The following is a 144,179-nucleotide window of genomic DNA, read 5'->3' on the forward strand; positions in this document are numbered from 1 at the left end:
GGTCTGGCCTCAGCAACTACCCCCTCGCTTGCCCCCGTCCCCCTCTTCTTCGCAGAATCCCTCCAGTGCTGTGGTCAAGATTAAAGCCTCGCATGCGCTCAAAAAGAAGATCATGCGATTTCGTTCAGGCTCTCTCAAACTCATGACCACGGTCTGAGTCTGGCCATGAACATCTCTGCCTATTTATATTTTAAATTCATTTTAGAGCTTTACGTAATACGCTTACATTATACGTGACACATACTGAATACTGTTTCCAGGTCCAAGCCTTTACTCAAATTTACTCAAGCCTTTGTTTCAAATGAGAATACTGTCCCAACAGCTATTTATGAGTACTCATTTATAGTACACCTTTAAGCTAAGCTTTTAAAAACTCACAGTGTACAATCTCCGGCCTCAAATTATGGCTATCAATATTTTAATTATTTAGAAAAAAGGTTTGAGGTTAGGATCATGGGTTTTCTGTAGTTCTACAGCACACTGTGGGTGTATATTAGCACCGTTTGTTGCAAGCTTTTGGGATCTGATAGAGAGTTTGGACTTGGAAACTGTGACGTAATGTCAGACTCCAGATTTACACCTGTTTATTAAAGGGGTCATTGGATGCAAAATTCACTTTACAAGTTTTTTGAACATAAATTTGTGTTGGAAGTGTGTGTACACATGCATCCTATAATGATAAAAATCCACCCAGTGTTTTTTTAAAAATCTCTATTTTAAAATTCCCTTTCTCAAATCAGGCTGTTCTGAGACTCCTGCCAGAATGATGTAGTTCTGTACAGTCCACTCCCACGATAGATGATTGACGGCCGTCTTACCTTAGACCCACCCTGAGTGAGCTGAGAGCTGTCCGCCTCCGGTGCAGGGGAAGACAAGATGTCTCTGATTAAGCGATTGAGGCGTTTTGTTGTTGAATGTAATAATGAATAAAGCAGTCGTCATTTACTCCCGACATCTGAGCCTCTGAAGGCGCAGAGAGTTAACGTTACTTTCGCTTTGAAGTGAATGCACCGATCCCGATCTACATAAATGCTTCTATATCCGTGCGGATCATTCTTGATCCAGCTTCATCTACAGAGGAAGTGAGTATAAGGGTTTTTATGAATCTTTGCAAATCGCCTTTCCTAATAATGTGCTAGTTAGCCAGTTTCATGGCTAAAGTCTCTTTTTACTGCTGGTCACCCCAGGGAAGAGATGGGGCGTGGTCAGCAGAGCTCATTAGCATTTAAAGTAACATGGACTAAAAAAGAGCGTGCTGAAAACAGAGCTTATTTTGACAGAAGGTGTTTTTTTACACTACCATTGAGAAATTTTAACCAAAGTTTGTTATAAACTTTTCATTAAGACCCTAAAGAATCATATCAATTTGTGGAAAATGGGCATCCGATGACCACTTTAATCCATCCTCAGTTTTATTTATTTTTTTCAGAAGCATCTTGCTTTCCTGATTTTCACCTCTGGGATTTTTGCATCTTTCTTCTTGTTAATAAAAGATTTGATGTGACGCAACGACAAGATACAAAGCAAACCCACTAAGGTGAAACCCACCAACCTAATATGACTACTGTATTTGTTCATGGATTAGTTTGTCCAAAAATGAAGATTCTGGCATAATTTACTCACCCTCATGTCATGCCAAACCTGTATGACTTTCTTATATGGAGCACAAAAGGATCACATTGTATTTTGTCCATACAACTTTGTCCAAAGTCAATGGTCACCAAAACTGTTTGATCACCAACATTCTTTAAAATATTTCTTCTGCATTAATTATCATGAAAGTCATACAGGTTTGGAACGACATGAAGGTGAGTAAATGACAGAATTTACATTTTTGGGTGAACTATTGACATTTTTGCGTGAACTATACCTTTAAGAAGGACTGTGGGCCTGTAATGTTTTTAAATCACTTCCTTCAGCTTCAAGTTCTCAGGCATGCTCATAAATCTCTATCTTTTCAACAATACTGCTATATATTTTAGCTTTTCCCTACTAAATAAAGCCATTTTAAGATCACTGTTTTCTTAATTAGAGAAAAGACAATGAAATGGAGGGAGGAGGCAATGTGAGAAGAGAGAGTTAAACAGGATCAGGAAATGACCTTGAGCCAGGACTTGAACTCAGGTCACCTGAAGAGTGTGGTCCACAAGGCCGTTTTAACACTACGCTGCTAATGATGACGTCTTGTTGTCCACTATGTAATGCAGAATGAGAATATTTTGTCTGGGAATATTTTCTCTTTCAACAAGCAAACAGGAATTACTAGGAACTCAGAGCAATCTGCAGCATGAAGAGAGATGTTTGTTCACCTGGAATTGATTCTCATTAGCTTAGCATTTTAAAGGGGCAATTTTCACGACTGATCTCACACACACACACACACACACACACACACACACACACGGCAGGATGTGCCTGGGCTAATGGAGGCATCCTTATCAGTACTACGTACCACTTTGCCTGCCATGTCCCAGGTGTTGTCTCTAGTTTGCACATGCGTTATCCATTTATAAGAATGAAGTAAGCTTGATGAATATTTTGTAGCATGTTTGTTAAAACGCATTTGTAGTGTACTGAAAAATTTTCAACATTTATAGTAATTGGTTAGTATTTATATTTTATGAATTTTGATATCACATAGCTTCTTTACTGGCGCCACCTAGTGCATTGGAGGACTTGGGATATTTCATTTTCTTGCTGCTACACAGCCAAAGCCCCTTACCTGTGTTGTACAGTGGAAAAACATTCCAGTGTGGAGTGTATTAAAATATGCCTTGCCTGAACCTTTTCTGATTTCATGCTCACAGTGTATTTTAGAGATTTTCATGTGGTCTTGAAAATGTGCCTGCTCATTGCATGTTGTAAATAAACTCTTATTCATAGTCGTCTTATTCATAGTGTGATTTGAAATGATGTAGCAAAAGTATTTATTTTTTAAATACATCTACTATACAGGCCTTGTCAGAAATGATGTAAAGATGGCATATTTGTTCCCCCTGTTTTTGAATGGAAAATACAATTATACTAGACAGGTCCTTCAAGCAGAAAATAAAGTAAACACCAGAAAAAAAGTTCATCGTCTCCACATACATAGAAATACAGAAATGGTTAAAATATGGACAAAAAGCAGATTATATCTACAAATAACTTCTGATATGCAGTGAGATACAAATGCTACAGTAACACAAACTTACAATCCAGAATGATTAAGCAGGAGAAGTTAAAGCATGTGAATTCTGTTCATTGCTCAGCTTTCTGTATTGTTCTCAGTTGCCATGGAGTGCTGTTATATTTAGCTGCCTTGTACTGCAGTTAGAAAGTTTGCAAAACCATATTCAAACAACATTTTGGCTTTAAAATAATTTAACAATGGCTTTCAGAATCACTTTCAAAATGACATGCAGTGCCCTCCATAAGTATAGGAACAGTAAAGACAAAATTGCTCTGTTGGCTGTGGAGTCAAGACATTTGGAAATATGATTAAAAGATGAATATGAGACAAAACTACAGAATGTCACATTTTATTATTAGCCGTTTCAACACATACATGTTTTACCAAATAAAAAGAACAGCACTTTTAGAGTTCATCCCACTCATTGATGTGAGCATAAGTATTGGTACAGTTGATCATAAGGCAGATATAAAAGATTAAAAGCTATTATTTAGTTGCAGATCCCTTGCACACAATCACAGCAGTGAGTCTGTGACCCATAGACATCACCAGACTCTTGGTCTCATCCTTTGAAATACTTTTCCCAGCCTTTAATGCAGACAATTCCAATTGTTGCTTGTTTTGGGGAGTTTCTGCCTTTACTCTCCTCTCCAGCTGGTGAAATTCATGTTCAATCAGATTTAAATCTGGAGATTGACTTGGGCAATCTAAGACTTTCCATTTCTTTGTCCTTGACTGAACTGGCAGGGTGTTTTGGGTCATATTCTGATGCAATATGAAGCACTTCCCAATGCATCTGGTGGCATTTTCTTGAATATTGGTAAGCAAGATGGTTTTGTACCCTTCCAAATTCATTCTGCTACTGTCATCACTACACAGAAATGCCATATATGGCCTAACCGTAATAAAGTAAATTGAAAACCTACATAATTTCTAGATGTAATTTCACAAATAGTGTGAGTGAATCACTCTCTCTTTCTCTCTCAAATCAAATCGCGTCTGCACTATAAGCAAGCTGCACGCTGAACAGTTGACAGGAACTGTCTCTTGCTCAATCGAGGCAGGGTCGCGTCGTCATCACTATAGTTTATATTGCATTTTTTTTTTTATTCTCTCCAGTGTACAACTTTCCATTCTTACCATTCAGCGCTCGCCCGCTCTCCTGGACACCGTGCTTTCATGCACACTCGCAGCGCGCGCACACACACAAGTTCACATCCGTATGCAGTGCGTATTTCTTCCGCGCTCTTCATAACGGATCAGAGCGTTCACACTGCACACGGTTTCGGTCCGGCGGTGCGTTCCTGGAGCAGTGCAGAGATCGTTTCCATTGCACGCGCTGAATTAAAGTAGCAGCGCATTGTTTGCAGGAAATATGAACATGGATTGACACGAAAATGTAGTAATAACACCATAAATGCATATAATTAATGTCAACACATATGGCTTTTTGGCTAGGTTTAGAGGGAAGGAGCACTTTTAGATAAACAAGGCAATAATAAATACTGGTGGAGGAAGAAAAACAAAGTTCTTTACTGCTTGTAATAAAGATTTAAATGCAAAAGGAAAGGTATAGAGCTGACTTTTTTCCGTCAATGGTAAGTTTGTGATAACGTAAGAAAAGTAAATGTTTTGCCACTTGAGCAACTTAATATATAAATCTAGAAGTAAATGCAAGAGTAAAAAGCATTGAATAATGTGTTGCTTTGGTTATACTTATTGTCAGTGCGTGAAGATAAAGAAGTGCCGGTACTCAAAGAAAAATGCACTGCATGATCAAATATTTAGGTAAGATATGTCTAAAAAATGCCCCCTCCACCCTTCCAATTAAAAAATCCCCTCTCACAAGAGTCACCTAAGAGGGGAATTCATTCTCAAAAATGAAATTCAGGCCCTGAATAAATGTCTAAAAATCCAGATCGGAGTATCACTATAAATAATTCTACATAACAAAAATAAAAGATCGGTATCGGTGATCGGTATTGGCAGATACTGCTTTCTGTGATCGGCCTCAAAAATCCTGATCGGAGCCCCCCTAATTTGCATGCTCCCAAATAATCCGTGTATAATTAGATTGATGGTTCAATCGGACTGAAAGGCCTTCATGTAAACATCTCAGTCGATCCGATTGAACTCGAACTAAATCAAATTTCGATCGGATTTTTATCTGTTTTGTAGACCTGAAATAATAAATCAAAGAATGTAAACGTTTGAATGTGACTATTTTTGCAAGTAGTTACATTTAGCTGCTATGCCTTTTTTTGTGTGCAAAATAGTCATTGGAATACGCCAGATCGTGGGCCAGCTGCATAAATAGCCTCTATGTTAAGACAGTGTCGTTAGAGCTTTGACCAACTAACAGTTAACCAAGGGGTAATCAGTCTTATATTTTGGATTAAGCTTAGACTAAACTTAATGAAAAATGTTTCTTTAAACCCACAAATGATTCCCGAGGGTGGTATTTGAAGACTAGGTTTTCGGTCCACATCTCCACGCAAAGATTTCATAAGGGCTTCTCTCTGAACCCGTCTGTGGTTGACTTACTGTTTGCAGTCAAGTTGATTCGATGAGGTGGAGCCTCAGATGCGAAGTGAAGCACACTTCGCAGTGAGCTAATCAGATTTTCCTTAAAACCGCGGCCAAGACATACGTAGAGCAGTGGGTTCAGGCAGCTGTTAATGTAAGCTAAGCAGAGCGTCAGCACATGGGCTAGACGCAAGTTGGCTTGAATGTTATGGGATTTTCTTTGCATCATTAACAGCAGAACATCCACGATGTTCAAAGGAATCCAGCACAGGAAGAAGCTGAGCACCAATGCCAGGATGACACGTAGCGTCCGGGCTGACTTGTTGCTGCCTCTTTGCCCTCGGCCAGAGCTCGTCATGAGGTAAACCTTCCAATGGCTGATGAAGATGATCAGCAAAGGAAGCAGAAAAGACAGAAAACAGCGGGTAAGAGTTACGGACCATGCATGACCTAAGTCATTGTAACTGCTTTCGCACAATGTTTTAGTCTCGCTCACATGTATCTCCATGTGAGCAAACTGAGGAGAACCAGCCAGGAGAGCAAGAATCCAGATGACCAAACAGACGCAGCGGGCCTGCCTCGTGTTCCTGTGGTTCTGGCACCACACCGGTTTGGTCACCAGTAGGAAACGGTCCAAGCTGATCACGACCAGGAGAAGAACGCTGCAGTACATCATCATGTAGAGCAAACCGCTGAGTAACTTGCAACCTAAAGCACCATAAGGCCAGTGCTGGTCCTGGGCGAGCGGCACCATGAGGAGAGGCAACGACAAGCAGCACAGCAGATCAGCGATGGCCAGATTCAGAAACCACTGTGCGTTCACAGAATTCGACATTCGAAACGCGGTCACCCACACCACCAGAGCGTTCCCCGGGACGCCCAGCAGGAACACAATGAGGTAGCAGACCAGAGAGATCCAGTGCCGGGAACCAATCTTGGACAGTGGCGATTCAGTGGGGAGCACAAAAGGAGTACAGTTTTCAGACCCCTCACACCAGTCGGTCCAATTATAATCAGAAAAATTATAGTCATCTTTCTCCATTTCAGCTGTGAAATGAGAAAAAGACAAATAACAGAAAACGTGTAATCTCAAAGCTAAAACCCTCAAAGCAGTGTCTAGTGGTTATTTGAGTCGAATCATGTTATTTGCTAAATCTCATTTTAAAGAGTCAAACATTGCAACTTTATGATGCAATTGTGAGGACACATTTAAAACTGATCTTAAAATTAATCTTTTTCAACTTAAGAGGACATTTATTAAGACATTTCAAAAGTTTTTCTTCTTAACAGTACATTTTAAAAGTTCTTAAAAGTAAAGTTAATAAAAAATGAAAATACTGTTATCATTTCTTCATTGTAAACTCAGTCTTTCTTCTGTGGAACATGAAAGAAGTGTCCATATAATGAACATTTTTTTTTTTTTTTTTTATAGTTTCTTAGAAGAAAGAAATTATATATTTTTTAACTCAGTTGAACAATAAATAAATGAAACTCTAATCGTGTTAAAAATCAAGGATACTAAAAATACCTCTCAGAATTTCAGGTTGTGAAGTTGTGCCGATCTTCTCCACCAGATGTGATTCAGCTCATCTATTTTTGTGACCCTTATAGCCAGGAAATGATTGCAGTGCTGTATGCCAAGCCTTTTTCTTAGCAATGTTGTGTAAGCACTTTTACACAATGTTTGGTGCAGTCGTTGGTCTTTAAGACTTTTTAAACTTAAAAAGTGTCATGGAAGACTCATTTGGAACTGGAACTGGAACAGAGAAGAGAAGGATGATGTCTATCTATTTGAATCAGCAGATGTTGTTCTTCTTTTTTAGGGTCAAATTATTGTGATGCGATTGGACAGAACTGTTAGACAAGAATCTGAACTAAACAAACAAACAAAAAAACAGGAGTGGTACTGATGCATTTTATTGCTTTAAATTGCATTTAGTAATAATCATTTGAGGAAAAACATTGTATGTACATATTGCAAAGGCGAATGTTTCACAACAACTGAGTGACAAAGTTGCTTTGGAAAAAGTTGTTTCTGTTTGGTATGAACATACACAATGTGCTGTTTTATTCTACTCAGAGGTGCACTTAATGGTTAAAATGCAGATGGACATGACATACAACAAAAAACTGACATGGGTGAAAGAAAAAAGGGACAAATACAGCACACAATTAAACTTTTCTTTCAAAGCGTTGAAAGAAATGCTCCATTACAACACATTTCAACTCCTCTGTAACATAACACTCTGCCACAGATGATATGCGGTGTCAGTGATATGCAAGTTTCCATTATGCTCCTTCCCCTTTTTTGATGATTTGCATGAAAAGGTGGAATGTGAAAATGCTGACTGGTTTAAATTGCAAAATACAGAAACTTGCAAAATGCGAAAAGAAAAAAATTGCATTCAAAAAAACCTATGAAAGACTGTAATGACTTTAAATGAGCTACTATATTACAATAAATAATTTAATTTCAGTAAATTTCTGATTTTTTTTTTCTAGTCTACGGAAAGTGTTATCTTTCTTGTGCGACCACAGTCAGACCACAATCAGAACCGCACAGTCCCATAGGTCTTCAGTAAGTCATCTCCTGAATGGTTTATTAATAAGTGCAGGGTTCATGGTAATGACCTATAAAGTTCATTAGGCGTCAGTTCAGAGTTGAAGCACTCTCTGGAGGTAGAGTCGGGGTGTCGTCCCTAAAGTCATCTGTTTGAAGATCTACAAACAGATGGATAGACAGAAAGAGAAAAAATGAAACAAAACTAAAGCAATCTCTAATGTAAATGAAACTGAAAATGAGCAATGCATATATATTGTGTTGCCCTCTGTGATTGTGCTGTTCTTGAAAAACTCAAAAGCTTAGTATTGCAACAACCCATCTGTTGCCTGCTGTTTAAAATTAGGTTTAGGAGCTGGATTGAGAAGTAAACTGATTTTCTGCAGAAACTCTGAGTTAGAAGTATATTTTTAAGCCCACTTGGAACTTCACATAAAGAGATTTTCAAACAATCTGAATGCTCATTGTTCCACAAATCTCCTGCCCTGTGCGTGTTTGTTCATTTGATAGTTTGGCTAATTTGAGCATTATTTCATCAACCAGTAGATTTCTGCAGGAATGGCATGTTTTTGTAAGCCAAAAACAGGAAACAACGTTAGCATTTTAACTTCCAGTTCCATCATCCTGACGTCAATGGATTTTTTGAATGGGTTTTTGGTGGATGCTAACAAGTGGCTTAATGGGACTACAGAGGTTGTCGGGCACATTAAATGTCATCATACCTAACAGCTAAATTAATCTACTTGCCAGTCACTTTCACAGCCTCATTGTGTTTACAATCGCAAACTATCCTAACAGCCAGTGGAAAAAACCCTATTGAGTTTTTGTCGCGAAAACTAGGGTGATGCAAATTTCCAGGATGGCCCACAAATATACAACATCATTGAAAAGTGTAGTACTCTCAGATCTGTTTAACATGTTTTACCATGTTCAATTCAACTGATAACCACCGATTTCCCAGTTACTCCTAAAAGAAGGCAACACAATTTGTTTGGGCCTAATTGTTGTTGTGAATGGCCCTGAAAGTACCTAACAGAGAAGTGTTCTGCTGGTGGTTTTCAATAACCGAGCTCTCTTCCTCATCCTCCCCCCAGTCAGCGATGTTAGCAGGTGGGATGCACTGCTCCAAGAACAGATCTTCATCTTCATCGAAGTCCATGTCTTCTGGGGGCCAGCGCAGCTCACCGCTCTCCACCTCGCTGACGTCAGTCGGCTCCACCACGATGGACGGCAGACGCTCCTTCCCCTGCGGCGCGCAGGTCAGACAGCCTTCAGTACTCAAAACTACTTCCACTGGATCTGGGAAGATCTGCAAAATAAAGGAGAAAGAGAGCAGATAATATGAGGAGGAGAAAACTTCTATATTGAATGGTGTTTGCACTACAGTGGTTCCTGTTTGTGGTTGCTTCGAGTTCGTTAGCTAACTGATGAAAGCTCAACACCATTGTGAAATTCTAACATGTGATGCCACAATCTGCATGACCTCTGTTGCTTAAAACTAGCGAGGGAACAGTGGTTATTATTAAATAAAGCAAAATGTAGATAAGCATTGCTTCAGCATGACCACACTGTGGATGTAATACCTAACTCTCAAGTCTGCGAATGAGAATCAGAATCAGAATTAGCTTTATTGCCAGGTATGTTTGCACATACGAGGAATTTGTTTTAGGGAGAGTAGCTCCACAGTGCGACGGAATGACAGCAACAGGACAGGACACATATAATAAAAAAAATATGTACAAATAGACAAAATGGACAATATGCAAAATAGCACAAACACAATATACAAAATAGACCATGAGTAGTTTGAAGCTTGGAGTTGCAGAACAGTTTCCAAACAGTTTGCCCAAACTCATGACATTGGTTGAGCCAATGTTGACACAGCGATATTAAAAATCTACACAGTGTTTGCAGTTTTTGGGATACATCAACATACTGTATGAATATCTTAAGTTCCACTTAAGGGATGAATAATCAATTTTTTTAATCAAAACTACAAATCAGTTATCAAACTGAAAAATGCATATTTAAAAGTTTTTATTTTAAAAATGTAGTTAAACGTAACAGTAAAATAATAAAATGAACTGCTTTTCAAAATGACAGATACAGACGTTTTAACTGTATATTTAATATTTAAAATACTGGTTAAATGTAACAATAATATGCAATGCAGTAAATGTTTTTCTAAAAAGCAGCTACTTTTCTTAATCCATTTGCCACTGAACAGTTCACACGTGGGAGCAACCAATGAACTTGAGACACTCATTTTAAGACATGCCCCCTTAAGGCACAGCATTTAAGAGTTATGTGATAAATGTAATTGTATGCAGGAGTTAGATGTTAAATATTGTAAAAGTGTAGATTTTACTAAGACTATATACATTATGGGTCATAATCAGTAAATCAGTCAATCAATAAATAAAGCAAACACAAAAATAAAATGCTATCTTAGACTGAAATAGACCTATATGATTTAAAGGTGACTTCAATATACAGACTTGTCACCCAAGCAGGCTTTATGACCTAAAATGTTGAATGTGTGTGACATTAAATAAAATATGGCTAAAATGCATAGGTAAATTAATATAGCAGGTTCACTGGGACATATTTCTCAGTCATCTCAAAGGCAAAAACTGATTCAGTTTATATTATTACAAACTTCACAGCAAAGACAAAAGGATGGCCGATGAGTTTTTTTGTTTGTTTTTTTACCTGAAAGGGCAATCTGTCCCCTTTTCTCTGAACTGGATACTCATCCATGGCCTGGGCCTCTGGGTACCCCATCCCTCTGTTATATAGTGAGATCATGGCATATGGAAAAAACAGAATTACAAGTTGGAATAGCAGTGGAACAGTCACAACTAGGCCCTACTATACTCACTGTTTACTACAATTTTAACTGTCTGTATCACTCTGTTTGATCATTATGATGAGGTAACACAGATGAGTACAAAAGAATGTGAATTTAGACACACAGTACTATTTTTGTAGTTTATTGTTATGCCAGTAGGTGGCGGCAAGTGACTGTAACTGAATAATTTAATCAACGATTCAACCAATTCTTTGAAAACACTGATTTGGTGCCTAAATTCAGAACAGTATACTAGCATGCAATTTTTATAATGTCTACTATATCAATATCAATAATATTATGCAGGTATGTGAGCCACTCTTTTTATCCAACAAACAACACAGACATGAAGCAAGTATTGAACGTGCAGTGTGTTTATAACAGTGATAATGCGAAGAAACAAGGTGGTCTGGTCTGTTGGTGTGTGTGGGATTTGCTAATCGCAGCCACTCCCAGGTGACCTGTGACTAATCGCTCCTCTCTCAAGCCTCTTCTGAACGGCCGGATTACAATGCTTATAATGGACAACCAGGGCCCGATTATATCAAAATGGATTATGCCCTCAAATAGTCATTTTTCATTAGCAACATAATGGATATGAGCATGGCATTATGGGTCATCACTGCAAATATGAAATCTGCATAATATTGTGCATTGCACAGTTTTTTTTTTAGTAGGATGCTTTATGCTTTATGCATCTCAAAACTGTGTATGCTACGTCACATGATATCTTGTTGCATATGAGTGGCATCCAGTTAAAAACTAAAAAAAAAAGTTATTTTTCTTTTTAATCCAAATGGTGCAAAATAGAGATCACAGCTGTTATAAATTTTGGTTCGTTCATCACAGTAGAAATGGAATGTCAAGTCGAGAGCTTTGCATTGTGGGATGTATGATCCTTGCAGTATGTGTTTAATCCCATTTAGCAATGTATGACACACCCCGAATGGTGTTTTTCCATTCACTCTGATGTGCTGAATAGGCAAAATTGGCAGATGCTTATATCCACAGAGACTTCCGTGGCTTTCAAAACAAATATGCTATTCTAAACATGAGAAGGGAGAAGTACAAAATGAGATGTGGCCAGACTTTCTGAACTGAATTATCTGTTGTTTATTTTGTGCAGCTGTGAACTTTTCTAACAAGATATGAAGTAAATGTGTGGTTGTATTCCTTCTTCTTCTTTTTTTTTTATTTTCTTTTAACAGATTTTAATGTTTTACCCATATCCCCTAATCATTATAAAATATGAATTACTACATGTTCAACGGTGTGATTATCTAACAGACTGATATGAAAGCTGTCACAGGTGACATTTCCACCACAAATAGTTTTGCCCCTAAGAACGTTTTCTAAAACTTTAGTGTACTACTTTACCAATGAGACACTGCCAGTCACGGTCAGACATCTCAGCTGGTTTTAGCTGCTCAAGCTGGTCTCCCAGCCTGGTCTTACTGGTGTTGAGTTGGTTTTAGCTGGTTTGCTGGCTGGTTTTAGCAATTTTTGCAGCAGGGGTGTAAAACAAGGTAATGTCACCTATAATATATGTTATCAAATCATGCAAAAATGTTAACTAAATGAAATTAGCTGAGCAAAATGAAATAATTGGTTGTTTTATTCTTAAAATAATTAAAATGTCAATTCCACGGCAGAGTGCTCAAAGCACAAATACAGGATTTGTTTAGGATGTGGTGAAATAAACGACACAAATCTGTGTTCACTGTTGGATAGGCTGGGTGTAACGATTTGATTCTGACTCACAACTCTTGATTCGATATCAGTTCATTTGGATATTCATCAGGTACATGTTGAGGAAAACAATCTCTCAACCAATGCTGTACAGGGAATCCTGTTAGTATTATGATATTAAAGAGAAAAATTAACAAGTCTAATATATTTAAACATGTATTTTTAAATAAATCAACACACAAAGAAATATTTAAATTGCACATAACTTTTTAATGACATAATTATATTTCTACTCCAATTAGTTGTTGAAATAATCATTTTAAGTAAAATGGTCAAAAACACATTAAATAATAATGACAGATCAAGTAAACCTATAATGAATGCAGTGCAAATATTTAGCAAAATGATCCTCTAGTTACTGTCATTTTCCAGAGTAGGCTGAATATTGATGCTATATGGCAGATTGTTTACAAGCTGTCTTATTGACATATTTCCGGGGGAAAAACTGATCGGGCAATTCCATGAGTCACATTTCAGCAATTTATGCTGTTTCTTTCAACATGCTCTCTGATGTTCATTCATGTTTATTTCATGCTTTAAACAAGTATTAATGCAAAGCAGAGGCACTACAGCAATCTGTCACACCACATTAAAGAGCGCTAAAACAGTATTTATTGTTTAAATTTTGTTGTAGTATAATTGACAATTTGAAAGCTGAGATTTTGCTTGGTATAAAAAGTAACAAAACTCAACAATTATTGGATTGGAGATGCTTTATAAATACTGTTTAGTGAAGTTTTTATGAATTTGAACATAAAACAGCATAAAGATGAAGCTTGGGGTTTAAGAATCAATATTGTTTTTAATAAAATGAAAATGAAGAACGAACATCAATTAATCGATACTGTCAACCCAGCCCTATCTATATGGCCAAAAAAATAAAAAAACATTTTTGTCAGTATATATTTTTTAAAGAAATATATACACATCTTTATCTTTCCTGTTTCAAATCTGTTTATATTCTCTGGACGGGGATTAAGGAGGCCTGAAGACCTGTCTGATAAACAAAATCCTCTTTTTGACTTCCACAGTGTGTGTGTGTGTGTGTGTGTGTGTGTGTGTCAGCTTAAGCCATCTGAAACAGGGAAGTATAGTGAAATGAAGGTCAGCTCTCTCTGAAAAGCCGCAACCTGCTTTTGGTTTGCACTATACCCATCAGAATAATAAAACAATTTCACACCCGACTTATTAACATCTGATGTTCTTAACATAACTTTTTCATCTTTTCAAAAGGAGACCAGTTAGTTCACCAAAAAAATGAGCTTCATCACTACTCTCCCATTTGCGAAATTTCGCACACACCCGATGGATGTCCCATCTCTGCTCAGGTCTCTCTGATGACAGCTGTCTAGCAGTTAGCGGAGTAATCCTGCCTGCCCTCCTGCTGTCTGTGGTAAGTCATTAACAAGCTAACGGAGCAGATCTGGCTCTGGCACGAGGCTGCAGCTACGCGTGCTGTTGACAGGTTAGCACACAGATTGAGGACACACAGTCTCTTATTCAACAGCTGGTCTTTAACACACCTTACAGTCATTACCGAATGCACACTCATCATTTAGAGCCCATTTGGAGGCACATTTAGCATGACCACATATACATGTAACCAATATTATGGTGGGATAAATGCAATGTAAGAACTTTGAATGCACTATAAGTTGTTTTGGGCAAAGGTTAAAAAGAAAAAGAAGCAAACAAACAAAATATGATTATAAAAATTCAAATGAATAAATAAATATTAATATAATAATAAATAAAATGAATAGTATTAAATGTAAAATTAGATAATGAATGAAACCTGAAATGTTTTCCAAACTCACCAAGAATGGGAAAATAGAAAATCAGTCAAGTTATATTTATTAGTATAGCGCGTTTCACTATACATATTGTTTAAATACAGCTTTAAAGAAAATAATGTTAATGTTTATAAGATCTTAATATCTTCAGGCCTTATATTTCAGGCATTTAGAAGACTATATACAAGCAAGCCAGCATTTGAGATGTGCGATATTTCATATTTTTTACATGTATGCAGATAAAGTTAGACGTACTTAAATATCAAACTATATAAATAGCTGCGTGATAATATAACTATATTTTGCAACTAAATAAAAACCAGGCAGATTTGTACTGCATGTGTCAGTCCTGTGTTGTGTGTGTCATGTGTTCCCGCCTCTTGTGTCCTTATTTGGTTTGTTTCCTGTCCTTGTTAATTCTTGTCCAGCTGTGTTTTGTAATTATCCTGTGTATTTAAGTCCTGTCTGTTCAGTTAGATTTTGTCTGCTCTACTTGTTACTCCCGGTGCCTTGCCTTGCCTTGTTTAAAGTAAAGACTGTTATATTTGAGTTTATCCTCGTCTGCGTGTTCCTCCCTGCTGTGTGCACCGTGACAGTATGTGTGTGGATATATTTAATTATTATTTATTCCAGCTTTACATGTGGAGTTGTGCGATAACACACTTTACATTTAGCAACATTATAAACAACTATGCAGCCAAGAATCATGTAGTTTATATTGCTGTATTTGTATGCAGGAAAAGTAGAATCTACTAATATATATATATATACACATCACTTTGAGTACATTTTTTTTGGAGGGCGATCTGGCAACTGCCAGAAATATATCAGAAAAACTGATGTTATAGGATGGAATTTTGATGCGTATTTTTCATAGTTTACTTAAAAACAAAAATTTTAACTATTTTTTTCTTTAAAATTGCTAAAATTATTTACAGTGAAAAGCAAAAGCATCATCAGTTTGCATGCATGCAATTAAGCTATAAATCCAGCGTACCTGCCACATCTTTGGCCAAAAAGGCATTAGCGTTATATGTAAGTGTTAGTCTGCTGTTACACATTTTAAACTCAAGCCATCTGTTCAGTCTTGCACAAAAACAGGCACACAGAATTTGTATGGGGTCCTACCCATCTGTGGGAAGGCATCCATCCTCTTGTGTGGTGCAGAGCTCCACGCTGCCCATGCCGGGTATGATGATTGGGGGTAGAGAGGGGCAGCTCCCACAGCACTGCCCCTCCACCGGCCCCATCGGGGAACACTGTCCTTCCAGCGCGATGCTTGAGAGTGCAGTGACCAGTGAAGGCCTGTAGCTCTGGGTCAATGGTGGACGCAATAGGAAAAATACTGCAAGTAGATACTCCAGTCAAGCACTGAAATGTCTCAGAACGTCAAGCGGTCATTTCCCTCAGTGACTTTTTCACTTTCCTTATTGTCTTTATCCTAAACTCCTCTCTCTCTCCCTCTCCCTCTCCCTCTCTCTCTCTCCCTCTCTAGCTGAGGAGAAAGGCTTTATAGAAGAGCTGGATTAGTGTCTGTGTCGATTAGTATGGCAGGGCCGGTGACGTCAGAGCAGTGAGTGGACTCAACCGGTCTGGCACACATGCCAGATGTGCACTTACTAGTGTGCATGCATCTAATATCAGCCTAATGCTGCCTTTAAGTTCAGAACTGGCTTTCATAAACCTGCATTGCACTCTCTGTGCTTTTTTTTTTATTATTGAATCAAAATGTCCATCTAACCAAATCTGGACAATTCTGGTAATTAAGTTGCATAGGGAGGGGCTGGATATAAATATAGCCTGAGATCAAGCATTTGTTCCTACACTTACACTGATAAGATGAGTGGCTATGTGCACTAATCCAAAACAAACACTTACTAGCATTTTAAGACCCCACACCTTAACCTGAATCCCTAACCTACTCCTATCTGTCTGTCAGTCTAGTTTTGTGAAGACCATTATTAGCAGTAAACAGACAATCTTGTTTATAATCAGAAATGCTATGCCACTTCCTTTTACAAAATGTTTATATATATATATACATTTAGTATGAAACGCCTCTATGATGAGCAGACTTGATTTTGATATATTTTTGCAGGTGCAGAGGTTTGTAACTGCAGTCATTGTAAATTAGAATAGTTCATTTTTCAGGAGCGTTTCCTTTGGTTGAAATAGAAATGGCATGTAAAGAATCACTTCGTTTTGGTTTAGACTACCAGTGAAGATATTTTAATGTTTTCATATAGACTTTAATGTTTACCATGGCTGCATTTATTTGATCATAATATTATGATATTTTAATATGAAGGTAAAGCTGAATTTTCAGCATCATTACTCCAGTTTTCAGTGTCACATGAGCCTTCATAAATCATCCTAATATGCTGATTTGCTGCTATATATCAGGAATCTTGGAGTAATAAGTGTAAAAATTTCATTTATTAAAAATAGGAATAAACCTTATAGACATCCTTACATCCCCTTCACGGTTTAATTCTAATTTCTTGAGTAAAAGTATAAATTTTTATTAAATTAAACAAACAATCACAAAATCTAGCTTAAATCTTGTGTATAAGGGTTTATTATAATCATATTCATATGGCAGGCATTTGGTAACACGTTTGATGAAATCACAAGAACACATTAACGCAGTTAATCATCACAGTTCAAATACGTTTCCTATTCATAGTGACACGCAGATGTGGAAAACATCTGAGATATTTTCATACGGTTGAAAGTGGTTTTGTTCTTGTGTGTGTTTGGCCGTTGGGTTCGTGCCGTATTCTGCCATTTATGATTTGCCATTTAAGCCGTTATTTGGAAAATGTTTGAGTGGATGGAGAAACTGGATGATTAGTGAAGTCCATCAGAGGTTGCCAAATTACTCCATCATTCTGATGTTAAGAAAATATTCTGCACAAGAAGCCACTGATTTCTGCATGTGAACGCCAGCCATCTTTCCATCTGTCACAGTCGCTCCCAAAATTGCCTTCAACCTGCTGCAGAAGCACATAAATCACATCCTTTCTGAAGCAGCTTCTAACTCGTGCTTGGCTCTTGTGTGTCGTTTTTATTTGGAAGAAGTTGTGAAATAAAGCTAGTTTTTGGACTAGATGCTTTTTAGAATGCTCTCAGTCTAGATTGTAACAAATCATGGTGTCCTGCCGTCTGTGACCAGGAGGAGGCGCCATTGTCTATATATTGCTTCTGCATATAGGTACAAATAAAATGTCTTAAAGGGAAACTTTACCCGAAAAATTACTATTCTGTCCAGAAATATTTTTTTTAACAATCCAATTATATATCTTATTTATATTTATAAAAAAAAAAAAAAATAGTTACATTTTATATTAAAAATGAATGCAAAAGGTAAAAAAATAAAATAAAATCAAAATTTGATTATAATTGAGAGACGTGCAACAGTTGTTTCTGTAAACAGACAAATTTAGTCTAAAATATGTTTCCAATACTTTTTTTTTTTTTGTCACAGTTTATTTTAAGGTCCAATTCTCACTATTAACTATTAACTATGACTTCTGCCTCAGTAAACACTTAGCCTAATTTGCTGCTTCTTAATAGTTAACTAGTTATGTTTAGTTATGGAGTAGGATTAATCAATCTAAAATATGGTCATGCAGAATAAGGCATTAATATGTGCTTTATAAGTACTAATAAACAGCCGGTATGCTAGTAATATGCATGCTAATAAGCAGTTTAAAGTGAGGATTTGTCCCTACAATGAAGAACTGCCACTTTTTAATGAACCGTTACAGCAGTATCACTCTACAGTTGTGCTGTTGATATTCAGTTCAACATTTAATGTTACTTAAAAGGATAGTCCACCCAAAAATGAAAATCTTAATGTCCTTCCAAACCTGGAATAGAAGCATGTTAGTTACCAAACAGATTTGGTGGCCTTTGGCTTCAAATGTATGGACAAAAACAACAACACTCAAAATCCCTCTTGAAACCCTCTGTAAGTACAGGGTGATGGCAGCAGCTACAGCATTGGGACTGCCTGTGTGGTTGTCATGGTAACCAGCAGGAGGAGCACTTGAAGAAGATTCTGATGGAAGCGCAGTGAGGGCGTCTGCCATCATAAAAACACAACTCCACTTCACAATAGGCTTGCAGTTCATTCTTTTAGGGATGCAGAAGCTGCTGTTTAGTGAGAAGGAGGTTTAAAGATGCACATCAATAGGATTTTACTGTATTTAGACTGCATGGTGAAAGGGCAAAGGATGATGAGTTGCTTGGAGAATGTACAGAATGTTCTGTGCATTTCTGCAGGAGACTGCAGAGAATAATACGGTTCTTACTGAATCTCTACGAGATTCTTGCCAAGACGTTGCCTTGCAGTTGCAATGATGTTCTGAGTCATTTCCAGTGCGCTGCTATGCACATATTAGGGTGTCAAATAAGCCCCGACCTCAAAATATGACTGATTGCTCTATTGCTGGAATGTTTTTCACTCATTTTATCATCCGCCAGGTGAAAACCATGCATCCAACTGAGTCTGACCACTTAGAATATTAATAGCATATACACCTCCTCAAGGCTGACTTTTTAAAAATTATTATTCATCAGTTTCAGTTAATATCAGTGTTATTAACTTAAACAGTTTCTATTATTATTATTATTATTTTTGAAACTACAATGAAATAAAACTTAAATATTAGATGGAGAAGCTTATTTTTAAATGAAAATTAGAAATTGTAGTGCCTTTGCAACTAACTGAAAAAAAGTTCAAGTCCTACAATTATTAAAACTGAAATGAAGCAAAATAGAAATATTAAATAATAATGACAAAAGCATGTGACAAAATTACTGAAATTTAAAATGAAACCTGAAAATATAAAAATAAAATAGCACCAAATTGAATGCTGATAAATACTATAATGATACTGAAACATTGGTCAGTATTTGCTCATTTTTACTGCGTATGTTAGATTATCTTTGCAGTAATGTAACATTCACCTTAAATTAATCTTCAAAAACACTGATTATGTATTAACACTGATTAATGTCATTTTTTAACAAATCTAAAAATTAATATCCGTTTGTTATGCTTTACATCGCAGTGTTGTGATTCCTAAATTTACTTGTAGAACTTAAAATTATTTCTTGTTTTATTTTAATTTAATTTAGTCAAATAAGGTCCCATTAGTTAACATTATTTTCTGCATTATAACATTAACTTTAATGGATTTTTAAACAGTATTTATTAATCTTTGTTAACATTATATTTTGTTCATGTTAGCTTAGGTCCATTACATAATATTAACAGATATTAACAATAACATTACCATTAACTGAGATTACTAAATGCTTCAGGAGTATCATCTTTAGTTCATGTTAAAGCAAAGTAATTGAACCTTATTGTGAAGTGGGTAACATTTTAGATAAGTTCACTATTCACAATTAACTAGTTGCTTACTAGCATATTTGTAATGTTTATTAGAAATTATGAAGCACATAGTAATGCCTTATTCTAGGCGACCATATTCTGGATCCCTTAATTTTATATTAGGTGGCCTTAACTACTATGTATTTACATTTAAATGAATAACTTGATACAATGCACTTGTTGTGTACATACAGGTTTTCACATTATACTTGTTTTAAAAATACCTGCATGTAATTACATCTTGCAATTTCTGTAATTACATTTATAATTACACTGTTGACCCATCCCTTACACCTTAACCCACACTTAAACCTACACATACCACCAAATCGGTCCCTAACATTTCTTGATGTAAGTACATAGTAGTTAAGGTAACCTTGACTAATATAAAGTTAGCTTAACTAGTTACTAATATAAAGTTAGCTTAACTAGCCACAGCCATGGCGATAGCTAGTTTATATTAGTTCGCCACAGCCATATCACCCTGCAGCCCAAGACTGGTTGCCCACTGAAGCTAAACAGGGTTGAGCTTGGTCAGTACCTGGATGGGAGACCTCCGGTGAAAACTAGGTTGCTGTTGGAAGAGGTGTTAGTGAGACCAGCAGGGGGTGCTCATTCTGTGGTCTGTGTGGGTCCTAACGCCCCGGTATAGTGACGGGGACACTATACTGTCAAAAAGCACCGTCTTTCGGATGAGACGTTAAACCGAGGTCCTGACTCTCTGTGGTCATTAAAAATCCCATGGCACTTCGCGTAAAGAGTAGGGGTGTAACCCCGGTGTCCTGGCCAAATTCCCTCTACTGGCCCTTGTCTATCATGGCCTCCTAATAATCCCCATACACTTGATTGGCTCTACGACTCTCTCTCCTCTCCACCTGTAGCTGGTGTGTGGTGAGCGCACTGGTTCTGTTGTGCTGTGGCTGCCGTCGCATCATCCAAGTGGATGCTGCACACTGGTGGTGGTTGAGGAGAGACCCCCACACATGATTGTAAAGCGCTTTGGGTGTACAGCAATACACAAAAAAGCGCTATATAAATGCATCATTCATTCATTCATTCATTCAACTAATATAAAGTGGGACCACATACATACTACAACAACTACCTTAATTAATATCAGTAAGCAGAAAAATAGGAGGTTTTTTTTAGGCAAAACTCTTGCACTACCCTGAAGTGATACCAACAAAATAATGTAGAATTTTAATATATGCCATTTATCAACCATGAGATGGATATAATCACATGCATCCAGTGAAAAACTCTCAGTGATGAGACTGTGTAATGTGTAGGTGTCTGACTGTTGTTGCAGAGCTTCAGCTCCACTGACACAGCAGAAACACACCGAAATACACTGAGAGGAGGAGCGTGTGTGTCGTCACCTGCCCTCACTCCCCTCCACTGCTCTCTCTCCCGTCCTCAAACACGCTCAGACCTTCCAGTCCAGCAAACTGCCTCTCTCTGTCTCTCTCACACACGCAGACACACAGCCGCAAGCGAACGACTGTAATCCATTGATCTGCTCTCCACAGCAGCATATGCAGAGCAGGAGCAAAGAGAACCAAATCCGGACCGCTCTCATGCAGCGCTACATACTTCCTCTCCTCCTCATCCTCGGGGTGAAGGATGGACTTGGGACCCCTCTGACATCCAGCCCCGGCTCTACCGAGGCCCCCAGCGTGCTGCTGGACCCCTGCGAGGGCAGACCCTGTCTGAACGGAGGCGTCTGTAGTCGGGTGGGAGAGATGGAGGAGAGTCCGAGCACACAGATGCAGACTGACATCTGGGCTTATACCTGTATCTGCGGACAGGGCTTCACTGGACAGAACTGTGAGGTGAGAGCAGAGTCGTGTTGGTGTGAATAAACGATCAACGATAATCGTGTCTCTGTCAAAGATCTGTAGGAGCTCCTGTGCTGTTGGTGAGATGTGAAGGAGAGTGCTGCGTTGCTGTGGCAACAGATAGGAGAAGAGGAGAGGCGGCTCTGAGTGTGTGTGTGTGTGTGTGTGTGAGTGTGTGTTAGAGGTAAAGATCACAGCATACATTTTTGTCTTGCAGTTAGATATGTGAATCTGCGGTATGTGAGGTGTATTGCTACACAAACACAGCAAAAATCATTCTCAGTCTGTCACCTTTTTGATTCATATTGCAAGTATGCAGCGTTGACCTCTTTGCATGCATTTTGTTTTATAACAAACCACTATGGGACACTGAGGCTTTCTGTGATGGGTGATGCAAGCTTTATTTCAACCTCTAGTAAGGTGCATTGTGGTGTGATGATGGTCCAATCTTGATTAGTAAAAAAAAAAAAAAAAAACTTTAATCAATATATTTCTTGTTTCTTGTTTATACTTAAACAATAAGCATTTACATAAAAAATATAATAATAAAAATTCTAATAAAAATGAGTTGCTTGCAAAATTGTTTTCACAGAACATATCTTTAAAATATTTGTATTTACTGCATATGATTGTGTTTCTTCTTAGTAAGAATAAACCTTTCTAAATGTTAGTTTTATGCGGAAAATAAGAAACTTATTTGTTGTTTATTGGCTGTAGACGCACATCAGAGTTAATACACTAATGGAACAAAGCCTGAATGTGAGTAGCACAGCTAGACACAATTAGGGCTTCTGACCTAAATAACACCAAAAAAAGCTTTGCTGGATCCAGAACAGAGATCCACAGAAGAGCTGCCTCACTGTGAGCGCATGTACTGTATATTCACTGGACAACAGGTGGCACTCGTGAAGTTAAGACATTGTGCGCGGTTGCATCTCATTGGTGTTTTCTCTCAAATGTGAAGAAGATGCATCTTTCTGCATGGCACCACGGTATCCTGTCCTTTCCTCAACCTTAGTTAAAGCTTGCGTCTAAACCTGTGTCCTGTGACGTCATACTGCTCATTTACATCTCAACCAATGCAGCCAGAAAGGATGCTGCTGCACGATTGGTTTATGCACCGAAAAGATTCACCGCGATTGGTCGACAAGGCTTGAAGTCATTGTGATGTCACTCAGTGTTCCATTTCCTCAGGCGAGGGTGGTGTTCTTCATTCACCCTGTAATGAGACAGCCATTTTTCCGAACTTCATTAAAGGCTGCATGGATGCAGGATTTACTGTGCGTGATGCAGCAGAATCACATGTTTTTATGAAATCGAAGAGATGAACTGGAATGATTTGAAATAAGTTAGCAGACTTTTTGCTTGAGGAGCTCACTTAACCTCTTAACTAGCATCTGACGCAGAGTGATTGTGTATGAGTCACCTGTCCTTTCTGAGAACTCATGTTTAGAAGGAGAAAGAGAAGGATTAATGTGTTTTTGGATGTGCACAGTCACTTTTTGACTACAGTAGGTGGATGCATACTTAGAAACCGTAGATCTGTTTGCTGGTCATATCGCCAGGGATGCTTATTTTAAGGGTTTTTTCTCTCCTCTTTGGTCTTTTGGCTTTGATTCCAGCTTGTTAAGCAGCAACGGGGAATTCATTAATATTAAAGAGAGAGCTGGACTGGCCATTGTTTCTACAAAGCTTTCATCTTTGTAAAATGTAAGACTCACACTAACTGTATGTAGACTTGTAAGCCTGTAAGAGTGTGAGTCTCATTAAAGTAGGATTTGTGGGTAGAATAAATGAATAAAATGAGAACTGGGGGGGTGAAAGGATAGATAGATATTTTGGAGGACATCAAAGGCTCAGAGGTACATATAGAGAGGGACATTCAGGAGAACCGAGAGCAGAGAGAGCACTAAATATGGAGGACATTAAAAAAGTTGTTGTTAAAAATGGCTCACTTTCATGTTTTTCATGCTGCATGACTTTATTTCTTCTGTGAAACACAAAGATATTTAGCAGAGATTAATGCACACGCTGCTCTTTTCCATTAAAAGAAATAGCACTAAAACACCATAAATGTAGTCCATGTGACTTGTGTGCTTTTATGTTTCTGAAGTCATATGACTTTGTTTGAGGAGCATGACCTTGAAGCACAAGTTTTAAATGTGCACAAATGAGAATGAGATCTGAAAGTTTTTTAGCAATGATTTGGAATTGAGTGCACAAGTCAAATGAGCTACTTTTATGATGCTTTTGGAGCTTCACTATAGAGCTCCGCACATGATGGGGGGGAAAACATAGCAAACCGTGCTCACAACTTACTAATTTGTTACTTCGTTTTAAATTGCACGGCACAATATAATAATTTGTTTGCTTGCATGACCACACTTTCTTCTCTCAGTTGGGAGGTTGCATCTTGCAATTCAGATGTAATTTTTTTTTCTCAGAATTGCATGATATAAAGTCGCAATTGTGTGGTATAAAGACAGAATTGGAAGATATAATCTCACAATTCTAGCCTTAGAATTTTGAGTTTATATATGGCAATTCTGACTTTTTTATATATACACTGTATATATACGTGTGTGTGTATGTGTGTGTATGTGTGTGTGTGTGTGTGTGTGTGTGTGTGTGTGTGTGTGTGTGTGTGTGTGTGTTTGTGTGTGTATATATATATTTATATTCACTACCGGTCAAAAGTTTTAGAACAGTAAGATTTTTAATATTTTTTAAAGAAGACTCTTCTGCTCACCAAGCCTGCATTTATTTGATCCAAAGTACAGAATAATAATTGTAAAATTTTGAAATAATTTTAATATTTAAAATAATGTTTTCTATTTGAATATATTTTAAAATGTAATTTATTCCTGTGATTTCAAAGCTGAATTTTTTGGCATCATTACTCCAGTCATATGATCCTTCGGAAATCAATCTAATATGCTGATTTGCTGTTCAAGAAACGTTTATTATTATTATTATTATTATTATTATCATAAATATTTATTAACAGTTGAGTAATTTTTTTCAGGATCTTTAGAAAGATCCAAAGATCAGCATTTATCTGAAATAAAAATCTTTTGTAGCATTATACACTATACCTGTCACGCATTTCTCTGGGAGCAAGGAGGGAATTACAAGGAATTCTTCAAATAACAATATCTTTAATGACACAATCCATGGGAATCCAACACAGGAAGACATATAGAGCAGGGTGAAGACAAACAATACCAGACGCTAAAGACAGGGAAACACCGGGCTAAAGAACAGGGAAATCAATCAAGGAGAACAGAAACAGGTGGAGTAATAAATAAAACACAGCTGGGAGGAATCATAATCAAACTAAACAAGAACAGGAAACAGGAAAAAACAAATAACATCGAACGAGGAGGGGGGTTGGCACTCTGGAGGCCTTAATGGACAGGGTGACAGGACAGACGGCCTCCAGGGCAGCACCCGTTCCGGGACCCACAGTGGAGCAGGGAGCTTGGGAGGCCATGGTGGGTCAGGTGACTCTGCCTCCGAGGCCAAGGCCCCAGCCCCCGCACTGGCCTCTACGACTGGAGCCATACTACCCCCCCTCCAAAAAAATACTTGGGGGAGCTTACGGGGCTTTCGAGGAGCTGGCACTGGAGCGTGCTCAGGGGCTGGAGCCTGCACTGGAGCAAACTCTGGGGCTGGAGTCGATTCGGAGGTGAGGATGAGGGCTGCAAACAGTCTTTTCCTCCTCAGCACAGGGGTGAAGACAAACAATACCTGACGCTAAGGACAGGGAAACACCGGGCTAAAGAACAGAGGGAAATCAATCTAGGAGAACAGAAACAGGTGGAGTAATAAATAAAACACAGCTGGGAGGAATCATAATGAAACTAAACAAGAACAGGAAACAGGAAAAACCAAATAAGGACATGGAAACACTGGGACCATGTGGAAACACAAGACACGGGTATTACCAATTTATTTTGGGAAATAAATTATATAAATTAATACTTTTATTTAGTAAAGATGCTTTAAATTGATCAAAAGTGAGGATAAAGACATTTATAATGTCAGAAAAGAATTCTATTTCAGATAAATGCTGTTCTTCTGAACTTTCTATTCATCAAAGAAACCTGAAAAAAATCTACTCAGCTGTTTTCAACATTATAATAATAAAAAAAAAAAATTTTAAGCAGAAAATCCGAATATTAGAATGATATCCGAAGGATCATGTGACTGGAGTAATGCTTTGGAGTAAAGTTTTGAAATCACAGGAATAAATTATATTTTTGAAATATAGAAAACAGTTATATTAAATACTTAAATACACAGTTTTTTTTTTCTGTACTTCGGATCAAACAAATCCTTTAAAAAACATTACAAATCCTACTGTTCTAAAACTTTTGACCAGTAGTGTATATACATATATATTAGTGCTGTCAAACAATTAATTGCATCCAAAATATGTTTTGTTTATATAATATACGTGTGTACTGTGTATATTTATGTATATATAAATACAGACACATGCATGTATATATTTAAGTAAAATATACTGTTTATATATTAAATATTTGTATATATAATATAACTTAAAAGAATATAAATATATAGTGTACATGTAAATACATGTAAATATTTTCAAAATATGTACTGTATGTGTGTGTATTTATACATACATAATAAATATACACAGTACACACACATACGGTATATTACGTAAACAAACTTTTATTTTGGATGTGATTAATCGTGATTAATCGTTTGACAGCACTTATATATATATATATATATATATATATATATATATACTGTATACTTTATTATATACTGTATATATACTTTATTACTCGTAATTGCAGGTTTATATCACATGTAAAGAAGTCAGAATTGCAAAGAAAAAAATCATAATCAAGTTTATACCTCACAATTATGAGAAAAGTCAGAATTGCAACGAAGAAGTTATAAATGTACGTTTAGTTTAACTGTACACAATTGCAAGTGTATATCACGTAATTCTGTTGTGATGTTGTGAACACGGTTTAGTAAAACAAGAGAACAAATCATTATATTTTGCACACGGTCATTTAATTTCTTTTCCTGTACGTCATGTGTGGGCCACCATACTTCACAGTATATATTACCACTCATTTTTGGTAGAGAGCAGCCTAGACATTCTGCTAAACATCTCCATTTGTGTTCCACAGACAACATAAAATAATACATAGATAAAAATAATAAAAAGGTAACTGCGACTTTTTTCTCTCACAATTGCGAGTTGACATTTTTTCTCAGAATTGTGTGATATAAAGTCAGAATTTCAAGAGATAAACTCACAATTCAAACTTTTTTCCTCTGAATTTTGAGTTTATATATCGTAATTTTGATATATATATATATATATAGTTAAAGTCCGAATTGTGAGATATAATCTTTTTTCACTCAGAATTGGACTTCATAAATTGTAATTGCGAAAGAAGTCAGAATTAGAAGTTAGAAGTTAGGATTGCAAGGAAAAAAGTCCTAACCTCATGTTTATAGAGTTTTTTCCTCACAATTGTGTTTATATACCACAATTCTGACTTTGCAACTTGAAATTGCAAGTGTATATCATGTAATTCTAAGAAAAAACTCAGAACTGCGAGATGTAAACTCACTTGCGAGACAAAAAGTTGCAAATACCTTTTTATTTTTTATCATATGGCAGAAACAGCCTTCCATACAGGATGAGTACATTAGGTTTTTCATTGTAAACTAACCCTTTAACTTCCTCCTCATGCTTCATAATTCCTAATGTTAAACATGAGTAGTTTCTAGAAAATCCTTTTAAAAGATAAAATCCAAAAATAGAAAATCCAATTAAACAGATGCCAAGTCTAATTCATCAGAATTTAGATCCAACAAACATGCATCACCAGTATGGTAAGACGAACTTCACATTCTAAGAGCTTCTGGGAAAGTAGCTATTTGTTATAATGATGTTGAATTGGGAACATTGATCTCACCTATTTAGATTTGCCTCGTTTAGAAACACAAATAAGTCAATTTTTCCAAAGAATGTGTAATTCAGCAGCTCTTCTGCACTGATATGGTCTCATCTGGCTGGATAATTGGTGGCACATCTGCTGTTTCTACCTGCCTTTCAGAACGTGCTGCATTAATAAATGTTATTGCCAGTGACGTCTGGCTTTGAGTGCATCTATGTGTGTTATTATGTAGCCATGACAAGGAATAAAATTGTGTTCTGCATTAAAACCCCAGAGAAAGATTTTCCACTTCTGCATCAGATAGTGCTAATGAGTTGAATCTCATTTCGTTCGACCTTTAATGTAAGTAAACATGAATCCTTTGTGGCCCGTGCTGCTGTAAACAATTTTTTTTTTTTTCTGATGCAACTCCAAGTATTTGTATTTCTCTGTTAACTGTGTCCTCCATCTGCAGGCTGGTTAGTATTCATTCAGGCCATCCTCTGATGTTTGGTGGCTATGAGCCAATTATACTTTCATTTCCATTTCATACCTGGCCTTTGATGATATTCATAAAGTATGAGTGGGAACGTTGCTTGAAAGACACTTTCATAAATGAAAACTATTCCTTTTCTCAAAGAAAACTGGAGAATTCATTAATTCATAATCATTATACAGTTGAATGGTGAGGGATGAGCTGTCACACACTCTCTCTCACACTTTCTCTATTAATAGTCAGATTGCAGTGTGTGTGTGTGTGTGTGTGTGTGTGTGCGCGTGTGCATGTGCGTTCGTGCATTTGTGTGTGTGTGTTAGAAACATTTTGTTCTTTCTGTGCTCTTTTCTGAACACATAAACGTGCACACAGACACATTGTTCTTTTTGAGTGGATTTGTGATTATGCTTTTGAGAAAGTGTCATGCTGTCCAGGTCAACAGGAACGGCACAAATACACAATTACCTGCATAACCAACAACTAAAGTGTCACATGTGCAAGATGCTCCAACTTCACATTTTTCTCCAAATAATGTCCCTCCCATAAACTGTCAGACAGCTGGATACCAGATCAGGGACCAAACCTGGTTTAAAGATATTTAGTGATTAGACTGCTTTGAAAACATTGGATCTCTGCCACACGTAAGCAATAAATTGGTTTCACACCATTTTCATCCTATTATGCAAAATGAAATCCGAAAAAAAAAATTATAATAATAATATAATAAAAATAAATACCAAACAAAATGCCTGAAAAAGTCCACATTTTTTTTTCCTAATATGCAATTTGTAATAATTTTTAACAATAATCTAAGAGAAAAGTTAAAAGCATAAAAATCGATAGGAATTTTAAATTGTTGTACAATTTTGCTTTATATCATAGAAATGTGCAGAATTATGTATTTTCATAAAAATTAAATAAATAAAAAGTCTTATGAAAAGACCTTTTTGCTTTTTCTTAATAAAACCATTTTAAACACAATAATCTAAGTATTAAATGTATAAATAAGCTTTTGAGAATTTATTTTAGTACAGTTTTGCTTTATTATATCATAGAAATGTGCGTAATTAAAATATGTCTTAATTTTAACTCAATCATAAAACTTCACTTCTGTTTTAAATTACAATATGAATAAGGAAGACAAGCTCACCCTTTTCAAGTTTGCAACCATGAGTTGTTATTCACATCCGAGGAGACATTTCAGCATGATTTAGTAGCAACTTGACCTTTAAAAGTAGGGAAAGAGAATAAGTGGAGATCTTTGCTGCAAGATGACGTGTAGGTAACCTTTTGGGTTTTTTAAAGGTTTTTTAAATACTGTCTTCAATCGCAGTGAAAGAAAATTAAGCATTGTCTCTATAGGATAAACACCAGCTCCGGTGATGGAGGTTTTGGGTTGAAACCAGTCCACTGCTTTTCACATTAAAGGAAGCGGATTGAAGAAGCCAAAGGTCAGGGATGTGTTAATGTCGGTGAGAGCAGGTCTGGTGAGATACCTTGGAAAGTTGGGAATCGTGAGAGATTGATACTGTAAACGCTTCATGCATTACTTCGCACTTTGAAGGTATTTTCCTCACCATGACCTTTTCTTCTCCCCACACTATTTCTGTTTCCTTTTTCAGCCTCCCTACCTTTTTCTGATTGTAGGCCTCCTGGTCTTTTTAGTTTTCTCTGTCAGTAGACTGTGATGCAGGGGGAGATCCTGTAAATGAGTTCTTTAGGACCCAGATTCATAATAATACATTGGATGGCCTATAACAAGAGACCTAAATAGTTAGTTCCAAGATAAATAAAAATTCCCTTAAAGAATTAGTTCAACCAAAAATGAAAATTCTGTCATCATTTACTCAACCTCATTTGTTCTAAACCTGTATGAGTTTCATTTCATTCTTCTGTTGAACACAAAAGAAGATATTTGGTAACCAAGCAACTGAGCCATTGACTTCCATAGTATTTTTTTTCCATACCATGGAAGTCAATGCATACGGTCAACTGAAAACTTTTTCAAATCAAATGGATAATAATTTATTCACAAATGGTAAATCCTAACAATGCATGATTATATGGTTAGAAGAGAATTGCGTGTATTTAGGTTAGTTATAAGAACAGAACTGTGACCCAATTTTTGGTCACAACCCACCCATTGAGAGCCACAGATTTAGAGCAGATGGAGAAAAACAACCATTATCCATTAGTTTTAAAAAATAGCATACATTTTTAAATGAATCAGTTTTGTTCTGAACAGAAATGTATCATTTCATGTCTTGAACTAAAATCACCTGTACTGACCAAAAAGCAACATAATATCATTTTGCCACAGGCATGTTTCAATGAATGATGGTTTGTAGATTTTAAAGTATTTTGGGCCTGATAATGTTGATTCAGTTGATTCAGTACTACAGAGAAATCCTTATATATAAGGAGAAGCTATTTTAACTCAGCGGCCATATGTTTTTAAATATCCTTGATATCATCTATTATGCAGTAGAAGCATTTTAAGTTAGATTACTTATGTAATGCCAGGACACACAGTAGGGAGTACAAATAGCTTACAGATGAACACATGCAAAAATATGGCACATATAAGTCCTACTTTATCTCTTGGGAAGAAGGCATGTCCCTGCCAAAGGAAATGGAGCATAACTAGAGTAATTGGATCGATAGCACTACATAATTGTAAGATAAAGGAATTAGCACTGTAGATTCTGGTGCAGGTGTTCCTGCGGGCACAGCAGGACGACTCTATTGCTATTGTTCATTTTTATAACGGTGCTCGTCTGTGATTTCAGTGTATTATTTGCTCTCAGTCCTCATTCTTCAGGCCAAGTGATTGTTAGTCGATAGATGTTTGCCTGAAATGAAAGCTGGATTGTTCGCTGCTGTTCTGTGAGACTAGAGCGATTTAAAATGTTTGATAATATGATGCAGTTTTCATCTCTCATTCTTGTTGTTTTTATTGGATGCAGTTTTTTGCAGATCCATGCGCCAGCAGCCCCTGTCTCCATGGTAACTGTAGCCAGGACGGCGAGGGGGATGGGTTTGCGTGCGAGTGCAGCGAGGGTTACAGCGGGATTCGGTGTGACCTGCCTACCTTGACCTTTGACCTGTCCGAGTCCACCTGGGACCTCGCCGAGGGCCTCGTCCCAGAACATGCCACACCTGCCACACCCGCCACACCTGCGACCACCACTCAAGTGTTCCAGCCAGCCACAGTCCCCACCACTACTCAAGCTCCGCCCACCCTGGAGCCGTGGCGACCCAAACCGGGTCAGAAAGCAGTGGAGATACTGTGGGAGGATCAGCAGGTGAGCAGGTGTGCGTTTGTGTGAGCGTGATGTGTCGTGACGGCTGGGTCCGGTCAGGATTGCTCCTGTGAGTGGCTTATTTTGTGTGGGTGTGTGTTGTAGATTACTGATGAAGCCGAATGTGTGAGTACCGCCGGAGGTGAGTCTGCCGGAATGATGACTGTTTCCATGGAGGTCGCCGAGGAAACAGCTGTGAAGTAAGAAACTTTCTCGTACCCTATTTCTCTTGGAAAGATATGATTTGTGTTCTTTTAGTGTGTTTTTAGTTTTCTTTCTGTGACATACATGGAAATTTCTAGCCATGAACCACTGCAAATTTAAATATTGTATAATAAAAAGAATATTAAAAAATTATATATAGAAATGGTCAAAATACGGATGGAAATACAATTCATCACTTATATGTTTTATATGTTTAATTGATTATATAATTGAATTAACCACAGCCACACTTTTGGAGTTCATTGACAATTTTACCATATAATTTCCAAGTACTTTTCAGATCATTTTTGGCCAACAAATCAGACAAACAGATAAATAACATAATAGATATATCTAGATTTTAGATTATATGAATTATTAAAAAAGCTGTAAAATAGTAAAATTTTTAATATTATATATTGAATATAATTTCTATAATATAATAAATATGTAATGTAATCAATTATTAATAAAACTTGTTAATAAAATACTACTATATTAAAACAATGTATAAAATAAAATGTATTAGGCTCTCACATTTATGGACGAATAAACGTCTAAAAGTATCTTGTTTTTAACGTTGTTCCCATTGTACAGTTTGCTACATAATTCTCCTGACTTTACTTCTTTGACATACTGACACGTGACTGATTTTGATGAGATCTGTGTGTGTGTGTGTGTGTGTGTGTGTGTGTAGATTGGTGGGTAATGTGAGTGGCTCCGCTGTGCTGTGGCGAGTAGGTGAGACTGGTTATGAGCAGTGCTCTGTTGCAGATGGTACAATCATGTGGTTTCAGCAGAGCTCAAATGGCCTGGTGCTCCCTGACCAGTCCCTGCCATTCGGACACAACTACTTCATCAGTAAGTGTGTTTTCAAACATGTGTATGTGCCTGCAACATGGAGAAAAAAAATTATATATATATATATATATATATATAAATAATAATAAATAATTTCTTATACTGTGTATGTGTGTGTGTGTGTGTGTGTGTGTGTGTGTGTGTGTGTGTGTGTGTATGCATATATACACACACACACACACACACACACACACACACACACGTGTTTGTTTTTGTGAATTGTGTGGACATTCCATAGGCATAATGAGTTTTATACTGTACAAACTATCACCCTGCACCTAAGCCTATCCCTTACAGGAAACTTTGTGCATTTTTACTTTCTCAAAAAAACTCATTCTGTATGATTTATAAGCCTTTTGAAATATGGGGACATGGGGTAATGTCCTCATAAGTCACCTTCTCCTTGTAATACCTATGTCATACCCATGTCATTATACAAGTTTGTGTCCTCACATGTCACAAAAATACACGCGCACACACACACACACACACACACACACACACACAGTAAGAGAAATTATTTGCTTCAGATTGGGACTTTGCCTTTGAAACATCCTTGTGCATAATGTCTGTTTCCAACTTGTTTGAAATTCAGAATTTTTCCAGACACATTGATGAGTATTGCGAGTCTTTTATTTGACCCTGTCTGGTTCTGTGAGCCAAACAATGTCTGTCCTTGAGGCATTGCTGTGTGTGTGTGTGTGCACATGTCTGTTTGTGTCTGAGAGGGAGAAAGAAGACGCCGTTGTTGTCGTAGCAGATGTTAGAAAATATCAGGACCTAAACCTAAAAGGAAATTGTGTTTTGTAGGTTTATAGTTGCGTAAAAAAAAAATCCACAATATTAAAAAAATTTTGCTTTGTATAATAAATGAGAATCTAGATGTGTCTGGGTTAAGACAGGCAAAACAGATAGTTAATGTAGGTGTATATATTATGTGTGTACTAGTGATGCGCGGCGGATGGGGTTATTAAAAAATGCATTCTGATTATTTGCGGGTGGGTCGCGGGTGGATAAGATAAATCATTAATGATGCAAAAATTAAATACATTTTCTAAAATATGAGTTTTACATAGGCTACAGAAATTGAATTAAAGTTATTTAACAAAACATTATTTAGTCAAGAGCAGTGAGGGGTTTCCTCTGTCTTTTGTTGTTTGATTAACATTAATGACAGACGCACAGCTTTATTATTACTTTGTTGCTGTCACAAGACCTATTTCACGGATCCAATACTAATACACATGCGTTTTCTTTCGCAACTGTTTACACTAACTTAAGACAAAACCGACAGTGGTAATGAGGATACTCGCCAGGACAACCATTTTGACGTCATTCTCTGTGTATTTGGCCACTTAAGCGCAACAAGCTTTGTTTGCAAACTCATTTTTGAACTCGCAGCGCGCGCTTTGGATGTGACATTATGAGTCTGAGTTTGAGTCACCCTACTTGGCCGTATGTCACTTCACTTCACAGTGAGCGCACAGAAAACCGCCTCTGGAGAGCGTGAGTACCGAAAGGCTTAAAAAGATGTGGAAATAGTACATTTTTGTGACGATGCAACAATGACCAATTAGGCACTTGACAATTCTGTCAACTGTACTGAAACGAGAAATAAAGTCTTGTATCGCAGCTTGCAGCTCTAGATGCGCCGATGTGAAGAGAAGGTCAAAGAGAAGACGCAGTACAGCTGAATCACTCACGCTGTTTTCAAATGACTGATTTGATCTGATGGTTTGTGTGAATTGATTTACTCATCTAACCTACACGCTATATTGAGTAAATGTTTTAAATCATACGTGCGGGAGGTTGGCGGGTGGATAATTTATTTGAAGCTGCAGATTCGGGTAATGTTTCAGCTCAGCTGCGCATCACTAGTGTGTACAATGTGGATGACTATAATAAAGCGAATATACTCTGTGTGAGTGTGTGTGTGTGTTATCTAATAATATATATATATATATATATATATATATATATATATATATATATATATATATATACATACAGTATATATATGTATGCACATACTATATATATACATACAGTATCTCACGGAGGTGAGTACAACCCTCACATTTTTGTAAATATTTAATTATATCTTTTCATGTGACAACACTGAAGAAATGACACTTTGCTACAATGTAAAGTAGTGAGTGTACAGCTTGTATAACAGTGTTAATTTGCTGTCCCCTCAAAATAACTCAACACAGAGCCATTTTTGCTGGCCACAAAAGTGAGTACGCCCCTAAGTGAAATTGTCCAAAATGGGCCCAAAGTGTCAATATTTTGTGTGGCCACCATTATTTTCCAGCACTGCCTTAACCCTCTTGAGCATGGAGTTCACCAGAGCTTAACAGGTTGCCACTGGAGTTCTCTTAATAATGAATAAAACACAAATTTAACAAATACATTAAATTAGAATTTAAAATGCCCCATCGGGACAAGGCCACGTGAATCAGATAAGCCCTTTACACAATCTGACATGGCTGCGGTTGGAATTGAACTGCAGGTTTCGTCTGGCCAGAGCAGAACTGGTCCCCCAACTGAGCCTGGTTTCGCCCAAGGTTTTTTTCTCCATTCTGTCACAGAGGGAGTTTTGGTTCCTTGCCGCTGTCGTCTCTGGCTTGCTCAGTTGAGGACACTTAATTTCTAGCGATTATCGTCGATTTGATTGCATAGATACTATTTAAACTAAACTGAGCTAGACAATGACATCACTGAATTCAATAATGAAATGCCTTTAACTGAAAATTGAGTGTTTAATCTTATCATTATACATTACTGACACTATCCTCCAATTTGATACTGTTAAGTGCTTTGACACAATCTTTATTGTTAAAAGCGCTATATAAATAAAGGCGACTTGACTTGACTCTCCCACTCCTCCATGACGACATCACGGTGGATGTTAGAGACCTTGTGGTCCTCCACCTTCCGTTTGAGGATGCCCCACAGATGCTCAATAGGGTTTAGGTCTGGAGAAATGCTTGGCCAGTCCATCACCTTTACCCTCAGCTTCTTTAGCAAGGCAGTGGTCGTCTTGGAGGTGTGTTTGGGGTCATTATCATGTTGGAATACTGCCCTGCGGCCCAGTCTCTGCTTCAGTATGTCACAGTACATGTTGGCATTCATGGTTCCCTCAATGAACTGTAGCTTCCCAGTGCCGGCAGCACTCATGCAGCTGCAGACCATGACACTCCCACCACCATGCTTGACTGTAGGCAAGACACACTTGTCTTTGTACTCCTCACCTGGTTTCCGCCACACACGCTTGACACCATCTGAGCCAAATAAGTTTATCTTGGTCTCATCAGACCATAGCACATGGTTCCAGTAACCCATGTCCTTAGTCTGCTTGTCCTCAGCAAACTGTTTGCGGGCTTTCTTGTGCATCATCTTTAGAAGAGGCTTCCTTCTGGGACGACAGCCATGCAGATCAATTTGATGCAGTATGCGGCATATGGTCTGAGCACTGACAGGCTGACCCCCCTTCAACCTCTGCAGCAATGCTGGCAGCACTCATATGTCTATTTACCAAACACAACCTCTGGATATGACACTGAGCACATGCACTCAACTTCTTTGGTCGATCATGGCGAGGCCTGTTCTGAGTGGAACCTGTCCTGTTAAACTGCTGTATGGTCTTGGCCACCATGCTGCAGCTCAGTTTATGTAGAGCAACAATTCTTTTTTTCAGATCCTCAGAGAGTTTTTTGCCATGAGGTGCCATGTTGAACTTCCAGTGACCAGTATGAGAAAGTGAGAGTGATAACACCAAATTGAACACACCTGCTCCCCATTCACACCTGAGACCTTGTAACACTAACGAGTCACATGACACCGGGGAGAGAAAATGGCTAATTGGGCCCATTTTGGACATTTTCGCTTAGGGGTGTACTCACTTTTGTGGCCAGTGGTTTAGACATTAATGGCTGTGTGTTGAGTTATTTTGAGGGGACAGTAAATTTGCACTATTATACAAGCTGTACACTCACTACTTTACATTGTAGCAAAGTGTCATTTCTTCAGTGTTGTCACATGAAAAGATATAATAAAATATTTACAAAAATGTGAGGGGTGTACTCACTTCTGTGACACACACACAAACACACACACACACACACATAAATAAATAAATATATATATATAAAATTAAGCTCTCACATTTATTGAAGTGTAATGATAAACTTCTACCTAAAGTTAATTATTAATTTTTTTTTCATTATAAAAAATATTTATCTTTCAAAGATTTTTTTATAGTAACTGTTAATTATGCATTCACCATATTTGAATAAATAACTAACCAAAGATGTAAAACATAAAACAAGCTACAAACAATCAGAACACATTAGCACCTGCATAGCAACAACCTGGCAAGCACTCCAGTGGCTCACACGTTCTTTGAAAAAAGGTAAAAATGTAAAAAGGTTACTCTCTATTACAACTATGGACATTTTTTGTTGCTCTCTCTCTATGTAGGTGTGCTGCACGTTGGTGCACCCTCTGGTCCGGAGGTCACTTTGAGGCTGCATCTCAATGTAAAAACCAATAACTGTATGGAGCCCGGCAGTGGATTCAGTGACCCACAATGCTCTGAGAAAGGAAAATGCATCACCCAGTCCTCTGTGGTAATGACCTCAGATCATAAAAAGTGTTATTTGTTCTCATATTTTCTCTTTTTGGAGAACTTAAAGGCCAGTATTATAACCATGGCTCTGTGCTGCTTTTTTTCTTTCCAAAGTGTTGATATAATAGTTACGTGTGCTTTCTGTACAGAGTTTCTGTGAATATTTGATGATGTGTGTTTAAATGTGAAACACAGGACACATTTTACTGTCAGTGTGATGATGGGTATTCTGGGATCTTCTGTGAGGAGTTTGATGCATGTCACCCGAAGCCCTGTGAGAACAACGGCACCTGTACTGACCTCAGACAGAGAGATGAAGGACAAAACTACACCTGTACCTGCCAGCCAGGTGTGTGACCTTGTGTGTGTTTGAGTCATTCAGAAAACTGTCTGGACATGTGCGTCCCCTGGCTCAATTACTATGATAGAAATAACAGGGTTTTGATCTTAGTTGTATTATTTGTGTTTTGACTGGAATATCACTTTTGCATACCCCTATTCATCAGTGAGTTATATAGGTTATATAGGAAAAATAAACCTTACTATACTTTCACTGCCTATGCATTTTTCTTTTCTTTTTTTCCCCCTTCGTTTTAATAGTTCACTGTGATGGCTACATAAGTTTAAATTATATATGAAAAGTCAGATAATAATATAAATGTTATACAAATGTATTTTATGCTCTTCATTTATTTCAATCAAAAATACAATAAAAACAGTACCATTGTGAAATATTATTACAATTTAGAATAACTGTTTTCTATTAGAATATATTGTAAAACGTAATGTATTCCTGTGATCAAAGCTGAATTTTCAGCATCATAACTCCAGTCTTCAGTGTCACAAGATCCTTCAGAAAACATCCTTATATGCTGATTGGCTGCTCAAGAAACATGTATTGTTATTATCAATTATGAAAACAGTTGTGATGATTTTTTTAGAATTATTTCTAACCAATATAGTTGCCAATTATTTGTAAGTTTCTATGTCCTTTAACTGCTATTCAGAACTGATATTTATTTGTGACCATGGACCACAAAACCAGTCATAAGGGTCAATTTTTCAAATTGAGATTTATACATCATCTGAAAGCTGAATGAATAAGCTAATTTAAGGTTTGTTTGGATAGGACAATTTTTGACCCAGATACAACTATTTGAAAATGTGGAATCTGAGGGGGCAAAAAAAAATGAAAATACTGAGAAAATTGACTTTAAATTTGTCCAAATTAAGTTCTTAGCAACGCATATTACTAATAAAAAATTAAGTTTTGATATATTTACAGTAGGGAATTTACAAAATTTATTCATGGAACATGGTCTTTACTTAATGTCCTAATGATTTTTCGCATAAAAGAAAAAAACTATAATTTTGACCCATACAATGTATTTTTGGCTATTGCTACAAATATACCCCAGCGACTTAAGACTGGTTTTGTGGTCCAGGGTCACATTTAATATTTTGCTTCAGTTTTTATTTAATTTCATCTTCAAATCACAACAATAAAAAGTAATATTAACAACAAGTAATCTAAATTGACAAAGTTGAATGCTTTCAGATGGAGAACAAAAACATAAAGAAATGACATTGTGTCTATCAGCTTTGCACAAATGTAATTACTGATTTTTGATGAATAGAATAAACATAAACATAAGGCATTATTTCTACATAAACATAAGGCATTTATATTAAAAAACATTAAAAACCACCTACAATGTGCATTTATTCATTTAAATAAATTCAAAATATTAACATGAAATATCTCTGAGTATTTGCATAACAGGAATATAGTCCTTATGAATTGTGTATATATGCATGTGCTGTCTTGTGTCTGTTTTTGTGAATAATGGAGATTAACCTTGGGCAGAGCACAGAGCTTTAATGCTCTGATGATGCTTTAAATGGAAAGATAGAGCAGGGGAAGAAAATGGAAAAGGAAGAACAAAATAAAGGTTGAGCAAGAGACATTGAAGGTCGGGGATTTGTGCCTTTGATCGTGTAAATGAAGATTATTTTAAGCCTGTTATTTAAAGCCCTCCAGAAGAAACAACTGTGCCTTTTTAAGGAATGCTGTCATGGACATGCTGATTGCAAGGCATATCTGTTAATGTCTAGTGGAAATCACGCAAGCAAACAAACACTGTTTACTGTTCTGTCCATTTTTGTAAGAGGATTATAGAGAACACAGGAGGGCATGAATTATGTTAATTAGTGGTGTTATAAGAAAAGCAGCTACCCTGCTTTGGCCAACTGATTCTTGTTGGTTTATGAAGGCTTTGTTCATTTTTTTTTTCTCTCACTGTTTTAATCTGAAGGAATAGAACAGATTGTGTTTACTGCAGCCATTTGAGTCTGTGAGTCAGGTTTTCTCAACATTATAAGGACTAAATGTTCCCACAAGGATAGTAAAACCTAAAATTACCAATATCCCCATGAGGAAAACAACTTAATAAACATACTAAATCATGTCTTAATGAAAAAGTAAAAAATGCAAAAAAAATAAATAATAATAATAATAATAATTGAGGGTTTTTAGTTCAATATAAAAACAGTAGAACTCAAAGGAAAGCTCCAACCAAAAAAAAAAAAAAAAAGTTTGCTTGTGTATTAAAGACTTACCAATGTAGATTTTTTTTATAACCGATAACAACCCAGATTGTAAATTTGTATATTTATATGTCTGAAAACTGATATGCAAACTTGATATTCATTTAATGTTTTAATTTAAAAATCATGCAAACACAACTAATTCTGTAGTTGTGTATAATTATACATTGTCAAACATTGTCTGTGGATCCGATATTACAAAACCGATATTGGATTAAGGAAAAGTCACTGAAACCAGTTATCGGCCAATCTATAGTTTGTATGATGCATTTAAATTGAATGTGTTTTTAAATTCTGATGTGTTATGGAAAACTGGGATAATACAATCTGTATGTGTTTTGAAGGAGATCTATGTCAGTCATTCAAGGATAGTAAAACCTAAAAATCATCAAAAAATCCCCATGAGGATAACATCTTAATAGACATGCTAAAAATGCATTTTTTTTCTGAGGTTTCTTTACCTCAATATAAAAAGTTCCCATCAAAAATACATGTGTGCTTGAGATTGACCAATATAGATTTTTTTTTTTATAACCGATACCAATGCCAATTGTTTGTCTGAAAACTGATTTATTTTATGTTTTACTTTAAAATCATGCAAACACTACTAGTTCCCTGGAATAATTATACATTGTCATACAGTACATTGAAAGAGATCTTTGTCAGTCATTCAAGAATAGTAAAACCTGATTTTTATTTAAACCCAGGAGGAAAATATCTTAATAAACATGCTAAATAATGTCTTAATAAAATGTTGAATGCAGTTTGTGTGAGGTTTAGCTTTAGGAATGACACATAAGAAGTTTATTACATTCATCATAAGAAGTTCCCATCAAAAACAAACGTGTGCTTGTGAATAAAATAGATTTTTTTTAAATATAACTGATAATAAGGCCAATTGTTTGTATTTTTATATGTCAGAAAATTATATGCAAAATTGATGTTCATTTAATGTTTTACTTAAAAAAATCTAAAAACACAACTAGTTTTTTATTTTGGATCCATTATTACAAAACCAATGTTGGATTAAGGAAAAGTGATTATTGGTCACTTAAACCAACCTATATTTAGTCTTTTACAGTAAGGGCGTCTGCAGTAAATGACAAGCACGTGTGTTTTTAAACACGTTTATTTATTATATTGATGGATCTAGAAATTAGAATATAATTCATGTTATATTTATCCAATATACGCTGATAATTCAGAGTATAATACACAATATTTCATTTGTTTTCAAAGTCAGATATGATATGTAAAATGTTGATGGTAATACAATCTGTGTGTGTTTTAGGTTTTGAGGGAGACCGTTGTCAGTCGTTGGTGGATCACTGTGTTTCTGGACCCTGCAGGAACGGAGCCACTTGCTCCAGCAGCCTTGAAGGACCTCACTGCTATTGTGCTGAAGGTACTTATTTATAGCCTCCTCTCATGAAATCATGTCTGACACGATCAAATCTGTTGTGTGCTTGTCTCGGTGTGTATGGTTGCAAGTGTATGTGTGTGTTAAGCTTGAATCGTCCTGATTCGAGCTCTATTTCTGTTCCTTCTCCTCTTGCTCTCTCTAAGTGTGTCAGAGAGTGGCTTATTTTAAACTCTCTTCCTTTCTTCCAATTAATCGTGAAACAGACCAGCGCCGCCCTCTCTCTCAGGAGGACTGCACCTTCAGCGCTGGCTCTCTCTCTAACCAGGGCACGCTCTCAGTCAGCAGATAGAACAGGGACACAACCGCTTCTGCTTCCTGAAGAAGCACTAGAAACAGACTAGAAAGGAAATTTGATAGGAGTCCCTTGAACTTTGGTGGCAGAAATGCACTCGTAGGCTGAAATATTTATATTGCGGTGTGAACGGGCACCGTAAGCCACCGTTTGAAACACAAGGAACGCTGAAACAATAAGGAAAGTGGCACCATTAGCACATTTCTAATTAGTGTGGTACCGCTCAGGGTACGGCTTTAAATATTTCAACAACTATGTGAGGCAGTTAATAGCTATTTTGGCATCTCAGGGCTAAACCATCCATTCAAACTCTGGACGATAATAGAAACGACCACAAACAGAAATGAAAGGCATTCGGTTGGAATCGAACCTTTAGTACCATTCGAAACAGGGAAGACATAGCTCACTCAAAAATGAAAATTGTTTCATTATTCTACATGTTGTTTTAAACTTGTATGCTTTCATTATTTTAACTTCCACAAAGTCGCTTTCCAGAGTTGTCACCCTTTCTTCTGTTCTCTGTTGAAATGAGCTACTATCCTTCACCCAAACTCCTGAAACCATCAACTTAAGAAGTTTCACGAAGAAGCTGAAGACATCCTTTTTCCACCAGCATTTAACCACTCTACATTACAACCCTAAACCAATGAAATCTTCTGCATTTCTCCTCTGCTCTACCTACCTCTAGCTTTCTAATAAACATGGCATTGTATACTGTGAATGCTGCAAAATTGGTTATTCTACTCTATTGTAAGTCACTTTGTATAAGAATGTCTGCTAAAAGTATAAATGTAAATGTATTCTTTCAGTGGAACACAATAGGATGATTTTTTCAAAGCAGTTTATCATACAATCACAGTTAGCATAATATTAGCATTTATGAATCGCCATAAATGCACTATAAAAGTAGTCCAAATTACTCATGCACTATGTTCCAAGTCTCCATACAATGGATTTGAATAAGACTAAAAGACTACAATTTAAATCATTCACTGCATGTCTTCCCCTTCAATGAAGCTCTCAAATGAAATATGGTAGTAGTTGTGTAATGTTTGATGCCAGTGAGGTTTGGTCATGAGACCCATTACAACAATGATATTTTTTGATAAAATTGAAATCAAAATTGACATTGATTTGAGCTTACATGTACGTTTGACTTCAGAAAAATTAAATAGTGCACAAGTTAAAAGGACAGCTGGCAAGGTGCTTCTTTTTTTGCTGGAGCTTCACAGTCGTGATCGCTATGCTCTGTTCTAGTTTCACCTCTTGTGTTCCATAAAAGAATAAAAGCATACGGGTTTGGAACGACATGGAATGGCATGAGGATCAATAAATAATGCAGTTTCAATTTTGGGTGAACTATTCCTCTAATACTGACAGTGAAGCACATTCATGTTGGCTCTGTCAGGCTGTGAGAGTTTCATTAAGATAATGCATGAAAGCGCTTCCGTAAGGGAAACTGAGGGTGGATCAGTGCACTGAGCTCTATTTCTCTGTGTGTGATTGACATTTATTGGGGGGATCATAGCCTTCAAGCTTGTAATCTGCTGGTGCGTGCATGTTACTAAGAGGAGACTACAAATGCACAACAACAAACATACACTGTACATGTGTGCCTGCACACACTTATACACAGAATTCTGTTTTTTTACTGACTTTTTTAGCAAACTGCATATAAATGCAAAAGCAAATCCACCTGATCTCAACCCAGTCGAACACCTTTCGATTTTCAAGGTTCTCCATCATCCTCATTGAAATGCAAAATAAGGGAATACAGTGGTGCTCCATCCAATAGAGTTTCCAGAGATTAACAGAATGTTAAGGCGTATTGAAACTGCTCTGGTAGTAGACATTTCATACAGGTTTTTCCTTTAATTTGTCACTCATCTGTATATAAAGCCAATAGCTCTGGCACTGTGACCAAAATCTTTTACTCTTTATCTACTTCAACACAACCCTACAAGCTCACGTTTGTCTCTGAGTGCCACTCTCACATCTCATCATCCAATCAACATCCGTAGGGCCAGACGAAATCTGTTTTATTTTTTCCCAAATTGTGCTTTATTTTTTTCCAAATTCCGTTTTTCTGTTTGAATGTTTCTGGATTCCTTTTTTTTTCTGTTTGAATTTTTATAGATTCTGTTTTAATGGTTAATTTACATTTTTATTCATCAAAAAGCATGTGTAATTAAATGAAATCATGAAACTTACAATAGTAAACAGCAATTTATGACAAAAAATTATAATTTTTAAGGCCCTATGAAATATATTTTATTTTTTAACAAATTTTGTTTTCCATTACTTTTTCTGGATTTCATTTTAATGATTTTATTAAATATAAATAACCAAAGCAATAATTAATCTCTAATTTTTTGTATTTAAAAAAATATATATATAATTTATTTTTTATTTTTGTTGTGTATTAAAATTTTTCTGCTAAAATGAATTATGGTAAATCATTTTATGAGATAATATATCATGAGATATTACTTAAAATAATAATAATAATAACAATAATTGTATTATTGGTAGTAATAATATCATTACATTAAGAAATATTTCTCTCACGGTTTCTTTAAGTTTTTTTTTTTTGTGAAGATCTTTTGGTTTCCTTTTCTATATGATATGATGATAGTTTTTCTCAAAAAAAAACAAAATGTTAATGAAGTGGCTCTCAGATCAGTTCTAGAGATTGTTTATGTTCTCATCTACTCATATACTGAGGCAGCAGAGGCTGAAAACACTTTTTATGACTAGATTCCACGATTCCGTCCGTGTTTTCCACATCTTGGAAATCATAGGTCCCTACAACCGCCCTACATTTTTTTCTTTTTCAGTTTTTCAGTTCCTTTGCACTCAAATGTCTGCCACAATACATAAGAACAGATCCGTCGGTACTTCCATTTCATTGTGACTTTAAATATTAGCAACAATTAGCAAATACTGTCAAATAAAATCTCATCCATGTTCACAAGTTGTTCTCATCTGTAAATAGAAGATGTTCTCTTAAGTTCTTCATGTCTGTAATTTTCTATAGTGGTTATTGAGGTTAAAAGTGACATGATTCAGATCAAATGAACTGCATCAGACTCCAACTGGTTTCTTTATTCAATACTGCACATCTCTTTCTCTCTGTTAGGTTATCAGGGTGCCATGTGCGAGCAGAAGATTGATCCTTGTGCTTCTGGGCCCTGCCACAATAATGCCAGCTGCTCCCCACAGGGTGCCGGTTTGGGCTTCAGCTGCACCTGTCCTGCAGGTTTCACCGGACCCACCTGTGGCCAGCTAGTGGACTTCTGCGCCCTCAACCCATGCGCTCACGGCATCTGCCGCAGCATCGGCACTAGTTATAGGTGTCTGTGTGTACCAGGTGAGGATCCCATTGGCCTCCGCTCATAGCTGTATCTCTCCCTTACATTCCCTCCAACGATGTCTGGTTGCCATGGCAACTGCCTCCTGTGTATTGCGTGCTCAGACATCATTGTCTGTGAAGTGTGACTGCACCAGCTGTGCAGCCGGATCAGTCTATCCACTGATATCACCCCGCTTTGATAAGAGATGTCCGATGGGACCTAAACGTTCTCCGGTGGGATTGCAAGTAATGCTCAATGGGACGGCGCTATGAAGATGACACTTCTGACGACAAATGCCCGTTCCGGTGGGATTGCTGAGATTTGCACACTCAGTAAACACAAAATGATCCTCAGCGAAACAAATGATCAAATGATTTAATGGTAGCATTATCGGCCCGGAATACTAATTTAGTGATATTTGCAATGTAAAAGCCCCAAAAAACGCCAAGATTTACTCTATTTTTTACACATACACTAAGGCAGGGCTGTCCAAACTCGGTCCTGGAGGGCCGGTGTCCTGCAGAGTTTAGCTCCAGCTTGCCTCGACACACCTGCATGGAAGTTTCTAGTATGCCTAGTAAGAGCTTGATTAGCTGCGTCAGGTGTGTTTAATTGGGGTTGGAGCTAAACTCTGCAGGACACCGGCCCTCCAGGAACGAGTTTGGACAGCCCTGCACTAAGGTATATATACAGTGCATGACGTAAATTTAATTATCAGCATAGAATGCATGTACTGTATAAGCACAGCCCAAACCATGCACATTCTATTTTCTCAACTACCTTGAGGTTTTTGCACTAATTAGTTTGTCCTCAACACTGGTCCGAACTTTTGTTTCCCAGCATGTCTTGATAAGCGGTTGTGTGAAAGTTATAAGAAATACCCATGACTCTAATTTAAACAAGTAGAAAAATATTTTTATCGCTCATAACTTCTGGAGAGAAATAGCACAGACACTGGACAAGGATGAGACTTTCTAGTGTGCATATGTCAAGCATTTGTGTTCCAGCACACAATGAAATGGAGTTTATGTAAATTTCAGTATCATCATAGTATGCATGTACTGCACGACCACAGTCTGATTTTTATAACCGCACACACGCCGTACGTTCAGCTATGCTCACTCATTTTTTGCACTAATTAGTTTGTTCACAAGGTGGTAGTAGGGCTGTCAAATAAAAATGTGAATTTTGATTATTCCTCGAACTTAAAAATAAAATCCACATTTGAATGCAAAAATGCTGCATTCGAATGTTAATTGTGCGTCAGGTAAGTGGCGCACAAAAATGCGATGATGACGTGTCGTTGCTTTTTAATATTTTTGTTAGCTTTACGGGTATGTTTACATCACAACTATGTCCAAAAACTGATAATTTTTCCCTTTGATTTCTGAAAAAATTTGAGTACAAAGTATTTCTTAATCAAAATGATCACCATTCGCATGGATCTGCAAAATAACCAATAGTATGTTCCTGCACAGCCGGAGGAGCTACAGGAACACCCTTCTCGAAACAACTTAAATTGCTGTATTATTCATGCCAGGCCAGTAGTTGGCGATGTCACTTTGTAAAGTAATCATCATTTCTGGAGATAATTGTGTTTGCACACAATATCAAATGCAGTATACTTTAGTGTTTTTACTTTGATCTTTAGCATCACTATTCCTTTGGGTTAGCGATTTAAACAGATCCCTTACTCAAGTATTTAACTTTGACACAGAACTTTGTTCTACTACTTTTCTAAGCAATCAGATTTGCAATTTTTACATGGTAAATGAAAAAGAAATCTCATAATCTTACATTAAAGAAAGGAATGGAGCCATTTAATCCGATATTTGTTGGTGGGTTCTTTTTCGTTAAAACGTTAATTAATCACCAACTGCATGGCCACTCAAAGAAAGTAATATGTAAAATAATGTAGTGTGCATCATGTGTGTGTATTTGTGTTTGAAAGTGCCAAGAAATGCTTAATGCATGCATTTTGCACCTTGCGTTATTAATTGATATTACATCACAGTCAAATATTTGCATGCATTCATTTCACAAATAGTATGTATAAGACGATATCTATGGATCAATATATATATACACAATACAGAAAACACCATTTTTCTCACAGTAATCTGTGCTATCAGTTTGCTCCTGCTGACCTCATCCTGTAAACCCCAACTAAACTAAACACTGCTCTCTAGTGGCTCTCTAGGAAAATAAGCTCTAACGACAACATCTATGATATGCTGTTGATTGCTACAGACAATAATTTTGTGTTTCTCTATCTATTCTCTTAGGTTATCATGGTCTGTACTGTGAGGAGGAGTATAACGAATGCTTGTCTGCTCCCTGTCAGAATTACGCCACATGCAGAGACCTGATCAATGCCTATGAGTGCATCTGTGCCCCACAGTTCACAGGTGCGTTTCATGCACTTGGACTTAAAAATGTCAGTAAAAATGATGCGTGATTCATGTTTTGTGGGTTATTTCAGGTAAGCACTGTGAGATATATAAGGACCCCTGTCTGAAGCTCAGGTGCCAGAATGGAGGACGCTGTGAGAGTGGAGGGAGAAATGCGTCCTGTGTGTGTCCACCAGGATATATGGGTGAATATTAGTGGTTGTTTACATTTGTCTGATATATTTGTGTCTTTGGCTGGGTTTGCAATAACATATTACCATACTACTACTACTTCTAATGTAGGGATTTTGAATCTATTAGAATCCACAGACCTCTAAATATGATCATACTTATGCAAGGGACAAGGATTTTAAAAGGCAGCTATATATTTTCATGTATAAAGTCCCAATTTATACTGTGAAAAAATATATATTGTGTAAAATATTATTTGGTAAATATTTAGTTTCTAATAATTAGGTAAATATTTAGCAATATAAATAAAAGCGTTAAGATATGTTTTGTTTTTTGTTTTTTTTCCTGTAGTACTGTACAATTAGATATAGTACGTATTTATTTATTAATTTACGTTATATTTTTGTTTATTTTTGATTGTAATCAACTTTTTATTTTGTGTAATGTTTTTTTTTTTTACCTTTTTTGCCTATAATACTATACTATTTGTGTTTATTTACATTTTTATTTGTTTTAATAAAAAAAATATTATAATCAACTTTTTATTTTGTGTAATCTCATTTGCATTATTTTTTTATCACTATTGTATCAGATAGCCATTAAGACATTTTTGCACAAATTGGATTAAACATGCTAAATATTTATGTTTTATTTTCAAGATAATTTGCTCTTAATGATGTGTACTGCACAGTATGCAGTATCTAGTAGACTAGTATGCATTCCAAACATAGCCATTGTGTATTTTGAGGGGAATGTTGATAGTAGGCTTGTATTCCGTCTCAAACACTTTTTTGTTTCTTTGTAGGTGAGAACTGTGAGGTTGACATCAACGAGTGTGAAAGCAACCCATGTCACCATGGCGGTACCTGCATCGACCAATCAAACGGCTACACATGTCACTGCCCTCCCGGCTGGGTCGGCGGAAGCTGTGAGATCCGTGAGTTTACACCGGCCTTCTGACCTACAAACACTAACAGTTATTGCAAGAGGCGAAAGGAAATGCATCAGAAATTTTGTATTTATAATTATTTTATTTATTACAAAAACATGATAAAAAATTGTCCATGGGGCAGTGACTTAAAGGGACGTGGTGTTCTTGCTCTGCTAGTGGCAGTTCAGTCATTTGTCCGTGACGATTTAGGCCTCAAGGACAGCGTTATGTATGCACAGGGGTAGAGAGCGGATCCTCTGAGGAATGACGTGCTCCTGTCTTTTATGGCAGCTGTGACTCGGCACCATTAGCTTCCTGTGAACCTCCTCACACTCCGCCAGCTCACATCATTGTGGCAGCAGGGAGGGACAGGATGACTGTGACGTGCGAAGAGGCGGAGCCATGTGACTCTCTGAAATAACTGGCCATTCAGAGATTCTCAGGAATATCCCACTGTGTATATGGGTGTATGTATGACCTTGCTAGATGATGCTTGGTCTGTGGCTGTTATTAAAGCATTTCATCAGCTAGACTGCTGTTGTAAATATAAGGAACTGCATTTTCACCCAGAAGCCCCTAGCAATGCCCCATCCAGAACACTAGGAACTTTATAACAGAAGTCCTTAACAACCACATAGCATAGCCAGTCAAGTCAAGTCAATATTATTTGAATAGCGCTTTTAACAATGCAAATTGTGTCAAAGCAGCTTTAAATCGGCTTGATATTAAGCTGGGTAGCTTTATATCAGCTTTACAGTATTTAGACGGGGAAATAGTTTGTCGAAATAGTGTCATTCTCCTCTGGCCAGACAAAATCAGCAGTTTAAATCTAGACTGCAGCAGAATCAGATTGTGCAAAGGACTCATCTGGTTCCTATGGTCTTGTCCCGATGGCCGTCTTGGAGACAGGGCCTTCACTGGGGATCAGTCTCTGGGGCTCATCTAGGTGTCCTGGCTGTAGAGGTCATCTCTAGGTGCTGATCCACCATCTGATCTGGATACGGACTGGATCCGGGTGGCTGCAGTGACCATCTGATCTGGATACAGTCTGGATCTGGGTGGCTACGGTGACCTCGGAATAAGAAAGAAACAGACTAATATTAGCGTAGATGCCATTCTTCTAACAATGTAACAAGTACATCAGGTGTTGTGGGAAGTGTTACCGGTTCCGGTTGACCTAATTAATGCAGCCTAACAATCCTTTAACGGATTTGAATTATAGAAATGCGATAGTGTATTATGTGTTAGCCAGGTTAAAGAGATCTAGATTTAAACTGACAGAGTGTGTCTGCTTCCCGAACAGTGTTAGGTAGATTGTTTGGGCGCTAAATAGGAAAACGATCTCCCGCCCGTAGTTGATTTTGATATTCTAGGTTTTATCAAATGGCCAGAGTTTTCAGATTGCAGCAGACATGAAGGACTATAATGCGATAAGAGCTCACTCAAATAATGAGGTGCCAAACCATTCAGGGTAATTAGCAAGATCTTAAAATGTATACGATGTTTAATAGGGAGCCAGTGCAGTGTTGACAGAACCGGGATAATGTAGTCATACTTCCTGGTTCTAGTAAGAACTCTAGTTGCTGCATTTTGAACCAGCTGGAGTTTGTTTATTAAACGTGCAGAGCAACCACCCAATAAAGCATTACAATAATCTAGCCTCGAGGTCATGAATGCATGAATTAATGTTTTTGCATTTGACATTAAGAACATAGTTCGTAATTTAGAATATTTTTAGTCAAGTCAAGTCAAAGTTTATTTCTATAGCACGTTTAAAAGCAACAGGGTTGCACCAAAGTGCTGTACAACAAATACAAATACAATACGGCAAAAAAAAAACAAAAAAAAAAACAGAGCCTTAAGCAGGCATTATTCAAAAGCCAGGGAGAACAAATAAGATTTAAGAGCAGACTTGAAACTAGCTAGTGAAGGAGCGAGTCTCACATTTACAGGCAGACTATTCCAAAGTTTCGTGGCTGCAGCTGAAAAAGCCCGGCCACCCTTGGTTTTACAGCGACAACGTGGGATGTTTAAAATAAACTGATTACTGGAACTAAGAGCTCTTTGAGGAGAATAAGCAATCAGAAGGTCACTGATATATTTTGGTGCAAGACCAGCTAGCGCCTTGTACACATAAACGGCTATTTTAAAATCGATTCTGAAATTTACAGGAAGCCAGTGTAAAGATGCTAGGATTGGAGAAATGTGGTCCTTCTTTCTTGTTCCAGTAAGAAGCCTCGCTGCAGCATTCTGGACAATTTGTAAGCGGGAAATTGCTGATTGAGGCAGTCCCCAATAAAGGGAATTACAGTAATCCAAGCGAGATGTTATGAAAGCATGTATTACAGTCTCCAAGTCTTTATGAGGCAACAATTGTTTCAACTTAGCAATGGATCTAAGATGGAAAAAGCTCCCCTTTACCACTGTACGTATTTGTTTATCGAATTTAAGAAACAAATCAAATGTAACCCCAAGATTTCTTACATAGGGTTGAACACTAGCGGAAAGGGACCCTAAATTAAAATCAGATGAATATCTAGAGTGACCTAAAATCTAAATTTTACTTTTGCTTTCGTTTAATTGTAGAAAGTTATCAGCCATCCAACCTTTTATCTCCTCAAAACAGTAATCAAGCACATCCAATGAGCCACTGCCGTCAGTTTTTGCTGGAAGATAAAACTGTGTATCATCAGCATAACAGTGGTAAGAGATCTTATATTTCTTAAAAATGGCTCCCAAAGGAAGCATGTATAGTGAAAAGAGAAGAGGGCCTAAGATGGAACCTTGGGGCACGCCACATAACAAAGGAGCCGATGAGGAAGAAAAATTCCCAATATTCACTGAGAAGGTTCTATTTTTAAGATAAGAGGCCAACCACTGCAGAGCGGTACCCTGAATACCCACCCACTTTTCCAGCCGCTGTAGCAGAATACTATGATCAATTGTGTCAAATGCCGCACTAAGATCCAACAAAACGAGTACCGCATAAGAACCAGTGTCAAGAATTTGCAGAAGGTCATTACTGACTTTCAACAAAGCAGTTTCAGTGCTGTGTAATGATCTAAAACCCGACTGGAAAGGGTCCAGGACATTGGACATACTAATGTAGGAATCCAACTGACTGTAGACAGCTCTCTCTAACAATTTTGAGATAAAAGGCAATTTGGAAATAGGCCTAAAATTACTGAAATTAGATTGGTCAAGATGAGGTTTCTTTAGCAGAGGATGGACTATAGCATGTTTAAAACTAGCAGGTACAACTCCACTTTCCAAAGAGTTATTAATGATAGCTGTTACAGCCGGACTCAAGGTTGCAAACACTTCCTTAAATAGATGAGCTGGAATGACATCAGACTCACAGGTGGACAATTTAACCTTCAAAACAATACCAGCTAGCTGTACAGATGAAATGGGGTGAAAGCAGGTTAACAACTCTGTAGGTGAACAGCTCAATGGAGGATCAAATATCGATGGCTTAACTCTGGCCCTCTTCATTTAGGAGTCACACTTGCCTCCTTCGCGGTCAAAAGTGACCGAAGCCTTGAAATGTAACTTTTTTTTTTTCAGGAAAATCAATGTAATAATATATTTTTGTTCAATAATATTTTTGTATTATTATTTATGATTTTTAGGGAATTTTATGATACTGTGCAATATTTATACCATTTTAATGAGCTATTTTCTCCATTACAATTATGTAAACAGCATCCTTGGTCGATTCACATTTTCAGTAGTACGTTTAGAAAAGAATTCAAACTTAGCCTCTTTGACTGATTTTTGATAACTAGCTAAACACGCCCTTAAACACTGATATGAGACTTGGAGTTTGTCCCTTTTGTATTTTCGCTCTGCCTTACGACACTCCTGTCTGAGAGCACAGGTGTTTGCATTTAACCAAGGCTGAGAAATTTTGTTTCTTTTCGCTTTCCTTGGCTTAAGGGGAGGAACAGAATCAATAGAAATGGAACAGGAATTAGTAAAAACCTGCAAAATCTCTTCCGTGTTTAATTTATCGAAAGAGGCGGCATCTGCAAAGTTTGCTAGATAGTGCTCTGAAAGTAAACTGGCAGTGAGTGGCTGAATAAAACGAGAGTAGCTTACAGACTGAGAGCAAGTAGGGGTGGTAGAAACACAGACAAATTCAAACAGAATTGGCAAATGGTCTGAAAAGGCAGCATCAATCACTCTCAAATTTGTTATTGGGAAGCCATACGACAACACTAAATCTAATGTGTGACCCAAATTGTGAGTAGGGCTAGACACAAATTGTGACAGATTCAAGGAATCGATAAGGAGTAAAAACTCTTTCACCAAGGGTTTGGATGGACAACAGAGGTGAATATTAAAATCTCCTAGAATCAACAATCTATCACAACGAGACACGATATCAACAAGAAACTGAGAATTGTTGAATAAAATCTTTGTTGTATTTTGGAGGCCTGTAAACCAGTGCACATAACACAGGGCCCCCTATATCAATTCTCATTAACTATACCTCAAAACTGGAGTACACATCAGTGTGCAATTTTTAAAATAACTTTTTAAAACAGTAGCAACCCCACCACCATGATCGGTATGCTTTGGAGTGCTAAAAAATTGACAGTCCGGAGGAGCAAGTTCACCAAGAGATAAAAAAATCATTCTGTTGCAGCCATGTCTCAGTCACAAATAAAAAATCAAGCGACTTTGTAATGAAAAAGTCATTTAAAATAAATGATTTGTTTGATAAAGACCTCACATTTAACAAGGCCATCTTCACCATCCGTGGCACAGCATTTGACGATGATAACTTAACTGAACAGAGATTTAGTGGATTTACAGACCGGGATACCATCTTTGATGATGAATGATGTGAAGAAATTAATACTGGGATACTGTTACTGGAGGCGAACTGCGCGCCCTTACAAATACTGCGGCGAGATCCTCGGTGGACATATCGGGGACGGCGCAGAACTTCCAAGGAAGCACAGGATTTAAAAATGTCCGTGGGAAGAGGGTATGAACAGTTCAGTTTATGCAAATCCAAGGATGAGTAGAAAAGAGTCATATCTACCCAGGTATAATAATCAACATCCGAAACAACAAGATAGGGAGAACTAAAAGCAGTAGCACATGTGCACCATACCAGAGCAGTGAGTAAGAAAGACTTCATCCTTGCAAAATACCACAGTCAGCACTGACTAGGCACGATTTGAGCCTCACCGCACCCAGCGGCACACCAGCCAGCCGAGAGCAGTATCCAAGGCCGTCACGAATCGAACCTCGCCGCATCCAGCGGCACAGCATCCGGCCGAGAGCAGTAGATCCCTATCCGTCGCGTGTCGAACCCCGCCGCATCCAGCGGCACAGCATTCAGCCAAAGGCGGCAGATCACGATCCGTCGTGCGTCAAGTTGTGTTTTTTTTAATGAGAGGCTTAATAACAGCCAGTTTTATGGTTTATCCTAATGACAATGATGAGTTAATAATATTCAGAAGAGGATCTATTACTTCTGGAAGCACCTCTTTTAGGAGCTTAGATGGAACAGGGTCTAAAATAAAGGTTGTTGGTTTAGATGATTTAACAAGTTTATACAATTGTTAATTTTCAATAGAAGAGAATGAGTGGAATTGTTCCTCAGGGGATCTATCTGATCTATCTGATGCAATACTGTGGCTGACAGCTGCATGGTTACAATTTTATCTGTAATAGTTTCGATCTTGGAAGTAAAGTAGTACATAAAGTCATTGCTACTATGCTGCTGGGTAATGTCTGCACCTGCTGATGTTATATTTTTTTGTTAATTTAGCCACTGTATTAAATAAATACTTGGGGTTGTATTTGTTTTCTTCTAAAAGAGACGTAAAGTAAGCAGATCTAGCAGTTTTTGATGCTTTTCTGTAGGATAGGGTACTTTCCCGCCAAGCAATACGAAATACCTCTAATTATGTTTTTCTCCAGCTGCGCTCCATTTTCCGGGCTGCTCTCTTTAGGGCCCGAGTGTGCTCATTATACCACGGTGTTGGACTCTTTTCCTTAATCTTCCTTAAGCGTAAAGGAGCAACCGTATCTAAAGTGCTAGAAAAGTGAGAATCAATAGTTTCTGTTACATCATCAAGTTGTCTTGAGCTATTGGATATGCTGAGGAATTGAGATAAGTCAGGAAGATTATTTAAAGTAGTCTTTTGTGGTAGAAGTGATGGTTCTACCATATTTGTAACAAGGATTTGGCTTTACAGCTTGAACTATATGGAATATACACGAAACTAGATAATGATCTGAGATATCATCGCTCTGCTGCAATATTTCAATGCTACTGACATCAATTCCATATGACAGTATTAAATCTAGAGTATGATTTCGACAATGAGTAGGTCCTGAAACGTGTTGTTTAACACCAATGGAGTTTAGAATGTCTATAAATGCTGATCCCAACGCATTTATCTACACTTCACACACTATCTCTTTCATTATCAACATGGATATTAAAATCACCAGCAATTTGGATTTTATCTGCAGCCAGCACTACCTCAGATAGAAAATCAGCAAATTCTTTAATAAAGTCTGTATGGTGCCCTGGTGGCCTGTATACAGTAGCAGTGCAAACATTGCAGGGGATTTATCATTAACACTTGTTTCTTTGGATAACGTTATATGAAGCACCATTACTTCGAACTAATTATACTTGAAACCCGACCTCTGAGAAATACCGAAAATATTGCTATTAATTATAGCAACGCCTCTCCCCCTTTACCTTTTGGACGCGGTTCATGTTTGTAACTGTAATCTTGGGGTGTAGACTCGTTTAAAGTAATGTAGTCATCTCGTTTTAGCCAGGTTTCTGTCAAACAAAGCACATCTAGTTTATGGTCAGTGATCATATCATTTACAAAAAGTGCTTCTGTAGAAAGGGATCTAATATTCAATAAGCCAAGCTTTATAATTTGTTTATCTGTATTATATCTGTTTTTTATTTGTTGAACATCAATTAAATTGTTACTCTTACTTTGGTTTGGATGTTTTCTGTATTTTCTAGTTTGGGGAACAGACACAGTCTCTATAGTGTGATATCTAGGTGAAAGAGTCTCTATGTGCTGAGAATTAACTGACTTATGTGGTGCACGTTTTTCTCATGAAGACGCCATTCACACATTCTTTTCTCTCTTCCTTTTCTCTCAGATCTGCAGTGGAAGATGGCTCAGCCAGTCGATACACTGACCAACATGCCGCGTCACTCTCTGTACATTATCATCGGCGCTCTTTGCGTGGCTTTCGTCTTGATGCTCATCATCCTCATCGTTGGTATCTGTCGCATCAGCCGTATCGAGTATCAGGGCTCCTCTCGTCACGCCTACCAGGAGTTTTACAACTGCCGCAGCATCGACAGTGATTTCAGCAACGCCATCGCCTCTATTCGCCACGCAAGGTAATATATTGTTTTTATATGCCTTTTTTAACTGTAAAACACAAAAGAAGATATTTTTAAAGAATGTTCAGTCTGCTCTTTCCAACACAACTTAAAGGGATAGTTCACCCAAAAATGAATATTCTGTTATTAATTACTCACCCTCATGTACTTCCAAACCCGTAAGGCCTTTGTTTATCTACAGAACATAAATTAAGATATTTTTGGTGAAATCCAAGAGCTTTCTGACCCTACATTGACAGCATCACAACTGACATGTTCAAGGCCCAGAAAGGTAGCAAGGACGCGCGTCGAAGACTGACAGGGAAGGGAAGAAATCGAATAAACTAAAGTTGTTATTTTAGTTTTCTTTGCTTTTGTTTTCTTTGCGCACAAAAAGTATTCTCATAGCTTCATAAAATGAAGCTTGAACCACTCGTGTCACATGGACTATTTTATGGATGTCCTTACTACTTCTGTGCCTTGACCATGGTAGGACCCTTGCTGTCTATGCAGGGTCAGAAAGCTCTCGGATTTCATCAAAAATATCTTTAAAATATCTTAATGAACAAAGGTCATACGGGTTTGGAACGACATGAGGGGGAGTAATTAATGACAGCATTTTTTGTTTTTGTAGGGCTACAACAAATAATTATTTTGTTAATCAATTAATCTAACGATTATTGGAACGATTAATCGTCTAATCTTTCACAGATTAACCATTAGGCCTTGATCGATTATTCTGCTTTTGCAGTTTGTTTAAATATTGAGTTATACATATTTTATACATTCATATACATATAGAGCTGCTTTATAGCAGAAAATAAAAGTTGTAATTCCAACTGAAATCGACACTGTTTCTCATGTTTAATACTGTAAAGCTGCTTGCTTTAAAGCAGTCTATTGCATAAAGTGATATATAAATATATATAAACGTGATGTGACTTTACTGCAGAGCTGGTGCAAACTTATCCACATCACTATGATCAGATGCTTTCTTAACAGCTGTTTTCTCTCCTCTTTCATTTTTGTTGTGTGTTTACTTCCTTACTGAGAGGAAAATGTGCAACACATATTTGCATATCTAAATGCTGCTCTCTGCAGTGCTGGGATGTTCGCTAACAGTAAACCAATACTTGCTTATAATAAACTTCTTTTAACCCTTAAGCGAAGCGAACTATGCTGTGAGTATATCAGGGGGCTTTACACATGACATAATTTGTTTTTGTAGTTTTGTAAAACATTCCTACACACTACTGGTTCGGTTTTGTTTGAACATCTCATAATCGGGTCTTCTTCGATTGGATTGCAGCCGAGAGAGCTGAATTACAGTCTTGCACTACAGTGCCACACTCGTCAAACCGCGTAGGCTCATGAGATCAAACAACTATTTAACAACAAAAATGTCCTGTTCCTTTGTGTATGTTACAGGTTTGGGAAGAAATCCAGACCAGCAATGTATGATGCGACTCCCATCAGTTATGAAGATTACAGCCCTGATGACAAGCCTTTAGTCGCACTCATTAAAACTAAAGATTTGTGAGGCAATACATCTGCATACACACACACCGCATACACACAGCCACTGTTACAGCCTTTAAAATGAGCCAGTCCGTGCAGTATTTATTTCCAGAGAATAGATTTTAAAAAATGTATCAAACCTTACAAAAACACTTTTGAAATTGATATATTTTATCATTGTAAACCATGAAGCTTTTAATTCATATCAGGCACTAGGAGTGCTGCACAGAATTAGTTAATGGAATAGTTCCAAACAAATGTGCTTTGTTTGCAGACGCAAATGTTTTGTGGAATGTAAGTAGACGAATAACATGCTACATTGCAAAATGTGTGTGAGAGGGGGTGTTTAACCGAATCCTTCCACCCTCTAGACTCTGATTACAAACATGATAGCAGCAATCCAAGCAAAAGCTGTAGAATTAGGAGTAATAGAGCTCATAGTACAGTTAAACTGTAACTTTATACAGAAGAATTAAAAGATAAGACAATGTAGGTTGCCTTACTGGTGCATGGATAGGATCAGTGGTTCTGCATTACTCTGTAACCTTATGTACACTGTTGTTTGCTGTTTATTTATTCTTGTTCATTGTGGTCTCTTTTGTGTCATAAACTTAGTGTTAGCAAAGTCTTAAGATACCACTATCCATGTGAAGGCAGCACAACAAAGTGCTTTTAAAATTAATATTTGGTGGTAATAAACTAGACCTCCTGATCTATATGTCATAGTGTTTTATGCAAGACCTCTCTGTTCCAGTACACCTGCAAAGCTCCTTAAGCTGTGGTCACATTTACCACTGCTCTGCGAAATTTCGCAGGCAAAATACAGTGATTTCAAGAGGAATTTATGCGAATGGGAGTTTCCCATGCAGATCTCACTTGTGTTCAAGTTCATCATGCAAATTCACAGCTTTTGAAGGTGACTTCTGTGTGAGCTGTGTATCATACATCCCTCAACTATTGAAAATGGAAAATATAATTGTTTTGCCTGCAAAATCTTGTTGACATTTTGCAAATGTGAGCGCAAATTATCAGGGAGAGTTGAAAAAAAAAAAAAACCTTAGAAAAATCTTCATGCAAACTAGTGAGTCAGTTTAGACATACTGAAAAATGCCAGTAACTATGAAGGATTTGCTCATAAACAATCTGACAATACAAGACATTTAGTTTCAATGTCAAAATGGAAACAGATATGTGCATGGTTAATAAACCGCCAGATTATGGGCAAAGTGAAATCTGAGTAAAGGGAAAAATCAAAGTGTTCCATATGGGTTTTGACAAAGAAAGGTTTATGGCATCTACATGGCCTTACATGTTTTCAGATTGTTATACGTAATCGTAAGATTGTGAATGTAAACACATGAATGTGTGAGAGCCATGGAAAATTCAAGAACTGAAAATGCTGCCTGTGTAATGGAAGTCGTAGGGAAAATAATGTGGACAAGTAGGAAACTTTGAAACTTTTAATCTGCACAGAATGTTTATTGGCATTGAAACGGACTTAAAAATAGCCTGCAAGAATAAGATTACCTTCCCCATTAGTATCTACTGAGACATTAGTCAGTCAAAGTATTGGAACAAGTGAAGTGTCTCTGACAGGTCTTCGAGTCTGGTTAAGACCGGTGTATTTCTGCCATGCGCTTCTGGTATTCCTGCAACGGGTTCCAGCTCTTTCTCCCTCTCTTTCTCTTCATTTGCATCTGGCTGGAGTGGGACTCATAGAATGTTTTCATTCTTTCCATTACCCATCTCCCTTTCTCTCTTATCTTCCATATCTGCTCCTACTTATACTCATTGTACTCCTATGGTTATCCTTTTGTTTAGTATAGACAGGTAGAAGTTACTCCCTGTAGCTGATCTTAGACCAGTTTGGATGCTCCTTAATGCCTGAATTAAGGAAATGGTTTGCCTAAAACTGAATTAACCTCATGCTATTCCAAAACTACATTTTCTTTCTCCTGAAAAACACAAAAGGAGTTATTTTGCAGAATGCCCAAGCTGCTCTTTTCCATTCAATGAAAGTACTGGAGAAAGCATCAAAACAGTTAATCTCCATAAGACACATAAAACTGTACGATGAGCAGACTGAAATGCAAAATGCTCACCAAAAATCTCTGCTATAGCTTTCAAATCGTGTTTGTAAGTATTAAAATATTTCGCCTTAAGAAGCATTGTGCCATGTTGGGTTTGAATGATATCAAATAAAACTGGTTCAGGTTTCTTACGGCTGATCTCACTATTTGAATATTTTCAATTGAACAAAAGGGTGAATGAGAGTTGGAAGCTATTTGGGAGACTTCTTGGCAGTTTTACTGTATTTTGTCCATTTTGGAGCTTGACCAAGGTATATCACCGCTTGGACATTCTCCAAATATCCTGTTTTAGTGTTCTACAGAAGATCGGAAATGAATAGCACGTTTTAAGATTTAATCTTCATCTTTAGGTGAATGAATAGGTTGTGTCTAGGATCGGTACTAAAGGGAAGCTTCTAACCTGAGCACTGTTTTTGTTAGATAAAGATAACACCCATTTGGTTATATATGTGGAATGATGTATTAATAAAAGTTAATGCCTAAAGCCTGTTTTAATGCTTGGATGTTTAACATATGATAAACGAGACGAGAGATACAATGAACCTTAAAAATACAAATCCGGATGTTTCTAGTAATGAAAGTGATTAGTAGATGTTAAAGGTATTTAATTGGAGATAAGGAAGCACTACATGTAACTTTATATCACAGGGAACAAGACGTTTGGAAGATGCCGCACACATCAGACGTGTTTTCTTTATCCCAAAGAACAGATGGTAAGTCTCATACACGCACAAACACGCTTTATCTCTCCAAACAGTCCAAACTCATAACCACTTTCCCTGTAGTGTGCAAAGCAAACTTGACATTTGTAAAAGCATTCAGTGTTGCAATCGTGTCTCATGTCTCAAGATGAGAAACGCACACTCAGATGCAGATGGTAAGAGAGAGGATGTGTTTTCCACCGTCGGAATGCCTTTGACTGTCTGCACATGGAATGTCCCCCAGCTGGCCATGCCTTTATATGGAGTTCAAACGATGTCCTAGACCCTTCCGTGACCTTGTGTGGGCTCCAGATGTTCTGAAAGTAAACATCTGTAAGAATGGCGTACTGTGATGGTGCTCTGGTCACTCAGAAGTCCCCCCACAGCAGGGAAGTAAGGGCACAGTTTTGATGGCTTTGACCTCTGAGACAGACTAAGGTCCCTTTTGACCCCCTTAAGTGTTTATTTGACCTCTTATTTGACTATGAGCAGTTTCTGGTTTAGAATAAAGATGAATGCCATTGTTTTGCTATACATGAAGATATGAAATCATCTAATGTACACTGATGTATATGCAGTTATGAGATTAACAGAAAAATACACACACAGCATATGATACAGTGTCAGTTTCACTGCAAAAATATTGTTATTGTAAAACAATATTTAAAATGTGCACTCACACGAAGTGAATTCAATCGAAAAGTACTCACTTTTTTTTGACTGTGGAATAAATTAATAATAGGTCAAATATGTGTGTGAGTAAGTGGCAAGCTGCTGCATCCTTAGCCATTGTATAAACTCTTAGACCAGAATCTAACTTGGACTTTTAAATATTCTCTTTGCATACCAGATGTGTGGGCCGCTATGGGTGTAAAGTAGATATGGTGCTTGTAAATCCTGGAAAATCCAAATTTAACACACCATTTATAGACAGGTAGGGTCAGTCTCTGACCTGTGACATCATGAGGGTTTCAGAAGGTCCAGGTTTGCTTCTCTGTAAGTCCCCAAAACACTCATTAATTTAGTGGACAACCTCTTTGAAAGCTTATACCTTGTTATAAAATTTTAGTCTTACTAAAACAGAATGGGACTATCAGAGGGGCTTTAGCATCATTAGCCTTTCAGAGTGCCAAGAAGCTCTTTCAGAAAGGCAATTTGGAAAACAAACGTGTGATACTTACTTTGTCTGGAGCTGACGTTTTTGCACAAAGCGTTGGTTTTGATTCCTACATGTATTGGGGACTTTACCGATTTTTTCCAGGACATTTCCTTAGACAATGAAACTTAACCATAGTGTCCTCAGCGGCTCAGATGGAGGGAGTCTATGGAGACTCCTATGTTCGTTAATGCATCCCAAAACACAACACTTGAAATGTCTCTTTGACGCTGACATTGTATATCTCCAGCAGCTACAGCAAATAATCAATGATGGCGGAGGCGGACCGCAGCTTCTCACTCAGGGCTGTGTCTATAGGGCAGCGTCACAAATGGGCAGCACTTTTTCCCCTCGGTGACGTGAACAGAGGGAGAATCTGAAACTTTTCCTTCTGAGAGACTGTTTATGATTTTTTTAGATTATAAAAAAAATGAGTGGGTGGATTTTTACCATTATAGGCTGATTGTTTTCACACACTGCGGCAACACAACTGTGTTCAAACACCTTATAAAAGAGATTTTTGCATAATAGGCCCCCTTTAAAAAAAAGTAAATATAATTTTGCAAATTTTTGGACATGAGACCGTTAAAGCAAGTGTAAGCTATTGACAAAAATGAAGGTAGATGTAAAAGGAAAACTTCTTAGAAAAAAGGAATTTTTTTTTTTTTAATACTTCATAGGAGACCCTTTTCTAATAGATGATCATTTTATAATATTTCAGCAAACAAGTCGTGTTTTTTGCAGCTGAGAAATCATCTCAACAATGTAGTGTAGTAGCAGAACAATACTGATAAAAATAATAATAATACAAATATTTATATATTGAAATAGGAAGCCGCTAAGAGACACAACACTTCCAGGTAAAGAAGCTGTCAATCAAAACTCAGTAGCCAATGAGAATAGACCACTGCTAGCCCCGCCCCCACAAGAGATTTGTGCCAGAATGGCGAACGAAAACTTCAGAAGCATAAATGAAAACTCTGGAAGCTATTTGTTAGTACAGATCAACGAATGAAAGAGGAGAAAACAGTCGCAAAACATGCAGTGTATTAAAAATGAAGTAAAAATGTATGCAATTATTAATTTATTTCAGTTTCAAAGACATTTTTATTCCGTTTCAGTTCATATTTTCATACGTTTCTTGAAAAATTTTATTCATTGTTAATCCCATAGTAGGCTATCTTAATATTTTACAAGACCTCGCAAACTATTGAACAAAACTTGCAAATGTCTGCTATCATTTGTCAAAGTAGCTCTTTATTGCGCATGCAGCTTGTGAACGACTCTGTAGGTAAATGAGGACTGATTGTCATTTAAATGGGTATGAATATACAAGACTATCAAAATATTGTCATACTCGAAGGCTTACTGATCAAAGAAACACATTTTGTAAACTGAAATGCAGTTACATGTAACGTCTGCTTTCTTTTTTATCCTTAATGTTCATCATAGATAATTATGGATGTTAAAAATCTTACTCATGTTTTATGACGTTACGGATTTTTTTAGAGTAGTATGTGAAACAATTTGTATTCTCGAATATTACATTCATGTATTTTATATATATATATATATATATATATATATATATATGTAACATTTGTGGCGCTCCAGTAAGTCTTCTGGTCACTCTGGGAATAACAGCAGTCGAGAGAGGGGGCGGAGGACACACAGGGACTGAGGAAGAAAGAAAAGAGCTGTGCGTGTTTTCGCAGGCGGAGTTTCGCTCTTGCGCACCGTTGGATTCACTGTCTCTTGATTTTTTCCTCGGGATTGCTTGAGGAGACAGAAGGAGCCAGAACGCGCTGTAAGCGAGCAGATGTTATAGCTGGACTATCCCTGTTTCCAGCCTGACAATCGAGCGTATCATCTACTAAAATGTGGCAGCCTGCGTCGGAGCGATTGCAGGTAAGATTGGACGTCTAATTGCTGTAAGATACGCTTTTGTTTGTCCGTCGTTCATTTTGGAGATGCGGTGTGCACACCAGCTTCTCATCCGGCAAACCTCATTCAGCCTCCGTTTATCTGATAAACTGCTACACTGGCGTTGTGTGGCTCTTCAACTTTGTATCGCTGCTCCTGGCTGAAGCGCAGAGCGTCTGGACTGCAGCTGCGAGTCTGGACACAAAATAGAGCTGAAGTTTTACAGTTCTTTCTAAACCATACCGTGCCGTTCCAGACCCAAGGCCATTTCACAGCATTGGTGTGTCTGTCTGCAGACTGTGAAATGGCTGGAGCACTTTGTTGTGCTGGAACTTGCTGTGCTCCTGGCCTTGTTCACCCAGAGCGCGTTCTTGCGTTGCATACAAACACCAGGAGTCCCACATTCACGGAAGACCTGGAAATATGAAAGAGTTTTTAGCTGGTCGTTAAAGAGATGGGGCACCCAAAAATGAAGATTCTGTCATCATCATCATCATTTACTCCCTCTCCTGTCATTCCAAACTCATAAGACTTTTGTTCATCTTCAGAACACAAATGAGGATATTTTTTAAAAGGGTCATATGATGCAATTTCAAGTTTTCCTTTCTCTTTGGAGTGTTACGAGCTGATTGTGCATAGATAAAATGCAAAGACTAAAGTCTCAAAACCAAAGAGATAATCTCCCTAAAATTACCAATGATGTTAATATTTTAATTGACAACTTGACTGTTTAATAGCATGTTCAAATATCTAATGTAAATGTTCAAATAAAGCTTTGAAAAAGCTTCATAAAAAGGTAAACCTCACATTTCAGCCTTTAAATAAAGAAAAGGGTTTCAAAATGATAATTGATTTAATAAATGATTATATGTATTTTATCTGCTCCATAAATGATTCTAGATGGCTTATCTGAATTGTTTAAGTGTGTAGAATCCACATAAGCTTGTTTTTCATCAACCGGCCACAATTTACAGCAGGGCATGCAAATTTGGTCCGTTTTTGGCCAGACAGAAACCGCACACAGGCTGAAGGTAAATATAAGTTTCTGTAAATCCACTCGCAGACACTAGGTGGCGCTTATGGAACAGCTGAATTACAAACTCCGTGGACAACGCAGTATTGCGATTTAAGAACACATCCTTTAGGAGTGAACTACATGGAGGGAAGATGAAAACAAAAAGCCATCGAATCGTTTCTGAAGACAGTCAGAACCTTCAGAGGTACATTCATATAATTAATTAATTCATATATTCATTTGTATAATTCCCTTAGCACTCTTTTAAAACCTCCCAGCTTTTCTGCCCTGTTTTCATTCAAAACGAAACTACTCTGCGTGCTGTGACTGTTACTTAAAACTCTGCTTTATGCTGGACAGTATTTATTTATCGTGAGTTGTACAAATCGCGGTAATCGAATACGGTTTTAATGATAATTAAAATAGGAAACGGTAAAACTAACCGTGGGGAATTTTATCATGATTAATCGTCAAACCGGTAATCGTTACATCCCTTCATGATCATTTTGAAGAGTCAAATTGGTAGAAGACTGTCAATGAACTGAAAGAAATCTCTCAGATTTCATTAAAATCTTAAATTGTGTAAATTGGTTAAAAAGATGTGGGAATCCTGAATTATGCAGGCGTAAAATGGACTTTGGTTGAGCCTTATGTTTTTTTTAATTCGGAATGCCAACTTAAAACAGTCCAAGATGCCTGATAATATCTGAACGGCACCTCAGACCGGGTTTACACGTACAGCACATCTGTTGACAAGCTGTGCGTCTTGGTTTTTTACTGTGTAACCTTGCAAGGAAGCGACACTGGCATCCAGTTTCTGTGCAGAATATTTAGCCAGATTTCTCCAAGCATTCGGATTCATCCAGTTATTGAAGTCCAGCAGTTACCTGTAAATCTCCCTCAAATAAAAAAGAAAAGTTCACGTCAAGTATTTTTATCTCCTGGGGTGCTGGGCTTCACGTCTCCACTGTTTGTAATATTATCCAGATGTGAAGCTAGATGGGCTTTGCCAGATGAACTTGCACAATCTTTCCTTAGAGTTTGGCATGGCAACACTGATTAAATGGCATAGTAAACTCTTTTGAAAGCTGCTTTGACTGATGTGATCAACAAAATGTGCTGTTATGCTTAGTAAAATGTTTGTATAAAACCACTATAAACCATTTAAAGCCATGTAACAACAGCCATATTTTATTAATCTACCATAGCTCTGTGCAAACTGGACTCAAGATTCAAAGTTCTCCTTCCTGAACCAATCCAGTAGATTAGAACCGTATTTAATAAGCTTAGGTTTGTTATTGTCATTGTGGTATTTCACTGACTTTTCACATGCTCTGAACCAACCTGTTCTTTATTAGACCATGATGCATGACCTAATTCCATACAAGTCTCTTTTTTGAGTTTGTCACCGTTAAATCTTCAAACGTAGTGAGTATTTCAGGAGCATGCTTACTCTTGTTAGGACACCATTTTCATCATTAATAAAGCTCAGCGTTGAAAGCATGCCATTCTTAATGCTTTCTTACTGTACATGTTTAAAACTGTTAAAATGAAAATCATTGGATAGTACACTTATGATAAAGATAACTTTATGATAACATTATGATGTTAATGCCTCAGTGTATAAAATAGGAAATTAATTCACCGGTGAAAAATAAATAAACTGAAATTTGAAAAATATAATCTGTTAATTCATGCTAAGTTTACTACAAATACATTTTTAAATACATATTTATGTGCTTAATTGTACTAAACTGGTAAACTGAAAGTGGTTACACTTTATTTTAAGGTAATTATTTTAAGGTAATTATTTTAAGGTAATTTTATAGGTAATTAATATTAATTAACTACATGTACTTACTAGATGGTTAGGATTAGGGTTTGGTTTAGGGTTACTTGAATGTAATTATGCACAATTTATTGTTATTATAAATATAATAGTAAATACATGTAACAAAGGCACCTTAAAATAAAGTGTTACCCTTAAAGTCTCCTAAACTGGAAGAATTGTTTTTGTTCATAATGCACTTTAATTGTGTGTTTAAAAGTGCTGAAGTCCAACAAAAGATATACTGAAGTATATTTGATTGTGCTAAAGTGGAACTGTTGCAAGTATTCTTCAGGAGTACTTTAAATATCATTTAAAGACTGATATTAAACGTACAATCCTCATCAGTAGTGACATTAAAGCACATTTTAGGCTTAATATATATTTTTAAAAAATGCATTTTGCACAAGTAGTACTCCAAATAAAATGTAATTATGATTTTAATATCATTATGTCTCGAGCGATATGCCAGTAAATGTTAATAGATGTGAACTATATGAAATAAATGAAGTTTATTTGCAAAAACAGAACTCCGTTTTTAATTTTCAAAAATCATGTTTTTATTATGTTATCATGTTTTTGTTAATTAGCTGTTTGTTTTTATTTTTTTAACCTAGTCAAAATAACCTAGTTCATTCCCTGTTTTTGCAAATTAACTCTTCAAATGTATTTCAAATAAATTACTTTTGTTACAAGGGTTCTGTTATAATAGTATGTGTTCTTATTTACACTGGTGTTCAAATTGAAAGAGATATTTCCTGTATTAAGTACAATATTGTAACTAATTAAATCAGTGTAACAGCACTGTATCACTCTTAAAAATAAAGGTTCATTATTGGTTTTGATGGTTCCATGAAGAACCTTTAACATTCAAGTTGATATGATTCTTTAGGGTCTTAATGAAAAGTCTATAACATACAAATTACTCAATGGTAGTGTAAAACGACACCCTTTTTACCCTGTAAAATCAGCTCTGTTTTCACCAACCCATTTTAGTACATGTTCCTTTAAATGCTAATGAGCTCTACTCACCCCACCCTTCTCTTCCGTGGGGTGACGAGCCGTTCTCATGAAACTGTTTACTTTAGCCGCGGAACTTGCTAACTAGCATGTTATTAGGAAAGGCGATTTGCAAAGATTCATAAAGGAACCTTATACTCACTTATTCTGTAGGGGAAGCTGGATCACGAATGATTCACGCGAACGTAAACGCATTTATGTATATCGGGGCGCATTCCCTTCACAACAAACTTAATTCACTGCGTCTTCAGCGGCTCAGCTGTCGGGAGTAAATGACGACTGCTATGTTCATTATCCAACAACAGAACACCTCAGTCGCTTAGGAGCCATTCTTGTCTACATCTGCTTTGGTGGTGAAACAATGGAGGACTGATGACAGCTCACTTAGGGTATCAGGTAAAACACTATTGTGGGAGGGGCCTGGGTCTGTGTGACGTCACACAGACAGGCATCTGAGAATGGCTTGATATGAGAGGGGAAATGATTTAACGAGATTTAAAAAAAAAAAAAAAACACTGGGTTGATCTTTATCATTATACACTGCCAACACACATTTCAGTTCAAACAACTTGTAAAAGTGCATGTCGCAAAAATGTCATTATTAATCAATTCTGTCATTAATTACTCACCCTCATGTGCTTTCAAACCCGTGAGACCTCCGTTCATCTTCGGAACACAAATTAAGATATTTTAGATGGAATCTGAGAGCTCTCAGACCCTCCATAGACAGCAAGGGTCCTTACACGATCAAGGTCCAGAAACGTAGCAAGGATATCGGTAAAATAATTTTACAAAGCTACGATGGTACTTTTTGGATGCAAAGAAAACAAATAACGACTATACTCTATACAGCAAAGGTTCCTTGATTATTACGCCGGATTGACAGTATAGCTCCTAGCCATATCGGCCTAGAAAATCGCAACTTTTCATTTTCCATCGGTCTTCGTACACTATGTAACTACAGAAGAGTCAAGCTTTAAATAGGGAAATTATTGAAACTCTTTGGTTATTTTTGATGACCAAATGCTAATGGTCTAATCCGATTCAATTATCTATGCGAAGCTAAGCTAAAAGTGCTACCGCCAGACCCGGAGATCGGCTGAATGGATTCAAAAACTGTAAAACTCAACTGTTTAACTCTAGGGGAGGTGTAAAATGAGCCTATTTCCCAAAAAAGTGGAGTGTTCCTTTAAGGTTCTTTATAGTGAAAAAGGTTTTTTTTTTGGATAAATAAAATGTTCTTCACACCAAGAAAAATGGTTCTTTTAAGAACTGTTCACTGAAAGGTTCTTTGGGGTGCTAAAATGGTTCTTCTGCGGCTTCACATTGAAAACCCCCTTATGAAACCTTTTTTAAGAGTCTATGTACATAGTAATTCATTTTAAGATGAGTACATAGTTAAAGACATGATGTAGGACTGTTTGCATACAGTTCAGTTTTCTGGATCTGGAGTGAGCTCTTTATAATCTCATAAAAGACTGGATTCAGTGAATTCCATGGGATGTATTAAGAGCCTTAGATCATGGAGATTTTAATCTAATGGGATTATACCATCAAACACAATCAGATTTTATGTACGGTAACGGTAGGATCTTATATCTCATAATAGCCAAAGTATAATCAGCAATATGTTAGCCATAGTAAAAGAATATATTGACATCAAGAGTTTTGTCATCTCCCAGCGCTCCACCCAGCGTAACCCCACTCTTTTGGACCTCAACTGGCCAGAACCAGCCTCAAGATCCATTGCTTTTTGAGTAGACCCTTGTGGTTCATTGACTTTGTGCAGACCAGCACTTACTTGTGTTTTCACAGAGCAAGTTCTCACTTGGATCTGAGACAGCATGTAGTAAGTGCGGTTTAGTACTCTAATAAATCCAAAGCTTCTCATGTTTATTCAAGGAATATTGCAACTTTAATAGAAGTTAAGCTCAGTTGACAAACTTTATGGTGTAATGTTTTCCACATAAAATTATTTAGACTTCTTCTTTAAGAAAACGATGTTACAGTGAAGCGCTTTCAATGGAAGGTGGCCAATGGGGCTATTTCTTGGAGGATTTAAAAGCAGAATTGTACAAATTATAATTTAAAAAAAGCACTTCCATACATGATTATGCACATACATAATAGAAGAAGAATTATGTTGTCATGGGATCAAAGGTGTAACATTTTTATAAAAAGGAAAGGTAGAAAAAGAAAAGGAGGGATGATTTGAAATTCTGGCTCAAGTTGATTTATCTTGTAATAAATCCAGGATATTTGGGTTGAAAACAAATTAAGCTCAGTTGAGTTGGGGAACTTGTCAAACTGGAAATTTTCTCTCATTACTGTGTGTACTACTATGTGAGTGAGTGATATTTTTCTGAGGCTTTAAGGCAAAAACACGCTTCACATCACTCCTGCATTGCTATCTATAATACAGAACGTATTGCCCAGTGTAATCTAGTGTTACACAAACACACATTTGCATGGAGCATACATTGAGTACATTCCCAATGTTGATTCCAAAGACCATCCAGGCATGGTACAGTTATACGACTGCCACCCTAGTGATGGGCAGTGGCCTGATGTTGCAATTAACAAAGGGACTTGGGGCTGATTTTCTTACAATGCACTGAAACAAGATCTAATTCTCGAGCCCTCCACACACAAACACTCATGTGCACTGATTCTTTCCCAACGCACTTTTCTCAGAATGCACTGAAACACTCTGTGTCCGCTGCACGGTAACCATGACTACCGGCAGGCTCTCTCATTGTGGTGTTTCTATGGTAACGGGCATCGCTGTGTTAATGGCGATGCTCAGTCTCGTCTCTCCCATTCTGTGATCTGGAACCGTTCTGCTGTATTCTGTGTTTTTGAAACTCCATTTGAGCTCCAGAACTGACCTTTATCAAGTTATAATCAGGGCAACTGCAGGTGAACACCCCCCCACCCCCATTCCTATCCTATCATAAACATCCTGTTCAGTGAGATGTTAACATCTCAGACTGGATCATTTAGTAAGTCAGTGATCTGAACATGACGCGCGGGTGAGTAAACATTGACGGAACTATCCCTTTAGATTTCGCTGGTCATTAGTATGGCAGCCTAAGCCGGTCTCAGCAGGATTTGTAATCATGTTCAAATGCCAAAGACAGCAGAAATTATGCCCACAATGCAAATCATGCCCACTTTGATTTATGCCTTATACATCAAAATACATTTTTATTTGTTGCAAGCTGTAACTTATAATGAATGCAAGTTCTTCTTTTCCTTCCATAGCCTATATCTACATAGTCATCATTATTTTCTGCTAACACTAAAATTTCATTTCCCTCTTGCTCAAAATATAATGATGCACTTCTCAAATCGGTCTTTGTTAAAGGGATAGTTCACCCAAAAATGAAAATTGTAATTTACTCACCATCAAGTTGATCCAAGCCTTTGAGTTTCTTTCCTCTGCTGAATGCAAAAGATGATATTTTGAAAAAATGATGAGGGGAAAAAAAAAAAAAGTTGTTGGCAGCCATTGACTTCCATAGTACGGAAAGAAGAAGCCGGTAGCCATTGACTTCTATAGTATGAAAATGCACTGAGGATTACTCGGTTTAAATAAATGTCTACTGCCAACTGTTTGTTTCCCAACATTTTTTAAAACGTTTTCTTTTGTGTTAACAGAATAGAAGAAATTCTATTTTGAAATTTTTTTTTAAGAGCGATGACGACACAAATACAGGTTTTATTATTTCAGAATAGGGGTCGGCCTACTTGTTTTTCAGATACCGATTATTACAGATTGAGTAGCCGATATTTTGAACCGATATAGTTATCTGGTGTAAAAATTTAATTTAATGTCAAAATTTAAGAATAACAAGGGCTCTTACAAAAACTTTCTTTAAATGCTTTTACATTATTTTATTGGTAAATCGGTTTTGAAAATGACTAGGGATGCACGATATTGGATTTTGCCGATATGTCAATATTTTTTAAGTCTCTCCTGTGCAGAAATAAGAAAAAATATTTTTATTTTTGGTTAGTTTTTAACAAGAGCTTATTTTTAGAATTAAACCATAATGAAGGTTTTTTTTGACAGCACATTGAAGCTTTGAAAATAACTATAAATAAACTATATTTCAATTGCTGCATTTTTTCCCCCAGAAAGATGCAGTGTTAACCCTAACATTTTATTTACAAGATTTAACATTTGTAGATGGTCTAATGCAAAAGAGTTGTAAAAAATCTGAAAATATTTTAGAGCTTATGATTTGTTTAAAAAATAAAACACATTGCGCATTAATGAATGAATCAGTAAAAAATAATAATTAATTTACAAGTGTCATATGATTTTTATTTTTGTTCATGCAAGCTATAGCTTCTGACCTTTAAATCAAAACATACTCATTATCTTATGACATCAATTACTGCTTAATTTAATCAGAAACACAGTCTAAATGTTACTTGTGTAGGCTATTTTACTTTTAATTTAATTAGAAGTAGGCCAACAGCACACCCTACAGATTAAAACCCCTTACTAAGTGGACATTAGGACCTGGGGGGAGGCTGCCACTGCTGCCTCTGCACGTGCTATTACTGTTTATACAATGAACGAGTCATTCTGTATGTGCTTTCACAGATTAAATGCAGCGATCCAAAAGAGTGAATCTAATCATCATTCAGACAAAACCTTTCTTCAAGAATGAGCCACTCTGCTGACATGATCTAATCACTAGCAGACCCTGAGCACATGTGAGTTAATGTATACCTCTTATCGGCAAGACATATCGGCATCATTTTTCATATCGGGCGATGCCTATATTTACATTTAAAGCCATTATCGTCCGATAATATCGTGCATCCCTAAAAATGACCAATATTGTTAACCATAAAAATGCTTAATATCGCCACCGATAACTGGTCACCCGTATTTCAGAGTAAAAACTAAAACAATATTTCCAGATTTTCTACATTTATTAAATGCAACATAAGTTTAAAATGTCGTGTCCTGTAACAATCTGGTTCACAAAGCCCCAAATCATAATTCAAAGCTAATTGTAAGTGCAAATAATTACATTTTTAGGAGTTCAGATATAAAAACTACAATTTAGGTAACAAATTTGTCTGAAGTTAAGTTCAAAATATCAAAGATCTGAGTTCAATTGAGTTCAAATCTCAGAGAATTGCTCATCAGAGGTACCTTGAGTTTTGACTCTTAAATAACAGTTCATTTACTAAAACACAGGTCTATCCGGAAAAGGCGCCCAAGGTAGCTGCTAATTCTTTGTGCCATTACAAAATTGCTTGTATAAATTTCCATCCCACCTTGTTCCAGTGTTTATGTCATTATAAGCGAACTGAAGTGAACCCACCTTCAAAGTTGAATCCAGTCTTTTTGTAGTGTGTTCACATGGAGAGGAGAGATTTGGGTTTGGCATTTGTGTGAAGTATGTGTTCTTTAAAGGACTAATTGAGAGAACTGCAGTACAATACAGCCTTATTCTGTTACAATGCAGAGTTTCCAAGAATATCGTTTGGTTTGCGTGAGTGTGTGTGTGTGTGCATGTGTTGAGTGAGTTTGAGGGTAAACCACAGATATGTCCGTCTGTCGTTAGCTTCTGTAGTGTCTGGCAGGACTCTCTCACAGGGTTCATGGAGAGCACATGGGTGGATGTGCGTGCGTCTTTAAATGCGTCTGAAAAATATGTGAAAATGAATGCATTTACAGTTAACCGATGTATATTTTTAATTGTTGCTTATGCGCGAGTGGTGCTTGTGCTGTTTGACATTGGTGTTTTTTGGAAGGTGGGCAGGGCCAGCCTTGACTTTGTGGTTTTCCGCTGCCATTGGTATCTTCCCACGCCATTTTGTCGGATATTTGTATCCAGTGGCATCCACCAGTGGCAGCATGGGACCTCCTACATGTCTGTCCTAACTTAGCCCTGGCGGGTCCATGAGAAACGCAACACGGACCCTCATAAAGTTATAAGCAAACCACGACAGGCACCCACACTGGAACTTACAAGCTTTGTTTGTACACACTCTCATTCTCAACCTACTATTGGTGTATACCATCTCTGTGTGAAAGTCGGCTTTCAAATAGGCCAATAAATCGCCTTTGGAGAGCAACTTTTTGTTGGGCACATATTGAGCCAATCGCCTGTGCTGCAAATGCCAAGCGATTCATTTTTCTTAAAAGGATAGTTCACCCAAAAATGAAAATAGTCATCAATTACTCACCCTCATGTCATTCCAAACCTGTAAGACCTTCATTCATCTTCGGCACACAAATGAAGGTATTTTGGATGACATCTGAGAGCTTTTTGACTCTTCATAGACAGCAACACAACTGACATGTTCAAGGCCCAGAAAGTTAGTAAGGACATCGTTAAAATTTTATGAAGCTACGAGATTTTTGTGCACAGAGAATATAATAATAATGACTTTATTCAATGATTTCTTCTCTTCCGTGTCAGTCTTTGACATACGTTCATGGCAGTACTGAGACGCATGTGTTTGCATTCCTCTGCTAATAAACAAGGTGCACCACAATCGGGTTCCTCTGTAATACTGACATGGAAGAGAAGAAATTGTTGCATAAAGTTGTTGTTATTGTTTTCTTTGCACACACAATGTATTTTTGTAGCTTTGTAATATTACGGTTGAACCACTGATGTCACACAAACCATTTTAACGATGTCCTTATTACCTTTCTGGGCCTTGAACATGGTTCCCTTGCTGTCTATGCAGGGTCAGAAAGCTCTCGGATTTCATCAAAAATATCTTAATTTGTGTTTCGATGGGTGAACAAAGGTCTTACAGGTTTGTAATGACCTGAGGGTGAGTAATTAATGACAGAATTTACATTTATTGGTGAACTATCGCTTTAATAGATGACTGCATTTACTATATATTTGTGTAGGCCAAGTTCATATCACCCTGATTCTCTTGTCAAAAACCCAGTAGGATTTTTAGATTGGCTTTTTGGATTATTGTGGAAAATACGCTCTGTGACCAAGAAATGATGCTTACAGGTTTATAATGCTTACAGGTTTTGTTCTTCATGACAATCTTCACAAATAAACACATCTTTTATGAATTTTGAAGCCTGTATGCAATCAGTGAAAAGCAAAAAGGAGGCTATAAATTAATTACTTCAGTCGCATTACTTCAGCATTACCCATACTAAGCTTCCAACAACTTTCAGTCTTTGTTTAAACATTTTCCCTGAAAGTTTGAGTTAGAATAGTTTATAAGAGCACAATTATAAACACAATGTGGCTGTATTTTATGTCATAGAATATATCTTGAGCACAGACCATTGAGACATGAATGGGAAGTTCACGTTTGGACCAAACAGTTAAACTCAGTCTGAAAACATTGCCTGAATCATTGTAATGGTGGCTACAAATGTCCCTGAAGATGAGTGGAGACGGCAAACTCATGGCTTTGTAGTTTAGTTGTGGAAGTCATTAAGCGAAGGCCTTTGGCAGCGGTGAAGGCCAAAAACAGTGTTTTGAATTGTTGCAGATATTGGCAGGCATTGTGAGGACTGTTGCATTTAACTCAAAATGTTCCGCAAGACTCTGTTTATGTGTTTCTGACCTATATTTTTCAAGACCATATTGCTAAGGAATGTCACCAGAAGTCAGCTAAATCTGAGTGCGGATGAAATACGAGGCTTGTCAGATGTAATCAAGCTGATAGCCACCAGAGAGCTGCCTGATCCGTTTCCATTGTCTCACTACCTCGCTAACTCACTCCAGCTCTCTCGTGTTTTTCTCTTTCTGTCTCTGTCTGTGAGTGATATATGAATGAACAGAGACACTCCTGGTCTTGTTAAACCCATCATTGCAGGACAGACCCACAAACACCCGTATAATGTGTTAAACACTGACACAGGTTAGTCCATCTCACCTACACACAGCAGGCATACACATATGGCTCACAGTTTAAATCTGACAAGTTGGAACGTACATAGAAACATTGCATATTTTAATTGCATTTTATTTGATGTTGATGTTGCATAGAATTAGGCTAGGTTAGATTCTCTCACAATCGCTCTATCATCTTCATTTACATTCGTAGACTAAGTATCTAGAAGGAAAGTACTTTCAACAACTATTATTATGATTGGTAACTGCTGCTTATGCATCTTATTTGACAGAAAGACTAAGGTAAAGCTAAACAATATATATGCATTTCTTTATTTTGGCTGCCTCTGACATGTTCTGTGGTCCTGATGCAAAATTATAAGTTTATTTATTTTTAAAATGTATTTAGTTTTTATGATAAGACAACATTACAACAACATTAGGCCACCATTTTTCTCACTAGAGCATTTGTTTTGGACCTTGGGTTTGTTTGGCACGAGTACTCATGTTGGTGCTTGTGTTGATGACACAAATGTGCCAAATAATTGACTCAAACTTGGATTTTGACCAAATGATGAAAGCAAGTGTGAAATTTCCAAAATTTCCAAACCTTGTTCCCAGAAACCCTATATCAGTCCATATTTTGGATATCTCCCTTATCTGACACCCATTTATTTTGATCTTGAAGCAACTACTGATGAACTGAGGAGTAAAATCTAGGGCTGCCACTAACAACTAATTTATCGATTAATCTAAACGATTAATTAAAAAAAAAATTACTTAACTTTAATAATAATTTATTAAACTATATTTATTAAACCAAATGAAATCCAAATTTCTATGAAATCCTTTTTTTTTGTTAAGCAAAAGTAAAGTGCAACATTTTATTTATTTATTTATTTATTTATTTTATAAAATCAATTAATTGGAGATGCTTTTGATTATTAAAATTTAATGGAACCCAGAAAATAATGGAAAACAGAATTTGCTAAAGTTAAAACTGTAAAACTCAATTAATTAGACAGGCTTTTCGACTAGTAAAATTGAATTTAACCATTAAAACAGAGTATAGAAAATTGAAAATGGAAAAAAAATGAATTTGGAAATAAAACATTTCATAGGGCCCTATGATTATAATTTTTTTTTTTTTTTTTTTTGCGGTAATACAAATAGATGTAAGTGAACAATAGCCTTTAAAATGATTTAAAATACATATATAATAGCAACGAGGCAATAATAATTAGTTCAAATAAAGTATCAAAAGCAAGAAATCATAGTTTTATTGAACATTATAAACAATAGGACTAATGTAGATTACGCATTACAACAAAGGCCTGCAGGGGGCGCCAACGGCCTGACGATTGTTTTTACACATTACTGTGTGATCTAATTCTTGTTTAATATTAACCTGCACCGTTTAATCCAAATATCCACTTAATCTTTAATATTTCTTTAGGACAGAAATGCTATAGCCGCTGTAATTAAATGAATATGTGGACATCAAAACGTGTAAACTCAGAGTGAGGGTTTGAGCTTTTATTTTGAAACCGTGATGTATTCTCCTGTGTTTGCGTCGATTTATCAATTATTTACCTTACAAATCTGATGAAATGGCGCACCTTGCGTTCCCAGATGAACGTAATCATAAACCCAAACTCACAACAACATGCAGAGATGGAGTTTGAGACGCTCCACATGTAAATGATTAGTTTCTGTTGAATTACTGTAAACGGAGCCGCTGTGTACGAACTTAACCTACACGCATGGAAATTATTAAAGCGCATAACATTATACGGTATTAGAACTGCATCGCATATAAATATTTAATTAAATCGTAGTGTTTGTGAATTCACAATTATGCTTAATTATGATTTTTAAATGGGTTTAATATATCATGCAGCCTTGCAAAATAGTCTAATAATGTGTTTTATGGATTCTCATCCGTGAAATGCACCGCTTCAGGTATTTTGCCAGTTAGTTGACACGAGCAAAACGAGGATTTTTAAAATTCGAATAGTCAAAGAAAATTTGACGAATCGCGACAGCCCTAGTAAAATCCATCGTATTTGATTAGGAACTTTTTAGAAGGAACACCCTTGGGAACCGTTGTTAGTGTGGCACTGTGCTGCAGATGTGACCCTTAAGTTTGGCTGAAGACAACAAACTCGAGGCATTAGTAGTTCAGGTGTGGAAGTCATTAACTGAAGCTCATTGGTGGCAGTTTGCGCCAGGAACATTGTTTTGAAACAAATTGTAGCAGATATTGGCAGACATTGTGAAGACCTCAGCAGACAGATAATGTAAGAAACATTTTGGAGGTTCAAAATAAGTCTAGCGAAGCATTTTTGTATGCACAGAGATGAGGATATAGACCCTATAGAAGCCATTTTAATGTGAAGCAATATGAGGCTGTGTCACATTCTGCTGACAGTATGCTTTCAGATTGAAATCAAATTGACTTCGATCCATCAATAAGCCAGAAACTCTAATTATAAAATTACAAAATGCATACTGAATTATGAAGTAGAACTCTCCTGGTATAATCAATTAAACATTCTACGCTGCAAGTTTACTATTTCAGTTTGTCTAAAAAATGTCAATAGTTCACTAAAAATAGTTGTTTAATTACTGCAACTGAATTTAGGCATCACAACATTGTAATAGACAATATGTAAAAATGAAATTTGTTGTTTGTTATTTATTAACAGCACATATAATCTAAATATATATAAAAAAATGAGGGAAATGAGCAGGTATAGTTAAATATCCAATGTGATGATTTTGTTTTTGCTGGGTCACATTGCTCTCATTACATCTAGCAAATCCGAAATAATTCTAAATTGTTGATGATGCGCTTTTTGAAGCTCACATGATGTTTCTTCAGCACTTGTTTTGGTTGGCCACTAAAAACAGAAGTGAAACTGTTCCTGTTCAGCTCATTGAAAGTTACAAAAACGTGCATCCAGTGTTGATTTAAATGGAGAAAATGTGCATAGAGCCTTCCTGAAATGAGGTCTTTGCTCTGAGAATGTCCTCCTGTTTCTCAGAATCTCTCGCTCTCTCTGGAGAGGAACCCTGTGCTCTGTAGGAGGTAAAGTTTGGAAAACAATATCTTATTTCAGGAAGGGAAGTTTAAGGTCGACATACCAAAACTTTGAATTATCATGGTTTTAAAAGACGCATTTTATTATGACCCTGTGGAAATGCAGACGGCGAGCCTATGTTTTGGTTACAAATAAAGAGCAGGAGATGACAATGACAGTGCAGTTAAACACAAACACGTGCCGTTTTCCATGGAAGGCCTCCATTGCTCCTTCTCTACGGTCTTCTGTTGAATAAGCTGTAAATAGACTCTTTTTGACTTCCTGACTGAGAATAAAAATGAATCACAGTGAAAATATTATGAATAAAATTCCAGATTTGCTTCAACACTTCGCCCTCCCCTGAACAAACCTTTCTTTCTTTCTCTCTGCTTCTCTCTTTATTCTTTTATCCTCCGACCACAGGAATGTTTCTTTCTCTCAGAAAGTTGTGAAGTGCTGATTCTGGGCTCAGGGTGCGTTTATACATGTGGCTTCTGTCGTACACTCGTTTCCTCTGTCTCACTCGCTCAGTTCGCCCGCTTTTCCATATTTCTTCACTTTCTTCTCTCCCTTCATAATCGTCTATCATCTTTGGATCGGAATCAGATGAATCTGAATGGACAGGATTTAACAATAAATGCACTCTGTCCCATAAATGTTTATTTAGTTTATACTTTGGCTAATTTTGTCATGTCTCAGTAAAAGTGTAGAACGCTCCATTTAACACATTTTATAAAGTTTAAATAGTGTGTTTCAGCATATGACTCTTTTAAACTGGCTTGTCTTTGTGAATCAGGAATGCACAGCACAGACAAATGACACGTATGAGTCGTTTCTATAAATGAATCATTTAAAGAGACACATGTTCTATGTACTTTATAAGTGTTGGTCTTTATAGGAGTTTATGAAAGTTTATGAGTTTCATAACAACTGTTCATGATTTCATGAGAACCAATAGGTTTGGGAAAAGAAATCCCAAGTATCAACTCCATTTGATATCCGCAGATTTGGTTATCATGCCCATTAAACTCCACAGTTTGGTTCATTTTATTTAATGTTTTATGAACTTTAATATTTTTTGTTATGTATAAGTTTGAAGGTTCCCTGTATAATTGTTACTTATCCCATTTAAATCTCCCTTAGCAAATAGTTTGAGGGGGTGAGCGCTGTCTCATTTTGTATTTATTATATATAAATAACACACTATTGCAGAATGAGTGTGGCCTGAGAGGGAGACAGACGTCTGTGTAATATCACACAACTGTGCTATAAACTTTATGGAGTAACTTGGATGTTATGCGCAAACAGTTCATTCATCCGTCCAGGTTGTGGAAGTGATGTTTTATGAGTTTAAACAGAGGCACCTGTGGATCTGTATTTGTTAAACATGTTCAAACTGCAGCCTAAACTGAGTTCTTCTCTTTTTCAGCATCTACAGACCATGCTAAAGACCAAACTCAACGTGCTGACACTCCGGAAGGACCCGCTGCCTACAGTGATCTTTCATGAGCCAGAAGCCATCGAGCTGTGCTCCACCACACCTCACGCGAAGAACCGCACACACACAGGATATAAGGTAAACAAGCTGTTGTGTTCATTGCTCAATGACAAATAAGAGTGTCTACGATAATGAAAAGGAGTTTTATTAAAAACATCTAGTTTAAAATGCATGTAACAAATGTTGTCATGTACTTTTGAAAAACGTTTATACCATTTTCACAAGAAGTTTAAATTTATCGTCATTTGGTGCAACCATCAAGTGCTTTCCTGTATCTCAAATAGTAGAGCATGGTGCTAGCAACGCCAAGATCATGGGTTCGATTCCCAGGGAAAGCAAGAGCTGATTAAAAAATGCAAAAACTGTTACTTGAATGCAATGTAAGTCACTTTGGATAAAAGCGTCTGCTAAATGCATAAAAGTAAAGTAAAAGAACATAACATTTTTTTAGTTATTCCTTGAATGAGTGTAAACGTCTTGCCATTTTTTTTAATCTAAAAAAAAAAAGATTTTTCTGTTTTTAGAAATATCATGAATTATTCATTCAGGATATGATATACATTCCTGAACAAAATTTTAAGACCAGGGGAAACATTACAAGTATTCGCATTTCGCACTGGTGGATCGTAAACCAGGTTGTAAGTACTGCTTCAAAATGCCAAAAGAAGAAACAGGAGCAAGAGACAAAAAATAGAGAATAGGCAGTTTATTGAAAACTGTATTTAAACTCAAACAGGCTGTTCATCAGCTGATCAAAAGTTTAAGACCATAGCCTTAAATAGTTAAAATCGGCGCAAAAATATGGCTTTCATGTCGTTGTCCTTCAGGCAGTCACACTGTCATGACCTCCTGATGGCAAAGGTATAATCGGCTCGTGCAATGCGCCATTGCATAACTTTTGACACACCGATGATGGGTCTTCTCTATAATATTCCTGTATTATGTTTTTACAGCATCTTGGTCGCACCAAATGATTTGGCAGACAAAAGGTTCTCAAATTTGAACAAATAGTCAAGCAGTTCTGTTCAAATATTTGGGTTCACTTTATATTAGGTGGCCCTTGACTGCTATGTACTTGCATTGAAATTAATAATTTGATACAATGCACTTATTGTGTACATGTTTTACATTGTACTTATATATTTAAAATACCTATATGTAATTAATTTCTGTAATTACATTTATAATTATACTGATGACCCATCCCTTACACCTTAACCCACCCTTAAACCTACCCATACCACCAAACCGGTCACTAACCTTAACCTTAAATTTTTTTTAAGTTCCACAAGTAGTTTACAAATGACACCCATCACATGAAATTTGGACACATTCATGTACTAGTGTTTGTCCACCTGTCCTTGTAGAATATTGTAGAGTCACATGCATGTATTGAGAGAAAGAACAGTCGGAATAATACATCAGCTAAAAATACAGAAAATCTCTCAAGGATATCGGCCTACTAAAGAAGCTGATGTTGTTGCCATGGAAACCTCAGCATCCATTCATGGCAAAATGCTGCCTAAGACAAACACAGAGCATCTCTGTCTGTCTCTTTCTTTGTCATGTTTCTTCCACCTCACTAGTGTTTCTCATTCTTTCTCTTGAAATCTGTAGAGCCTGGCATAATTTATGCCAAATTTCTAACATTAAAGGAATGTACTGTGGGCACACATTTGCGCTCAGTTGAAACATTTCACATATTTTCATCGGTGTATTTTTACATGGACCTCAGAGAATATAAAGCATCTGGTTTGCCCTAAACACACGCCACCACAAGCATTTCTACATTTTTGGGTGTAGACTGGTTTTATAATGATTTGCATGTTTCTTAAGATGGCAGAGGCTGTTTTAACCGATGTCTGACCACGTGTTGTTGCATGAGAGTAGCTGTTTGAGAGGGTTAGTGATAGACAGACAGACAGAAAGAAAGAACCACCTAATCATCCACTGAGGCCCTTTGATTATGTAACAACTCAACAAAGCTAGTCTATATGCTGTTTCCATGGCGACCAGCCCCGCTCTGTGTGTGTGTGTGTGTGTGTGTGTGTGTGCGTTTTATACACACACTCCTGTGCTCACTTCTCACTAAGCGTACATGAAATATCTGCTCTTCTTTTTTTAAACCAGTGTTATTTTAGTATCATTGATAAGCCATTTATAGTTTTATTAACAGTTTGAATTTTTATTTTTGTTGTTGTTAAATGTCTATATAGATTTTATTCAGTTTTTTTATTTAAGTTTAGTTATTTTACTGCATATACTGCAAGTTAAACTAAATTAAAATTGTAAATGTTGCTTTGGCAACTAGCTGAAATAATTAGTTTAAGTCTAGGTTTTTTAATATTTGGATTTTTTTGTGTGTGTTTGTGTTTTTATTTCATTTGTAAAGTTTTAGTCATTTTGTGTGTTTCTTTGTTTGTTTATATTTGTTTGTTTTTGTTGTTTTTTTGTCATTTATTTATTTATTTATTTATTTTTATATATATATATATATATATATATATATATATATATATATATATATAATAAATGACAAAAAACAAACAATAAACAACTATATATATATATATATATATATATATATATATATATATATATATATATATATATATATATATATATATATATATATATATATATATATTTTTTTTTTTTTTTTTTTTTCTTTCAGTTTTACTTATTTTAGTGCATCAAGTTGAACTAAATGAAAATGAGAAATGTTACTTTGGCAACTAGCTGAAGTAAAATAAGTAAGTTTTGTGTTTTATTTATTTATTTTTATATATATTTTAAATTTTTAAGTTTTAGTATTGTTTTTTTGTTGTTTTGATTTGGGTCAGTTTTATGTCTTCATATTAATTTAGAATTGTATTAATTGTATTAATTCTTCAGTTTGAGTTATTTGTGTGCATCAATATAAAATGAAAATTAGAAATATTGTAGTTTGTGTATGTATGTGTGTATAAGTAAAAAATTTTTTAACTAATCTTAATAATCCTGGTTTCAACCTGTTTCTCGTTTCTGGATTTTGTTATTCCTGTCCTTTATTGTTCCCCGTCTCATTGAGATTGTACTCAGTTTAGTTTCTGCAGGGCCAGTGTGTGTGCAGACAGATGTGATTAAATGATGAATGTTTCCCATGAATGAGTGTGTTGTTATGTGTCAGTAACTGTGGTTTCTGTATTGATCTCCTCATAACTCTGCGTGTTTGTGGAATTGGCCGTTCTTTGATCAGTCATACATGGGTTTAAACTGTCACCACAATCCGCCATAAACGCATTCTTCCTCTGCCCTGATGTCTGTCTTATTCTTTGAATTCCCACGAGATGAATATGCGCTTTGAGAGATCTGAGACCTGTTAAAGAAGCCATGAGGCTGAAGTAGACTTTAAAATGGCACTTATTTTGCGTTCTGGGTACTGTTAGGGTACTGCTACACAAGTGTTTGGTTGTTGGCCTGTGGAAGTTTGCCCAAGACAGACATCTTTTGACCTCTGCAATGAGTCACTTTGTGTTTTCAGTGTCTCACGCCATGAGGGCCACATTTTTAAAGCCAGCATTAAATAAAAAAAATTGCCGCATTTTCTAACGGCATGTTATTAGATCTTATTGAGAACAATTCATCCATGCATTTATTTTTATTTTTTTCATTGTTGACCTATCCAGTGAAAATGTTATAAACGCATAAACACACAAAAATAATATGAATACTGATCTAAATGGTTTATATGACAATTTTGTGTGCAAACCATATTTTATTGATTTTTCGTTTTATTTACTTTTTTTTTTTTTTTGCATTTATTGTAGTAATTTCAAATTTACAGACAAATAAACAGTCACAATCACAAGGCAGAACCAAACAAATAAATACGTTTTTGTTTAGTTTTTTTTATTCTATTTTTGTATTTTTCCTTTTCATTTTAATTGTGAAGTTTATGTTGTGTGTGTGTTTATTACTTTTCAAATCAAATCAAATCAAATCACTTTTATTGTCACATCACCACAGCACGTGTGCCTTCGTGAGTGAAATTCTTGAGAGCGTGCTCCAGACACTGCAAAAACAATTTACATATAGACATTACCATACATACGTACAGACTTATACAGATGACAATGTGTAATATACACATACATATACTCAGTACACATAGTGTACTATTAGACAGACATACAGTTACCGATACACATTATACACAGTATGTAGTACACATTCTACGTTATATACACACAGTAATATGCGAAGATGCAGCAGATTATATATAAACCGGGTGTGCAAATGTCATGGATGTGCATTGGATGGTATCCGGTGCTGGCAAAAAGATTGTTGTATTTGTGCAGTAGTGTACTGGTAGTCCAGTTTGAACTGTATGGGATTAAAGTGCAGTGCGTATACTGTAAAGTGGGATTATGCTGTAGGTATATTAGTTTTGACTGTTCATTAGCCTGATAGCCTGAGGAAAAAAGCTATCCCTCAGTCGGCTAGTGCGGGATCGGATGCTGCGGAGACGTCTTCCTGAGGGCAGCAGAGAGAGCAGTCTGTGGGACGGGTGGCTGGAGTCACTGATGATCCTCCGGGCTTTCTTTATACACCGCCTGGTGTAGATGTCCTGGAGGGAGGGAAGCTCACCTCCAACAATGTGACGGGCAGTTCGCACGACCCTTTGCAGAGCTTTGCGGTTGCCAGCAGTGCTGTTTCCAAACCAGGCGGTGATGCAGCCTGTCAGGATGCTCTCCACAGTGCAGGTGTAGAATGATCTGAGGATGCTGGGGTTCATTCCAAACTTCCTCAGCCGTCTCAGGAAGAAGAGGCGTTGGTGTGTCTTCTTCAGCACTGCATCTGTGTGAGCGGACCATGTGAGATCCTCAGTGATGTGAACACCGAGGAATTTGAAGCTGTTTACTCGCTCCACAGGTGTCATGTCGATGGTGATGGGTGTGTGTTCTCTGCTCTGTCTCCTGAAGTCCACCACCAGCTCCTTGGTCTTGTCGATGTTGAGTGAGAGGTGGTTCTCTTGACACCATTTAGTCAGGGTTCTCACCTCCTCTCTGTAGGCCGTCTCATCGTTGTCAGTGATCAGGCCTATCACCGTTGTGTCGTCAGCAAATTTGACGATGACGTTGGAGCTGTGTGTTGCTGTACAGTCGTGTGTGTACAGGGAGTACAGGAGTGGGCTGAGGACGCAGCCCTGAGGAGCACCAGTGTTGAGGGTCAGCGGGGATGAAGTGTTGTTGCCCATTCTGACCACCTGACATCTGCCTGTCAGGAAGTCCAGGATCCAGCTGCACAGAGATCCGTTTAGTCCCAGAGTCTGGAGCTTCTCAACCAGTGTGGCAGGCACTATGGTATTGAATGCTGAGCTGTAGTCCACAAACAGCATTCTCACATAGGTGTTCTTATTTTCCAGGTGGGAGAGAGCAGTGTGCAGGGTGAAGGCAATAGCGTCGTCTGTGGAACGGTTTCTGCGATATGCAAATTGTAGGGGATCCAGGGAGTCAGGCAGCACAGAGCAGATGTAGTCTCTGATGAGTTTCTCAAAGCATTTGCTGAAGATGGGTGTCAGAGCAATGGGCCTCCAGTCATTCAAGCATGTGATTTTATTTTTCTTTGGTATGGGCACAATGGTGGATTTTTTGAAGCATGCGGGAACCACAGACAGAGAGAGGGAAAGGTTAAAAATGTCTGTGAAAACCCCGGCCAGTTGGAATGCGCATGCTCGGAGCACACGGCCTGGGATGCCATCGGGACCCACAGCCTTGCGGATGTTCACCCGTCGGAAGGATCGGGTTACATCTGCGACAGAAAAGGAAAGTGCGCTCGCCTCTTCTGCTACAGCCGCGGGAGCGCGCTCTGTGTGGGCGGTGTTGTGAGCCTCGAAACGACCATAAAAGTTATTAAGTTCGTCCGGTACAGAGGCGGCAATGTTCACAGTAGCTGGTTTATTCCCTCTGAAATCTGTGATGTTGTTGATACCCTGCCACATGCTTCTTGCGTTGTTGGTTTTGAATTGTTCTTCAACTTTGTTTTTATATTGTCGTTTGGCAGCTTTGATTGATTTCCTGAGATCGTAACTGGCTTGTTTGCGATCGTCAGAGTTTCCGGATTTAAAGGCAGATGTCCGCGCTGACAAGGCTGCTCGAACATCGCTGTTAATCCACGGTTTTTGGTTGGGGTAGATGCGGATTGTTTTTGTCAGTACTACATCCTCTACACACTTCCTGATGAAACACGTTACAGTATCTGAGTACGCCTCTATGTCGTCATCAGACGCTGCCCGGAACATGTCCCAGTCCACGTGATCAAAACAGTCCTGTAATATAGCGTCTGATTGGTCCGACCAGCATTGAATTGTCCTGAGGGCGGGTGCTTCTCGTTTCAGTTTCTGCCTATAAGCAGGCAGGAGCAGAACGGAAGTGTGGTCCGATTTGCCGAAAGGTGGGCGGGGGAGCGATTTGTAGGCGTCCCGGAATGGAGAGTAGCAGTGGTCCAGTACACGATCACCACGCGTGTTGATGGTGATGTGTTGAAAGTATTTTGGAGCTATTGTTCTGAAGTTGGCTTTGTTGAAGTCCCCCGTAACAATAAACGCTGCATCTGGGTACGCGGTTTCCTGCTCGCTTATATTCCCATACAGTTCCTTAAGTGCCTGGTCTGTGTTGGCTTGAGGGGGAATGTAAACAGCTGTGATTATGATCGCTGTAAATTCCCTCGGTAGCCAGAATGGTCGACACAGAAGCATATGAAATTCCAGATCAGGGGAGCAGGAGGATTTAATAGAGTGTAGGTTCCTTTCATCACACCACGAGTTGTTGATAAAGAAACAGACGCCCCCACCTCTGCTTTTCCCTGTGAGCTCTTTCGTTCTGTCCGAGCGGTGCACGGAGAACCCCGTAAGCTCGATGGCTGAGTCTGGAACCACTGCCGACATCCAGGTTTCTGTGAGGCAAATAATGCAGCAGTCCCTTGTTTCCCGTTGGTATGAGATGCGTGCCCGCAGTTCACAGAGTTTGTTGTCCAGTGACTGAACGTTAGCCAGCAAAATAGTTGGGAGAGGAGGTCGGAGGGGACGGCGTCTGAGTCTGACAAGGACGCCGGCTCTCTTCCCCCTTTTCCGGTGGCGTTTCCTCGGTCGCGATCGTGCAGCCCAGACAAAGGGCTCTGATGCGGTGTCTGTAAACAAGGCGCCGGCGTTCAGGAACTCAAAGTCCGGTTTGCGTTGCGCGACGAAGGAACCAATGTTTAAAAGCGTGTGTCTGTCGTAGACAGTTATACTGACAACATCTAACACGTGAAACAACAAAATAACAAATAAAACATAAAAAACATAAGAAAAACTGCAGAGTTTTCTTGGAGCTCGCAACACGGCTGCCATGCTCGGCGCCATCTTGGTTCATTCACTTTTTATGTCTTCATAGTTTTTATTCATTTTTATTTCAGTTTTAGTTATTTAAATGTTAGACTTGGTGACACATGAAGGATTTCTCCAACCATTTAATTGCTTAAACTCCACCTCTGCAATCTCACGTTCATCTGCCAGCACTTTTAAGCACAACGCCCAAAAATCATGTTTCGCTCAATAATCCATCATAAAGACAGTCACTTGCTACCCTTCTGAATGAATCAGTAGTTTAAACAAATTGGTTAAGTATATAATTCAATGACTCAATCATTAAGATTTGCTGCCACCTACTAACAGGTTTAGTTTCATATTTAAAAGTATCATTTCATTTTATAAAATCATTTCATATTTCAGTATTCAAAATATTATTTTGAAAACTAATCTTATAGCATTATTTATGTTTGTAATTGTATATAACAGCCTATAGTGTATTAATTGAGTTAATTGATTAAATGTAAGAATTTGACATAAATGATGCAAGCATCTACTAAAGTTATTATTTTTTAAATGCCCCATAATGGTAAAAATGTATAATTGACAAAATCACAGAAACATGTCAACGTTGACTAACTTTAACTCACTTGATCAGTAAGATTCTCTTCAAACTGTTTCTGTGCTATGACAGAGAAAACTGACTCTAGAAGATGTTTATGCGAATGTTTCAAAAGCACCCCATGTGGCGACTCACATTTATCCAGCATTATGTTTTGAGTTCTGACAAATTTCAAAATACAGTGACGCATGAAATTTGCTTATGTAGCTATTAGCATCTATGTTCACGCACTTGTGTAGCGAATGTGTCTGGACTTCAGCAGTGTAGCAACACTTAGAGCGGATGACTCATAGTGTGTGTGTGTTTGTACTAGCTACTCTTCATTTAGATGCGTTTTTGTGGGAATGTGTTTGGTGAGAGTTTATTTCTGTGTAAGTTGGTGCTGTATGTTTGTGAAAGCCTTCATTATGAAGTCAGAGGTGAAAGATTAATTCTGTGAGCTCAGCATGTACAAAGTCTGTTCTGTGTGCTGTTTACACACACATACACACACACATATTCTGTTAACAAACATAGTGCCCCCCCCCCACACACACACACACAGACAACAAAGTCATCACTTTCCCTCAGAACAAACTTTCTCTTGCTTAGACACACAAGCACACTCTTTCACATACACACACGTGAGAGCGTTCAGTGTATATGACTGTGTGCATATACCGTCATACAGCTGTGTCGGGGGACACATGCGCCTCTCATTCTGGAATCATTAGCGTTCCGCTCTGGAATGCTGAGCTGGTGAAGAATTCTTTTTTTTCTGAATTATGCATGGAGAGTCTTGAACACCAGATATATTGTCATTCCTCACGCTGCCACCTGCTGGACACAAGAGTCACGAGCAGAGCAGCTTGTAGAGTTTTTTAGGAGTGTGTGCTGGAAATGTTGTTTTTTGACTGATTTATATATGCTATTAAATAATTGGTAGACAAAGTAGCATTGGGTGATGTATTATGTGATGTAATATATTTGCAACATTGCATTTCATGTTTCATGATTTTAGTGTATTTTTATATAGCAATTAAGTTTCCCAAAGGTTTACAACCTTGGATTTCATGAGAAAATATTTGTCACTTTATGCAGTTGTATATATTATTTTAATTATTTATTGTATTGAATTTTACCTCAGACAGTTAGACCATTGGACAAAAGCAAACTGTCTGTAAAATTAATTTTATTAATTTAATTAGTATATTTACGAACGAGTTTAAGATTATTCTAAAAAAAAAAAAAAAAAAAAAAAAAATTATATATATATATATATATATATATATATATATATATATATATATATATATATATATATATATATATATATATATATATATATATATATATATATATATATATATATATATATATATATATATATATATATATATATATATATATATATATATATATATATATATATATATATATATATATATATATATATATATATATATATATATATAACCCACCCTTAAACCAATTTTTTTTTTTTTTTTTTTTTAGAATAATAATATAATTTTTAATTTTCATAATTAAATTAACTGGGCACAAATTTGTCTTGACCTCCCTCATCTGTGCTTGTTTAATTGCAAAACTGAATATAAATGGAGATGCATTTTTATTTAATTTTTTTGGTACTGCCTTGTGATTGAACTGCTTATTTGCTTGAAAATACTACACTAAATATAATATTGAAAAATATTTTAATAAAACTTGGTTTGCACACAAAATTGCAGTGTCATATAAACCAACAGACAACAGTCACTGTTTGGTTGAAACAAGTTCCTTCTGAAAAAAAAAATCACTCATTTTTACCGAAAGGCTGAAAAATATTGAAATACAGCTATTTTTGGCTGTAACACCCAGCCCTTGGTATAAAATACAAAACGAGTGAATCACACACACAGTGAGTAATTGTGGCCACGTTGCATAACAGTGTTGGACAAACAACATTGTTTCTCCATGTACTTTGTGTAGGTGTGTGCATGTGCTTCCACTGTGTGGATATGCTACATCTTGTTTTACAAGTAAGTTTAATTGATTTACAGTCATAGGATGCCATATTTTCATGATATTCCTGTTCTGATGTCAGATTAATGAATTGCTCAATCACGTTGAGCGCTGTGCATCAGAGATCTGGAAGAGCAGCTTTATTGTTGGACGGCTCTCAGTTGCCTGTGGTGGTAAGAGGACAGAGAGATGAATGAGCGCTCTGTTGCTGTCTAGACTCTGTGGTGACTGAGAGGCATCAATCTGCCTCAGGTGTAAACTGTGAGAAATCATCAAACACTGAGGTATATGCTCACACACACACACACAGGAACAGACATCATGAGCCTCGTGTGAGCAAACACACACTTTCTCAGAAAGACTGTAATCTGTCATGTCGCCGCCGAGGGAAATACACATCAAATACATGAGGAACGACTTGACGAAAGAGTGAGGATCTGGGATATTATAGTTTTGAAAAGTTAATTTTGATTTTATTTTCGTTTTATTTGATAAAAAAATACTACTTTGTGGTCTTACTGTGAACAATTCATTGAAGTTTATTCCAAAGAGAGAAAAAAAATCTGAAACCTATTTAGTCAGATGTAGTTGCTTTTCATTTAAATGTTTGTTATCTGGTCTCTCTCTCTGTGTGTGTGTGTGTGTGTGTGTGTGTGTGTGTGTGTTTAATATACACTACTCTTCAAACGTTTGGGGTCGGTTAAATTGTTTTTACAGTGGTTTTCTATCTCTTATGCTCACTATGGTTGCATTTATTTGATCAAAAATACAGTAAATTATGAAATGTTATTGCAATTTAATATAACTGTTTTCTATTTGAATACATTGTAAAATGTAATTTATTCCTGTGATCAAAGCTGAATTTTCAGCATCGTTACTTGAGTCCTCAGTGTCACACGATCCTTCAGAAATCAGTCTAAAATACTAATTTGCTGCTTAAGAAACATTTCTGATTATTGTAAGTGCTCCTTAATATTTTGTGAGATTTGAAATGCATTTTTTTTTGTAACATTATAAATGTCTTTTGTCATTTTTGATCAATTTTAATGTGTTCTTGGTGAATAAAAGTATTAATTTCATACTGACCCTATAAGCTTTTGAACAGTAGTGAACATTTTTAATCAGTACTTCTCACATTTTTTCTTGTTGTGGTGATTGTGTTTATTTACAATAATAAGGCTTAATGTTATCCATCAGGTATTGGGAGAAACGCACGTGCTCGCTCAGTGCCTCATCTGTTAGTCATAGTGTAGTGAGGGGCTTCGTTCAGGTCAAATGTTTTCCAGCACTTCTTCCAGAAGAGAACACTCATCCTCTCTCTCTCTCTCTCTCTGATCTAAATCGCTTTCAGAAGAGAAGAGATATTACTGGCATTTCCGCTCCCTGCTCACAGGAAGGCCTCATCTTTCTGTTTCAGACACAAGAGAAAGAATGAGATTAAGAAAAACAAAACGCATCTGGAGAGAGACACTATAGTCATGTTCATGAGAGGGATGACTTTGTATTCTGCTATGAAATTATCTTAGCAAGTACAGCACAGATGTTCAACCCCTTACTGGTCTTCAAAGTTTGTACAGTGTGTAAAGCAACAAAACTATTTAGTTTAATTGTATTCTTAAACGAGTTAAAGAAATGGGAGGAGAGACCATGGTCAGAATTAGACCTTGTGGTTGCAGACTAAACAAAACGTCTGGAAGAGGAAAACAGACAGCCAGACATTTGTTTTTTCTTCTGTAGTTTCACATTTTCTTCCCAAACCCTTGCCAAAAGCACACGTATTCAAACACAACAAGATCAGGTATTCACAACTACTCCTCTTCTTTGAAATATTTTCTTTATAAATAACAGAATATATTTACAGCTCTGGACAAGTGATACATAAGAATGAGGAAATGACTATATATATATATGTATATATATATGCATGTATGCATATATATATATATATATATATATATATATATATGTATATATATATATGCATGTATGCATGTATGCATGTATATGTGTATATGTGTATATATGTGTATGTGTATATATGTATATATTTATGTGTATATATATATATATATATATATATATATATATATATATATATATATATATATATATATATATATATATATATATATATACACACACACACATATATATACACATATATACACATATATACATATATATATATATATATATATATATATATATATATATATATATATATATATATACAGTGGTGTGATAAAGTGTTGGCCCCCTTCCTGATTTTTATGCATGTTTGTCACACTTTAATGTTTCAGATCATCAAACAAATTTAATTATTAATCAAAGATAACACAAGTAAACAAACATGCAGTTTTTAAATGAAGGGAAAACTAAATCCAAACCCACATGGCCCTGTGTGAAAAACTGTTTACATCTGGCGTAAAAGTAACACAGCATTTCAGAAAAAGAACATCATACCAACAGTAAAATATGGTGGTGGTAGTGTGATGGTCTGGGGCTGTTTTGCTGCTTCAGGACCTGGAAGACTTGCTGTGATAAATGAACCATGAATTCAGCTGTCTACCAAAAAATCCTGAAGGACAATGTCCGGCCATCTGTTCGTTACCTCAAGCTGAAGCGAACTTGGGTTCTGCAGCAGGACAATGATCCAAAACACACCAGTAAATCCACCTCTGAATGGCTGAAGAAAAACAAAATGAAGACTGGAGTAATGACCACTGAAAATTCAGCTTTTTACTTTTGTCCAGTTTTTTCAGATATTAGTAGTATTTTACTAAAACATGTTACTTAATTATATATTGCTTTAAAAGAATACAATGTAATTTTTTTTTCCCCAAAGTGTTTTACTTTTTCTTTTTTTTTATTAATTGACCCAAACAAAGAGGACCTAATTAAACAAATGTCTCCATTATTATTCTATAATATCCATACCTTGTGTCTATCATTCACAGATATAACTATGAGAAAAAATAAATACTATTAAAAATAAAACATTTACAGTAATTCAAAAATTATAGATGAGACAAAACGGGAAAACACGTTCTCGGTATAACAAAATATATTGATATATTCAGTAACCAGTAAAGCCAAAATGTATATAGTTTTCAGAATATTATTAACTAGTTGCTTATTAGCGTGCATATTACTAGCATATTGGCTGTTCCTTAGTACTGCATGATCATAATTTAGATCCCTTAATCCTTCCCCATACCTAAACCTAACAACTACCTTACTATTAATAAGCAGCAAGTTAGGAGTTTATTGAGGGAAAAGATGTAGTAAATAGTTAGTTAATAGTGTGACCAAATATTTATATTTAAATAAATGTTTTTTTGTGCGTGTGGGCATTTGTCTGAATTTTTCTTTTTGTGTGTTTGCCTTTGACTAGGTGACCTACCTTGGCAAGGTGACGATTTCCGGCACTCACTTCCTGTCTGGCTGCACCGAGTCGGCTGTGGTGGGATTATGGGACACCAAGCGGTCTTCCGTGGCCCACGATGACTCCATCACCTCTAGCAACGCCATACTGGAAATCCGGCCTTTCCAGGTACGACTGCATCACCTGGACGGCCGGGGTGAAGCCACGGTGGCCATGGACACCTTCCAGGTGGCTCGCATCGCGTACTGCACGGCTGATCACGAGATCAGCCCCAACGTCTTCGCCTGGATCTACCGGCAAATCAACGACGATCTGACCTTCCAAATGGACTGCCACGCCGTGGAGTGTGAGAGCAAACTGGAGGCCAAAAAACTGGCGCACTCCATGATGGAAGCCTTTAAGAAAACCTTCCACAGCATGCGCGGCGACGGACGCATCCACAAGAGCGGCTCGTCCGACGAGTTCCCCGAAGAGGCGAGCACCCCCGATGACGGCTGAGAGACACGGGGGGTTGGGAACGACTCTCATGCTCTTTACATCTTTTGTGCCATAATAGAATATTCAGAAAAATAACCACAACAAAAAGAGAATGCAAATGGAAATTCAAACCAAGAAACTAGTCTGCCTTTTTTCGATCTTGGCTGCCAGACAGTTCGTGCCCGTTTTACAAAAGCGTCCGAGTGTCAGCGTACTTAACCACAGTCACACTCCCACTTGAAAGCTGCTGGTTTTGATATGGCGCGTGTGAATTGGCAAGAACTTGTTACACGTTCACCTGTTATGTTACTTTAGTTTTTGCCGATCAAACCTTTGGATCTGGGAGTTCCTGATGTGCGTGCAGAAATCTTTTATGTCGTTTTTTTAGTTAACGCAGAGGTGTGTTTCCTCTGCTAAGAAGAGTTTCAGAGAAATTAAAAAGATATAATTTTGATATTTATGGCAGGCAGCCAGCCTAGGGCATTTCTGTACCTTTATCGGGCCATAGAAGCGTAATTATAGGGACCATGCATCGATTTCTATGTTTTTTTTTTTTTTTTTTTTTGTTTTTAAGATGCCAAAAGCCAGTGTGCAAGTGTGTGTGTGTGTGTGTGTGATCTAGGGTTTGTCTGCAGCTCATGAGCCTTTGATTAACTATGGACGGGTTCTCTACTACAAGCTGAGTGTGCTTGTCTGTCCAGCATAGTTTAGTGTGTTTATGTGAGTGTGAGGTGTTTTTCAACAGAAAATACCAGCGCTTGTGTTAAACGAGATGTTCAAAGCGAGACGTTCCAGATGCATCGGTATTTTAAAGCCATAGTTCACCCAAAATTAAAATTGTCATCATTTACTCAACCTCATATCATTCCAAACCTGTATGAGTTAGTTTTTTGTTTAGTACAAAAGAAGATATTTTGAAGAATGCTGGTAACAGACAGTTTGCAGTAGCCTTCCGTAGTACAGAAAAAAATAAAATGTATTTGGTTACCAACATTCCCCAAATTTTCTTCATTTATGTTGAATAGAATTCATTTTTGGGAGAACTGTTTCTTTAACTCATGCAGGGCTTATAGGTGCGGTCACGTTTGTCCTTGTTCTACAATCATGCAGATTTCGCTTGGTTTGAAAGTGGCTTCTGTGCGAGCTGTGCTTTATACATTGCTATGCTATTTATTTTGACCTTTTTTACGCAAAATCTCTCTGAAATATTGATATTGTGACTGCACCTATAGTTCACGGTCGTAAACGGAAAGTTGTGACAGGTGCTTTCGAAATAATGCTTCATGAAGCTTTGAAACATTTTTATATATTATTTTTTATTTTTTAATCATTGCATCAAACTCACTAAGTCATGTGATTTCAGCAAATGAGGCTTTTTAAGGTCAAACTGTTTCAAACCTGTTGATCTAGTAAAACTATCAATGGTTTTTAACTGATTCTGGTTCATTTTTGTATTGATTTAATGATCTTTAATTGATTTGCGTGTATAATACGATAAGGAAAATTATACTTAATCGCTTTTAATCGTCCTAGATTGCCTAGCCCTGCCTAATGATGCAAAAACAAGGCCTACAATTTAATAAAACAAATTTTAAAGAACCTTCATGTGTAAGTATTTGTTGATTACTTTTAATAGATTACACTTTCATGAAAAAAATATTAGCAGTTGGTTTGTAAAAGTTGTCATTTATGCATGTTTGGACTGAGTTTTTGCTACATTTGCATCTTTGTGAGCAGCGGGTGCCGCCAGGCTTTGAAAACAGTGAATGATTTTATGAAGCAATGTATTCAGTTGATTCCAAGCTTCAAAAAGCGTTGTTTCTCCCATCACGAACAGATCTTGTTATTGGTCCAACGTTCACATACAGGGTGTCGGGACGTCTGTCTGGTGGATTTAGAGAGAGTGTTTTGTGCAGGGAGATTTAGGACCCCAAAAGCATAGCAACCCCCCCCCCCCACCCCCCAAATGCTGAATGTATGAAGTCTCTTGTGCTGCAAGCGCTATATATGTACTGGTACTGAAAGCCTTGTTTGATTATCATTTTAGATTTTTTTTATATATATTACACATTTGCATTTACAGGTAATTTGGAAACTGTATAGGGATTTAGAGTCACTTTTTGTCCAAGATGTCCAGCACGTGTGTGTAATATAATGCATGTGTGATTTTACATGTGGCTCCACTCACCTGTGAAGACCCTGTTATGGGACGATGGATTGTGGAGCATCGAGCAGATGAATAAACGGACTCTATTTTGAATTCTGATTGGGATTCTATTGGGGTGCATCTGGCAGTGAACATTTATAAATATAAAGAAATATATATAAAAGATATATACAGTGTATTTGAAACTCATTTGATAAACTTGTGTAAATACAAATGTATCCATTTTTTCTTTTAAATACTGCATTAAATGTTCAATATTTTGAATAAAGTGACAAGCACCATTACAGAAATCAGTATTATGGCCAACTGTGAAGCAGAGGATGTGAGTGATGAAATGTCTTTGGGAGAATGGGGATGAGTGTCTCTGTTGTTGTTGCTGTTTTTTTTTTTTTTTTTTTTTTTTTTTGTAAAATTGTAGATGAACATTCTCACTACATGTCTTAATGGCTCAGACTCGCTTTAATGTTTTGAAATGTTACCATATGTGTTTTCTATGCTGTATTTGCAAAGATAAAAAGATACAGTCATATATAAACTATTTACCAAGCTAAGTTGTTTCTTTTCTGTTATTATTTACATATATTATCAGACTGTGGTGTATGGGTCAGGTTTTGTAATTAAATATTTTATGCACATTTTATTTTAATAAAATGAAAATATATATAATCTATAAAGTAACTCAGAGTTGCACTTCCATTCTCAGTCAGTAGGTGGCGGCAGAGACCTAAAAAAACTTGTTTTTATATTCTGCCACTATATTTCTCTTCATCTTGAGCCTCTAGAGGGCACTGCAGCATTGAAAAGGATAAAGGAAATGTATAGAAATCATCATTTTAATGAACGATATACACCTCCATATACGATATAGTACATTTACGCTCATTAATTTCATCTTGCATGCTTGATTTTATTTCTACTGACAGGACTTTTGTGAAGGTGCCCGTATGTGTCAAATAAAAATCGATCATGCAACATCATTAGTGCAAGATAATTATAGAATCAAGCTCGAGGCAAGACATTTGACGCGGAAGGAGATTGGACATAACTATAGGAGACTTGAATGGCTGATTCATTTAAAGTGTAGACTAGTAAAAGATGCTTCAGAAAGTACTACAAACCAGCGTGAATAATACATCATTTCCCCCTCACTTCGATATACTAATATTTATTATTTGAAGCACTCACCGCTTTATATAAGCAGCTCTCGTGAGTCAAAGTGAACAGTTTCATGTCAGATTCAGTCATGAGTGAGATTGCTGAACATATGGCTCGGATCAAAGGGTTTATATAATGAGATATATATATATAGCCTTCATGAGAGCTGTCACACCTCTACTGCACACTCAGCTCTTCAGGTTCACTGCTGTATCACGAGCCAGAATTTACATAAGTCCCACTATCATTTTATAAATAATACTGTTTTTGTGTCATGGAATGTCATTTTTAGTTTTTTAGGTGAGAATGTAGTTGTTTAGGGTTCAAACATGCAGTTTGTTAATAAAGATAACACCTATATGAAAATTTGCTTCTACTTATGAATTTTTGATTCACTAAAAAGCACCATCTCATAAGAGTCATTCGTTTGGGAATCTAACTACACCGGTTGAGCTGTATGTTTCTGTATATGAATCTTTATGTTTTTGATTTACTAAAAGAACCAGCTTGTAAGAGTTATTTGTTTTCTGAATCTATCTACACGCACTGTAAAAAAAAAAAAAAAAAAAAAGAAGTTGAGCAAACTTCAAATTTTAAGGCAAACAGCTTCAGCAGATTTTTGAGTTTCCTCAACTTGATGTTTTAAGTTTATACAACAAAAAGTTGAGAATCTCCTACAAAAACAAGTTGGGGAAACTCAAAAATCTGCTGAAGCTGGTTGCCTTAAAATTTGAAGTTGGCTCAATTTTTTTTTTTTTTTTTTTTTTTTTTTACAGTGCACTTGTTGAACTGTATATTTTAGATTAACAAAAAAGAACCAGCTCAGAAGAGTCATTTACTAGGGGAATCTGACAACACTATGGTTGAATTGTATGTTTTTGATTGGTTAACCCAATGCATTTTGATTGACTAAAAATAAAAAATAAATATATATATATATATATATATATATATTATCAATATAAAAAGTCATGGAAGACCCTCAGTGTTGAGCAGGGCATGATAGTACTAGTCAAAACAAGCTGTAAGTGACATCTGCACCATCCGCCCAGCTGATCCGAGGCCGTTGGGCGTTGCTTGAAAGGGCTGTGTCAGATTAAGCAGTAGCATCTCAGCATATCTACCATCTCTAATTGACCTTTTAGATAGCAGCAAAGATTGAATCCTGATATCTGAAAAAAGGCATCAAGAGAATCCCCCTGCCCAATTCTCTCCTTTTCTTCATCCCTATGAACACTGTTTGGATCTCCTATCATACCATCATCCATCAGTGAAGCACTATGACCTGTTTTATCACAACCTCAGAGTCCAAGCTAATGTGTCCATTGCTGATCTATGACCAGTGTGAGGTGGCGTTATCACAGGAATAAAGGTCTGCACCTGATTCACTTTAATCCCCACACAAACTCATATCAGAGAGGCAGGTGCATTGTGGGTAATGAAATAGCATAGTGTTATCAACAAAGTTTTTGTAATACAGATAGCATCATGCAGGGGCTTTAATGGAAGCTGTGATTAGGCATCAGTGATGTCCGAATGGATGAATTAGCTTGCTTGTTTTTCTCAGGTTGTAAAGATCAAGTGTCATTAATGCACCCCACTGATTCATTCCAAACACAGGCGGCGAAGCAGAGGAGCTGATGCAACCTTACAACCTGCTGATATTTACACTCAGAAACACATCAGTTAAATGAACTGAAGTTCAAGAAAATGTCTGGAGATTAACCCCATAAAGCCTGATATATGAAATAATACTCAGAAAAAAAAAATATATATATAGATATATCACAAAAATCTATTATACAATTCATGTGTGTTTTTGTTGACTTTCATAAGGCTTTTGTAGTTCATATAGTATACTAGAGATTATCGAGTTTATACTTAATGAGGAAAAAACTAATCAGTTTTATTCAGATGCGAAAACTGAGCAAAAATATGCACTTTTCCTAAGAATGACTTGTTCTCTATATGTTGGTGGTAGCGTATTACAAGTAATGCGAGTTACATAATCAGATTACTTTTTCAAGTAACTAAGTAACATCAGTTACTTTGCTTTTCCATTGACTGACAGCTCTCCTGACCGCATGTTGAAAGAAATCGGGAGTAAGTACAGAGGTGTTGTGTGCGCTGTGTATTATTCCAATGCTTGATCCATCTGTGTGTCTGTCATGCACTCTCATCTCAACCTTCTGCACACAGACAGAGTAAACTCATTTGCTTTGATTAATTCGGCATTTGTGGGGAAGTCGTGGCCTAATGGTTAGAGAGTCGGACTCATAATCGAAAGGTTGCGGGTTCGAGTCCCCGGCCGGCAGGGATTGTAGGTGGGGGGAGTGAATGTCCAGCGCTCTCTCCACCCTCAATACCACGACTGAGGTGCCCTTGAGCAAGGCACCGAACCCCCAACTGCTCCCCGGGCGCTGCAGCATGGCTGCCCACTGCTCCGTGTGTGTGTGTGTGTGTGTGTGTGTGTGCGCGCGCATTTGTTCACTACTCACTGCTGTGTGTGTGCACTTGGATGGGTTAAACGCAGAGCACCAATTTCGAGTATGGGTCACCATACTTGACAATACGTCACGACTTTACTTTATATCATCTGGCCCCAGCACCTTACATGTGTATTACCTGCCCCATCTGAATCAGGTATAAAATCCCTGCATGTCCTTGGAACACCGTTTTGAATGTGAAATGATTTCAAATTTATTAATACATTCCTGTGAGAAACAAAGCGACAGCGTTGCTAAGCAAATAGAGAACTGCACTTGACTAGAACAGACTTCTCATAAATAATAAAGTGGTTAGAATATGACTCAGAGTCCAACAAAACAAATTTGTCTTCAGGTGCTCAAGCTCACTTCACCTTGAGTTCATAATGCAATGCTAATATATGCAAAGAAAGTGGAATCTTTTTGCTTATGGGAGCCCACCTGACCTTACACATTAGTCACATGATCAAGCGTACCACTGACTTTACAGTATATCAAGATACACAATCGTTTGGTTTAACTGCATGTCTTCTAGATAGTCATCTGATTCTAATGTACCTTCTGATGTGAACCCAACAGCTTTACTTTAAAAACACTTCAGGTTTGTATTGATTTTTCCCATTGTGTGTACCTGAGATCAGAGGAGATGTGGACTTTGATTCTTGTTCTTGATTTATGACTGTGAATGCTATCTTCAGATCCGACATGTTCAGTCTGTGTAGAGAGGACATGGGTGGGCAGTGCACAGATGAAAGGTGCATTTCTGAAGATATTTTTGATAAATGTGTGACCCCATTAATTACTCAGGGCCATAACAACAGACAGGCTCTGATATTCTTTAGAAGTCGCCTCTGTTGAATGTGCGGAAAACTAAAATGACATGATTCTCTATAGCCTCCTAAAATATTTTTTTTCCAACCTAGGAAGAAACTAGACTTCTAAAATTCTAGCAATATAGTATATGACAAATATGTAAATATTTATTTACTTTTTATATTTATTTATCTATTTATTTAAATATAGATTTATTTTTTCGCTTCACAAGATGTTAATTGTTGGACTGGAGTGGTGTGGGTTATTGTGATGTTTTTATCAGCTGTTTGGACTCTCATTCTGACGGCACCCATTCACTGCAGAGGATCCATTGGTAAGCAAGTGATGCAATGCTACATTTCTCCAAATCTGTTCTGATGAAGAAGCAAAGTCACCTACATCTTGGATGGCCTGAGGGAAGGTAATTTTTCAGGGTGAATTATTCCTTTCAAATGCAACAAGCTATGCAGTTTTATGAAATATTCCTCTTGGGTCCATGACCTGGGAAATGTTCAAAACCCCTGTTGTATTAATTTATTAACCACACATTAACATAAACACCTTATGTTCTGGCCTAAACTCATTTTTATACATGTCACAGTCCTACTGCTTGTTCTGCAAGTGTGATAATTCTTTGCGTTAAATGATTTCATAAGTTTTGCTCCTTGCATGTACTGTAGTAACTCACCGCCATTCTTTCTTCCTATCCTCGGCTGTGCTTTTACATCTGACCTTTGGACACCAATAATTATTAGTAGATTTACAGTGAAAGCTATTGCTATTTAAAACAAGAATGTTTCAAAAAAGTCAAACTAATCAATATCATAGAGTCTTTCAAAAGAGTAAAGAAAAAGAGAGAAAAATGATATGGTTTGTATTCCCAAATATCATGGAAATTCTTTGAAAAAAAATCTGATGTGCACAGAATCCTTTTCCACAGGTAAACCTGTGCTATACAAGTATGTTTGACCTTTGCATTTGTCTTTTGCAACATCTCGTGCATGAAAACATGAGTTCAGCTTTTTAAAACGCGTCTCAACACCTTGCTTTTTTTCGTTACACTGCCCTGCATCTCATTTTTTATTTTGTATTTTATTTTTTATCGCAAAATCACATTCTGTGTGAATGGATCCCAAGTAATTTAGAAAATAAATATATAAAAAGCAATCATGCCTTTTATCGTGTCTAATCCCAGCAGATTGTGCGTTTCAGCGCAGGCTTCTGTTGGAAACACAAAAGGCTAATTAAGCTGTGACCCTGATAGGATGCTTCCAGTGATGTGATGCAGTGAAGGTCTCTTTTCAAGGACAGTATGAATGGCCTTTTACTTTCACATGGAATCAAATTACTAGTGAACATAATAGGTGTGCCTTACAGCAATAGCTGATTGGTAAACACTTGAACGAGTTACTTTATGCCAGCCTTTGTATTCAATGGTAGTAGCGTGGTGGGCTTAAGGTTACACACTTTTCTTGTTGTTTTCCTTTCTGCGTGCAAAATTGGAAACACTTGGTTGACCTTTTTACGTGATTACAGCTCAACTCCCCAACACCACACTGACATTTCAATCTCACAGACCCTTAGTTCATTATAAACCACCTGGGATACACACACTCACACCTGGCATCATGTCATGCGAAAAATCATGTCTAAAAACAAAAACAAATTCTTGAGGAAATGTGAGTGGCGTCTCAGCACTAGAATGTGGTTTGAATTAGTTTGTACTGCATATGAACTCAGTTAGGGTGACTATGGCTGCGTTTACACTGCGTTTTCTGATTTTTTTTGCTCACATCTGACACAGATCGGAATTTGTTGCATATGTTTAAACACAAAAACCCGCATCCATTTTTTGCATCCTTCCAAATGTGGATTTTGATACACATCTGGACATCCGACCTATGTCTAAACACACATATCTGATTCTCCACAGAGCTCCCCAATGCGAGGGCGACACTGCTCATTAAGATTTTTAATGCCGGCGTGCTGTATGCGCTCGCATTTTATTGAGATGGAAACGTTTTATAGAAATTGCACATTCAGGAGCTGGTTTTCAACCCCTGCCCCGTGAATTTTGAAAATACAACAGCTAAAAGCTACATTATATTTCTCAGCAATGAGGTGATAACTTCCAACGGTTTTTGTCATTAAAACGACAAACTTGTTCGCAAAGCTTCACAATCACTCGCTTGCTCGCACGTGGGTGCATGCGTTCGTTCTCTCTCTCTCTCTCATTGGATATTGTTCGCCGATCTAAGACCCACGCTTGCCTTAGGACTACTCTTTGTCTTGCCATATATAGATATACGTATATATATTCCTGTTTGCCAATGTTTGACCCATGCTTGTTTCTGACCACTCCTTTTAATAAAGCCTTGCAAATGGATCCCCATGACTCACGTGTCGTTAAACTACCATGTCATGTGCATAGTAAAGCGATCACTGCAGACAATCCTTTTGGGCGGGAATTAATGTAAGCGCAGATGGATCATTGTACAGAAACGTCCACTTTGGGTATGGCAAGATATCTTAACATTTATTTATTTTTCTAACATTTAAACTTCAACCACATTATTAGATTACCTTTTGACTTTATGATTACATGTAAATGACAGCTTAATTTTTTTTTTTTTTTATATATATATATATTGTTTTAAGCTTTTTTGTGCAATTATGACCACATGTACTATTTTTGTCACTGGTGTTACCTTCTTTAGCAATATTATACATTTTTATGAAACATTATTTATCTTTTTTTTTCAGCACAGAGTTACAGAAGAATAATGAAAATACACGAAATAAGGAGATTTTTTTATTTATTTAATGTGACAGAAAAACTAAACAAAACAAAAAACAGTTTAGTAACACCAGTGACATTCATGAGACCCGATATACTGATCTTCAGTGTTGTTATCCATAAAGAAGGTATGCAGTTACTGTACATTGCGTTATTGAAAATGCTTCAGTCATCTGAGAAAAAGGAGTTTTCCCCATATCATCTCAGCAGACGCAGTACTTGTTCCCGTATCTCAGAGAACCAAGGTTAAGTTGGTAACCGAAATGTTTTCCTCCCAATTCTAAAAAAAAGGTCAGATTTATGAAATATTTCTCTCAATTGTGATTTTACATCTCGAAATTCTGATGCATTTTCTCACAATTCTGATTTTACATTTTGAAATTCTGACTTATTTTCTCGCAATTCCAAGTATGCATCTTGCAGTTGTATTTATTTTATTTGTATTTTTTTGTTTCCGCCACAGAATTAAAAATAAATAAGGTGCTATTTTTTATCTCACAATTCAGACTTTTCTCAGAATTGCAATTTCACTTCTCACAGTTCCGAGAAAATGTTTCTTATAATTTTTTGGGGGGAAAAAAAGATATAAGATATAAGCTCACATTTCTACTTTTTAGTGCCTGTGCAAACATAAGTAAATATGTTATAGAACCACAGTTTATGTGAAACAAAATGCTCCTGAGATCAGGTTGGGAGTGTGTTTTGGATGTTGGATTGATGTTCTGGGTGTTTTTAGTGCATGTTTTAGGCCTTTCTAGAAAGTTGCAATGGTGTTGTTGTTAGTGGTTAGTTGCTTAGAAAATTAATACACACCTCACCTCAACAAGCCACATATGTTGAGGTATGTTCATGTGTGTAACACAGACTGTGAACCAAGTTCAGTACTTTGGGTTAAGGGTTTGTTCAAATCACCATATGAATGATAAATGAAGGTTAAATGTAAAACTGTAGATAGAAACACCCAAAGTAAATGTGTCTTTGGTTAACAGAGATTAACTGGGCAGACTCTGATCTTCACAGCCCACTGAGACAGAAAAAACATCTGCTGAATCATGCACACACAACCACAGACTTATTCACACACCTACAGATGACATCAGTAACCTTTTACTCTGAGAGCAGGTGAAAGCACATACACACGCTGCTCCGCACTTCCTCTGTCCCTCCAGATTATCAATTCTCAAAGCTCCACTGAGCATCTGAGTTTTTCTCCATCACTGGGGCTTCAGCTGCTTCATTCTCAGAAACTGCACGGCAGAAAAGAGCGGCACAAATTACAATTCTTTGATGAGAAACTGACTTTCCACATGTTTCTCCATTGTTTGAGGGGCTTCTAGAAAATATTTTTTTCGATAACAAAATTCAAAAGACTGTGGTAAAAGGAAGCAGGCTCTTTAGAAATCTTACTTTTGCTTCACTGCCTACAGACATCAGTCTTTGCAATTCCCACAGGATGCAGTGTGAGGAGAGCTGAGGCGAGTGCTATCTAAATTGAAACATTCTCTCTCTCTGATTTTCAAGTTTTGGCAAGATTTAAGCATTGAACCCTACTTTTAATCAATCTTCTTAATCAATAGCTATAAAATTTTAAACAACAAAAGGTCAGTCCTGGCTCGTACATCTTTACAAGTGCACAGATTTCTTGAGGAAAGATCTAGTTTAACATAAAATAGGGTAGGCTATAGCCTAATTCAGAGATTTTTTTTTTGTATTGTATCATCTGCATTAAAGTTTGAGTGAAATTAATTCAATTAAGACTGAACATGAATTTACGTAAATGTAACGTCTCGGTTACGTATGTATCCATCGTTCTTCAGCAGAGAGACCAATGACAGTTGGCATGCATGCTTTGTATCGCGCACCGCAGCGCGGGTATAAAAGGAGAGCACGTGCAGACTCACATCAGTTTTCCGCTGAGGAGCCGATAAGGTGTGCCTCGGCCGCACAGCGGTGGTACAGCAACTGTGGCGATGGGACGTAACGTCTCCGTTCCCTCCTTCAGAGAACGAGGGTTATATACGTAACCGAGACGTTCCCTATCAGTCAGTCACATTCGACGTTACATCAGAGTGAATGACACAATTGGGATCCTTTTGAAAACGCCAATATTGCTGACCCCCTCCAGTGCCCTACGGAAGCCGGCAAGTCCCCCCAAGCCAGTTGGGACGGAAGATAGGACAGGGCTTAGGCAGAGATGCAGCCATTGCTATTCCGTACAGTGGATATTGGATAACACTGGGAAGCATATTCCAAGTAGGTGAACGCTAAGGAAAGCCACATCCTGCATAACGGTGGTACCATGTGGAGATTACACATATGGACTGGCCAAGGGCAATACTACATATGGAGTCCCTGCGGTAGACTCAGCCAACCTGGGGTGAGATGCTACACAGCAGAGACAGCAGAAGGTCTCTGCCAGGGAAGACACGGGCTCAACGTGAGGGGAGCCGTACCATGGAAGAATACACATGTGGGATCACCCGCAGGAGAATCTCTACACTACACTGCACGAGGGCTGACCATGGGGAGACACACAAGTGCTGAACCTGGCGCCTGGCGTTCCGCCATGCCTGGCCGCCAATGGTGTGGGAGGAACTTCAACAGGGTTCGCCAAGAGGGGGAACTGAACTGTGAAGCCTGGTAAGATAGGACTATAACCTCCACTATCCAGTGGGTAAGTCTTTGTTTAGAGACAGCCTTTCCCTTCTGCTGTCCTCCAAAGCAGACAAAGAGCTGGTCTGAGGTCCTGAAGCTCTGCATGTAGTCCACGTAAATGCGTAAAGCACGAACGGGACAGAGCAGAGCAATGGCTGGGTCTGCCTCCTCCCGGGGCAGCGCTTGCAAGTTCACCACCTGATCCCTGAAAGGCGTGGTGGGAACTTTGGGAAAATGTCCGGGCCGAGGCCTCAAGACAGTAGCTTTGTCCGAAATCGCTCACTCGTTCACTCATTCACTAATCCCTATATAGCGTAAGGCAATTGAGTGCACTCTATTAGAAAGTAGTGAATGAAATGAAGTGAACAGATTCGGATGATGACGTGTACACTGCGCGTGAGACTTGGCTATTGCAAAAACATCTCCGTCACATATGTACTTTTATATTACATGTACCTCGTTTTAGAAAATAATATTAATAGCAATTACACTTAAAATGACTTTATATTGTGATCAGCTTTGTGGTTTCATTGATGGTATATTATTAATTTGTTTTGTAATGTTTAAATGGTCATCATCATTAAATAGCCCACTATTAAAATAAGCTCACATTAGCACGTTAATAATTTTATGTATTTATTGTTTGTAGTAACTTGAAACTCTCCCGAGCAGCGTTTTTTGCACGCAAAACAATACAATGGCCGTAGAGCTACATATGCTACCAACAAGTTCAAGTTCAAGTTCAAAGTTCAATTTAAATATGTTCAATTTAAAAATTAAACGGCATCTCTTATTTTAACCAAACTCGAGGGGAGTAGGCATGTGATACTGCCTACTACAGGCACTGAAAGTACTAGATCTTGTTGCCCTTACCCAAACTTGTCAACAAGTCTACTTTACATGAATGCGAGCACCTTAGCAAGTTGTTGTGAATCACAGGTGTTTTATATATAAGGACATGACTGCAGCTGGCAATGAGGCCAAAACCAGCACATACAGTGCAAGAAGACTTTGACTTTTTAATTTCATTAAATTTTTTAATGAAATGCAAATGCATCCTGTCCTTCAAATGCATCCTGTCGTTTGCCAACGTTGACTTTGGTCTTTGTGAAGTTCAACACCTGCACATGCAGCTCTGATTGACACAAGGTAAAAGACATTTTCCGATCATTATCATCAAATCTGGACTGGACTGGACATGCTTTAGTTTTAATACTTTTATATTTTTGTAGTCAATATATGGCATCACTGCACTTGGTGCTCACTTCAGTTTTTGTTTGTTTCCACCACCAGTTCTAAACATGACTTTTTAAAAAGGCTGCATAGTGCTCCATTGAAAGCATTGGACCTTTTTGAGTGTCAGTCACACATTTACTTATTTGATTAGTGAACTAAAAATCCTAATTTTGTTGATTTTGAAGTGATCTCAGACTTTGGAGCCGACTGTATATGTTTTAAACTGACTTAAGAACAGTGATCAAGAACAGAAACCCAGGAACACTCAGGTACAATTGAATGTCTTTGGTACTTTCCCGAACTTGATTTACAGTGTTTGTGTGTTTATATGTCTGGCTTTCAGAACTACCAGACGGGCTCCAGGCACTGCTTCTAATCTTACTCACCTGCCTGTCCATCACTGAACTGTGTGTGCGTGTGTTTAAAGGAATAGTTACCCTAAAAATAATCATTTGTGTTTCATTTAATACAACATGGGCATTGCTGCTCTTTTAAGCATACCAGGGTTTTCCAGCTTAAAGAGCTAAAAAGAAATGAATTCTAGTTATTCACTGAACATGGACACACACTGCTAGAAGTCACATAATTTATTCAAAACTTGTACCTTTGTAGAGTCATGATTTACTGTGATGAGTCAGGTTTGATGGAAATGCAATTTCTTTGCTACAGTAAAGAAAAAAAAATACTAAATACATAAATTATATAGCCAAAAGCAGCTTGCACGTTCTACTAAAAATGTCCTTTTGTGTTCCATTGAAGAAACAATGCCATATGGTTTTTGAACAACATGAGGGTGAGTAAATGACAGAATTTTCATTTTTTGCTGTTTAGCACGTTCAGCCCACAATGAAAACACCTACACCTCCAGTAATACGCATGAGAGCGGAAAATAGAAGTATTTTATGAGAGGTCGGCTAAAAATATCCTTCAAGCTGCATCACGGCCACCAAAACACACACATGCACAGATGTACAGTAATTTTTAAAGGTGAAGTGTGTAATTTATTTTGGCACTAATATACCGTATCCCATCTTAGCTTAATATGATAAGACAGCTGTTAGTAAGTCCCCCCAAAACGTAACACTGTGACTGTGTAAGCAACCTTGCACTGCAATATTAACTCAATAACAATGATTTGAGTTTGGGGCGGGATCTGTTTTCTCAACAAATAGCAGATGCTTTGGTTAACATTTTTTAAGAGTGGAACTGTGTCCTCCAGTTTTGTTTGTTTTAATTTTTTTCCAGCAGCCTTGGATCCAGAAGTATTTTTTTTATCCAGATTTTTTTTCCCCATAAGGGTATTTAAAAGTCTTCCTTAAAGAGCTGAACCAGTGAAACAAACCAACCAGCCACGAGGTGAATCACAGCATTACACATTTTGATTAAAAGTATTTGAAACTATATTTGAAACTTGGAGAAAAAGACAAAGGTACAAGTCTGTGTACTTAATTCTGTCAGGACCACTATCGTCAAATGATAGACACTTAGCATACAGTTGGGTTTGGCAGTATGGTTCTGTTCTGGGCAAAAACTCCCTGCCCATCCATGCAGCCTGTCATGAATGAGCAGGGAGAGCAGCAATAATAATAACCCCTCTTGGGTTAACAGAACAGAACCAAGCAGATTTCATCAATGTACTTAGTTACATTTAGTGTAACACATTACTCAAGATTAGGGAGTCTGATTCAACAGGAATGTCAGAAGCCAAGTCCTGACTGTGGCAAAAGGAGGAGATGGGGATGGAAATTTGCTCCCAAGCAAGCAAAGCTGCTGAATAATACTGAATAGCGCTTATGTAGGGATGCCGTGAAGTGAAGTGACATACGGCCAAGTATGGTGACCCTCACCATGCTCTGCATTTATCCCATCCCAGCAGTGAACACACACACACACACACACACACACACACACACACACACACACACACACACACACACACACACACACACACACACACACACACACACACACACACACACACACACACACACACACACACACACACACACACACACGGAGCAGTGGGCAGCCATTTTTATGCTGCGGCGCCCGGGGAGCAGTTGGGGGTTCGGTGCCTTGCTCAAGGGCACCTCAGTCGTGGTATTGAGGGTGGAGAGAGCGCTGGACATTCACTCCCCCCACCTACAATCCCTGCCGGCCCGGGACTCGAACCCACAACCTTTGGATTACGAGTCCAACTCTCTAACCATTAGGCCACAACTTCCCGATATGCGCTATGCGATATGTGTCGTATTCCTATAGGTAGATGTGATCAGCTGAGGGTCAGCTGATGCAAGCTTGACTTACGTGACCTGCCAGAACTAACGCTATGCTTGATTGGCTTTAATGATGGAAAGACCTACAGTCCCAAAAATTGTGAATGACATAATAGAATTAAAAATGAGTACAAATGTGAAATAGATAGATAGATAGATAGATAGATAGATAGATAGATAGATAGATAGATAGATAGATAGATAGATAGATAGATAGATAGATAGATTTTTTTCAATATTTATTGCAAAATATAAATGTGTTTTTTCGCATGATTTGCTCGTTGCAATTCTCTGATTGGTGGAAATTTATTTGAAGAATCATGGGTAATGTAGTTTTGCACCAAGATTTCAACTGTTAAACTTGATTATTAAAAAAATATATAAATAATGGGAACTGATGCCTTCAAAAAAGTATAAACCATTGATTAACGACCTTGCAGTTCACAGTAGGTTTGTCTTTAATGTTTTTTATAAGTTACCACTAAAAATACATGGAACTTTTACTTCTGGACTGTTGCGTTCTGTTATTATTTTTGCTGTTTCTTTGGTAACACCAGTGGCACAGAAAAAAAAAAATCTGCTTTTCTTCTCATTTCTATTTTTTCCATTTTTTTTAACTCTTAAAAGACATTAATTAAGTCAACATTACTGCCGTGAGATGTAGTTAACACACTATATGCTGCACATAAACACAAACACACTGCAGTAAGAGCACAGCCGGCGCTTAAAATATGCATTATGGGGTTTGGGGTCACCATGGTACTGTGAGGCAGTTAGACAAGATAATTACTGAGCACGCTCAGAGGGTTGAAACAATCAACCAATCAGAACGGCCAAAAGATCCCCCATGCCAATAATTTTCTCTAACAAAGAGTTTTTTCCTCCCACTCTTTGTTTTCAAAGTCAAAATTTTTTTGTACCATTGCTTTCCATGACTTTAAAGTTCAGTGATCGATGTTTCTCGAAAGGCTTGTGGATTTCAGAATGGACTGAAATAGATCAAATGGCTTGTGAGAGATAAAATACACTGAGGACAGAGTTTTTTTTTCTAGTTGAAACTTGTGAATGGATTGTCCAGGAAGAGGTTATGTTAGGATGAAGAGGAGACAGACTGACAGAAAGAGAAACTAAACGGATAAATGAATGGCCTCCAGTAGGGATTGGTTTTCCTTCAGGAGAAATTCAGCTGTGTAGAGATGGAAAGACAGCTTGACTCACACTAATAGAGAGGTGTGTGTTTGTATTTGTGAGTGTGTGTGTTGGAAAGGTCAGGTGATTCATTTCACACCTGAACGATGCCATTAGCGGAGGGACAGGTCTTTTCGTTCGGCCACGGTCATGAGATCCTTCCCATCAGCCTGATAACCAGCTAAAAAAAGACACCGCTGCTGCTGAATGATGGTCTGGTTTAAATATTGTATTCTTATACAGAATATATGGTTTATTTCGCCCCTTTCCAGTGTCTTGTGTTTACGCGTGAATATGCTTCTGATGGATGAACAAACCTTGACAGTTGCTGAGGCGAAATAATGAATGTTTTCAATTACTGTCAGGACGCGTTTTCTCTTTTTCTCCTCATCCCCCAGTGTTTCTCTCCATTTCTCCCTCACTCATTCTTCATTTCTCTGCACCTTTTCATAAATATTTTTATTGATCAGAGCCGAAAAACCTCTTGATAAACAATATTAACCTTAAAACCACAGATGACAAGCTTGTTTGTGTATTTATGGATGTGCTAGTCACACGTGCGGATGTGTACATGGATAACTTCACTCCAGGAATACCGCTCGATTGAAGTCTTCTGCAGTCTTTCTATAGCTTTGTGCAAGAAATAGATCAAATTTTAAGGTATATTTCACTCAAAAATGAAAATTGTTCCAGAGAATGTACTTGTGTGACAGTAAATCATTAGTCACAATGAATAATATTCATCGAATTGTCTCATTTTGTGCTCCATCTACAATTATGTTGAGTAAATGATGACAGAACGTTAATTTTTAACTGCACTTTCAAGAAAGTAAATACGGTTTTTGTGGTGTTTGATAACTTTCACCCTTTAAAGCCTACTTTATATCAGTATTTATATCATTTTTTATAGGGCCTCTAAATGATCAACATGATCAAATCTGATATCTTTTACACGTCAAACTCGTATCAAGTGTTTATTTATAATCTTTAATTTATCAATTATCATTGTATTGCACTTCATTGTAAGTTTTAAAAATATTGTACAGAGATTTGATCATAAAACTAAGCATACATATTATTGGAGATTTTTATATGCAATTTATTTAGGTAGTCTGCTATACTGATATTAAGATCTCATTGATTTACAGTAGCTATCAGAATTTCATCTTACTTTTTGTTCATATGAATATCAGCAACTGAACCAAATTGCATATTTTTGCTCAATTTGTTTTTTTCTTCCATTTTCTCCCTATGTCATACTATATGAGCCATAAAAGCCTAATGTATCAAATATAATACAAAGCATAAAACACATTTACACATTTTTTAAAGATTTTAATTTTTTTGATTATTTTGTCTAAGAAGCGATTCCATTTTTTTTTTTTTTTTTTAAACCACTATTACTTCATATGTCAGGTTTTACAGGGTGAAATTGAGAATTGTATTACTGCTTAGCATTCAGACAAACTACTTCTAAGGTGAAATAGAATGGATAGCCGAGGGAGCAAAAGAAAAATGAGAGCAACAGGTGGTTTGTTTGTCTCGTTGTATATTTGACAATTCATTCTAACAGAGAGGAAGCTATTGATCAGATCCCAGACCGAGAGCAGACATGTACTCAGGGTGCCAGATGGAACATGGAGTCCGTCACAAATGAACGCTGGCACATGATCACATGACCTCACGCTCTAATCTTTGACTTAAGCTTCGCTTTGCTCGCTATTGATATCACTTCGGTCTCTCACACCCTTTGCGAATCACAGTCAGATATCCTATGACTTTTACAAACCAGAAATCATCACTGAGTCAGTTTAAGTGGGTCAAGACGTGCTTGTGCAGGCTGTCCAGCGTATTGATGGCATATGAGGTCTTGGGCTTGTTTTGCCTGCTCATGATGGCAGTGTCAAATACGCTTGAAGCTAAGAGCTTCAAACTGTGTCCTACTTTGACAGTCTAATCCACTTATACAAGTATAGTGTGAGTGCTCTTTTCTGTGAAGGTGAGTGTTTAGGATGAGGTTAAATATGTAGTTGATGTTTATTGGATAATAGGATGGTGTTAAGATGAAGTGTATGTCAGCATCATTTGCACTGTGTGTGTGTGTGTGTTGAGCTGAAACATTTGTCTTTTATTCCCTATAGGGTCCTGGCTGCTAAGCAGCCGCTCTCTCACCTCCTCAAAGGGATTAGATCTGCATTACACACACACACACACACATAACCGTATCGTAACCGAAGCACAACACATGCCGCAACGACAAGAAAAACTGATGATTTGCATGCATAACAATTAAGAAAGACATTAATTAAGTCAACATTACTGCCGTGAGATGTAGTTAACACATTATATGCTGCACATAAACACAAACACACTGCAGTAAGAGCACAGCCGGCGCTTAAAAACAATGACAGAGAGAGTGAAGAAGAAGGAGAGAGGAAGAGAAGACGAAAGCAAATGATCCTGGAGGACTTGGAGAAAAATACACTCGTTCGTCCCTGTGAGCTGAAGAGAGAGAGAGCGAGAGAGTTTTGACGTAAGTGACAGTCTGGTTCTGCTCATTACCTGCTGTTAGGTGTGTGTGTGTTTATTTAAAGTCTCTGTGTTGTATTGAGAGATTTTTATGGGTGGTTTGTTGAAAGAGAATCTTGTGTGAGAATGCAAGTGTGTGTGTGAGTCGGTCTGTATATATAGTGATTGAAGTATTGTGTTGGCATTGCTCTGGAATACTGGATTCACTCACCCAGGATTCCTGGAATCAGATTTGTAAGGCCTTCACGTTCCTTGATGATACAATTACTGGATGTGTGTGTTTGGCAATAATGGTTTTCAGAACCAAAGCTTTGCATTGTTTTGAGGATTGTAGCTCTTTGACTTGCCATATTTCGTTGCGCACTGTCACGAATCCGGTCTGTGGCCTTCCGCCCGATAGCCACCAGAGGTCGCCTCTCCATCATATTGACTCTCACACCACACAGCACACTGAACTAAAATTCCCATCATCCTTTGCACTGACGACACACATACAGCTGATTGCACTAATCACACTCACACCTGAGAACTATCACACAATCACACACTCTACTTAAACCATGGACGACTTCTTCCGCTCTGCCGAGCATTGTCCTGCTTATGCTGTTCACCCATCTGTGTTTTGATCTCTCTTGCCTGTGCCACTTCTGTTTACCGGTGTTTGCGCTGTCCTGAGTCTGTCCTGTGTTTTCTGTTAACCTTTCTGTGTGTATGTCTAGCTCTGAGTCTGGTCCTGCGTATAACACTCGCCACGTGTTAGCTGCTTCACCGAGCTATTCTGTGTTTTGTTTATAGTCTCGTTTCCTGTTTTCTGCCCGTGTTTCCTGGATTATCTTTCTGCCTTGCCCCCTTTGGACTCTGTTTGTATGATTAAAAGTTTGCACATGGATCCGCGCGTCTCACGTCTTGTTCACACGGTCATTACACGCACTCACACAAATTGTTTTAAAAATTGCCATTGTACTTTGGTCCCAAAAAGTATTTAGAGACTTAGATCTGTGTGAATGAGATTTGTTTTTGAAAGACAACAACACTTTTATTAACGAGGCTTTAAATTAATTTTTTTCTTAATTTTTAAGAATACTGAAAAAGTGTATCATTGTTTCCACAAAAATATTAAGCAGCACAACTGTGTTCAACATTAATAATAAATGTGTTTTGAGCAGCAAATCATCATATTAGAATGATTTCTGAAGATCATGTGATCCATCACTATACTTATTCAGACTGATGCATGCTTGCTTTAACTTACAGTGCATGAGCTGACACACTGACAGCTGTATCAACAGTGTGTGTGATGTCAGGTTGGCAGAGCATAGTGGCTGTGTGATTTGTCTTGGATGTGCTTTCTTTATTTTGATATGCCCTTTCTGCTGTAATATTCAAGAACCGATCTCAGCGCTAATGCTAACTCCAGGGCTGACATGATTAGCCTTATAGCTTTACACTGACCTAACTGACTCATCTGGCAATGGAGCAAAGACTAATTCTTCATATACTGTATGCTTTCTCTCAAACCTGCTTATATTGATATCAGGAGGAAGGAATATTACATTCACATTATGTTCTGAACAAATGTATATGAATCGTGTTGCGATGAGATAAACTTGAGTTTCATGAATTAAAAACCACATCTGAGATCTCTCAGTATAACAACACGTCAATGTACAATGCTGCTTATTTATGTAATCTTATGTATTTCTGAATGAAATGAGAAACAAGGAGAGGTGTTATGGTTTCTATAAATGCTCTGTATTGTTACAATACCTAGTTGTAGTTGTATTTTTAGGACAAATATATGAGTTGCTAAAATGAAGTGTAACTCCGAACCTAATTATTGCAGTCTCCTGAGCAGCACAGACCTTCCAGCAAGGCAGTTTTCCCCCTCTGGGTTCAGACATTTTTATATTGGGAAAAAAGTGTGTGTGTGTGTGTGTGCATGAGAGTGTTGAGTTCAGATGATGCTCAGTGAATGAATGAGAGATTGAACAAAGGGAAGTGCAACATAGCGAAAAATCTGGATATAATTGAGAGCAAAATAAAGGTCAAACAAAAATGGGAAAAGAAGATGGAAAAGGAGAAAATCTAATTTTGGGTTCCAATTGTTACTGTAGGTTTATAAAGGTAAAGATTATTACATTTCTTTGTGTTGTAAGTATTGCGAGATGGATAACAGATACAGTGTATTCCAGGAGAACATGTGCTTTCCTCTGCTGTCATCACTCCAAACTATAGTATCCATACAAATACAGAAACACCTGCTGGATTCAGTATCTCCAGAGTCTCGCTATTGAGACGGTCAAGTAAAATGAGTAGGAAAAGAGTAGTAGATAAATAACATTGTAATGCTTTAGAATGAAGTTCCATTTCTTAACTTAACTACATTGACATGAACTAACAATGAATGTCTAAAGCAAAAGTTAAATAATGCTTTATTAAAATCAAAAGTTGTATCTGTTAATGTTATGGACCTGAGTTAACATGAACTAACATGAATTAATCAAAGATGCTCATTGTTAAAGTATAATGTCATGCATTAACGAATATTAACCAACGGGACCATATTGTAAAGGCTTCCGGAAAACCTTTTATTTATTTATGTTATGCCTTAAATCATGTAGCTTGTTGAGCAGAGGTGTGCAATTACTTTTCACATTCAAAGGGACAGCTTAACATAAATGTTTATTTAAAAATGCAAAGTACTAAATGTACAAAATACGTAAATAAAGTCTAAACCTGCACTTTTACAACACTATGTTTTGGTAATGAAAATTTCTACACGTACTTGTAAGTAGACAAGTTCTCAAGAGCAAACACAAGTGTTGATATTGGGACAGGCCCTTAGTGAATTTTTGTTCATGTATAAAAGGGTACACGTCAGCAATTGTACTAAAAATGGACTTGATTGTGAAAAGTTTTCTGTACAGACAGCAATGCTGTCAAAACCACATGGATCGGCAAAAATGTCTAACAGCGCTGTATTACGCATGCCAGGCAAGTAGTTTGGCAATGTCACTTTGTAAAGAAATACCACATGTCTGCTCACACACTTATAGGCTAAACATGTATTATTCACAAATTTGAGTTTTCATAGTTTACACAAAAAAATAATGGGATGATTTTCAAAGACTTTCACTTTAAAACCCATTTTCAAAAGTTTGTATTTTCAGGCTTTCAAAATGCTGTTGTTGTGTCAAAGAATGGCCAAAAAAAAAAAAAATCAGTTTATAAAGTTTATAAAAGTAGACATTGTCAACCCAGATGTTTCAGACAAAGAATTCACCCCTACAAAACCATTTTTGGTCATTTCTGCAACCCAAAACGTGTAGAAATGTATTTATGGTGTGTGTGTATTTTTGTTTTTGGCTGAAATTTTTGATTGCAGAAATGACTGTGCATCAGATGGCAGACTGGGCAAAAGTATGTTTGTTTCTGCCATTTGGCACTTGACAACAGAGCCCGGTCAAAGGAAACCACTCAGAAAAAATCCACTTACTCCAAAACCATTATGTGTTTTTGTTATATTAAATCTGTATTTGTGTGTGTGCCAGTCTCTGTTAATTTGAAAGAGACAGACAGAGTGTTTGTGAGAGCACAGAGAGTATAATCCTGTTATCTGGAGAGGGGAGCAGGCTACGATTTCTGTTGTGCTGTTTGAGAGCTGTTAACTGCACATCTCAAGCTCCACTATTGGTTTACTCTAATGGAATCTCTTTCTCCAAAGGCTTGCTTTTCTTTTACATTAAGTTTGTGTGTGCATTCGCTCTTCCAAACGGCCATTTCACGGACGTAAGGTTCAGAAATAACTCATTAATACTGCACTGCTAAACACAAAACGTGCTATAAAATATGTGGGCAGATTTAAAGGGCAAAAGCCTGCCGTGCCAAGCTAGTCAGTTTGCGTGCCTGTGCCAATAGGAGGTGATTTTCCTGCCGGGTGTCGTGATGGCGACACTGCATTATGGGGTTTGGGGTCACCATGGTACTGTGAGGCAGTTAGACAAGATAATTACTGAGCACGCTCAGAGGGTTGAAACAATCGACCAATCAGAACGGCCAAAAGATCCCCCATGCCAATAATTTTCTCTAACAAAGAGTTTTTTCCTCCCACTCTTTGTTTTCAAGTTGGATTGTTTTTTTGTTTTTTGTACGTGTGTGTCTTTATGGTCTTGTAAAATGGATCATTCTGAGTCTGTCGTTTTTTGTTTTGCATAACCAGTGGGATAAACAGTCATAAATGTTTGAAAAATCATGAGGGTGAGTAAATGTTAAAAGAATTTTCATTTACAAAGTTTGGAATAATTAAGATTTGTAATGTTTTTGAAAGAAGTCTCTTGCACTCGGCAAGGCTGAATTTGATAAAAATACAGTAAAAGCAGTAATATTGTGAAATATTTTTACAATTAATATAGCTGTTTTCTATTTTAAAAGGGTCATATGATGCGATTTCAAGTTGTCCTTTCTCTTTGGAGTGTTATAAGCTGTTTGTGCATAGATAAGATTCCTGAAGTTGAGACTAAAGTCTCAAAACCAAAGAGATATTCTTTATCAAAGTTAAGCCACACCCTCCTAAAACGGCTCATTTAAACACACCCCCACATGTCTACATCACTATGTGGAAATATTTGCATAAGGTGTGTGTTTCTATGCGAAAGCAAAAGCACTTTATTTGGCCATCCGAAAGTAGATGCAACAGAACAGCAACGCATTTTATGGACAACCGTTTCGTGAACCAAGGAGAGGAAGTAATTCTGACTTTTCTATGACAATATGGCGCTTCTGAATTAGCGACTGTAAGTATGTTTTGTTATTAGTTTAAGAATTTGCTATTGACTGTTCAAATGCGGAGTTTTGCATGTCATGAGTGTGTGTGTGTGTGTGTGTGTGTGTGTGTGAGAGAGAGACACAGACACACACACACACACTCACACAGAGAGAGAGAGTCATATCACAGCGGAGTGTACAGCCCGTCAGAAATCGTCTTAATCGCGTCTTGTGTGCAAACACATACAAGCTTCATCACTGTGTCTGTCACAGCTCTGTTTCCCTCTCGGGCTTGAACTGATGGTAAAACTAAGGACATTATTAACTGTCTTTACATTTATTTTGAAAGCTAGTGATTATGGAAAGGGGCATTACATTTCCGATGCGACACGGGGTTGTTCGGCCAATCACAATGCACTGTGCCAGTTGGCCAATCAGAGCAGACTGTGCTTGTCGGAAGGAGGGACTTTATAGAAAACTAAGTGTTTGAGAGAGGCGGGGCATAGAGGACCTACAATAATGTACAGTATTTGAAAAATAATGCTTTTTTTATCATTAAAGCATGTCAACATATTCTGTTACACCAAATACACAAAATTATTCTTTGATTAATAGAAAGTTCAAAACTTTTGTACTTTTGTATTATTATAAACATTATAAATGTCTTTACAGTCACTTTGATCAATTGTGTCCTTGCTGGAGGAATATTTATATATGTGTGTGTGCGATTCTTTTTTTTTCAGCAATAACATTGAATTGATCGAAGTGATTGTAAAGATAATTATAATGTTGCAAGGATTTCTGTTTCAAATAAATGCTGTGTATATATATATATATATATATATATATATATATATATATATATATATATATATATATACACACACACACTCGCCTGCCACTTTATAAGGTACACCTGTTCAATTGCTTGGTCACACAAATTGCTAATCAGCCAATCACATGGCAGCAACTCAATGCATTCAGGCATCTAGATGTGGTGAAGACGACTTGCTGAAGTTCAAACCGAGCATCAGAATGGGGAAGAAAGAGGATTTAAGTGACTTTGATCGTGGAATGGTTGTTGGTGCCAGACGGGCTGGTCTGAGTATTTCAAAAACTGCTGATCTACTGGGATTTTCATGCACAACCATCTCTAGGGTTTACAGAGAATGGTCCAAAAAAGAGAAAATATCCAGTGAGCAGCAGTTTGTGGACAAAAATGCCTTGTTGATGTTAGAGGAGAATGGGCAGACTGGTTAGAGATGATAGAAAGGCAACAGTAACTCAAATAACCACTCGTATTCCACTTCCAGCAGGATAATGCACCACATCACAAAGCTCAAATCATCTCAGACTGGTTTTTTGAACATGACAATGAGTTCACTTTACTCAAATGGCCTCCACAGTCACCAGATTTCAATCCAATAGAGCATCTTTGGGATGTGGTGGAACGGGAGATTCTCATCATGGATGTGCAGCTGACAAATCTGCAGCAACTGCGTGATGCTATCGTGTTAGTATGGACCGAAATCTCTGAGGAATGTTTCCAACACCTTGTTGAATCTATGCCACGAAGAATTAAGGCAGTTCTGAAGGCAAAAGGAGGTCCAACCCGGTACTAGCTGTTAAGAGTTTGGACTTCAGTTTAGTGTTTAGTGTTTCCTGTTTTCCCTTATTTGGTTTTGTTCTGGTTTTCCCTCATTAGTTCCTTATTAGTTGATTAAGGCTAAGTCCGTTCACCTGTGTCTTGTCATCATCTCGTTCACTCCTTTGTTTCCGGTTGCTTTATAAGCGTTCAGTTTAATGTCTTGGATTGTCGTGTCTTACCGTTATGTTGTTGTAAACTACTTTTGTGTTATTAAAAACCCTGTTTTCACGATCTCCCCGTTGCCATCCTTCCCTGAGTTACCTCACCTAACACTAGCAAGGTGCACCTAATAAAGGGGCCTGTGTGTGTGTGTATATATATATATATATATATTAGTATAGCTGCAAATCAGCATATTAGAATGATTTCTGAAGGATCGATTGACTTTGAAGACTGAAGTAATGATGCTAAAATTTCAGCTTTGCATGACAGGAATAAATTACATCTTAAAATATATTAACATAGAAAACAGTTATATAAATTGCAATAGGATTTCACAAAATTTTCATAAAATATTTTTTTTCTTCGATCAAATAAATGCAGCCTTGGTGAAAAAAAAGTAATTATTCCAAACTTTTGACTTTTATGGATTATGAGCAGAGATAGTAGTGAAAACAGTCACTGAGTAGAGCGAGTGGGAGTCACGAGCTACTGGATTAGTGCTTGTGTTCAATAGAATGAGAGAGAGACCTGTGCTCAGTCTCATGGCTTGTGGTAGCAGAGCCGTAGAGGCGTCTTATCATCTGTAGACAGATGGCCCGTCCAGTCCAACTATCCTTTGTCTTTTCCTCTTTTATCAGTTAGCGCCTCTACTCTTCATCCACTGTTTCCCTCCTCTCTCATCCCTCTCCTCTTCTTTACTGTGTCATCTGCAGATAGAAACAACCTGAGTTAACTTTGTCTAAATCTAGGGGACTGACACTGTCAAGCTCCAAAATGACAAAAAAGCAGCATAAAAGTCTCACAAAAGTGGTTTACACTGTATTTAAAATCATATGACTGAACTGTAAGTCACTAAAAATGCACTCTCCACTGTGGCTTTTAAAACTCATTTGCATTCTCCTTTTAAATATGTTGCCTTTTTGAATTTGTTGTCAGACATGATGCATCTAAAGCCAACATATTGGAATGGCTGCATAAGCAAATGAGGAGAGCTACAGTGAATAACGACTTGAATTTTCATTGTAAGATATGTAAATTAAATGGGCTGTTTAATGATACATTTATAGTATTATTTTTTGTCTTTTTTTAGCTGCACTCATCTCCTCCCACTTACATTTAAAAAAAAAAATGGAATGTTCTTTTACATTTTTACTTTTTTTTTGGTATTTCACACACACGCACACACACAAAGAAAGTCAGTCATACGGTTTTACAATAAATGTATGAAAGAAATATCGGCAAGGCAGATTTTTGACATTTTTTAAATCATCTGTATTAGTCAGTAATATGTCTGTTTGACTCTGTCTCTGTAAATTATTCGAGAAAACTGTTAAATAAAGTATATGAAATAAAATTATAGCCTTGAGAAAGACTGAGAGCTATCAGCCTGTTCAGACCAAAAGCTATAAGGGTATTTAATTTGATAAAGTGATAAATGGAGCTCTAGGTTTGTCCTCCTTCTCTCTTTAATGTCCTACTCAGAGCATGTCTTCATGCTCCACTGCATCCAATCATGAAACAGGGGTGCTCACCCCACTGTGATGTCCTTACATCTGTTCTCTGGCCTGCTGGCTTTTCTGTGCCCCCTAATAGCCAAAGAGCTACTTGATTCCAGGTCAGCTGTGCCATAAAAGGGCAGCAGTGAACTACAGGCGACAAGCAGTCTCAGTCTCAGGCAGCATCACAGCACTCCGTACACAGACCCTTCACTGAACGTCTGATGCATGTTGCACACTGGAATGGCAAGCACTTTTCAATTTGGCAAGCTTTAACCTGATTGGCTGACTTTTATACAGTTTTTTTTAGAGTACACAGTTTTGTATTAGTTTGCCAGGAAACATCTGATAAATAAGATTTTTTTTTTTTTTCAATTATATTGTATTATATTATTATGCATATTTTCTTTTTATGTACACTACGAGTCAAAAGTTTGAAGCCAATGATATATTTTGTTATTATATATTTTAACATAATTCATTCCTGTGATTAAAGTTGAATTTTCAGCATAAATGTCCAGTCTTACCGCACTAGTGAGAAATAACATGTAGCTTTTAAGTTGCTAAACTATTTTACTGATAATATCGTCAGAGCAGCACTGACAACATGTTTGGATGCCTTCAATAACGTCCGCGGCTGCCGGTAAGTGGAGTTCTCAGTGTGCTTGTAAACGTATATTATTGGCGAGAAGAGATCATGCACAGCTGTAGTTTATATTGCTGTGGAAACAAGGTTAGCTGCTGCAAGGGGCTACAATATCTTTGTTCAGTTTTCCTAATGTCAATTTATGATTGGTTTATAAAGGCTATTACGAACACCCTTTTCCCATTTTTATCACAGAATAATTCAGGAAATATATTTTATAGTTTCTATACTAAATAAGTACTGCATTTTTCATATAGTTTATTACCTGAAGATAACTTGAAAAACACACATAAACCATATATTTTCGCAATCGTTTCATCAGTAAAAACGTTTCTGCTTTTTATTCAGCTCAGTTACAGCAATAGAGTGTGAGTTTGTCCATATTAGGGATTTCCTGCACGTCAAAAGTTTCTAAGCTAGAGCGCCCTCTTGGCTTCGAGTATGAATGAAACATGCACTGCACGAGAGTGTTCAGCTCTCCTGATATTCATATTTCCTCATTTTGGATACGAATAAAACGTCAGGTTATGTCTCTTTTCATTTAAATCTAGAAACCTCTATGTGAAAACACCTGCTCGAGCTCGAATAAAGTGCGGGGGATGAATTTACATTTTATTAAAATGAATATTAAATATAAAAAATTCAGCTCATGTAGTTCTACACACAGCAATAAAAACAAAGGTGCTTGTTCTCTTTCGTTCTTGCTGTTTATTTGGGAAAAGTTTAAAGTGTGCCTTGTCTTTTTTGTGTTATCTGACTAAAAACTATTACTTTGAACTATTATTATTACAGTATTTATTTTAAAAACGTAGAGTGCCTTAAAAATAATTATCACAACACTGGTAAAACAGGCTTATACTGATTTTATCGTCCTCCGAATTATACTTATCGAACCTGTTTTTATAATCATTATCATTCAAAAAATGTATAAATTCAGAACAGGATTAGAATAGAATTATATTTTAAATAAGACAGGAATATAATATAGTGGCAAAACCACTATACCCTGTAAACTAAATAACAACAACAACACCAATAATAATAATATCATTCCAGAGTAATTAAGAGGTGCAAAAAATGTCTTTAACATTTAAACTGAAAATGGTCTTTTTTCAAACCTGTGTCATGCCATTTTCTGCTGTACCAATACAGGAGCATCCATTTCGATACACATATCAGCAAGGAGCACAGCCCTATTGAAAGCCGTGTTTTATGTGCCCCTTTTATACTTTGAGCACCTGCCTCTCCAAAGGTCTCTGCACGGCCCTGCTTAATACAGTAAATAAATACTGCACACTGGACCAGACTGCTCTACACTGTGTTCAGAAGGGATGCAGTGATGTCAGCATGTCAGAATAGTTAATTCACTCTTTCCAGTTATAATAGGATTGAGCGTGTAAGCCTGCTGCGACGTATGAGAAAATAGATTTGTATGTTCATCCCATAAGCCAGAGCCAGTTAAAGCCAATGCCTCACAATGTTCACAATATCATTTTCAACTACTTAGCAATCACCTGGAAGAGAGAGACACAAAATATTGCTCTTTTATATCATCGGCATGCATTGTTTATTTCGCCTACGTGCTGATTTAAAATAATAAATGACATATTTTTGGGTAAAACACCCAGGTTTTCCAGTGGCAGGATTCGCGACACACACACACACACACACACACACACACACACACAGCATATGGTATCCGGAGTCTGGCTGCATTTGCACACAGAGTCAGTAAAAATCATCTTGGTTTAATCCTTCTTTCAATACAGAAACACACACACACATACTCACAGCTCAATTTCATGGGTTTGGAGAATAAGAATGGCTCCTGTTTAGCCTCACTGATTCATGTAGAGCAGTTCACAGCAAGAAAGATAGAGTGAGACAAACTGAAATTAAACATGTATATGTATTGGTTATGATAAGCTGCAACTCTCTCTCTCTCTCTCTTTCTCTCTCATGCTCTGTCCTGGTGTGATTCCTGGTGTGTGAATAGAGCTGCACTTATCTGTCTAGTATAAAGTACAAGGTAAAGCATTTTTGTCTTGTAACCCACAAAATGTGTTTCATGAATAAAATCATTCAATTTAGATGTTAATACAAGTCCAAAATATTATGTAATTGGACTGCCTCAGTCTTACGACATTATGTTGCCCCAATGAAAGTAACTTTTAAAGAAATAGCTCACTCGAAAAAGAAAATTCTGTCATCATGCATTTGTTTCAAACCAAAGTTTCTCTTTTATGGAACACAAAATGAGATGTTTTGAAGAATGTTCATGCTGCTCTTTGCCATACAGTGAAAGCAGATGGGGACCATTTGCTTAATGGCAGCAGCACTCAAGCTTTTTTAAGTAATAATATATGTACATTTGTTTTCCTTTTTTTTTATTCCAATACTGATGCCATAGTTACCATATATACAATACTGTTTACAGCTGCTTGTGAAGCCACGGGAGCTGAAAACCAATTACGGTGAGCTGGGCTTTTCAGCAAGGCAGGATTTAAAGGAACAGAAACTAAAACAGAGGCTGCGTCTGCAATCGCATACTTTCTGAATAGGTACTTCTTGTGAATAAGTAATTACTTAGTGACCATTTAATAGGTTTATCACTTTGACATTGTCATGTGACCTACCAGTGGTGAAAAACCAGTTGTGTTGTTTCACTGCCATTCCTCTCCTGTGGCCTCATGGGAGAATAAAGTGTCCATTGGATGCACACTTCACAATCTCCCCAGAAAGAGGGGGTCATCTGCAAACTTCACCGAATATATAGTGGGGAAGTATGTGATTTTGGATACAGCCATCGGCAGATCTATGTACAAAGGCTGCAGAAATGTACAATGTAAGAATAATGTGTTTTTTGTACTTTAAATCATGTAAATGCATTCTAGCAGACCCCAAAAATGTAATTATGAACTTAGGTAACACTTTATTTTAAGGAGTCCTTATAAAACACGTTATATGTACTTACATGTAATTATGCATAATTTATAATAGTAAGTAACCCTATAAGCCAAACCCTAGTTCTAACCCTAGCCATGTAGTTAATTAATATTACTCAGTACTTAAAAGTATAATTACAGTGTAACAAGAACACCTTCAAATAAAGTGTAACCTGTACGTATAAATGAGTATAATTTAAAAATAATTACATTAAAATGCACATGCATGGCGGATGGCTAATAGAAAAAGAAAGCTGAATGAACAGGAGAATGAGATGACAAATACGCAGAAATGAGAATGAGAGCAAAAACTGTGCAATGCAGTGGAATCAGCTGCCGTGAAAGACATTAAAAGCTCATAAGCTTTGAATTGGGAATTTATGGAGCAGAAAGTGAAGTTCAAGAGAAGTGGGCCATTCAATGCACAGCATATGTTCCTCATAACTTCATCCTGTTGCTCTATTTTCACATTCTCATACAGTGTGCTTATCAGAATGAGCTTTATTGCCAGGTATGTTTGCACATGAGGAATTTGTTTTAGCGACAGTAGCTTCACAGTGCGACAGAATGACAGCAACAGGACACAGATAATAAAAAATAAAATAAATAATGTACAATTATACAAAAATGGACAATGTGCCAAATAGCACAAACACAATATACAAAATAGACAATTCGGTATGTAAGGTGCAAATTTGAAATGTAATAAGTATGTGTGTTAAATAAATAAAAAGTATGATAGTGTTGTGTGTTTCATGTTTATTGTTAAGAGTTCAAGTGTTCATGAGATGGATTGCCTGAGGGTAGAAACTGTTCCTGTGTCTGGTCGTTCTGGTGCTCAGAGCTCTGTAGCGTCGACCAGACGGTAACAGTTCAAAGAGGGAGTGTGCTGGATGTGAGGGGTCCAGAGTGATTTTACCAGCCCTTTTGCTCACTCTGGATAAGTACAGCACTTGGAGAGTGGGGAGGGTTGTACCAATGATTCGCTCAGCAGTCCGGACTACCCTCCGTAGTCTTCTGAGGTCAGATTTGGTAGCTGAGCTGAACCAGACAGTTATTGAGGTGCAGAGGATGGATTCAGTGATGGTGGAGTAGAACTGTTTCAGCAGCTCCTGTGGCAGGTTGAACTTCCTCAGCTGGTGAAGGAAGTACAACCTCTGCTGGGCCTTTTTCACAATAGACTCAATGTGATTGTCCCACTTCAGGTCCTGAGAGATGGTGGTGCCCAGGAACCTGAATGACTCCACTGAAGTCACAGTGCTGTTCATGATGGTGAGTGGGGGGAGAGCAGGGGGGGTTCTCCTGAAGTCCACGATCATCTCCACAGTTTTGAGCGTGTTAAGCTCCAGGTTGTTAAGACTGCACCAGACATATCTGATATAAACAGCCACAGAAACCATCTTGTTATCAGTATAATTTTTTGAAATTGAAATGTTCTTTTACCATTTCTTGCCTTTCATTGCGGAGCTATTTCAATGTTTGTGTTATTAAGTGAAAGGGTGGTAGTTAGTATTAATATTCAGCAGCAGAGACCGACTGAGTGATACAGGCCACAGTAATTTCAGTTTCCGTAGAGCTCATCTCAAATGGCCTCAAACCACTATCTGTGTGTGTGTTCATGCAGAGTGTATTTCACGTTTTTGGAGGAAACGTAAGGGCATCTAAAATGTCACTGGTTGAGTGATCGACAGCTAGCTTTTCTCTGTTTTTACCAGTGTGAGATCTGAGAATGCTCTCTTACCTGTCAGAGAAGGTTTCGGCTCCATACTTCAAAAAAGCGATTCATTATTTAAGCAGGATCTCGCTGAAACGGATCGCCAGACGCTCTTTGGTGTCACTCCGTCTTTTTTACTTTAAGGAAGTAGTTCAGAGTCAATACAGCAGGTGGTGGTGTTCAATTCTGTCTCACCAGTGCGTATCCTGCTGTCTTTGATGTAATTATACAGTACTTCTGGCCAATAGAAGGCCAATCAGATGCTTCGGTAGATTTTTTTGATACAAGATGTATAAGTAATTGAGTGCCTACCCTTCTAGATCTTCATTACGATAGCATAGGGCTTTTTCTGTTTATGTGGAAACTTTCATTATTTGACTTTCTTTCACTCTTTGTGTAGGTGTATGTTTGTGCGAGTGAGAGATAAGGAAGTTAAACGAGACAGGTGGAGAGGTGAGATCCAATCAATGGCATTTAATTAGAAAGGTATCTGTCAAGAGTGATGCTAGAGATCAGACGTCGACTGGCGATGCAGATATCAGTGTCACTATGGATACCGACGTTGCCTCAGGAGCACGGCGATAAGCAGAGAGAGTCATTGTGGCCAAGTGTTGACTTTCATGCTTGGTTTCCATTGATCCAAACACAAGCAGGCCAGTTCAAGCACTTTCACACTCAGAAGAAAACAAGGTCGCAAAATGATGCCTGCTAGAAAATGTTACTGCTCAGAGGTGACACATTTATACTAGGGGTTTAACGGTTCTCGGTAAAAAATCGAACCGTACCATTCTCCACCCCCGGTTTGACTCATACTTGCACCGCAGTTCAACTTAAATCTGATAATGCATCTCTAATATGGTTTGTTAAAAAATAACAACACGTAAAACAGACAGAGTTCGGCTAATGTACGATTCTGTCGATGGATAGCCTACGCATTCTGGCTTCCCAAGACACTACAACAACAGCGATGAACAAAAAAACATGGATTTAATTTATACAGCACATTTAAAGTCAGTGTGAAACTTCATTCACAACATTCTGGTTTTGTGATCAGATTTATTTCCTAGTCAGTCAGGAAAAAATGTGCTGTAGGATTTGATTTTGTCCATTGGGAATTGATTGGACCGGGACAAGTGGGTGTTACACCTGAATGTGAGTTTGGTAAAAGCATGCATCTTTGATGAGGAAGAGCAAGCGATTTTGATTAAAAAATACTACAAGACTTTTCTTTATTTTTCAATAAAAAATCTGATAAATCATGCACAATGAGAAAAGTAAGAAAATTGAGTTTTGTGTTGACTTTAATGGAGAACTTACTAAGCAGTATTACTGTCTTTAAAAAAAATTCACTAAAGCCATTAAAAATGTTTGTTACTTGAAACAAACATTAACTGAACTAAAGTACAAAATAGTTGCCAAGACATAATTTCTCATTTTAGTTTAACTTGAAGCACTAAAACATCTAAAAATAAAACTGTAAAAATTACAAAAACACAACAAAATTGCCAAAATTTTGCCTATATGTAAATGAAAACAGAAAATAAAATCTATAATTATAGTAAAACTATATTTGAACTATATCAATGATACTAAAATAACTCTCTAAACTAAAATACAAAACATTTTACCTAAACTTTCTTATATAATAAAATATACACAAATATGATAAATGTTGGGATTTAGCATGTTTGTATAATATTCATAGGTTTTGGAAGAGTTTCTTGAGACATTGTTGAGTTCTTAGAAGCAGTTCAGTTCTTAATTTGCACTGAAGAAACACCTGAAATATTAAAGAGATCTTAGTTGTGATTTTCACTTTCCTACAGGCAGACCTTCTTAGATCTAAAATGACATACTGACAAGTGAGATGAATGAATGCAAGAAAAGATTGATGGATGGAGTGAGATGACTGAAACCAGAAAGTGAAATGAAGGAGTAATTGCGGGCAAAAGCTGGGGGCTAAAAAGCAGGAAGAGGGAATGAAAGCCTCTCGTCTTCTGCGTGTCCTTACAGTGATATCAGGAGATGGATGAGGGTTAATCAGGGCTCAATAATGAGACATTATTAAGTAATTGAGTCGCACTGATTGACTGAGACGATGGCCTTCTCCATCACCATTACCATCTCTGTCTCAGTCTCTCACCTCTTTTCTTTCCCCATTCTTCTCGCAATTATACAACAAACTACATCCAGGGGTAATGAGATGTAAGTACAGCCATCACGAATCTCAGAATTGGAAATCTTTGAAAGCATATTGGAAATGTGTGTGTACATATATATTAATTCAATATCAAATCATCTGCAGTATGACTTCTGCCTTCTCATCTCTCCATGCACCTTGAACCTCAAGAACTGTATTTTTAGAGATTGTGTGTCTGTGAATGTCTATTTCATGGCATCTTCTATAGCCAGAAACACAAGTTTCTCTCTGAAATGGCTTCTTGAACTTTAAAGGCCTTAAATGTGATAACATTTGAAACGCTACTTACATCACACATTCACGTTCATTTTTGTATCCTTATGTTGGTGATTTTAGAATTTCAAATGTTCAAATGTTTTCACCCCCCCGGCTCTTAATGCATCGTGTTTCCTTCTGGAGCATCAGTGAATGTTTGAACCTTTTTTAATTGTTGTGTTTGAGTCCCTCAATCATCCTCAGCGTGAAAATGTGGATCTCAAAATCATACAATCACTGCTGGAAAGGGTTCAAATATGCAAAAGATGCTGGAAAACTGAAGAATCTGCAGGACATGAAGGATTTTTCTGAAGAACAGAGCTCAGTTTAACTGTTCAGAACAAACAAGGGACTCATGAAGAACCATCACAAAACAAAAACACAGTCGTAGATCATCCAGGTAACCACACACAGTATTAAGAACCAAGGGTTCCCAAACTTTTGAATGGGGTTATTTTAATAATTTCAGCTATTTTTTTGTCTTGTGGACTATATGTAAACATCTTTTATGGAAAATATCTTACTCAGGACAGCACTAAATAAAAAATAACATGCATTGTATATGATCTCTCTTATTTTGGTAAAATTATCCACATTTTCACAGATTCTGCAAGGGGTTCCCAAACTTTCACACACTTTCATCTTGGTGTCTCTGTCAAATTTGCAGACGTCGGACATCAGCTCACCTTTAACCCCACAAACTCTCCCTCCAGTTTATTGACTCTTCAGTGGCATGGCTGTCAGAAAACAATACTTCTGAGGAATTTTAAAATCCAGAAAAACATTTCCCATCGGGCCATATCAAGTATAAATTTATGAGAAAGTTATATTTTGAGATAGAAGAAGGAAATAGGAAGATCTGATGCCTGAAAAATGAGAAGTGTAAATAAAAAAGTGTTCTGTTGGATACAGTACATATTTTTTCATTTCAATATAGTTGGTATTTCCATATTTCATAGTATTCACCATCTCTCTGACTGATTGGTGTTTTGGCCAGCAGAACAGAAAATGTGTTTGACTTATTTTTCTTTTATTCAGCACTGCCTACATAACTTCTGCTCTCCTGATAATCAGACTGGATTTTGTTTTCTCAGTTTCTAGACTGTGGAAAATGTATCCGTTTCATTTATTTTGTCACAATGAACGTCTCTAAATATAAGTCCTAATGCAACAGAATCTAGGCGCTGAGCACATTTACGCTTTTACAAATGTTAAATAGTTTTTGATGGTCTGATGAATTTGTTATGTTTCTACACTGTTAAATATGGAAATTTCACTAATTTGTCTAATTGTAATTTTGGGGTTGTATTAAAGTCATAATTATAGACTTAATTTTGTCAATTAGTAGAAGCGCACATGCACTTTAGGGACGTGACTCACTTGACATTTGATTGACAAGAACATTTATAACAGAATTAAATCAATTAGATAATATGAGGTGACAGTAATATTGAACAGGCCTTCATGAATGTCAGTGTGGAGTCACGACTCACTGCCTCAGCTTAGATTATTAGTGCTCTAATGACAGTTTTATCCATATTTTTATTAACATATTAATCTCGTGTCATGATTTTAAAATGTCTTCATAATAGGTTCAAACTCCCGAAATCACTTATTTTATTGCCAAGTTATATTTGGTGTAGTGTTATAGGACTGATCTTCCATGCTTTGCTAACTAATATCACTGAAATCTGTTTTTTGCTGAAATATCATTACAGGTCTTATCCAGATTGACTTTTACATAAACTTTCTCTTGGCTTCAGTTTCACGTCAGGTTAGGATAGGCATAGGTTGCTTTACTGGATATGATAAATGTTTAATAAACTACACGGCAGTCTTCTGTAACCGTGCTTGGGAGTGTGTATTGTTTTGCATATTGCAGTTTCTTTGAGAAAACAAGGTATATTTTAGTAACTGCAAAATGATGTTTGAGTCAAAACAGCGGTTGAGCAAATGCTGGTTTTGTAGGGTTGGTTTCAAACATCTGAATCAAATACCTCTAAAGTACCTATCAACTAATAAGGTTTTTTTTCCTTTTGTCCTGTATAATTTATTCACAGTTCGGACTTATATTGGTGGTTTAATGGCAAGTCTCATTGTGACATGCAGCTTGCCTCATTCCTTGGAGTTGTCACAAAAGGACAGCATGTGTTCAGTGTGCTTTATCCTTTTCTTGGGCCATATGGAACTATTCGATCACTTTTTTTGTACTGTAATCTTTAATGAATGTGTTTTTGCAGAAACTGGCTTTCAAAAATGTAAAAAGTGTGACATCTGGCCCAGTCTACCTCTACTTTGGTCTCTGCATGACTGTTGACACCGTTACAAATACAATAATCGGGTCTCGATTGATTTGGTATGTGTCGGATAGAAAATTAGTTCGGTTTTTCTGTTATTAAGGGCTTTTTCATGTTCCCTTTGATTTTCTCAATGTTGGATTTATTCCATTTGATGTTGGAAATGAAATCAACAGTCTGAGAAAGGGGCCCTGGCTCGGTTTAATACGTTTTTTAATGAAGGTAAACTTTAGAAATGGTCCGAAACTTGAAGTGGATGTCTGTCTGTAAGCTTGATGACAGCATTGCTTCCACATTTTAACTAGTCAGTCTGTATCTTTAGAGTCTCCTGTGCTCTTGTTATCAATTACACAATGACCTTTTCCTGGTTTGTTAACTAGGTGATTGGGGTTTCTTTGAGGAATATTCGGTGTTAATCGAAACCATAATGATTAATGTGTTACTATGCCCTCTCCTGTCAATGTAATTGATTTATCTTCCTGTTCAGTCATTTGGCTCTAATCACAGAGAGTTTCCTTTTACTTATTTTATTTATTGAGATCTTTTCCAGAGTAGTTCCACATTTATGCTGCTGTTACGTGCCATCAGAAGTTACTAAATATGAGTTAAGTTTCCTAGTCAGAAGTTGGACATGAATGCCCTATAATTTTGTATTTATTACTGTTTTTTTTGCTTTTTTTTCCCACAACAGCTACTGTACATTGCCTTGTCTTGTTGTTAAAGTTGTGTCATGTGTTTTATGTTTATTAGAGCATCATGCTGTTATCTTAGCAATACACTGATGCACAAATCAAATCGCACTCCACCATTTCTGCACTGTAAAAAATGATCGTGATTTTAACGGTAAAAAACTGTGAAAATGCTACGGTAAAAACCTGTTACATGGTTAACGGAAAGTTCCTGTAAAATTTACAGGGAAAAACCTTAAACTGACGTTCCCAGAATTCCCTGCGTTCCATTTCAAATTCTGTTTGAATTTGACGTTTTTTCTTTGAAATAGCTGTTTCTTCTTAGTTTTTTATTATCAGTTATGTTTATTAGAGTTGTATGTTACATCTAATGTTGTTAAATTAATGTTTATAGCATATTTCAGTTTAATGAGTCTCACCATGATGATGTTTAGTGCTTGTGTGAATGACACTGTGCACCTTCTGTATATTTTATTGTTTAAAAGTTGCTTGTGATGGGCTTTGGCTCATCATGTGATTTTCTCATCATCACCTGCATTTGGTGGTTATCAGTATATTTCAAAGGAACAAAACAGATTTCAGTACTTTAATAGGTTGGTATATTAAGATTATATCAGTTAAAGAAATTACGGTATTTAACTGTAAATTTAAGTTAAAATCGTAAAACGTTGCTACTGTATTTTTTACGGTAGAATTCTGGCAATCACAGCTGCCAGTTTTTTACCGTAAATTTTACGGAATTTTTTTTACAGTGTGGGTCCAAATGATCAGACTCAGATCCCAAAAGCAAACAACAAACAGTGCTAATAAACACTCGCAATATGTTGTAACACTACTGAAAAACCATGATCCTAACCTTTATCTCCATACTGAAGTCTCATTTGGCCGGACAGTGATTCATTTATTATGAACTGTCAACATATTGGTGCCCAGCATTTTGTGAGCCTGTAGTGTAAAGTGAGTTTTTAGCTTAAATGTCTGCTATAGATGGTTTTATCGGGCACATCCCAGATAGCAAGGTGACATTGATTCAATGTTGAAATTCCATCAGAATCATTATTTTGGTTGAGGTTGAAAATTCAATGCTAAATAATATTGGATCAATGTTGATAATTCAATGCTTTTCAGTGTTGAAAAGACAAATATTGAATCAATGTTGATTTTTGGTCAGCATTTCACTGGTGAAACTTTAGACTGTCAATCCCTCATTCAACAATTAAATATGGTACATTTTTCTGAAATGTAGTGAGCACATGCTCATCAAACAATAAATTCTGTAAATTGTATTAACTCGTCACCCCAAGCAGCACCGTTAAACAAACAAATATAACTGTCTGCTGAGCAGTGTTGGGGAAAGATACTTTTAAAAGTGATGCATTACAATATTGCGTTACTCCCTAAAAAAGTAACTAATTACGTTACTTAGCTACTTTTTATGGAAAGTAATGCGCTACGTTACTTTTGGGTTACTTTTTATGGAAAGTAATGCGCTACGTTACTTTTGGGTTACATTTTAAATATGAGCAGGGCTTGATTGTTTGTTTTTAATATAAAAAGTTATATTTATAGCAAATGTAAAAGCCCTTTACACCAAAAAGTGTAATGAATGAACCTCACAACGAACATAACGGATTCACCTCAGAGAAAATAAGTAGTAGTGATTTCATTTCACGTGTATTTCACTATTCATCTTCCGTTACAACTTATGTGTTAAGTTAAGTCTGAGTGAACTGAGTCCAGACCAACGAACGGCAAAAGGTAAGAATTATTATTAAATATATTCAATTTAGCTTTGTTTTTCCACCAAACGCTACCAGACATAATAGTGAGAGTGTAATGTTTGTGTTTGAACACTGAGGACTGGAGCTGAGAAACTCTACACTAAGGGTTATGAAAAATTAAGGCTGTGTATCATATACGATTTTTTTTCTCAAACTGCTTTCCCATTGCTTATTCTGAAATGACTGGAATACTGGCTGAACTAGTGTCTGGAGGTCTGGGGTTTCATGAGACGCAGCTACCAGAGCAGATTCTTCGATGTGCGATCATGGTAATTTACATTTTAAGATTTATTTATTTTTGTTTTATTTATTGACAAAAGCAAGTTTTTTATTCAACACAGAAACTACATTCCCATGACATTGTTTTGTGCAAATATATTCCTGACACACTTTTAGTTTGGCTGTTTTGCTGTTGGAGGAGCATCAGTTGAGGCATATATTAGGATGCTGGGCTGTACTCTAACTGCTTTTGCTCCATTTGTCACACAGATATGTGGTGCAAAAGGGAGAGTGCGTGAAACTAGTCATTTGCAAGTGAAAACAGCATTTAAGACTCGTAGCAGCAGATTCAAGCCATTGTCGTATGTACTTGTGTTTGTGCTCGAAAAAGCATCTGAGAAAAAAACATAAGTAAGAAAACATTATACATGTGTGCAAATCTCATTGCAAGAATTCACATACTGATTTGTGGATGTACAAAATTCGTCCGTGACTGCACATTTTTGATTCAGGGGTGTGAATGCGTTTTGCACCATATTCACTGCAGCAATAGTAGCAAAACATGTGAGCGTACGAGTTTCTTGATTTGTGATTCGTAGAATAATTTGTGCTCCTGCAATGAAGGATTCAAGAAGGTGTAGCTGTTGTGTTTGTGGGAGAGAGAGAAAATTTCAAATTTACTGATACACATGTGTGGCTATTCTCTACAACTGCAAATTCTGCTGTCACGGACGCTCAGTTGTTTTGCACCAAATTTACCTTCATATATCTCTGAAGGAAACCGACTGTCTTTAAAAAAATGTCTTTGTCATTTTCATTTCATCTTGCCTATAATTAGTGATAAAGCAGCATACCGCAGTTACCGTGGAAACCTCTATTTCTGCTGCTCCAAAAGCACCTCCTGCTGGCAGAGAATGAATCTGCATTTTCTATAAGCCCTTCTGATTTATGAAGCAAACATATTTTACTTGTTATCAGAAATAATCTATTCTAGAGGGACTTTGCTGTTGTTATTGATTCTTTGTGGAAGGTTAGTTAGAAGAAGGGTTCACACAAAACAAGGGGAGTCTGCTTTTAGCTATTATGCCGCCCGCAGTTGGAACCAGCTTCCAGAAGATATCAGATGTGCTAAATCATTATGTTCCAAATGGGCATCCGATGATCCCTTTAAATACTTGTTAATGACATCTTTTTTTTTTTATGACTGAAGGTGAGTATTACTGATACCAATCCTACTGATGCCTCTAGGAAATGGTTATTTTTTTTCCATAATATTTAACCATTGATGTATGGGCATTTAACATTACAGTATAATTGTATAAACAGCACACATTTTTAACATTTATTAGACTTTAAAAAATAAGAACCTCCAATTTAAGTGAACTTAAAATTATCTTCTCATAAACCCATTATAATAAAAGTAATATTTACCTGTGCCCTTCAGCAAGTAGGAAATATATATAAATTGAATAAAGTTATCAAACACTAAATTATAAATTAAATATAGATGAATCCTTAAATATACAAAATGTATTGATTTCCTCCTTTTTTTGTACTGTTTCTGTGCTCATTTGACTAGCGCCTGGTGCTGCGTCTGAAAAGTCTCCGGTCTGATGTGATAGTAAAGACATTTTGCATTTAAATAAATGCAATTCTTGTCAAGAAATAGAAGACTGAAGCAGCAGTTGTGAGTGGAGTGGCCAACCCTAGCTCTGCCTCTGCGTTAAATATTTTTAGTGTCGTTAAACTGGAAAAATTAATCATCTGTTAACGCGCTAATTTTGACAACACTAGATAGTATATATTTTAAACCTTGAAAATATATATTTTTTAAACCTTGAAAATATATATTTTTTTTATGTTCCACAGATGAAAGTAAGTCATACAGTTTTGGAACTGTAAGGTAGTTTTGGAGTAAATGATGACAGAATTTTCATTTTTGGGTGAACTGTCTCTTTAAGGAGAAAAATTAGGTGTTTGGGGAACAAAAGCGCACCTCAGGCACAAAATTGCATTATTGGTGTTGGAGTGCATTGATGCAGAGCCGAGAGCAAGACGTGTTTTTAAGCCCATGTAAGGCCAGATGTCCAAACACAAATCCTGACCGCAGGCGTTATTAGAGCAAACACACAAAAAAGGGCAAAATCCACACCTGTTCGTGAAGGGCAGGATTGATGATCACAGCTTCAGCCTGACCACAGCAGAACATGTCTCTGCACAGTCCGTTCAATGCACAGCCAATATTTGCCTCGCTGCTAAGCAGCTTGGAAGTAAATTAAGTGTTTGGAAATGCCTATGCCTTTGCCATCAGCGATGGAAGCCTTTGCTCTTTATGCTTTCAAGCCTTTACAGCCATCTTCTGATTCAGAACAGCAGCAAATATTATTTTTTTTTGAGCATCTCTCATACTCATGCACACACACATAGTGTAAAGTGCCTCAGACAGCATTGGCCAAAAGTGCACCTATGGAAAATGCAACAGAAAAGCAAGGAAAGGTTATATATTAGGGCGGGGAGATGGAGGAATAGGAGAGCTTGGTGTTTGGTTCATTTTTGCCGTCATAAGCACTCTCGGGAGCACAGGTTTTATGCTGTGTGTGTGTGAATAATATAAAACTGTTTTGCAGGGCTTTAACGTCACCGTGTGTCATCATATCAGTGGTTCTCGACTGGTTGCTTCACAAACGAGATGTTAAATTGGAAATTTTTTGGACACTAAAATACGGTTAATAAACCTCCTCTTTGCTATAGGGTATTTGAGCTATTTTGCACTTACACACATTAGAAAGTATAGTATGTTTAATTAAAATTATTTTTAATTATTTTAACATTTCTTGGGCCCCACCTGGATGTTTACTGAGGCCCTATCTGGTGGTCACTGGCCCCTGAGTCAGAGCTACTGTTTTAGACCTCACTGACAAGCATAAGCCACTGTGTGTCTTTCATAAACATAATTACTGTAAAATACTGATTATTTTCATTTTGTTATGCTATTATAAGTTATGCTCTTATCTGTTCATCTCTCAAAGCACATGAATAATGTAGGCTCTTTCCCAGATTTCGAATATTTCTGTAACAAACAGAATCTCAAACTCAAATTCTTTACAGCAGAATGCGAACAGACTTACAGTATATCTGTAAAAATATCGGCTTCTTGGCCCCCTACCAATACAAAATAATACAGTATTCAGCGTTTTTCACTTCCAGCACTTGTTAACAATTATATATCAAATGATTATATTCAAAATTAGTAACAGGTTACTAATTTTGTATATAATCATTTATAGGTGATAAGTAATTGTTAACAAGTGCTGGACGTGAAACACATTATATTCAGATGAGCATAATTATTAAGCATGTCAAATAGGCCAAAAAAAAGGAGATTTAACGGGGACACTTTAGTATAGGGACCAATTCTTTCTCACTATTAAACGGTTAGTTCTCCCAAAAATGAAAATTAGCCCATGTTTTATTCACCCTCAAAGCATCCTAGGTGTATATGACTTTCTTCTTTCAGATGAATCCACGAGTTTGAATGGGGAGTAGGTGGGTGTTTTTGAGTAAAACATGGGCTAATTTTAATTTTTAAAGGGGTCATCGGATGCCCATTTTCCACAAATTCATATGATTCTTTAGATTCTTAATGAAAAGTCTATAACATACTTTGGTTAAAATTTCTCAATGGTAGTGTAAAAAACACATTTAAATGCTCATGAGCTCTGCTGACCCTGCCCCTCTCTTCCGTGGGGTGACGAGCAGTACTGTTTACTTTAGCCGCGAAACTGGTTAACTAGCACATTATTAGGAAAGGCGATTTGCAAAGATTCATAAAAAAACGTTATACTCACTTCTGTAGATAAAACTGGATCACGAATGATTCTCACGAATCTAGACGCATTTAGGCAGATCGGGGATTGGTGCATTCATTTCAAAGCGAAAGTAACATTAATCCTCTGCGTCTTCAGCGGCTCATATGCCGGGAGTAAATGACGACTGCTTTATTCATTATTACATCCAACAACAGAACACCTCAATCGCTCAATCGGAGACATTCTTGTCTTCCCCTGACACAATGGCAGATGGATGACAGCTCACACAGTTCTCTCAGCCAGACCTGCAAACTAGTCGCTTTTCGGCGAAATTCGCCATTTTGAATCAAAATATGTCATTTATGTGAATCGTCTAGTTCAGAAGAGTTTTTTTTTTTTGGGGGGGGGGGGGGGGGGTCTGGGAGAGAGAAAGAGAGAGAGAGAAATTGCAAGCTCGTAGACAGGAGTGTGTTCGATCAAAGTCTCTAGCTGCGTTCGACTTAAAGCGGCGCTGCGTAGAAAGACATCATAGTACAAAGAGAGCGATAAGAGAACAGATGGAACCTTAAGCTTTCGAATCGCTCTCACGATGCTTTTATGTCATACACTGACCATTCTGCGCAATGCTGCTTCAAGTCAAACACACCTTCTTTCTCGAAGCAGCAGCACGCAGACCGATCGCTGTATGACATCAAAGCACCTCGAGAGCTACAGAGAGCAGTTGGCTCCGCATGCTTTCGAATCGCTCTTGTGGTAATTATGACGTTAAAAGCCGATCGGTCTGCATGCTGCTGCTTCAAATCAAACACACCTATTCCAAACGTATATATTGCCATCCGAAGAGCACTTCAGAGTGAAAACAATCATAGTTCCAAACCGAAGTGCTCAAAACTGGACACTTCAAAGGGCCCTTCAGAATGAAGGACTTCAAAGGGTACCACTGATGGACACTTCGGGCTCCCATGACCCTTTGCGCAGATTCTTTGCATGATGACGCCGACACAGGATGATGACGCAGAAGGGCACTTCAAGAAACAGTTGTTTGGTCCTCTACACCATTCAACCCTTTGAAGCTCTCACTCCGGAGGGTTACCCCTTTGAAGGGATTAGGGCATAGGGATGAGCCCTTCCGAATGGAACGCAGGACTCATCTCACAGCCGGTCTGTTTTGACGGCACACTTACGCTCACGTCCGCCTGTAAACATGTCGTCGGCGTGGAAGTTCTTAATTGTGAATTAAGCTGATACAAAGTTTCGCAATTTGTAATATAATATTGACTGTTTTTGCTTAAGTTCGCTGATGAAGTTTCAATCAAAGCCACAGCAGAACTGTTTTGTGTCACGTTTTTGAACGAATCAAGTGAATCAATGATTCAGTAACCCATTCATAAAGACATTATTATTATTATTATTATTTCTTTATTTCAGACCCATTTGGCCGATATCACAATAAAAATAAAATACACAAAAGAAGAAAATTATATACCAACATACATTCACATACAACAATTACTTAAAAAAAAAAAAGAAAAAAAAAAATATACAAACTTGAATTCCAGTGCTTCCAAAACAAGGAAGAATACCTCGTATCACTTAATATGGGATCATTTAAAGGGGACCTATTATGCTCCTTTTTACAAGATGAAAAATAAGTCTCTGATATCCCCAGAGTGTGTATGTGAAGTTTTAGCTCAAAATACCAGACAGATAATTTTTTATAGCTTGTTAAAATTGCCACTTTTAGGGTGTGAGCCAAAATGTGCTGTATTTGAGTATGTTGCTTTAATGCAAATGAGCTGGTGCTCCCGGAGAAGAGGGCGGAGCTTCAAGAGCTCAAGCTCCGCAATAACAGTGCTATCCTTTGCAAATAAACATTCCCCTATTAGTACAAGCCTGTTATCTTTACAGAAAACATACTTTGTTTAAAAGTCAGTCATCTGATTATACTGTGCATAATAAATTTGCGTTTATGAATTGCACAGACTGGGAGCACTGCGGGCTAAAAATAACAACATAGCTGCTCTCATGGTACATGGCATGCTATCACAAACTTTATAAGTCCTATTCGTGATTATGAGCTCAACAAACTCAAGCGATCAACTCACATTGCTTTCATATGCAACTTTTAACCACCACGTTCCTATTCACGATCATTCATGGGCAGCACCAGTGAAAACAGGCAGAGACGATGGTAGCTTTAGCATAATTAGCCTTACAGAAAGGCAACTTGGAAAACAAACGCATGATACTTACTTTGTCTGGAGCTGACGTTTGCGCACGAAGCATTGGTACTGATCCCTACATGTATTGGGGACTTTACCGATTTTTTCCAGGACATTTCCTTAGAGTCAAGTCAAGTTACCTTTATTTATATAGCGCTTTTAACAATACAGATTGTGCCAAAGCACTTAACAGTATCAAATTGGAGGATAGAGTGTCAGTAATGTATAATGATAAGATTAAACACTCAATTTTCAGTTAAGGCATTTCATTATTGAATTCAGAGATGTCATTGTCTAGCTCAGTTTAGTTTAAATAGTATCTGTATCTGTGAAATCACATCAACGATTATCACTAAAATTAAGTGTCCCCAACTAAGCAAGCCAGAGGCGACATCGGCAAGGAACCAAAACTCCCTTTGTGACAGAATGGAGAAAAAATCCTTGGGAGAAACCAGGCTCAGTTGGGGGGCCAGTTCTTCTCTGGCCAGGAGATAATTGTTTATTTATTGTTTTAATTAAAATTTTAAATGTATAAATGTATTTATTTCGATTTTATATTTCTAACAATAATAGTATTATGTAGTCAGGTATTTTATTATATTTTTAGTTATTTTCTTTTATTTTTAGACAATGAAACTTAACCACAGTGTCCTCAGCGGCTCAGATGGAGGGAGTCTATGGAGACTCCTATGTTCGTTAATGCATCCCAAAACACAACACTTGAAATGCCTCTTTGACGTTGACATTGTATATCTCCAGCATCTACAGCAAGTAAACAGTGATGGCGGAGGCGGACTGCTGCTTCTCACTCAGGGCTGTCTATAGGGCAGCGTCACAAATGGGCAGCACTTTTCCCCCTCGGTGACGTGAACAGAGGGAGAATCTGAAACTTTTCCTTCTGAGAGCCTGTTTATTATTTTTTTTAGATTATAAAAAAATGAGTGGGTGGATTTTCAGCATTATAGGCTGGTTGTTTTCACACACTGCGGCCACACAACTGTGTTCAAACACCTTATGGGGCAGTCGTGGGCTAATGGATAGAGAGTTGGACTTGTAACCTGAAGGTCGTGGGTTGGAGTCTTAGGTCTGGCAGAGATTGTAGGTGGGGGAGTGAATAACCAACACTCTCTCCACCCTCAATACCACTCTTGAGCAAGGCACCGAACCCCCAACTGCTCCCCGGGCACCGCAGCATTGGCTGCCCACTGCTCTGGGTGTGTGTTCACTACTGTGTGTACACTTGGATGGGTTAAATGCAGAGCACAAATTCCGAGTACGGGTCACCATACTTGGCCACACACCACTTCCCTTCTCTTATAAAAGGGATTTTTGCATAATAGGTCCCGTTTAAGGCCATTATAATTGTATTTATTGAATCCCTTAATCGACACACAAAGCTATACATATAATTCCTTAAAACAGCAAAGTAGGAACATCACTAGATACAAACAATTGGCTTGCACTTGGGAACTTAAGCGGGACTCTTAATGCATCATTAAATGCCACCTGAAGCTTTTTCCTTTTGTCTTTACTGTAACTACACCATAAGTGTGACATATAAAATTAAGTACAGTAACATGACATCAACAGTGCACATGTAAAATTTACGAGCCAACATATTCGCCTGTCAATATAACTTATAGCACTGGCGTTGCACATCATTATCATTCAAAAAAGTGAAAGTGAAGTGGCACGTGGCCAAGTATGGTGACCCATACTTGGAATTTGTGCTCTGCATTTAGCCCATCCAAGTGCGCACACACACAGCAGTGAACACACATCCAGAGCAGTTGGGGGTTCGGTGCCTTGCTCAAGGGTCTCACCTCAGTCGTGGTATTGAGGGTGGAGAGAGTGTTGGTTATTCCCTCCCAGTTCATTAAATCAAACGCTTGCGTAATAATTGTGTGTGTAAAAAGTGTGTCTAATTCACAGACTGTGGGGTTTCATTTGCATGGTGATTAGTCATATTTCTGAAAGTAAAAACTTGATTCCTTCTGTCAGCTGCTCTGTGTGTGGAAAAAAAGATGAAAAGAGTGTCTCCTCTACTTGTGATCATGAAAATATGGTCAGATAGCATTTATTTTCCTTCAAAGAAATGTGGATGCATTGAGTCTGTTCCAGAAGTCTTATCAGCCAAATTCTAAGGAAGCATCACAGAAAAGGTGGACGAACTTGATTGAAATGGGGATTTTGTAAAAACTTATAAAAATTATTTTTTTGTGAAAATAATTAACTTAATAATAAATAAAAAATAGTTTAATTTATTAATTATGCTTGTTTTCCAATACAAATATCTAAACATTCTTTAATCAAGAAACATTTGCGAAAAAGATAACATTGGGTATTAAGTCTTGTTTTTCTAAAAAAAAAAAAGCTATCAGAATCAAGTGTGTTTATGCTTAAAACAAGAATAATCATTTGAGATAAGAAAAACTCAATTCAAAGAGACAACAAGTTTATTTTTCTTATCCCATTGGCAGATATTTTTCTTGTTTTAAGAAAAAATCATCTAATTTTGAGTAGAGTACTTCATTTAAAAGCTGATAAATGTTGTTATATTTGAAAATAACAATTTTAAATTCCCATCTGTGTCAGTTTGGATCTGGATTATGGCCACTGAAAATATTCCTATAGTCCCAAGGTAAAATGATTAAGGACAACTTCTATTATACAAATAAACATTTAGAACATGCATGGAATAGTACTCAAAAATGACATTATGTTATCATTTACTCACCTTCATGTTGTTCCAAACATGTATGAGTTTTTCCTCTGTTGAACACAAAAGAAGATATTTTGAAGAATGTTGGTAACCAAACAACTGACTAGCCCTTGACTTCCAAAGTAGGCCTATATATTTGTTCATATTGTGCAAGTTAATGGCTTTTGTGCTCAACAGAGGAAACAAACTCATACAGGTTTGGAACAACTTGAGGGTGCGTAAATGACAAAATTGTCATTTTTGCAAGTTCTGACAATGTTTTTTTTTTGTTGTTTAGTTTTTTCATTGGCTTATTCCAATTAACCCCATTAAACAAACCGCAATAGTACGTTTTTTTTTTGTTATTGTACCTCAATCAGTCTCTTCCACTTGTGTAGGGAGTCTGGGTTTGAACGTCTTTCTCTTGAATGGATATGTTTGTATGCTTTCTGAATTGGCTGTTAACTTCCTGTAAATCGTTATTTAGTCTGTTCATGATCTCAAAAAAGATAGCTGTTAAAATGTTTTATCTTCCACCCATCTACTGCGGTGGATTTGTTTTTCTGCCTCCTGCCGTTCCGGGTCTCTCAACTTCCCGCTTCATACGAACGACATTTAAGGATATTTTCACAAAGTTACTGTCGCTAAATGTTTCCTCTGCCACTAAAAAGCTATTTTATCAGCATGGCATTTGAGTCTTCCTGTTTGTAGTTTTGGGCTTTTACTTCAGCTATTGTAAACATCTCAGCTCTGTAAGCGTAGTATGTTGTGCTATAGACGTCATTTTGTTTATGGGTGAGAAAGACTGCATTTTTTATGTGTATTAAAAAAAATTAAATCAAACTCTCCTGGCACCATCTCCATTATGTGTAGAAAAGCCTTAATTAGCAGTAATTAGCAGTCATTCTCACTCTCATTAGCTGCAGAATCAAACCCTCATGCCTTTATCCAGGCTTTATTTTCTCATTAAAACAGCTGCCTCTTATTGAGCTGTATGTTGAGAAACAGTCATCATGGTGGCTCATGGGATCGTATTGATGTGCTGTTAAAAGACGTCGTACAGTAAGCTTGCAATATTCAAAACAACTCAAATGTCTTCAATTTGATTATTTTAAGGCCTTAAAAAATATGAAATGTTTCTAGAAATAGTAAATGTGACGTTAATTTAAAAGCTATCAGTCTCTCGCTCTCTCTCTCTCTCTCTCTCAAGTTTTATTGGCATGACATTTGTGTTACAGCATTGCCAAAGCATTTGAACACAGAATAGAATTACCAATTAAAACATGGATCAAATTATATCATGCAATCATTAAACCAATTCTACTGTATGGGAGTGAAATTTATTAGTTTAGTCAACATTAGCATAGCTAAATGTTGACTGGATTTGAAAATAACCATTCATTCAATGTTTTTCAAGTATTTTTGTGTAGACTTAATATAATATGTCGTCTCAACTAAGGCAAAGCAATAAAATTAGCTCAACTTAAATATTTTTGCCCTTCCAACATTTTGTTAATTAGATTGTTTTACAGTGAGGGGTTCACAAACCTTCAAGCAACATTGTATGTGTAAATGTTTTAAAATATATTTTTAAAGTATGTGTAATGCACAGCCATACAACTTTCAGTTCAAATTAATATATCAATTTTGGAAAAAAATAAAATAAAATCTCAATATTTAATAAATCATAAAATTTAAGCCTTTTGTTCTTACGTAGATTTTTAATATCCCTTAAAAAAAAAAAAAAAAAAATTATAATTATTATATTCTGTCACCAAACAAAATTGCATCAATATTGGGTTTCTTGAATGCTCCTATACTTTCTGCTGTTGGTTGGACAGACAAATAGTCCCGCCCCCGAACTCACACCATTGGTCGATCCAGTACTGCTCTGTCAGACAGATTATGATGCTCAAACCGGCAGAACCGCCT

General features: G+C 37.1%; 5 protein-coding genes across 5 annotated transcripts in view; 3 read left to right on the plus strand and 2 right to left on the minus strand.

Annotated features, from left to right (window-relative positions):
* The window catches only part of LOC306888126 (uncharacterized protein), a 10,899-nt gene extending 8,014 nt beyond the window's left edge, over positions 1 to 2,885 (plus strand). The window contains exon 4 of the mRNA XM_079446278.1: positions 1 to 2,885. This exon is cut by the window's left edge and continues 1,186 nt beyond it. Within this exon, the coding sequence (XP_079302404.1) occupies positions 1 to 157 (157 nt within the window). The 3' untranslated portion in view covers positions 158 to 2,885.
* Positions 2,886 to 3,506: 621 nt separating this feature from the next.
* Positions 3,507 to 7,461, minus strand: LOC306888479 (C5a anaphylatoxin chemotactic receptor 1-like). The gene is made up of 2 exons (XM_079446816.1): positions 7,227 to 7,461; positions 3,507 to 6,745 (listed from the first exon to the last, which is right to left on the minus strand). The coding sequence occupies exon 2, from the start codon at positions 6,738 to 6,740 to the stop codon at positions 5,676 to 5,678; it is 1,065 nt and encodes a 354-aa protein (XP_079302942.1). The 5' UTR covers positions 6,741 to 6,745; positions 7,227 to 7,461; the 3' UTR covers positions 3,507 to 5,675.
* A 139-nt stretch (positions 7,462 to 7,600) lies between these two features.
* Positions 7,601 to 16,171, minus strand: LOC306888480 (uncharacterized protein). Its single transcript, XM_079446817.1, has 4 exons — positions 15,780 to 16,171; positions 10,971 to 11,046; positions 9,288 to 9,567; positions 7,601 to 8,419 (listed from the first exon to the last, which is right to left on the minus strand). Exons 1-4 carry the CDS (start codon positions 15,899 to 15,901, stop codon positions 8,349 to 8,351), a joined length of 549 nt encoding a protein of 182 aa, XP_079302943.1. The 5' UTR covers positions 15,902 to 16,171; the 3' UTR covers positions 7,601 to 8,348.
* Positions 16,172 to 21,498: 5,327 nt separating this feature from the next.
* LOC306888339 (delta and Notch-like epidermal growth factor-related receptor) lies at positions 21,499 to 58,459 on the plus strand. The gene is made up of 13 exons (XM_079446556.1): positions 21,499 to 21,887; positions 31,295 to 31,633; positions 31,736 to 31,830; positions 32,532 to 32,695; positions 37,178 to 37,326; positions 37,521 to 37,674; positions 41,224 to 41,337; positions 44,787 to 45,017; positions 47,286 to 47,408; positions 47,483 to 47,596; positions 48,388 to 48,519; positions 55,672 to 55,918; positions 57,329 to 58,459. Exons 1-13 carry the CDS (start codon positions 21,591 to 21,593, stop codon positions 57,438 to 57,440), a joined length of 2,271 nt encoding a protein of 756 aa, XP_079302682.1. The 5' UTR covers positions 21,499 to 21,590; the 3' UTR covers positions 57,441 to 58,459.
* A 4,574-nt stretch (positions 58,460 to 63,033) lies between these two features.
* Positions 63,034 to 94,990, plus strand: LOC306888203 (PTB-containing, cubilin and LRP1-interacting protein-like). Its single transcript, XM_079446393.1, has 3 exons — positions 63,034 to 63,273; positions 79,514 to 79,660; positions 92,930 to 94,990. Exons 1-3 carry the CDS (start codon positions 63,244 to 63,246, stop codon positions 93,416 to 93,418), a joined length of 666 nt encoding a protein of 221 aa, XP_079302519.1. The 5' UTR covers positions 63,034 to 63,243; the 3' UTR covers positions 93,419 to 94,990.
* Positions 94,991 to 144,179: the final 49,189 nt, after the last annotated feature.

Source organism: Barbus barbus (genome assembly GCF_936440315.1).
Source record: "Barbus barbus genome assembly, chromosome: 22".
NCBI lineage: Eukaryota > Metazoa > Chordata > Actinopteri > Cypriniformes > Cyprinidae > Barbus > Barbus barbus.

What these genes read in the sequence shown, in the direction of transcription:
- LOC306888339 (XM_079446556.1), top strand. Translation starts at nt 21,591, where the DNA reads ATGCAGAGCAGGAGCAAAGAGAACCAAATCCGGACCGCTCTCATGCAG. An exon ending in GCCGAGGAAACAGCTGTGAA is followed by an intron (nt 31,831 to 32,531) that starts GTAAGAAACTTT and finishes GTGTGTGTGTAG; the next exon opens with ATTGGTGGGTAATGTGAGTG. An exon ending in TAGGTGTCTGTGTGTACCAG is followed by an intron (nt 45,018 to 47,285) that starts GTGAGGATCCCA and finishes CTATTCTCTTAG; the next exon opens with GTTATCATGGTCTGTACTGT.
- LOC306888480 (XM_079446817.1), bottom strand. Translation starts at nt 15,901, where the DNA reads ATGGGGCCGGTGGAGGGGCAGTGCTGTGGGAGCTGCCCCTCTCTACCC. An exon ending in GGGACAGATTGCCCTTTCAG is followed by an intron (nt 9,568 to 10,970) that starts GTAAAAAAACAA and finishes TTTATTTTGCAG; the next exon opens with ATCTTCCCAGATCCAGTGGA. An exon ending in GCAGAACACTTCTCTGTTAG is followed by an intron (nt 8,420 to 9,287) that starts GTACTTTCAGGG and finishes ATCTGTTTGTAG; the next exon opens with ATCTTCAAACAGATGACTTT.
- LOC306888203 (XM_079446393.1), top strand. Translation starts at nt 63,244, where the DNA reads ATGTGGCAGCCTGCGTCGGAGCGATTGCAG. An exon ending in CTGCGTCGGAGCGATTGCAG is followed by an intron (nt 63,274 to 79,513) that starts GTAAGATTGGAC and finishes TCTCTTTTTCAG; the next exon opens with CATCTACAGACCATGCTAAA. An exon ending in GCACACACACAGGATATAAG is followed by an intron (nt 79,661 to 92,929) that starts GTAAACAAGCTG and finishes GCCTTTGACTAG; the next exon opens with GTGACCTACCTTGGCAAGGT.
- LOC306888479 (XM_079446816.1), bottom strand. Translation starts at nt 6,740, where the DNA reads ATGGAGAAAGATGACTATAATTTTTCTGATTATAATTGGACCGACTGG.